Source organism: Natrix helvetica (assembly GCF_964273705.1).
Source record: "Natrix helvetica genome assembly, chromosome: 2".
In the NCBI taxonomy this organism is placed as follows: Eukaryota; Metazoa; Chordata; class Lepidosauria; order Squamata; family Natricidae; genus Natrix; species Natrix helvetica.
The window spans coordinates 293,031,473-293,163,027 of NC_138552.1; the positions used below are offsets into that span (position 1 = coordinate 293,031,473).

A 131,555-nucleotide genomic window follows, 5' to 3' on the forward strand; every position below is an offset into this window, starting at 1 on the left:
GGTACGTTCTGATGGTACACCCCACCCCCTTTAATTTTTTTTTTTTTAAGGTTGGAAGTAAAGAGAAGAACTGGAAGGAATGGTGGGCAAGTTTATTTGCTCCAGGTGGGGAACAGAAAGGAGAGGGGGGAGGGAGTGACAAAGGGCAGAAGCGAATATTTGGATTAAACAGGAGGGCGGGGCGGTTTGGGTTAGCTGCTGCTGGTAAGGATGGAATGGGACTGTAGGAAGTTTGCACCCACACCTCTCCTAGAAAAATGAAATGTCCTGGGAAATATTGACAAAAAGCAGAATGTTATATTTCCCTGGATAAGAAATGGAGAAACATGTTTTTAGGCAGGAAACAGACTCACTCTTAATAGCCCCCACCTTTGTCAATAGGCCATTAAAAGGCCTGATCCAGCCTATTCTACATAACAAATATCTCCCCTTTAGCTCCAGGGTGATGAGATTGAGGCATGATAGTATTAGCCTTTTACCCATCTCACCACAGGGCACCTGGGAAGAAGCAATGCTCAACCAAGCTTGGGACTCAAAGCACAACCTAAAGAGTTGCCCCTGCATGGCCCCTTGGGAGTCTTGACAACCAATCAGAATACAAGCTCAAGATCAAAGGCCAGAGAGGGCATAAAACCAGGGACTCAGCATCTCAGTCCTCCCTTCTCTTTTTCTCCACCAACATTGAAGCATGTGATCACCTTTTCTGTTCAGGACTCAAGCCATTAAACCATCATTAAACCATCTTTCCAAGCAGCCTCCGTGTCTCCAGTGCCTTTTTCCCCACTTGGAGCTGAACCCAGAAGGACATTTCTTCCAACAGGACAACTCACTGCAGGACAAATATACTATTCGGTTTAATTATTTAAAATAATTTTAAAATATTTTAAATTTTGTCATTCACATTTCATTTTGTCCCTCCTTTGGCATCCTTTCTGTAATGATTCTATTTCTTCAATAATAATATAACTCTTGTCCCGCAGTGAGTTGGCTGTGGCAAATTGTCGTACATCTGGTAAAGGATACATGTTATGAAAAGTCTATGAAAACGTGGAGTAGGTCAAATCGATTACTTTAAAAAAAGAGTGAAAATGCCAATCATTATATCTTCATTTTATTTTTAAGGTAAGGTACTTTTAATCTTCAGGAAAAAAAATGAAAATGTAGCATGTTTTGCAGCATATTAAAGAGACGGTGGCTTAAGGCACTGAGCTTCTCGATCAGAAGGGTCGGCAGTTTGGCGGTTCGAATCCCTAGCGCCGCGTAACAGAGTGAGCTCTCATTACTTGTCCCAGCTTCTGCCAACCTAGCAGTTTGAAAGCATGTGAAAATGCAAGTAGAAAAATAGGGACCACCTTTGGTGGGAAGGGAACAGCATTCTGTGCACCTTCGGTGTTGAGTCATGCCGGCCACATGACCACGGAGACGTCTTCGGACAGCGCTGTCTCTTCAGCTTTGAAATGGAGATGAGCAATGCCCCCTAGAGTCGGGGACGGCTAGCACATATGTGCAAGGGGAACCTTTACCTAAAGAACAGCATTTAATTAATTTCATACGAAAAACACTTGTGGTTTTCATATTTTTGAGGGGTTTTTTCTTGCTCAGTGAGAAAAATCCAGTATTATTATTATTAGCGTATAGCATTCTATTGCAAAGTAAGTAGTCTTCGACTTACAACCACAATTGAGCCCAAAATTTTATGTTGTTAAGTGAGACGGTTGTTAAGTGCGTTTTGACCCATTTTACAACCTTTCTTGGCACAGTTGTTATGTTAACACTGTTGTTAAGTAAATCTGGCTTCCCCATTGACTTTGCTCGTCAAAAGATTGCAATATGACTGTTGGAAGAAATGTCATTCTAGGTTCACTTCCAAGTGGGGGTAAAAAAAACAACTGGAAACATGGGAGCTGCTTGGAAAGATGGTTTAATGGTGGACAGGACCACATGGCTTGAGCTCCTGAGCAGAAAAGAGGGATCCCATACTTCCAGATGTTGGGTGAAGAAGAAAAAAGAGAGCAAGATGCTGAAAATCCCTGGTTTTATGCCCTCTCTGGCCTATGATCTTGATCTTGTATTCTGATTGATTGTCAGACTGCCATGGGGTCATGCAGAGGCAACTCTTTAGGCTGTGCTTTGAGTCCAAGTTTGGTTGCCTTGCTGTCTGATGTACTTTTCCCAGGTGCCTTGTGGTGAGTTTCTGCAGAAGGCTAACCCTACCTTTGTTATGTAGAGTAGACTAGCTCAGGCTTTTTAATGGCTGATTGACAAAGGGGGGGGGGAGGAAGCTGCAGGAAGCTACTTTGCCTTTAAAAACATGTTTCTCCCTTTCCACATCCAGGGAAATATAATATTTTGCCTTTTTAATATTTCCCAAGATATTTCAGTTTTCTAGGAGAGGGGTGGGTTTTAACTTCTTACATGACCATGGGACATACTGTAGCAATGAACCTGTTGCCAAAGGTCTGGATTTTGTTCACATGATCATGGGGGATGGTACAAAGGCCATAAATGTGAAACACAGTCATAAATCACTTTTATCAGCACATTAGTAACTTTGAATGGTCACTAAATGAACTATTGTAAGTCGAGGACTACCTATGTACTTTTTCATTTTGGAGGAGGTGTGTATGATCCTAATACATGTTAGTTTTTTTGCATAGGAACATAGAACACGCCATAGAACATCAAAGTTGGAAGGGACCTTGGAGGTCTTCTAGTCCAGCCCTCTGCTTAGGCAGGAAACCGTATATCATTTCAGACAAATGGCTGTCCAGTCTCTTCTTAAAAACTTCCAGTGTTGGAGCATTGACATTTAGGAATTCATTAATTCCAGCAGTGGAATTAATCGTTCCACTGATTAATTGTTCTCTCAGGAAATTTCTCTTTAGTTCCAGGTTGCTTCTCTCCTTAATTTGTTTCCATCCATTGTTTCTTGCCCTGCCTTCAGGTGCTTTGGGGAATAGCTTGACTCCCTCTTCTTTGTGGCAGCCCCTGAGATATCACAATACTGCTATCCTGTCACCCCTAGTCCTTCTTTCCATTCAAAGTAGACATAGCCGATTCCAGAAACCATTTTAATATGTTTTAGCTTTCAATCTCCTAATAATCTTTGTTGCTTCTCTCCTTGATTAGTTTCCATCAGTTTCTTCTTGTCCTGCCTCCCACTGCTTTGGGGAATAAGTTGACTCCCTCTTCTTTATGGCAACCCCTGAGATATCGGAAGACTGCCATCATGTCATCCCTGGTCCATTCTTTTCACTAGACCAGACATATCCAACTCCTGAAACCGTTCTTCCCATGTTTTAGCCTCCAGACCCCTATCACATAACTGGCCTTTGCAAGCGCTAACCCTGGCTATGTGAAGTTGGGTAAAAAGCCCTTTGCTGGCCTTGCGGCATGGCCAGAAAAGCATCCGATGATCGTGCCCATCCGTCCTCGGTCAAGTTTTTGTATTTCTGTGCAATGTTTAAATTACGTAGTGCTCAGTCCAATCGTAATCCTTAAACACAGCAATGTGTTCCCTGCAAATTAAGCCAGCTGGCTTTCCTTGGGGTTCCACACAGAAGTACTTCGCCCTCCAGCTCTTATTAAAAACTCTGCATTCTGTATCTTTTCCCCCCCTTTTATTCACTTGATATGACATTTTGGCTAACCCCAGCAAGTGTGAATCAGTGGCCGCTGGAAACTACAGCAGGGGTCCCCAAACTTGGCAACTTGTGGATTTCAACTCCCAGAATACATCAGCCAGCTCTGCCGGCTGGAGAATTCTGGGAGTTGAAGTCCACAAGTCTTAAAGTTGCCAAGTTTGAAGAACTGAACTACAGGCACATGAAACTTACTTTGTTTTCCCTCTTCTTCCTGGATCGGGCTGATGACGCTAATTAGACGCGCCCAGAGTTCTGTAGTTCGCGTTTTTTCAGATCGGCGCGTACAGATTGGTTCGTCCCCGTCGGCCCGCCTCCTTTCAGTGGCTTGGAATCAGTGCCGTCTTCTTTCCCTTGGAATGCTGGGAAGTGCGGCGGAAAGAAGCGGGCTTTCTTGTGTTGACCTTCCTCTGCCTAGGATCATAGAGCGTAGAAGGGATGGGTTGGAAGGGACCTCGGAGGTCTTCTAGTCCAACCCTTTGCTCAAGGCCTTATACAGAAATAATATAGCTGTGTTTCTCAACTTTGGCCACTTGAAGATTCCTGGACTTCAAATCCCAGAATCCCTTCCCCTGCCAGCCTTACTGGTTGAGAAATATTGCACTGTAGCATTGCAGACAAATATACAACCAATTTTGTGATATACGTGATGTACAATGACAATAAAAGCTATACTAAATGGCTGCTCGGACTTTTAAAAACAGTTTTACTACAAATTTGTAGAGATTCTCAGTCATCCAGGTCATGGTTGTCCCAAAGGTGCTTTTTCAGGAGGCAACTGGACTTTTTTTTTCTCTGAAGACATTTCACTACTCATCCAAGAAGCTTCTTCAGCTCTGAGTGAATGATGGAGAATGGAAGAATTTATACTCCTTGCAGTCAGATGGTCATTTGCATCCTTTTTTAGGGTTTATCTGTGCCCTCAGGGGACCCCAAAGATAGAGATAAACCTCCAAGACAGAGTTCCATGACCCTCTAAAAGGATGCAAATGAGCAGCTGCCTGCAAGCAGCATAAATACTTCCATTACCCACCATCCACTCAGAGTTGAAGAAGCTTCTCGGATGAGAATCAAAATGTCTTCAAAAGAAAAAGGCAAGAAAGTCCAGTTTCCTCCTGAAAAAGCATCTTTGGGATAGCTTTACTACTGTTGGAAGAAGTGTCCTTTTGGGTTCAGTTCCAAGTGGAGGGGGAAGACACTGGAAACAATAGTAGTAACTGTGAAAGGGATCTTGGAGTCCTACTGGACAACCATTTAAATATGAGCCAGCCGTGGGCAGCAGCTGCCAAAAAAGGCAACACAGTTCTAGGCTGCATCAACAGAGGGATAGAATCAAGATCACGTGAAGGGTTAATACCACTTTATAATGCCTTGGTAAGGCCACAAGTGGAATACGACATTCAGTTTTGGTCGCCACGATGTAGAAAAGATGTGGAGACTCTAGAAAGAGTGCAGAGAAGAGCAACAAAGAGGATTAGGGGACTGGAGACTAAAACATATGAAGAACGGTTGCAGGAACTGGGTATGTCTAGTTTAATGAAAAGAAGGACTAGGGGAGACATGATAGCAGTCTTCCAATATCTCAGGGGTTGCCACAAAGAAGAAGGAGTCAAGCTATTCTCCAAGGCACCTGTGGGTAGAACAAGAAGCAATGGGTGGAAACTAATCAAGGAGAGAAGCAACTTAGAACTAAGGAGAAATTTCCTGACAATGAGAACAATGAATCAGTGGAACTACTTGCCTCCAGAAGTTGTGAAAGCCCCAACACTGGAAGTTTTTAAGAAGATGTTGGATAACCATTTGTCTGAAATGGTATAGGGTTTCCTGCCTAGGCAGGAGGTTGGACTAGAAGACCGCCAAGGTCCCTTCCAACTCTGCTATTGTATTGTAACATGGTGACTGTTTGGAAAGATGGTTTTAATGGTGGACAGGATCACATGCCTTGAAGATGGGTGAAGATAAAAGGGGGTGGGGAGATGCTGAGGGTGCCTGAGTTTTACACCCTCTCTGGGCTTTTGAATTTGATCTTGTATTCTGATTGGTTGTCAGACTCCCACGGGGCCATGCAGGGGCAACTCTGTAGGCTGTCCTGAGTCCCAGGCTTGGTTGTCTCTTGCTGGGTGATGTAATCTTCCCAGGTGCCACGTGGTGAGATGGGTAGAGGGCTAATTATATCATGTCCTGAGGACCATATCTTAATCCATTACCCTGGAGCTGAAGAGGGGGGGGGAGGGAGCTGCTTTATCTTTAAAACATGTGAGATAAAAACCCAATTATTAAATCCTCACAACACAAAGACAAGTTTGGTTCACAATTCAAAAAGGTTTATTTGCAGAAAAATAAAAAGTGTTTGCAAAGGCAGCGTCCAAGTCTCCTCCCAAGCAGATCAAGTACAAGGAGAGCAAAGAATAGCATTCAAACAACACGTTTTATACATTCTGCTCCTCAGATACTCCCCGTCCCCCTTCGTGGTCATCCATTTACATCATTTCTTTCATCATCCCATACTGTAAAGGGTCAACTTGACATTTTCTTGAGAGGCCCCTAACTCTTATTTGATTTTTCTGGTGCCTTTCGTCTGAGCAGATGGCTTCCTATCTACAATACAATACAATAGTAGAGTTGGAAGGGACCTTGGAGGTCTTCTACTCCAACCCCTTGCCTAGGCAGGAAACCCTATACCATTTCAGACAAATGGCTATCCAACATCTTCTTAAAGACTTCCAGTGTTGGGGCATTCACAACTTCTGGAGGCAACTTCTGTTCCACTGATTAATTGCTCTAACTGTCAGGAAATTTTTCCTCAGTTCTAAGTTGCTTTTCTCCTTGATTAGTTTCCACCCATTGCTTCTTGTTCTACCCTCAGGTGCCTTGGAGAATAGTTTGACTCCCTCTAACTTGTACGAAGGCCCCTGTAAATGGCTTTGAATAACAAAGGTTATTTTGTCCTGTTTACTGAACAGATTTTGTGGTTAGCAAAAACACAGTAACGAATTACATATTTTAGGCAGGAATATAATGGCTTATACATTTAACATTGTAAGAGAATGCAAAAGCAACCTTCTGACATTTTATAAAAGAGTAACTTTTCCTTCAAACATGCTTCTCCTTTTGTCATCCAGGGAGATATAATAGTCTGCCTTTTTAATATTTCCGAAAATATTTCATTCTTCCAGGAGAGGGATGGGCGCTAACTTCCTACACTACATTACACAAAAATGACCATTGAATGACTATATTTCTAATAGAGTTTCTATGCATTTGTTATGTAGACTACATCTTTATACCATTCCACCACCGCTCCTAACGATTACCGGTAATAAAAGTTTGGGACTCTATCATAAATAGCATTCTGATTGTCTGTATTTTTCCGTACGGTTGTTTTTTCGTACATTATAATTTATATGCCTTTCCCTGGAAGAGCACCCGATATACCTGTGGTGCCACAGAGGCAACCGAAGAAATAAGAAAACAAGCACGGCTAAGAGAAATATGTAATTATTTCAATTATACAGGTATAATTACATGCTTCCTTGAAGCGAGGCATGGGACTTAGGGAAATATGCTGAGTAACTTTTTAAAAAGGGAAAGGAAGCTGGGATACGAGATGTTTTGAGAGGCAGTCACAAACACAAATGGCGTAATTTTAAAATACGGATTTTAAAGGGGTGGGGACTTCTGCGAGAGAGGTTTCCAGACAGACAGGTTGGTCTAGTGTTCAAGGCACAAGAGAAGAAACCAGGAGATGGTGAATTGTAGTTCGGCTTTAGCCATGAAAGCTAACCAAGTGACTTTTTAAGTAAAGCAGTAGTTAAGTCAGTCGTGCCCAATTTTGCAATCTTTCTTGGTCACAGCTGTTAAGCAAATCATTGCTTTTCATTACACAAGGGCAGGTATGCTTCGTGTAGGTCCGTGATGGTGAAACTATGGCACGTGCCACAGGTGGCATGTAGACCCTTCTTTGTGGGTATATGCGGCATCAACAGCTGCTCCTCTGGTTTCCAGCACGCATGAAAAATGGCAAAAAAAACCCTGCAAAAAGCCCAGAAAATGGCCTGAAAATAGGCAAAAACGGCCTGAAAATGGCCAAAAAACAGGCATGTGCACACTGGCCAGCTGGCCTTCGGGTTTCCAGGGCATGCATGTGCCTTCCGGTTTGGTCCCTCGGAGCCAAAAGGTTTTGCCATCACTGGTACAGGTAGTCCTCGAGTTACGACCACAACTGAACCCAAAATTTCCATTGCTAAACAGGGCCGTTGTTAAGTGGATTTTGCCCCATTTTACAACCTTTTGTGCCGCATTTGTGAAATGAACCACTGAGATGGTGAAGTTAGCAACACAGTTCTTAAGGGAACAACTGGCTTCTCCCCCCCCCCCCCCCATTGATTTCGCTTGTCAGACATTTGCTGCACATGACTACCAGAACCCTGGGACATTGCAACGGTCGTAAATACATGCCAGTTGCCAAGCATGCAATTTTTGATCATGTGACCATTGGGATGCTGCAACGGTCGTGAAAATCGGTCATAGGTCACTTTTTCAACGCCACTGGAATGTAGGAAGTTAGCTCTCTCCTAGGAAAATGAGATATTTTAGTGAATATTAAAAGGGGAGAATATTCCCCCTAAAAGGGAGGCAGAAACTCAACTTTGTCAATGGTCCATTAATGGCCTGGGCTAGTCTATTCTACATAACAAAGATCTACCTCCTTCAGGCAGAGCCATAATAGGAATCCTAAAGTCCTATCATTACATCATCACCTAGCAAGAGTCAACCAAGCTTGGGACTCAGGACAGCCTACAGAGTTGCCCCTGCATGGCCCCATGGGAGTCTGACAACCAATCAGAATACAGGCTCAAATTCAAAAGCCCAGAGACGGCATAAAACTCAAGGCACTCTCACATCTATCTATCTATTTATTATTTATTTAATTTATTTATTTATTTATTTACTTACTTACTTACTTACTTACTTACTTACTTATTTATTTATTTATTGGATTTCTCTTCCCTTTTCTGCCCAGGACCTCAAACCACGTGATCCTGTCCACCATTAAAACTATCTTTCCAAACAGCCTCCATTGTTTCCAGTGTCTTTTTCCCCACTTGGAACTGATGGACATTTCTCCCAACAGTAACTTCAGACAGTGACGAAACAAATGGTTGTATGTTGTGAGCTATATGTTGCGGTACGTAGATGGAAGTCTCTGCCACAGTTGTTGAGTGAATCACTGCAGTTGTTAAGTTAATAATCTAGTTGTTAAGTGAATTTGACTTCCCCATTGACTTTTTGGGGGGGATGGCAGTGGTGGGTTTCAAATTTTTTTAGAACCTCTTCTGTAGGTGTGGCCTGCTTTGTGGGAGTGGCTTGCCGGCCATGTGACTGGGTGGGAGTGGCTTGCCAGCCATGTGACCAGGTGGGAGTGGCTTGCCAGCCAGGTGATTGGGTGGGCATGGCCAACTTGTAAAATGTGGTGAAACTCACTTAACAACGCTCTTGCTTAGCAACAAAAATGTTGGCTCAGAAACTCTGGCATTTGAAGCACGCAAGTCTTAAAGCTGTCAGGTTACAAGACCCTTGCACCCCTAACCCTTTAGGGGAAAAAAACCCAGGGGTGTTCAAACTTGACAGCTTTAAGACTTGTGGACTTCAACTCCCAGAATTCCTCCTCTCGCTCTTCATCTTGATGATGTGGGGACGGGCGGGGGGAGGGAGCTGGAACTGGTTCTAAACGGCACGGTAGTTTTGTGGAACCTCTTCTATAGAAGAGTTTACAACTGGCAGGAACCCACCTCTGGACCTGAGAAAAGATACATTTTTGGTGTGGAACATGGCCTGTGGAACACCATCGCACCGGAATTCAGCTCAGCCACAACCACTGAGCCACGATGGAGCAGTGGTTTGAGTGGAGTACTGCAGGCTACTTCAGCTGACTGCTAGCTGCAGTTCAGCAGTTCGAATCTCACCAGGCTCAAGGTTGACTCAGCTTCCATCCTTCCGAGGTGGTTAAAATGAGGACCCAGATTATTGGGGGGCAATAGACTGACTTTGTAAACTGCTTAGAGAGGGCTGTAAGGCACTATAAAGCGGTATTTAAGTCAAAGTGTTATTGATAAGGAAGGAAAAGAAGGGGAAGGAAGGAAGGAATTTGTGGTGGCATGTGGTTATAATGCAGCGTTGCGGGCTAATTCTGCCCACAGTCAGGAGTTCGATCCTAACTGGCTCAATGTTGGCTCAGCCTTCCATCCTTCTGAGGTTGATAAATGAGGACCCCGATTGTTGGGGGCAAGAGGCTGACTCTGTAAACTTCTTAGAGAGAGCTGTAAAGCACTATAAAGCGGTATATAAATCTAAGCACTATTGCTTTTGCTACTGTAAGGATTTTCACAAGATCCTGAAGATTTGTCAAGAGTTTGTGATTTGGGCGATCTGTTGTTTTACCGTGACTGTCAAGTGTGGATTTATTTTAGAATTATTTTGGGCTTGTCCCAAAGGTGCTTTTTTCAAGAGGCAACTAGACTTTCTGGTTTTTCTTTGAAGACGTTTCCCTTCTCATCCAAGAAGCTTCTTCAGCTTCAGCATAGGTCTCATTCTTGGGCCGGGGGGGGGGGGGGGGGGTTGGATTAGGTGACCCATAAGGTCCCTTCCAACTCTGTTATTCTGTCTTCGAAGAAAAACCAGAAAGTCCAGTTGCCTCTTGAAAAAGCACCTTTGGGCAACCATAACCTGGATGATTTGAAAATTTCCATAAACATTTATTTTGGGCTTGTTGTTGCTTAGCTGCCCAGAGGTGGGTTTTTTTTTTTTTTGCATGTTAAGTTTTTTTTTATTTTTCCATTTTCACAGCATATAATCACATGTATACTATTACATAGTCAACATCATATTGTATTATTAAATGTTTACATCAATTCACCTAATATGATGATAAAACAATTATTGGCTCTTCTGCTCTCCATACATCATATTTGTACCTTATCTACCACTTTCTTCTCCCTCTCTCCTCCCCCTCCCTCCCTTCTTCCCTCTGTCATCCTTCTCTTCTCTTCTTCCCCTTCCTCTCTCCTTCTCCTCTCCCCCCCTTTCCACTCCTCCTTTCTCTCCTCCTCTTCTCCCCCTCCTCTCTCCTATCCTTCTCTTCTTCCCTTACCTCTCTCCTCTACTTCACACTCTTCATCTCATTTCCTTGGTGTATTTCAGCTTCTGGCAAGCTCCATTTTATGTTGATGATAGTTATAATTCCTTTTCAATATACATATTTAATTTTAACATATATCTTCCTCCTCCTTTTTTTTAAAGAAATAGAACAAAAAAGGATACATATAAATAATAATAAATAAATATTTATTTCTTAGCCGCACCCTCTCCCGAAGGACTCAATATAGTCATTGTGCTTTTAACTCTCCCCCCAGCCTAATTTTGGCCGAGATGGTTACAATTCCCAGCTATTATCATCATGATATTTATATAATTATACATCCTTGCACACCCCCAATTTATGATTCTGTCTTTAAATCTTAGCTGCGCAGAGGGTTTTTTTTTTAGACGGCTGGTCAAATTGCAATAAATTAAGAACATGCCCATTCCATCTGTTCCATTGAGAACTAAAGATGGATATGTCAAGATACAGGTAGTCCTTGATTTACAACTATAACTGTGCCTAGAATTACAGGTAATCCTTGACTTACAACATTCACTTAGAGATTGTTCAAGGTTACAACAGCGCTAAAAAAGTGACATCACCATTTTTCACAGTTACGACCTTTGCAGTATCCCTATGATCCTGTGATCAAAATTCACATGCTTGGCAACTGACTCATATTTATGACGGTTGCAGTGTCCTGGGGTCATGTGATCCTCTTTTGAGGCCTTCCCCCAGAGGTGGGTTCCTGCCAGTTCTCACCTCTTCTATAGAAGAGGTTCCACAAATCTACAGTGCTGTTTAGAACCGGTTCCAGCTCCCTCCCCTTGCCCGTCCGCACATTATCAAGATGAAGAGCGAGAGGAGGAATTCTGGGAGTTGAAGTCCACAAGTCTTAAAGCTGTCAAGTTTGAACACCCCTGGGGTTTTCTTTTCTAAAAGAGTCTTGACAGCTTTAAGACTTGCACACAGGGCCGGATTTAGATGAAAAGAGGCCCTAGGCTATTCAACTTATGGGGCCCTTTCACCTCCCATTTTTAAGTTTGTAAATTACATGAGAGATAATAAAATACATCATTGCTGTGATATATATCAATATATTAAATGAAACATGTTGTAATTGGTACTAACCTTTATAAAAAATGTGGCACGGATAATAAATAAAAATAAAAGGCCCCTCTTGATCTTGAGGCCCTAGGCCAAAGCCTAGTTAGCCTATAGGAAAATTCGGCCCTGCTTGCACACTTCAATGCCAGAGTTCCTGAGCCAACATTTTTGTTGCTAAGCAAGAGCGTTGTTAAGTGAGTTTCACCACATTTTACAAGTTGGCCACACCCACCCAGTCACATGGCTGGCAAGCCACTCCTACCCAGTCACATGGCCAAAAAGCCACTCCCACAAAGCAGGCCACACCTATGGAAGAGGTTCTAAAAAATTTTGAAACCCACCATTGCTCAGGTCCCACCAGTTGACACTACAGGTAGTCCTCAACTTACAACAGTTTCATTCAGTGACCCTTCAAAGTTACAACAGCACTGAAAAAAGCGACTTATGGCCGTTTTTCACGCTTACGACCTTTGTAGCATCCCCAGTGGTCACCAAATTCAGACGCTTGGCAACTGACTCATATTTATGATGGCCGCAGTCTCCCGGGGTCCCCTCTTGCGACTTTCTGACAAGCAAAATCAACGGGGAAGCCAGTTTCACTTAACAATCGTGTGAGTAACTTAACTACTGCAGTGATTCACTTAAGAACCGTGGCAAGAAAGGGTCATAAAATGGAGCAAACTCACTTAACAAACGTTTCGCCTAGCAGCAGACATTTCGGGCTCAGTTGTGGTCATAACTCAAGTCAAGGGCCACCTGTATACGACCGATAGCTTGCCTCTCTTGCCGCGTCTGACAGCATGGATGGAGACAATAGAGATAACTACAGATAATTCTCAAATTACGACTGTAGCTGAGCTCGGAATTATGGTGTTAAGCCAGAATGCAGAATAACAGAGTTGAAAGGGACTTTGGAGGTCTTCTAGTCCAGAGTTCCCCAATCTTTCAGGGGGAGGGAGGGGGGGGGAGAAGGGATTGTTCCACGTAAGCAGAGAGCAAGCAGGCACATGCCCGTCACTTCCACGGCCAGTAGTAATGCTACTAACTTAACACCTGCATTGATTCACTTAACAAATGTGGCAAGAAAGGTCATAAAATGGGAGGGGGAAACTCACTAACAACTGTCTCAGTTAACAAGAGAGCTTTTGGGCTGAATTGTGTTTGTAAGTCGAGGACTACCTGTACATAAGCAGGATCCCCAATTTGTTAACAGATTAAGGGAGTTGGAAGGGACCTTGTAGGTCATCTAGTCCACCGTCCATCCCCCCGCCAAGCAGGAGACCTTGCACCATTTCTGACAGACGGCAGTCCAGTCTCTTCTTGAAAGCCTCCAGTGATGAAGCTCCCACAACTTCCGAAGGCAACTTCTGTTCCATGGGTTGATTGTTCTCCCTATCAGAAAATTCCTCCTTATTTCCAGATTGAATCTCTTCTTGATCAGATAGCAGTGTTCCAATATCTCAGGGGCTGCCCCAAAGAAGAGGGAGTCAAACTATTCTCCAAATCACCCGAGGGCAGGACAAGAAGCAATGGGTGGAAACTAATCAAGGAGAGAAGCAACTTAGAACTGAGGAGAAATTTCCTGGCAGAACAATTAATCAGTGGAACAGAAGTTGCCTCTGGAAGTTGTGAATGCCCCAACACTGAAAGTTTTTACAAAGAGATGGACAACCATTTGTCTGAAGTGGTGTAGGAAATCCTGCCTAAGCAGGGGGTTGGACTAGAAGACCTCTAAGGTCCCTTCCAGCTCTTGTTATTCTATTCTATTCCTTGGCTGGTGCTTTCTATAACCCATTTCATCATAGAGGAACTAGTTAACATCTTTTTAATCACCAGAATATTACATTGACTAATCAATTATCCAATATAAAAACATCTGCACCCAACAATTATGTAAAGTCCCGTTATTGTTGGAAAGCTATCACTGTCTGTATCTCCCACAATTTTATGCACGCCTGACTCCAGCGTGGGCACATACTTTCCCAAAGTTATAATCTCATGAATAGGTGGAGTGTGATCAATGTAAACAAAAGGCACAATAGGCTGTATCTTAACAGAACAAAAGGCACAACAGGCTGTATCTTAACAGAAAAAACACCCTGAGAGTCTTACCCCCAGAGTATTTTTCTCCAGAGAGTAAGTCATCTGTGTACCAAGTTTGGAAAAAAAAAACCCTACACTTTTATATACCAGTATATAGATTAATTCTGGATGGCTAGACCATCTCCAATATTTTTTTGGCATCTTCCTTTCTCCTAAACACAAAGCTATATTTGCTTAATTTGCTTATTGAAAATGACTTATTTTCCCAAAGTGTCGAGGTATTTTGCATAAAGGCAATTTTCTTTTTTCCTTTGTAAAGCAGAGAAGATTTTTTTTCTCCTAAGAGCATCACTCCGGGTAATTGAGCTACATCTTTTGAAAAAATATTTCTCTGTGTGAGAGAAAGCTATTTAGTACATCCCAAAAGAGAGAAAACAAAATAAGTGCTTTAAATACATATTTCTTTCATTTCTTGTGTGCAGAACTCAGAGTGTTAGGCAAAAAAAAAACAGCCTTCAGTTGTGGCAAATCCATCAATAATTGTATTATATTTAATTTATAGGTAGTCCTCGAGTTACAACCACAATTGAGTCCAAAACATCTGTCGCTAAGTGAGACAGCTAAGTGAGTTTTGCTCCATTTTATGACATTTATTGCCAAAGTTAAGTGAACCACTGCAGTTGTTAAATTAGTAACACGGTTGTTTGGGGAGCCCCCTCTCCCCAAAGAATGAAATATTTTGGGAAACATTAAAAAAGGCAGAATATTGTATTTCCCTAAAGGAGAAATGGAGAAACATGTTTTTAGAGGCAGGAAGCAGCCCCCAGTCTTTCTTATTAGCCCACAGCAGAAAGACGAAGTGAACTATCTAGATGGCTCTATTCATAAGCAAAGCAAATACTGCAGGCAGAAATCCATTCAAGGCAGGATATTTCAAAACTCCTTGCAGCAAAGCTTGACAGCTAACAAAAGCAGAGTGTTAGGATTAGTACAGCAGCCCCGTCAGCCAAGATCCAGCACAGGACAAAACCCATTAGCCACAATAGGAATCGCCCAGCACCCTTTCAGAACACCCTACATTGCACAAGAGACACACACACACACATACACACAATTTCAGGACCCGTATAAAAATCCTGGCACTCACCTAGCTAATTGTTCAGCTGACCCAGAACTGCACGCTGTCTTTGTGTGTGTGGTTCTGCTTCATCAATAAACCAAATTTCCAATCAGGCTCCATGTTGCTTCCAGCTTCTTTCTCCCAGCTTGGAACTGTACCAGATGGATATCCCTTCCAACAGTTGTTAAGTGAATCTGGGTTTCCCATTGACTTTGCTTGTCAGAAGGTCGCAAGAGGGTATTCTGACCTAGGCTTCCCCAGCAGCACGAAGCGGAGTCCTCGTCCCGATAAACCCCTTTTATTGAATTGACAGTGAATTCCTCTCCAGCAAAGTCTTTCCTCTCCCACCGTCTTTCAAGATAGTTCACAATTACTGCCCTTTATCAGGCTTGGAGAGTGGCCAGGCCCATATCTTTCGGACGCCGCAACACTTGGCAAGAATGCAGGAATGAACTAATGGCCTCCTGCAAACTCCACTCCCCTTTTGCTCCTCTTTTATTCCCTCTGGGAGGGGCCATTCACCATCCACCTGTAGCCTTACTCCCAAGTTGAGCCTTGTTTCTTAGATGTTCCCTTCATCTGGCAACTCTGCGCATGCACACACTGGGAACAGGCTCCAGCTGTTCTTCTACCCCACTGATGTCTGACTCTGAGGGCAGCTGATAACTGGCATACGGCCCTGGCCCCATCTCTGCCTCCGACACAGAGCCCTCCTCAGAGCCTTCCCCAGACTCCAGGACTGGCCCAGGTTCCTCCCCAGCCTCCCCACTCTCCGAGTCTGCTGCCAGCTCTGTTGGCCACGGGTGAGCCACAACAGAGGGGATCACACGATCCCAGGACATTGCAGCCATCATAAATCACAAAGTGTCTGAATTTTGATCACGTGACCATGAGGATGCTCCAAGAGTCATGTGAAAGCCGGTCATAAATCACTATTAGTTGCGATGTCGTAATTTCAAACAGTCACTAAATGAACTGTTGTAAGTCAAGGACTACATCTTTTTTTGTTTTTCATTGCCTGCTTTATGTTTTTTTTTTAATTGACTGTGACCTGCCTTGAGCCGAGTCAGACCATATAATGAAATGATTCAGAGAAGTGAAAACAGTACTTTCTCAGAAATGGTCCACTCTCGTGATTTATTTTATTTATTTATTTTTGCCAGATTTGCTAGTTATGCCTGCCCACATGTATATAGTGCCCAAAAATATTTTTTTAAATAGTGGAAATCGTTAAGATTTTACCATTTTTAAATCTATTCGTAACTCATGAACCTACCTCAAATATGATAACCGTACAAAACTTCTAATTACACCGACTCTCTTCCTGATATTCATTCAGGCGTGCTTTGCCCAGTGGCACTTTAGTCACAGGAAATGATTTACAGAATGGGCACCGGAGGCTAAAATCCTTAGAGACACACCTATTAAACGCTGTAGAGAACTTTATAAAGACATGACACATTAACACCAAATCTTGTTCAACAAGGAATAGAGAATATAGAATAACAAGGGTTGGAAGGGACCTTGGAGGTCTTTTAGTCCAACCCCCAAGGATGCAGGATCAAAATTGTACAGGCAGTTCGAATCAGCTGGAGCGGATCCTGGAGTCAGAGCCGAAGAAGCTTCTTGGATGACAAGCGAAATGTCTTCAAAGAAAAACAAAAAAGTCCAGTTGCCTCTTGAAAAAGCACCTTTGGGACAACCATGACTTGGATGACGGAGAACCTCCATAAACAGCTGGAGTTTTTCATCCAGATGCAAAATTTATGTATTACCCAGTCAGAACTGCTGTCTTCTGGGAGATTAGAACCAGTTTGGTCTAATGTGGTGGTCTTTAGCCTTTTTGGCTTGGGAACTTGGCTGGGGGCTGGGGTGGGGGGAACCGGAACGCACACGCAGCTTACACAAGCGGCAGGTTGGCATGCATTCAATATTTGTAGCTCAGGGTTGAACTGTGAGATCCTTGGTGTTCTCCGAGTTGGGTTTGTTTTCTTATAGACGTTTCGCGACCCAACTAGGCAACACCATCAGTTTTCTAGAGCACCTCGTTTGGAGAACGCTCTAAACGAGGTGCCCCTAGCTTAAATGCAGATTTAAAGTTGATTGTTTTACTAAGGCCAATGACAGGGGTCCTTGTTGGTCTCTGAGCTTGGTTGTTTTCTTGCAGACCTTTCACAACCCAACTAGGTAACCTCATCAGTTTGCTAGAGCACCTAGTTTGGAGAAGGCTTCAAACAAGGTCCTCCTAGTTTTAAATGCAGGTTGGAAGTTGGTTGTTTTAATAAGGCAAACAAGGGGGGATCCTTTGCTGCTCCCAGCTGGGTTGTTTTGCTGCAGATGTTACATTCTCCAAACTAGGCGCTCCTGGGAAAACTGATGTTTTTAGCACTAAGAGCACCTAGTTTGGAGAATGCAAGAAGAACAACCCAACTCAGGGAGCACCAAGGTCCCCGTTCATTGCATTCTTAAAACAATCCCCTTTAAATCTGCATTTAAATCCAACAAACCCAATGGGCAGTTAGAAAGGCTGCCCATTTTGATCCCGAGAGCCCCTCCCCCAAGAGATACTAAGACCACCCTCTCTCTTTCCAACCCGCACCCATTTAGGATGAGTTCGGCTTTCAGACCAGCTTGAAGCACGTGTCATCCATCCATTAAACTCGTAAGATTCGTTTCTCTCGCCATATACAAGTATACATCCGAACTAGACTGTCTTGTTTCTCTGTGTCATGTAATAATATATGTGGGTATATGCATAATTCTGTATTTATTTATTCTGTGGTGTTTATGCAGGGTATATTGGAGGTGGTGACCCTTTGAGAGCTGTAGGCAATGAAATTTCGTTTGGATGTATGCTGATTAGTGTACATTCGAAGTGACAATAAACTTATTATGCTATTCTGTTCTATTCTATTCCATTTCTACTCTCCTTTCCTCTCCTCTAACAGACAGATTAACAGAGCTGGAAGGGGACCTTGTAGGTCATCTAGTCCAAACCCCCTCCCCCCAAGCAAGAGACCCTACTATGCCATTTCTGACAGATGGCAGTCCAGTCTCTTCTTGAAAACCTCTAGTGATGAAGCTCTCACAGCTTCTATTCTATTCTGTTCTACTCTACTCTTTAAGATTAAGAGTTGGAAGGGACCTTGTTGATCATCTAGTTCAATCCCCCCAAGCGAGAGACCTTACACCAGGGGTGTCCAAGCTTGGGGACTTTAAGACTTGTGGACTTCAACTCCCAGAATTCCCCAGAATTCTGGGAGTTGAAGTCCACAAGTCTTAAAGTTCCCAAGTTTGGATACTCCTGCCCTACACTATTTCTGACAGTTGGCAGTCTTGTCTCTTCTTGAAAACTTGCAGTGATGAAGCTCTCACAGCTCCGATTCTATTCTGTTCTACTCTACTCTTTAACGGATTAACAGAGTTGGAAGGGACCTTGTAGGTCATGTAGTCCAACCCCCTCCCCCAAGCAAGAGACCCTACACCATTTCTGACAGAGGGCAGTGCAGTCTCTTCTTGAAAGCTTCCAGTGATGAAGCTCCCACAACTTCTCTTCTCTTCTAATTTCCCCCTCCAACCTGAACCCCAACCTTCCCAACTCCCCCACCCTTGTGAGCCTGTCCTCAAGGGATGACAGACAGTCCCCAAAGCCCTGAGGGAAGACTGATGTGTGTGTGTGTGTTATCTGTGTGTATTTGTGTGTGTCTGGTTGTTTCTCTATGTGTGTGTCTCTCTCTCTGCGTGTCTTTGTGTGTGTGTATTTGTGTGTCTGTGTGTCTCTGTGCGTTTGCATTTGTTTGTCTCTCTGTGTATGTTTGTCTGTGTGTATTTGTGTGTCTGTGTCTGTTTGTGTGTCTCTGTGTCTGTTTGTCTGTGTGTGTCTTTATATTTGTGTGTATTTGTGTGCCTGTGTGTGTCTTTGTGCGTCTGTGTCTGTTTGTGTGTCTCTCTGTGTATGTTTGTGTGTGTGTATTTGTGTGTCTGTGTCTGTTTGTGTCTCTCTGTGTGTTTGTCTGTGTGTGTCTTTGTGTTTGTGTATTTGTGTGCCTATGCCTGTGTGTGTCTTTGTGTGTCTGTGTCTGTTTGTGTGTCTTTCTGTATGTTTGTGTCTGTCTCTGTGTGTGTCTTTGTGTTTGTGTGTGTGTCTTTGTGTCTTTGTGTTTATGTGTGTCTTTGTGTGTCTGAGTCTCTATGTGTGTCTTTGTGTTTGTGTGTGGGTATTTGTGTGCCTTTGTCCTTGTCCTTGTGCTTGTTTGTGTGTGTGTGTGTATTTGTGTGTCTGTGTCTGTGTGTTTGTCTCTGTGTGTGTCTGTGTGTTTGTGTGTGTGTATTTGTGTGTCTCTCTGTGGGTGTCTTTGTGTTTATGTGTGTCAACGGCAGACTCCCTCTCTCTGCCCCCCCTCCCCTTTCCTTAGCCACCTCCCTCCCTCCACTAACTTGAGGAGGGCCGCGCGCGCCTCTTCACCCTGCGGAGGGGGGGGGGGGCGGCAGCACCAGCCCCTCCAAGGACGCGCGCGCGCCTCCAGGGGATTGGGCGATGGTGGTCGCCCCACCCATCAGAGGGCCTTCTATGAACCCCGCCCACCAACCCAACCCACCTCCTCCCTCCCCCCCGCCGCCGCGGCCTGCGCGCGCCGGGCAAAGCCGGCCCCCCGCGGCTTTTACCTCAGGCGGGACGTCGCGCTGAGGGTGGGGGGGAAAGAAGCGCGGCGCGGACTCGCCCCTCACGCAGGCGGCGGGTCCCTGCCAGGCTGCGGCGGCCTCCCGGTTACTCCTCCTCCTTTTTTCCCCTCCTCCTCCTCCTCGGTGAGGGCGCCCCCAGCGGCTCCCGCCTTGCCTCAGCCCGGCCGGGTGAGGGGAAAGCGGGCGAGAAGAAGGAGGAGAGCAGCGGCGGCGGCGGCGGCATCTGGGCGGAGCGACTAGGCCCGAGCGGTGAAGGCGGCCGGGGCTTCGCCCGCCTCCTGTGGTCAGGGCGGCCGCCCCTCCGTGCCAGGCAAGATGGCGGCGGGGGAGCTGGAGTGGGTGCCCGAGACGCTCTACAACACCGCCATCTCGGCCGTGGTCGACAGCTACGGACGGGCCCGCCGGAGGGACATCCGCTCCTTGCCGGAGAACATCCAATTCGATGTCTATTACAAGGTGAGGAGGAGGAGGAGGAGTAAGGAAGGAAGGAGGCCCCGGCTCTCCCTTCTTCCCTTCCCTCGCCGCCTCTCATGGCTGGGATGAGACTCGGATGTCTCTGTGTGTGTGTGTGGGGGGACACATACGCTGGAATTGCACCCCCCTTTTTAGGCAAACGGGGGGGGGAGAAAGGAGGGAGGAGGGCGTCTTCTTCCCACGGCCTCTGCAAGCCACCCCCCTTGCCTCTTTTGCAACCCCAACTTTTCCCCAAACCATCATCATCCTTGGACTTGCAAGCGCCCCCACCTGCCCCCCACGGTCTGCTGACTTAACCCCCCAGCTTTGCACCCACCCTCCCATCTCTTTGGTTTCCCCCACCCCGTTTCTTTATATCTCCCCCCCCCCCAAGAATTGGCTAGCCCCCCTCTCCGGCCTTGCACCCCCTTCCCATCTCTTGGTTTCCCCCATCCCATTTGTTTACAACCTACCCCCCCCCAAAGATTGGTTAGCCCCCATTCCCGGTTTTGCACCCTCTTTTGGGGAGAATAGCATCCCTTCCCGTTTTCTTGGTTGCCCCCATCCCACTTGTTTACATCCCCCCCCCAAAAAAATTGGTTAGCCCTTTCCCCAGCTTTGCACCTTTTTGGGGGGGGGGGGAGAATTGCACTTGCCTCCCTTCTCCTTGGTTCCCCCCATCCGATTTGTTTATACCTCCCCTCAAGAATTGGTTAGCCCCTACCCTGGCTTTGCACCTCTTGTGGGGAGAATTGCATCCCTCTCCCATCTCCTTGCTTCCCCTCACCCTGTTTGTTTCCCCCCCCCCTCTGAAGAATTGGTTAGCCCCCCTTCTCCACAGCCTTGCATACCTTCTGGGGAGAATTGCACCCATGTCTTTGGTTCTCCCATCCTGTTTGTTTGCACCCCTCTGTAAAGTATTGGACCCCTCCATCTGCCTGGTGGTGGCATGGGCAGGTTTTTTTTAATTGCACATAGAAATTTGAAAAATACCTCCCCCTCCTCCCCCAAATATGGGCCTTGTTTATCCTGCACCCAGTTCTGTCAATTCATGTGATTTTCCACCAAGAATCCTTTTTCCCTGAATTCTCTTGTTTCCCCCTTTCTTGGAAAATGACACTGCTGTAATCTTTGCCTTTGCTTGTCTTTGCCACCCCTCCCATTTTTTTTTAGGAAATGCACCTGGGAGCTGCTCCCACCCACATGTTTTTTTAAGTCGCCTTGGGACCTTTCAGCCTTTGGTGGAATTTCGTTTTCTTTCTGGGTTTCTTTGCAGTGGGATTCCCCCCCCCCCCTTGAAAATACCTCTTGTTCTCTGTTCTGAAAAATGATTTGCACCCATCAGAATAATTGGCTTGCTCCCAGCCCATTGCTCAATGATTACTCCCCTTTGCTTTTCAATTTGCTTTCCAGGGACCTCTCTCTCTCTTTTCTGCCTGTATCTCACCCAACTATTTCATTATTACATCTCTTTGGACTTTTTTACTCCACTCCACTCCAAACCTCCTCAAAGGTGAGGAGATTCATTTAAACCCTGAGCTACAAATACAGGTAGTCCTCGATTTACAACAGTTCGTTTAGAGACCGTTGGAAGTTACAACAGCACGGAAAAAAAGTTAGACCATTTTTCACACCACCGTTGAAGCATCCCTAGGGTCACATGATCAAACTTCAGATGCTTGACAAAATTCAGGTGCCTGTGACAGTTGCAGTGTGCCAGGGTTGTGTGATCACCTTCCCAATGGGGAAGCCAGATTCACTTAGCAACCGTGTTACTAATTTAACAACTACAGCCAGTCACTGTTGCAAGAAAGGTGGTAAAATGGGGCAAAACTCACTTAACAAACGTCTCACTTTGCAATGGAAATTTTGGGCTTAGTCATGGACATAAGTTGAGGACCATGTGTATCCTACTGTATTGGCTCCTTAAAAGTTTATCCTCATTTCTAAAGTTGGCCAACTTTGATACCCTTCCTCAGTAGGTGACCTTATGATTTTGGAAAAACTTCCTCCAGAAAACCTCTGTCATTTCATTATTGATGCATTATTGAAAAAATTGAGATTTGTGTCTGTATGAAACCCTCCAAATGTCCTGATTTCTCAGGTTTTGTGATTTCTGACCAACTGACTGCCATTTTTAAGAGTCATTGCTCAACACATCTGGAAGGCACTGGTCCAGGAAGGCCAATTTAGGAGCTTTGTAGCATCCTAAAGGGCTAATTTACAACCTTCCTGCCCATCCCAGACATGAAATACTGTAATGTCATTTCTTTGGAATTTGCGTTGTTTTTATTATCTGTATTTTTTTTAGAATGCACATGGTTTGTAATGTGTTCTTGAATTGTTCTGGTAAATTTAATATGTTATAATACAGATAGACCTAGACTATTTGTTTAGTGACCATTTGAAGTTACAAGGGCACTGAAAAAAGTAACATATGACCAGTTTTCACACTTATAACCATTGCAGCACTTTTATGGTCATGTGATCAAAATTCGGATGCTTGGCAGCTGTCATGTATTTATGATGGTTGCATTTTTTGGGGTCATGTGATTATCGTTTGTTACTTTCCCAGCCGGCTTCTGACAAGCAAAGCCAGTGGAGGAAGCCAGATTTGCTTAGTGATTCACTTAACAACTACACTGATTCCTTTCACTTCTGCAAACAGATGTAAAATGGGGCAAAATCAGTTCACAACTGCTTTGCTCATTTACAGTGGAAATTTTGGGCACAATTATGGTCGTAAGTCAAGAACTACCTGTAAAGAAGGACTGGTGCTTTTTTAACTTTGGAGTTTGAAGTATGTTCACAGATTGGACCTCATCATGGTGCTGAGATTGGTGGCATTAATTGGAAACAGCCCTTTAATAGAGAAGGTGTGCTTTGGGGGGGGGGGTGTTTTTATCCCATGAAAATGACCGTTTGATTCTTTACTGCATTCCCTGCTTTTTGCTATGTGTGAATATTTTTCAGAGAGGGATCCATACGAAGGCTCCAAACAAGTTAGGCAATAATCCGTGGTGTTTAGATAGAACTGCTGTTATTCAGTAGCTTTGTTTTTCATATTAGTTATGTAGCAAATCACTTCACCTATTTCCATAGAATTTCCCTTTGAAACATAATTCATATATATTTTCTTGATGGAAACCCTGTTCACCTTCTTTCCATTTTGAGGCAATGTAGAGACAATATGTGACTTTTGTATTAAAAAAATAAGAATAGGTAATCTCCCACCTATCAGTTATTTTCGTACACTGGACTGCATGCTTTGCATGTTATATCTATCTTAATTTTACTTCCAAGAAAGAAATGTCCCCCATCCTTTTCACTTAGGAGTAAATCTTTAAGAGCTTCCATGAGTTACTTCCAAGTGCAAGTTATATCACATGGACAGTAGAATGTTTTAATGATGATGATGATAACAATTTAGCTAGAACTTCTGGTTGAGAGAAGATGGGGTTTCTGATTCATTCTTCTCTTCCCTCCACCTGAAAATATTGTAAAATACATTACTGGTAGTCCTCGAGTTACAACCACAATTGAACCCAAAATTTCTGTTGCTAAGTAAGACATTTGTTAAATGAATTTTGTCTCATTTTATGACCTTTCTTGCCATAGTTGTAAAGTGGATCATCACTGTTAAAATAGTAACATGTCAGGCTTGGAAGCCATCTGGGTAAGACAACATAGTTGTTAAGTGAATTCTGGCTTCTCCATTTACATTCCTTCTTAGAAGGTTGCAAAAGGTCATATGACGCTAGGGCACTGCATCCATCATAAATATGAGTGAATTGCAAAATGTCTGAATTTTGATCACGTGACTAGGGATGCTACAACAGTTGTAAGTGTAAAAAAACAGTCATAAATCACTTTTTTCAGTCACTAATTGAACTGTTGTAAGTCAAGGACTACCTTAATATGTTTTCTATTATAGGGATTTTTCTCATTGAAATATCTGTCCTAGGAATTAAAGTGATCACGTGATGGGAGCTCAGTTTCATTATTTAGAAATGGAAAGATGAACTTTAGATAAATCTGTCTGTTGAAGAAAAATGTAAATTCCCTGAATGCTAACAGAGCTATACAGGTGCTGAATCTGATTCCCACCTGGTCCCCCCCTTTACATTGTCCCTGAATTAAAATTTGAACATCATGTGAGGAAAACAGTCTTGGACAGTTGTCATTAAAAAAATAAACATGTCTGCTTTAAAGTTAAATTCTTGTCCTAGCCCTTCCCACTTTTTTGTTTTGATCATTTGCCTGTGTTAAAAGATGATGGTAGTGCCAAATGTCTCCTCTGTCTTTAAAAAAATGTGCATTTTTGCTACTTACCCCAGCATAATACTTAGCTTATCAGTAAGGGAAAAACAAGCTTCCAGCTTTAGTATGTTTTCATGGGAGTTGTGAGTTGCTGAGTAAGCAGTTTGTTTTGTGCCTTGTGACATGCCATAGTCCTGTTTTTGTATGGTGATCAGGGGAGGGGGCCTAGGGGCAGACCACACAAAGATCTGAACCCCTGACAAAGAATTTACTGGGCCATCCATCCTTCTATTCCACACATCAGGTATTACAGGGATGTCTCTTTTTTTTCAACATCTACTTTAAATAATTCTCACGAATGAAGGCAATATATGTGTCCCAGGATAATGTTGCAGGATCCAATCTGGGTCGGTCACTCTTCCCATCTTTTGGACTGATGCTAGAGCCCATCTTCAGGGAACTTCTCTCTAGAAAAGTGTGTGCTTTGGGCTGTTCTGTGAGTCATGTTTATGTGGTGCCTTCCTATAGTAAGCCAATAGGAAGGCACCACATAAACGCAACTCAGAACAGCCCAAAGCACATATTTCAGTAGAGAGAAATTCCCTGAGGATGGGCTCTAGCATCAGTCCAGAAGCTCGGAAGAATAAATCTCTGGTCCCAGTGACTGACCCAAATTCGATCTTGCTTTAAATAATTTTTGCTTCTTCTGGGACATTTAAATGTGGATTAAATACTGTTTTTTTAAATAGCCAGTAGAGAAGCATACATTATATGTATTCTGAGACAGGAATAATCTATTTAGCATACAGATTAATGCTAACAATTTGCTTCATCTTTTGGACTAGTTGGCAATGTAAATTGATTATGTGTCAATGAATGACATTTATGAGTCTAATGAGTCATTCAAAATGGCAGAAGACACTCAGTTCCTCCAAGCTCAGCCAACGTGGCCTTCAGTCCAGAAGGATGAGGCTTACATTCAAATCATCTGGACCAATTCACAGAAGCTTATGCCATGTAGCATGAATGCTTTCTGGGGAGGTGTTGAGTCGGTGTCAACTGGCAACTGCTTGGACTAATAGTCTCTGCAGTTTTCTTGGCAGGATTTTCAGAACTGTTTTTGTCTTTGAGGGCTAAGAGAGAGGGTTAGGGTCTCAGGTGGGACTAGAACTCAAACTCACCCAGTTTCTAGTCTGGTGCTTTTGCCACTACATCAAGCTGGCGTTTGGTTTTTAACTACAAGCAGTCCTTGATTTACAAGCATTCATTTAGGGACCGTTTAAAGTTACAGCGGCATTGTAAAAAGTGACTTTATGGCTGTTTTTCACACCTACAACGGTTGCTGCATCCCCATGGTCACGTGATCAAAATTCAGACATTTGGCAACTGGCTCACATTTATGACACTTGCACTGTTCCTGGGGTCTTTCTTTTGCTACCTTCTGACAAGCAAAATCAATGGAGAAGTTAGAGTCACTTTCTAGCTTAACAATTGCAATGATTCACTTAACAAGAAAGAAATGGGGCAAATTCACTTAATAACTCTTGCTTAGCAATGGAAATTTTGGAGTCAATTGTGGATGTAAGTTGAGGACTACTTGTACTTTAGTTGGGTCACACAACACATTGGGCCAAAGTGTGTTCTGCAAATCCAACCGATTAAATTAAATTATCCATGGTTCAATTAGCTAACTTTTTAACTCATCAGCTAAGATAGCAGCAGTTAAGATATTGGTCCAGGATTGTGAGAGATAACTTTTAATTGTTATTTGACAGGAAGCTCACTTGCTGGTTCCTTTACATGTTGTTTATTTCATTTCAAAATTAAATTTCAGCGTAGTAGAAAGAGGTGACACTGAGAGAAATATCTATGAATGCTGCTCCTTGTGCATTAAGATATAAACCATGGTTTGCAAAACAATGATTGGCAATGGAATATGCAAGGCCGAAGCCAAACAACTTGTATAAAGTCTTAATAACGCATTATGTGAAGCAAGCATTTTTCTGACCCAGCATTTGTATCCTTAGATTCATTGAACTTATTCTAAAGCCAACTAAATGGAATTGTGTTATCTTTGTTTTTCCAAGAAGCAGAAGGAAAAAAATCATTTACAAAATGTGACTAGGAAGTTGTGAAACAATGTTTGGAAAATCTGACAGGGTGGTAGTGCTGCAAAGGCATTATTTGAAAAAAAAAAGAGGCTATATTAGGAAAAATAAGAAAAAGACAAAATAACCTCTGAGGCCGTGTCTTCTCAAAAGATCAACATGGAAGTGTTATTAAAATCCTTAATCCTGTGGTGGAGCCATCGGGTTTCTCCTTGGGACACAGCATGAAAGAGCATCACGGAGTTGCTGTGCTGTATAAAATAAATATTGTGTGTTTAAGCAGCAGCTTGTTTTTTTTTAATTTGGAATATTTACTTACTTTATGCTTTTCCTCCCAAATGGAATAGAGTACATCATCCAGTTTTTGAGCAATATTGTCTTTCATCAAAATGTTGCTCTGGTCCAAATCTGTCACAAACCCAATGTGATTATCCTACCTTCTCAACTGTGATGGTAAAATAGCATGAAATGGGTAAAATACAATGTAATGTGGTCTGTTGCTTATATGGAAGGACTACTGCCTGTCGTTTTAGTATTTTTTTTAATTTGAAGAATTGAAAATAAAATTCTACTGTATCTGGGAATTGCATGTGATTAAGATGTGTGTATTTAATTTTTTAAAGATCATTTTCTCCTATCTTTATTATTATTATAAATAACTCAAAGGCAGCAAACACACCTAATACTCTTCCTGGTCCTGTTGTGGTCCCACATTGGTTTGCGGAGCTGGCAGCAGATTCGGACAGTGAGGAGGTTGGGGAGGAACATGGGCCAGTCCTGGAGTCTGGGGAAGGCTCGGAGGAGGGCTCTGCGTTGGAGGCAGAGAGGGAGCCAGGGCCATCTGGTAGATGTGCTGCCACCTGAGCCTCCAGATTCAGACATCAGCGAGGAAGAGGAAAGGGGAGCCTGTTCCCAGTGTGCGCATGCGCAGAGCTGCCAGAAGGCAAGAACAGTTAAGACAAAAGGAGCGACTTGGGAGTAAGGCTTGGAGATGATTGGCCCCTCCCATAAGATATAAAGGAGGAGCAAAGGCACGTGAGCCTTTGCAGGAAGCAACTTTGTTGGTTCTAGTCAGTTTAAATTCTGAAGCTCCATTTTGACTCTGTGCTCCACATGGTTTTGCAAAGCTAATTGGCAATTAAATCTTTGAATGAACAATTCACAGCTTGAAATAAAAAGAGGGTTTTGGGTGCTAAGCGTGTGCTTTGTACTGTCTCAGGAAGCCTAGGTCCCTTCCCCCCCCCCAACAACTTTGGGAGGTGAGTTAGGCTGAGAAAGAGCAACTGACCCCAAAGTTTACATACATAAAAATTAAATTCACATGCAGCTTTCAGAACTGTCAGTCCTTTTTAGCTGCAACCCAGTTTGATTGATATTTTCTCTCTGAAATGTTAATCCCACTAACATAATTTGCTTCCCTTTAATCTCCAGAACGAATTCCTCTTTTCTGATTTACAGCTAAGCATAATTAAGCCAGTATTTTTTAAATCATTGTTTATTGAAGTCATGGCTTAGTTCATCCAACATGCTAAGCCAGGAAGCAAGCGAAAATATGGTTCAGTACAATGTTTGAATCTGGCCTAGGTCCTGCCTTCAAAACGTGATTGTTGTTAATCCTTTGCTTTGCGATGTCTGGAAATTGAGTGGTTTGAAACGTTTTTGTCTGCTTATCCAAGTAGTTCCTTCATAACTACAGTTCCTTTCATCTTTGGCCTACGGTTCCTCCTTTCCTGTGGCAGTTTTGGATCCAGGCATGCAGAGTTCTACACCCAATAATATTCTTAATCTCGGTTAGAGTGCAGCACTAATCCAATACCATTCTGAGAGAGGTTACACGTAGGCTGATGTTTTGAAGGGCAAGATCTAATAGGCAGAAGCCTTAAAATCACAACTTGGATTTTAACCTAGAAAGAGATGACATGCTGCGTACAATTATTTTCAGAAAGGAAGAGATGGAATACGAGATATAAGAGACTTCAAAAGATATAATGCATGGCCTTTTAGTGTGTTGTGGGACCTCTCTATTAGGCCCTGAAACCCTTATCTGGTGACAATATGGCTCTCCTAGGTGTGGTCCAAAGCACCCTTTGATCAGCTTCTGTTTCTGGTAAAATTCCAAATGTTGATCAGTGTACCTGTTTTATTTTGGTGACATCAGTTATTCCTGATATGACTGACCTTTGCTTGGATAACTCAGGAGACACATAGCCAACACTTTTGGATGCTAAAGCATGACAAGCATATGGGAAGAAGAATTTCAAAAATTACTTAAGCCACGCTGATTCGAAGAAGTGCAGCCAGCTGGTTTTTAACTTTTATAAATCGACACTAACTAGTAGATTATCTTTTCAGAATTTAGAACTTTAATTTAGTCAACTTAGACCCTTTCAACCTTTGGAATACTGTGGTTCTATAAGATTGGATTCCATGCTAAGCCTGAAGCCTTGTTTGCTCTTGGTTTGGCATAATGGTATTAATGCAGTTAATCTAGCCATTGTGATAGAATCTATGGGTGGTGAGACATGATAGTATGGGCGCCCGTCATATTTCCCGTGTAAAAGAGTTCCAGTATCTGGGAACCATCGCAGAAAAAATGCTACCCTTAGCCACCATGCTGCAGGAGTGATCTGTCATTAGAACATAGACTGGTCTCTACCACCTTCAGAAATTGTGGTAGCTTCATCCCTGGAAGCTTTTAAGAAGAGACTGGACTGCCATCTGTCAGAAATGGTGTAGGGTCTCCTGCTTTTGGGTGGTGGTGGTGTTGGACTAGATGACCTACAAGATCCCTTCCAACACTGTTAATTTGTTATCTTCAATCTTTAAGCACAGATACTGCATTTCAGATACTGCACTCCCCATAAGCCATTATTGGCAAGTCACTGTGGGTTGATGAATATGACACCAACTCAAAACCAAGCCATATTATGATGTCTGAATGTAGCCACAGGCAGTTTGCGTCTTTTACTGCATGTTTAGTTCTGTCTCCAGATTATGCTTTTTGCATTCTTCAAAAGGACTTCAGTGGTGGTATTTAAAAAGTGATAGTTAAATCAGGAAAATGTTAGTCTTTGTGAAGTGAAAAGTGAAAATTATTTTTTATTTAATATTTATTATTTTAATGTACTAGTTTAATGTTTGTAAGTCACCCAAAGTCATCTCAGATGAGGTAGGAGGCACATAAATTTAATAAATCAGCACAAATAAGTAAAAGTTTACTATCTGGAAGATTTACTTTATATAGATTTAGAGACGTGTGGTTATTCCATTTTTAGAATGTAGGGCAGGGAGGAAAAGACAAATTACAGGAAAAACAATGTAATTAACACATATATGTACCCACCACCATTTCAACAATTAATTCTCAAAATCCCTGCAGAAAAGTTCAATTTTTCCAGCCTTGCAAAGTAATGTCAGGGTACCAACCAAATCTATCTCAGATAAATCTCATGATGGGCTTTGAGTCAGTTGCAACAGGAACTGTTACACAAAGGGTGGTGGCTAATTATCTTCAACTAGAAATAGATTATTAAGACCTATTTCAAAATGGGTTTAGAACAGGGATGTCAAACTCAAGGCCCACAGGCCAGATCTTGCCTGTGGGGTGCTTAAATCTGGCCCATGGGGCCAGCCTGGAAATAGCAAATGACTAGCCTGTGGTGCCTCTGACAGCCCAAACCAGGCGGGGGTGGGGTGCACCTCCCCCATGGCCCATTTTGGCAGGGTGCTGCAGGAGGCGTTTGACCCGTCTCTCTTCCCTCCCCCCTGGCCGGCCCGCAGAGGAGAACTACAATGCTGATATGGCCATCAAAGAACTCCAGTTTCTAAACCCCTGGTTTAGAATAAACTAGTGTTAAGATAACACTGGTTAGCCTTTCTGATCTCTTTGGACTGGTGATGATAACCCTGAACTGTGTGAGAGATTTGGAAGTGGGTTAGTGCATTATCTTCAACAGAAATGCCTCCGGATTCCCTCTTGTCACCAGTGCTTTGTAATGCCTTTATGAAATTGCTGAGTGAGGTCACCAGAAGGTTTGGTGCTGTGTATTTATTAAGATGTTGGTGCCACTCAAAACAATTTGTGTCATCATTCTGAAAACAGGTCATTAACCTTCCTAGATGCCTGCCAACAGGCCCTTGCTAACTGCACTAGTGATGATAAAGTGAAATGGAATTTAAGTGAAATGATAGGTGTATGGTTTATTAATGCTCCGGAATCCTGGTGTTTCAGGTTGAAATCCTGACCAGAGGTACTTACTGCAAGTAATAGACAGTTCCACCCATTCCTTGTAGCTTGGTTTCCAAGAAGTAGTGCTTCAATTGGTAGTCATCAAACTGGACCTCTATGTAATTTGCAAAGTTTGGTTATTAGAAAATATAGCAATCAGATTGTTGGGTTGTGGGTTTTTGTTTTGTTTTTTAAATTCCTTGTTAAAAAACTCTTGTCAAATTTAAACATTTGTTGTGCCCCCTCATAGATTTCTTGGCTAAAATGTGAAATGTTGACTATCATTTTTAAAGAAATAAATAGCTTAGATATGGATTTATTAGTCAAAACTCTGGACAGCTAACAAAGCATAGAAGCAGAAACATCAGTGAAAACAATAGCACAGGGAATAAAAGACAACAGATAACTAGGTTATGTTAGTACAGGGCAAACAACAAACCGGGCTCCATTTACATCTTGGCCCCAAACCCTGAGAGAAGCACCAGGTTTTTAAGGCTTTCTGAAAGGCCAACATTGTTGAGCCTATTGAAACTTCAGTGGCAAAGCCCATCCACAAAGCAGGCACTTTCATTCCTCCCAGATTCCATAAGGCAACACCTATGGAAAGAACCTGAAGCATGTCTATCCTGCCAGATCTGATAGGATAGGCAGAAATAACTGGAGAGAAAAAAACAGCCAAGGTTGACTCAGCTTTCCATCAATTCTGAGGTTAGTAAAATGACCTCCCAGATTGTTGGAGGCAGCAATATGCTGACATTGTAAGCTGCCTACACAGTGCTGTAAAGCACTACGGAGTGGTATATAGGTAGTCTGTGACCACAGTTGAGCCCAAAATTTCTCTTGCAAAGTGAGACATTAGTCCGAGATAGTGTGAGGACTCCTGCATTGAGCAAGAGCTAGAAGACCTCTGAAGTCTCTTCCAAATGTGTGATTTTATTATTATTGCCAAATGTCACAATATCTTTTAAAGGAAATCTAAGTATGAGTTTACACTGTATGTTTCTTTTTAAGAGATTCAGAATGTGAAGGCTGTGTTGGTTCAGGGAAATTTGATATTAAAAATGCAGCTTTAAATAGTTCTTGATGTTTTACCTAATTCATGAACTTACTATTTATTTCAAGCATAATCAAGTTCATAATCTTTTTTTTTTAGTTCCCACAGTCTTGGTGGGAATTGCCCTACATATAACATTTAGCACCTGGCCAATTAAATGTGCCATCTACAACAAAGGTGGCCTGTTTTGGAAGGGTTTTAATAACAAGTGAGGTTGCTTGATAAATACTTTTGTTATATAATTGCTAAATAATTAATGTTTACAACTATTTTAAAGAGCAATTAAGATACAGAGAAAGTCATCAAATTGACAGATGTGTAATATTTGTAATGTACATTATACATAGCAAAGCAGAATATTGTGACTTTAAAACCTGATTAATCAAACTATTAGCATTAAAATGATTAATACTAATGACATAATTATTGATCTGGTTAATTCCTAATGTCAGTGTCCCAACTGATGATCCCAACCAAAGCAAGCACACAAACTTTATTGAATACCGGTACATCAATTTGGCATCATTAAAGGCAAAACCAGCTCTACCTAATTCCCGTGCAAACCCACATAATTCAATATGTAAATTCCTCTCTCCCCCCCCCCCCCATTAGTGCAGGTCACATTGTCCAATTAAGTGTTATTGTATTGTTATGAGAAAGTATCTCTAGGTTTTATGGACACCTGCAGATGCATCCTTGAGTCTCAGACCTCTCCTCCAAGTCTGGAGTCTGCATACTTCCTCACCTGTCCCTCCCCACTGGTTGTTGGCAAGCTGAGAAACAAAAATGATTGCAACACCATGAGCACACTTTGAGCTTCACACCTACATTAATCTGATTTGTTGAACAAGTTAGCATAGCATGATTAACATAGAACACTGAGCTATGAATTGGGTGGGCAACCTTTTTTCATTTGTTTATTTCACATTTGTAGGCAGCAATGATGCCACCAGAATGGCAAAATTGAATTCTCCATAGTGAGGGGGAGGAGTATCTAGGATGGGTTGACCTTGTCCTCTCTTGATTGGACTGAGTCAGATAAGCTCTTTGGGCCATGCCCTGGCTACCAGGTACTACCCAGTTATCGACTCAGTCCATCAACGGACTGCTGTAGTCATCCTGAGATCCTGAAGAAAATTAAAGAAATATCAATTTACTGCAGACTCGATTGCAATTGCCTCTATGCTGCCTGAGCAATCACTAGAGGCTGAACAAACCCCTGGCGGGGGTAGAAAGCTCACGCAGCAACCTCTAAGGCGGCGCGCAGCCCAGGTCATAGAACGAGACCCAGGGCACTAAGTGAGGACTCTCACCAGAAAGCAGGCAAGCAAGCTCTGCAGAAGCCTCTGAGGCGAGGAACACCCGAGGAGGCTCTAAAGGTGACGGAGTGCTCCGTCGCTCCCCTCAGGGGTTGAGCAACAAACCACGGTGTTTTAAAGTGCCGCGGTGCACCCGTGCCTACAGGCGATCGCCGAAAACACAAGGAGAGCTGGAGCGGCTCGGAAAGAGCAGCGGAGGGCGGGGACGCGAGAGAGAGTCCCCAGTGGCAACGGAAGCCGCGCGGCAGCCTGCAAAGGCACAAGCGGCTTCCACGTGCTCCCAGGAAGAGGAACTTTTTGAATTTGGAGCCGGGCGCCATTTTGAAACCACGTGGTCCAAGATGATGGCCCCCAGCAGGTCTGAGGATGCCTGCAGGTCTCAAGCACCCAGCCCTGCAACCAGCAACCCCATCGGAGGCGCTGAGGAGCCGTTAAGCAGGTCAGAACCCTCTCGGAGGCTTCAGCCAGGGGCGGGGGAGGCAAGGCAAAGTCCAGAAAGAAGCACATCTCCACCAGGGGGGCCAAGGAAGCAGACTATGGATCCAAACCTCCCAAGCCTAGCTCCAAGTACGAAAAGCAGAGGCACCAAGCATTGGAGCACATCTGCCACAAAGCCAGCAGTAGAAAGGCACCCCCTGGCCAGGAACCTGAGGAGAGACCATCTGGGCTGCCTTCCCCCCAGCAGGCCTGCAGAGAGGGAGCCCCCCCCCCTTACAGGTGAGGATCCCCTTCAATACCTTGGACATCTGGGGAGCTGCGCAGGGATGGCAATCACACCTAGGTGCCCCAGCAACGGGACCATCACCTCAGGTCTTCCCCACACACACCTGCGAGCATGGGGACTGTACAGCCAAACTTCCAGAATATGATGATGCAGGCCTTTCAGCAATGCATGGCAGCGGCTTTTCAACAGCCACAGGTGCAGCCTCAGGTGGCACCCTGGCAGGGGTCCCTGAGGGACTGGAGCCCCAGGAGGAGGACCCTCCAAGTCCCCAGGCCTCATCCCAGGAAGACAGCGACTCGGAATCCGAAGAGGGCGAAATCAGAGAGAGGAAACTCTCGGAAGATGAAGGTATGCCTCCTCTTAAAGCTACCTTTTCCGGATTGCTCCAGCCCTCCCTGTATAAATCTCTGCTGTTCAAGGCCAAGGCAGCTGCCAAACTTGGCAACAGACCAACAGAAACACCGATGCACCCCCAGGGCTTCTCAGCTGAGAACATCCTTGAAGAGCAGCCCATCGAGGCCGACATGGTGCCCACACCCAAGTCCTTTCTGGAACTGGTCAAGCGGCAATGGACATCCCCCACGGCAGGCCCCATGCCCACCTCTACGGACAAGATCTTTTTCAACGTGGACAAGGACATGGCACAGGTGCTGTTGCAACGCGCCATCGATGCAGCTGTTACGGCCCTGCATACACCTACCAACATGCCCGGGAAACCAGAGGATGCTCTGAAACCGGAAGACAAAAAGGCTGATCTCACATTATAGCGGAGCCACCAAGCAGCAGCCTGGGCATTGAAAGCAGCTACCACCGCCTCCTTCTTCAACCGGTCTTCTCTTCTGTGGCTACAGGACCTCTAGCAGCGGATCCCCATTTCGGATGTCAGGTCACACCAAGACATCAACAAGCTGGTGGCTACCATCCAATTTTCTTCAGATGCCACCTTAGCTGCAGCCAGGTTTGCCTCTAGAGCAATCGCCTCTTCCGTGGCATCTCGCAGGTTGCTCTGGCAAGTGGACGTGTGCCACAAGTGGCGCCTGATATCGGCCCCATTCACGGGGGACTCCCTTTTTGGAGCAGCTCTTGATGCCTTCCTGGTAGAGAACAAGGACAAGCGGAAGGTGCTTCCCACAGCCCCGAAGAAGAACAGCTTCAGGGTGGCTCCATACTCCAGACGCTCCTACCCTCCTACCCTTTGGGTCCTCCTTCCGGGGTCAGGATTCCTTCCGGGGGTCAGATTTTGGGTACTCAGGCCCCAGGCAGTACCAGGGAGGCTTCCATTCCAGGCAGAGATTCCCAGATAGACAGCAGAAGGGCAGACATCAGAAGCGGTCCTTTCGAGGGGGCGGAGGAGGCCGCGGCGGGCGCTCCTTCTGCAAAAACTAGACCTAGCTCACCCGACCTAGCTCGGCGACTGCTGGGACCTATCATCCTCCAATAAGTGGGTTCAGAACACCATTCGCTATGGCCTCTCACTCGAGTTTCTCTCTAGCCCCCCTAGCTCCTTCCGGATCTGCCCTGTCTCAAACAACCCGACCCGCAGGTTGTTAATACAGGAGGCCATCCAACACCTCTTGGACATCAGGGCTATCCAACCAGTATCTCTAGAGCAATTAGGCCAGAGATATTATTCCATTCTGTTTGTGATTCCCAAGGCCTCGGGGGGCTATAGAGTGATGCTTGACTTGAAACGCCTGAACCGATTCATACGCTATCGGAGGTTTAAATTGCATTCATTGCATTCCATCTTGGAGGGGGTTAGGCAGGGAGGTTTTCTCACCTCCATAGACCTCACCGTGGCCTACCTGCATATACCTATAACCCCAGAACACCGTCAATATCTCAGGTTGTGCTATCTAGGGCACCACTTTCAGTATAGAGCCTTACCTTTCAGGCTGTCTTCGGCCCCTCGAGTTTTCACTAAGGTAATGGCAGTATTGGCAGCACACCTGAGGCAGGTACCAGTGCGAATTCAATGTTATTTAGATGACCTGCTGTTACAGTCATCCTCCTTTAAGGGTGCCCTACGGGATCTCGACATTACTATGTCAGTCCTGAGAGATCACGGCTTTTCGGTGAACCTCGCCAAAAGTCACCTTCATCCCTCCACTAGTCTGATCCATTTAGGAGCCCTGATAGATACAGAGGCAGGCACAGTCTCTCTGTCGTCAGAAAGACAGCTCTCTCTTAGGCAGCTAGCCGCCCAGGTAGCCAGGGAGCGTAGGGTGTCCTTAGCCAAGCTGTCCAAGTTGCTAGGCACCATGGTGTCTGCCTTTGGCATCGTTCCTTGGGCTCGGTTCCACACCAGAGACCTCCAGTGGTTCCTTTTGCCTTTTCAGCAAAGGCGCATGAGCTGCTCCCAAATCAAAGTCCTTCTACCAGCAGAGGTAGCCCGCTCACTGATTTGATGGATGTCCCCGGCAATAACCAAGGGCGAAGTCTTCAGAACGCCAGACCGGGTGACAGTAACAACGGAAGCCACCCTGTTCGGATGGGGTGCCCATCTGTGAGCTCAGATGGCACAGGGACAATGGAGCCAGGCGGAATTGACTCACAACATAAACTGGTTGGAACTCAGGGCAGTCCGCCGAGCCTTACTGCAGTTTCATCACTCTGTCAGAGGCAACCATATTCTAGTCCTCATGGACAACATCATCACCAAGGCACACATAAATAGACATGAGGGGACCAAATCAAAGGCCCTCATGCTGGAGGCCAAAAGACTGGGGCGTTGGGCCAAAATACATCTTTCTCTGACTGCAGAACATATAGCAGGGATGGACAACACCAGAGCCGACTGGCTCAGCCGGACCGAGGTGGAAAATTCGGAGTGGAAACTGCAGCCAGCAATCTTCGAAGAGTGGCAAAGCACTTCGGGTGCCCGGAGGTTGACCTGTTCACCACTCCCTTCAACGCTCAGCTCCCAAGGTTTTATTCCAGGTACCAGACACAGGGGCCGGAGGGGGTAGATGCTCTCTGCTGCCCATGGCCTCGGGGGCTCCTCTATGCCTATCCACCCTTGCCCCTGGTCCCCAGGGTCATACAAAAAATCCTACGGGAGGGGGCAGAAGTGGTTCTGATTGCTCCACACTGGCCCCGGAGACCTTGGTTTGCCGATCTCCAATCCCTCTCGGTGAACAGGCCCTGGAGGATTCCCCTGGAGAGGATCTCCCTCAGTCAGGGGTCGCTGGAACACCCGGACCCTCAGTGGCTCCAGTTGACCGCTTGGCACTTGAGTGGAGCATCCTGAGGGAAGACCATTTCTCCCCCAGGGTTATTCAGACGATCCAGGCAGCTCACAGACCTTCCACGGAGCACATTTACGGCGCTACATGGCGGGCCTTTTCAACATGGTGCATCTCCAAGGGCCACGATCCGGTTTGGGCAACTGTTGCACATGTTCTGGACTTCCTTCAGGCGGGTCTGGACAGAGGGTTGGCTCCCAACACGATTAGGAGACAGGTCTCGGCCATCTCATCGGTACTTCTGTGCAGTAGATCTCAAACACTGACTCACCACCCCATGGTCAGGTGGTTCCTCAAGGGGGCCTCCAACCTTAAACTGCCCATGGTACACAAGTACCCTTCCTGGGACTTACACAAGGTGTTGGATGCTCTGACAGACACCCCCCCCCCCCGTTCAAACCTTTACAAACTGTTTCTTAGGTTTTTGCCACTTAAGGTGGCCTTTTTGGTGGCCATCACCTCCGCTAGGAAGATATTCGAGCTGCAGGCTCTCTCTCTGCGTGAAGATCTCTGCATGTTCCACCAGGACAGGGTAATGCTAAGGTTGGACCCCTCCTTTATACCCAAGGTGTGCTCTTGCTTCCATCGCTATATCATTTCAGACCAATGGCTGTCCAGTCTCTTCTTAAAAACATCCAGTGCTGCAGCACCCACAACTTCTGGAGTCAGGTTGTCCCACTAATTAACTGTTCTCACTGTCAGGAAATTTCTCCTTAGAAGTTCCAGGTTGCTTCTCCCCTTGATCACTTTTTATCCATTACTTCTTGTCCTGCCTTCAGGGGCTTTGGGGGATAGGTGGACCCCTTCTTCTTTGTGGCAACCTCTCAATGCTATTGAATTTATTTGCTTGCTTTTTGTTTCTCAGTGTAAAAGTTGTTCTTTAAAAAAACCAAGGAAATGTCTTTTTAATAGAACATTAAATCTAGTTCCCTCAAACTAGAACGCATTGTTTGTCTTGGAGAAAGCATGCAGCGCTGTAAAATGTCTCTCCCCCCCCTTTATACAGTTGTGCAGATTGCTGGGAGAGCAATATATTATTTGCTAGGCAGTGAAAACAAAGCTGCCAAATCCTTTGAGTGTTTCAAAAACTAATTAAAGTACAATCCAAAAGATATTTTTAATGGAGGAAAAAAGTATGTTAAGAATTGCCTTCCTGTCTCCTCTTTCTTCATGGTCCCACCAAGCTATCATCTAAATTGGAGAAGATGACACTTAGAAGATTTCAAAGGGGCGGGAGTGGAAATGCATAGGCAATAAAGTGGACTAAGATATAATATATAAATAAAATAACATCATTTTGTTTGCTTGTAGTATCTGGTATTCAGAAATAAACTGCCTTTATATACAGGTAGCTCTCAACGTACAACCACAACTGAGTCCAAAATTTCCATTGCTAAGCAAGACAGTTTCCCAATCTTCCTTGCCACAATTGTTAAGTGAATTACTGAGGTTGTTAGGTTAATAAAACGGTTGTTAAGTGAATCTGGCTTCCCCATTGACCTGGCTTTTAAGAAGGTTGCAAAAAGTTATCAAATGACCCTGGGACACTGTAACCATCATAAATACATGCCAGTTGCCAAGTGTCCAGATTTTGATCACATGACTATGAAGATTCTACAAGTGTCATATGTGTAAAAAAATAATCATACATCACTTTTTTCCGTGCTAGTTGCTAAACAAAGGAATGGTTGTAAGTAAAGGACAAGGGCTCAATGGCTAAGACGCTGAGCTTGTCAATCAGAGCTTTTGCAGTTCAGCAATTCAAATCCTTAGTGTTGCATAATGGAATGAGTTCCCGTTACTTGTTCCAGCTTCTGCCAACCTAGCAGTTTGAAAGCATGTAAAAAATGCAAGTAGAAAAATAGTAACCACCACCTTTGGTGGGAAGGTAACAGCGTTCCATGTGCCTTTGGCGTTTAATCATGCCGGCCACATGATCATGGAGACGTCTTCGGACAGCGCAGGGTCTTCAGCTTTGAAACAGAGATTACCCCCCCCCCCAGTCAGGAACGACTAGCACATATGTGCGAGGGGAACCTTTACCTTAAGTAAAGGACTACCCATATATGCAAATTCTATGTATTCAGAAGTAATGGCCCTGAATATAACTCTTTTCCATAAATGTATTTCTTCTTGTAACACTGATTTACAATTTGGTATGAAACCAGTGATTATGGCTTCTTTTTAAAAATATGTTTTAATACATTATAGAAATAAAACCTGTGTGTTTAGTTTGAAATGCAACATCCAAGACACATTGCCTTCTGTCCAGCAAATAATAATAACATATCTTTACATCACAAGATATCATCATACTGGAAGGAATGGCTGACACACTCCAATCCATATTTGCAAAATTCATGAAGTTATGAGATCTCTTTGGCTTAAAAAGCGGCTCAGGATCCAGCTTTTCAGAGGAGTCTTGAAATTGAACAAACACTACCTAACCTGTGTATGATATTAGTACCTGTTGTTATATTAATAAAAACCATCTCTTTTTTCGCCTTCTTTTATGCAGCTTTACCAACAAGGCCGACTATGCCAGCTGGGTAGTGAATTCTGCGAACTAGAAGTTTTCGCAAAGGTGCTTCGAGCTTTAGATAAAAGGTACGTTTCACAAATGTGTGCCCCTCTTCCCCCCCCCTTATTATATATCAAACAGCTTTTTGCCAGTAAAAAATTCCTCAGCACAATTCAAATGCTTCTTGAGTGTGTTCTGTTAGTGTAGGAGATGAACAGACTGAACCCGAGGGAAGGGTCAAGTGGACCATGAGTCTGGAGTCCCTACGCCTTCAAAAAATATCTAACTCCATCCCCTTCCCCTTGAAATCCATTGGCTCTTATCTGGCGACATTTGCATTGACCATAATAGATCAGATTCGTGTTGTATAGGTTGTGTGGAATACACTTGCAGCGCTTTTGAACTCTCTCCTGACTCCTTGTTTTTTGCGCTGACGCTTAGTTTTTGCTCCTCAAAATTCCAGAATGCAATCATAAGGACTATTCATGGTGGGGAAGCTGCAGGCATTTGTTTGCTTGCTTTGTTTGACTGCTATGTCTCTCATCTCTCCAAGGCAACTCTAGAGGCATATACCGTATAAGACATGAAAATGATAACGAGAGACCATATATTTAAAATTCTCTTAAAATAATTCAATTAAGCTTCTTGGGTTAACATTTTCCACTGGGTTTGTATACCATCCCTGGCTGTAATGCTGAGTGGTGGAGCCCTTCCTGTTTAGCAGATTTGGATTGGAGTTCTAATTTCTGTGTAAATCGCATTTTGTGTTTGTGTTTCCCCCTTTGCCGAGGACGTGGCACAAGTTTCTTCCGTAATATAAAAGGCGTGGGCTATTGGAATGAGTTGGGTGGGTGTATTAAAATTTCACCTGCTGTTCTGACTTCCCCTGCAGCTGCAGAGAGGAAAAACTAATGCCAGTGCAAGGAGTGGGTGGGAATCTGTTTGAAAGGGATTAAACAAATCGTCGGACTGTTCAACGCAGAGACTTCCATAAGGCCCTATTGCTGACCTCAGTATCTGTTGGCTAAATACGAAGATGCAATGTCACCCTAAGCATGTTTTTCAAGAATATATCTCTCTTGATAATCATCTTCCTGAATCTGCTATTTTTAAAAAGTTCCAGTTGACCTCCAAAATTTGCAATACAATAGCAGAGTTGGAAGGGACTTTGGAGGTCTTCTAGTCCAACCCCCTGCCTAGGCAGGAAACCCTATACCGTTTCAGACAAATGGCTATCCAACGTCATCTTAAAGACTTCCAGTGTTGGGGCATTCACAACTTCTGGAGGCAACTTCTGTTCCACTGATTAATTGTTCTAACTGTCAGGAAGTTTCTCCTCAGTTCTAAGTTGCTTCTCTCCTTGATTAGTTTCCACCCATTGCTTCTTCTTCTACCCTCAGGTGCCTTGGAAAATAGTTTGACTCACTCGTCTTTGTGGCAACCCCTGAGATATTGGAAGACTGCTATCCTGTCTCCCGATGTCCTTTTTTCTATTAAACTAGACATACCCAGTTCCTGCAACCGTTCTTCATACTCCAGTCCCCTAATCCTCTTTGTTGCTCTTCTCTGCACTCTTTTTAGAGTCTCCACATCTTTTCTACATCGTGGAGACCAAAACTGAATGCAGTATTCCAAGTGTGGCCTTACCAAGGCCTTATAAAGTGGTATTAACACTTCACGTGATCTTGAGTCTATCCCTCTGTTGATGCAGCCTAGAACTGTGTTGGCTTTTTTGGCAGCTGCTGCACACTGCTGGCTCATATTTAAATGATTGTCCACTAGGACTCCAAGATCCCTTTCACAGTTACTACTGTTGAGCAACGTACCATCTATTCTGTACCTGTGCATTTCGAGTCCCTTTGGGAGAGGGGGCGGTCTAGAAGTGCTAATTAAATTAAATTAAAAAAAAGTTTTTGTTGCCTAAATGTAGAACCTTACTCTTTTCACCATTGAATTTCATTTTATTAGATAGTCCCCAATGTTCAAGTTTGTCAAGATCCTTCTGTATCTTAAGCCTATCTTCTGGAGTGTTGGCTATTCCTGCCAGCTTGGTGTCATCTGCAAATTTGATGAGTTCCCCATTTATTCCCTCATCCAAATCATTGATGAAGATGTTGAAGAGTACTGGGCCTAAAACAGAGCCTTGGGGTACTCCACTGCATACTTCCCTCCATGTAGATGCAGTTCCATTGAGGACTACACGTTGAGTGCGGTTGGTCAGCCAGTTACGAATCCATCTGGTGGTGATGCTGTCCAACCCAAATTCTTCTACTTTATCTAGTAGTAGGTTATGGTCTACCTTATCAAAAGCCTTACTGAAGTCCAAGTAAACTATATCAACGGCATTCCTCTGGTCCACTAATTTTGTCACATTATCAAAGAATGCAATAAGATTAGTCTGGCATGATCTGTTTTTGACAAATCCATGTTGGCTTTTGGCTATTACTTTGTTTGCTTCTAGGTGTTCGCAAATTCGTTGCTTGATTATCTTTTCCAGAATCTTTCCTGGTATTGAGGTCAGGCTGATAGGCCTTGCAAGAGGTTGTAGCTGGCTAGAAATTACATATGGCAGGCAGAGTACAAGTACCCCTTGACTTATGACCATAATGGAGCCTGACCATTAGGGTCATACATCATGAAGGTTGTACAGCAGGTGACCACATGACCGGATCCAATTTTATGACCTTTTTATTTGCAACAATTACAGGTAGTCTTTGACTTGCAACAGTTTGTTTCGTGATCATTCAAAGTTACAGTGGCACTGAAAAATGGGACTTACGACTGTTTTCCATAATTACGACCGTTGCGGCATCCCCATAGTCATGTGATCAAAATTTGGATGCTTGACAGCTGGTTCCTAATTATGACCTTTGCTGTTTCCTAGGGTCATGTGATCAACCTTTGCAGCCTTGTGACAAGCAATGTCAGTGGGGAAGCCAGATTCACTTAACAGAGGGTTACTAATTTATTAATTGCAGTGATTCACTTAACAACTGTGGCAAGAAAGGTCTAAAAATGGGACAAAACTCACTTTAAAAATGTCTCACTTAACAGAAAATTTGAGCTCAATTGTTAGTCATAAGTTGAGGACTACCTACATTTACCCCATTACTGGCTATGGTGCACTTTTGCCGAAAAAGTAAATGCCAGTTTCCAGTAAAAATGTAAATTGTGGTCCTGTGACTGAGGGATGCTGCAAGCAGCCATAAATAGAGGGCTTTTGTCGAGCACCTGAAATGTGGTCATATGACTTCTGGTTGTTGGAACTTTGGAGCTGAGTTGTACATACCTTTGGGGGGATCCATCCTATCTTTGAAAGGTTGCTTAATGACCAGTCCCAAGTCAAGGACTAACTGCATTTTTAAGAGACATTAAAAAAGAAAACCACCTAGCATTGATAGAAGGCAGGAAAATGCTCTTACCTCCACTGCTCCTTCTTTTCTCTTCCAGACATCTCCTTCATCACTGTTTTCAGGCTTTGATGGATCACGGAGTAAAGGTTGCTTCCGTCTTGGCCTACTCATTCAGCCGGAGGTGTTCCTACATCGCAGAATCAGATGCTGCCGTAAAAGAAAAAGCGATCCAGATTGGATTCGTCTTAGGTAACTCTCCGCAGATAAAATATTAGCCACTTCACTTCGTTACAGGTACCTTTAAAAGAGCCTTGGTGACACAGTGGTTAGAATGCAGTATTGCAGGCTGAGTCTTACCCTCAGACTTCGATTCAAGGTTGACCGGCTCAAGGTTGACTCAGCCTTCCATCGTTGGTCAAATGAGGTCACAAATTGTTGGAGGCAATGTGTTGACTCTGTAAGACACTTAGAGAAGCCTGTGAAGCATTATGAAGCCGTATATAATTGCTATGGCTTTAAGAATTACCCTATTTTTCAGAGTATAAGACGCACCAAGATTTTGAAGAGGCAAATGAAAAAAGAAAGTTTTTGCACTCTGCAGATCTCCCCAAAACGGGCTCGGGGAAAAAGGCATGCATAGCCTTTAGAAGGCTTATAGAGTGCTTCTGGGGACCGGGGGGGGGGGGGCATGAAAATAAGGAAAAATGACCTGTTTTTCGCTCATTTTTGCCCTCCCCAGCCCCCAGGAACACTCTGGAAGCCTCCTAAAGGCTATGCACCTCCATTTTTGCAAAGGGGGTGGAGTTTTGGGAGGCACAAAAATGCTGTATTCAAGTGTATAAGACGCACCCAGATTTTCACCCTCTTTTTTGAGGGAAACTCCAAAAAATACGGTATGTGAAAATTTAGTACTTTGTTTTTTAAAGCAAACTGGACATGGAGCATTTAGTTTGTCTCATTACGTAGATGAATACCGTGTTTCCTTGAAAATAAGACAGGATCTTGTTTTCTTTCTACCCACAAAATATGGCTTGGGCTTATTATGAGGGGAGGGTTTATTGTTTTGGGGTTGCTGGGCAGCTGCTCTCTTGCGAGTGGGCTCCCAAAGAGCTGGGCACAGCCTCATGGGCGAATGGCTGTGTTGCGCTGTCGCAACAGCGTAACACAGCAGCCATGAAGCGACCACGCTCATGAGTAGCCACCCGGCAAACCCCCTTTCCAGCTGGGTACAGTGCCATTCATTGACCTAGGGGTATCGCCAAGTCGCATGAGCGTCTGTTCGCCGGCTCCCGCGGCTTGGCGCCTTTGAAATGCTAGTGAATGGCGCTCTGCATGGCTGGAGAAGGGGGTTACGCGAGTGGCTATTCCACTCTCGCTCACGCCCCTCCCAACCTCACAATGCCCTGGCCCAGCTCTCCCCGCAGACGCAGGGCACCTTTGCTGCTGCCGCCACATGGCTTTTCTGCGGCTTCCAAACCGAGTCTTCCGACAGTGGCCGCTCTGGGTGTACGCTCTATGGTTGTACACTCTGCCAGCAGCTGGCCCAAAACCATAGAGCATATGCCCAGAGCGGCCACTTCCGGAAGACTCGGTTTAGAAACCGCCCAAAAAGCCATGTGGCGGCAGCAGCAAAGGTGCCCTGCGTCTGCGGGGAGAGCTGGGCCAGGGCATCGTGAGGCTGGGAGGTGCGAGAGCGGAACAGCCACTCGCGTAACCCCCTTCTCCAGCCGTGCAGAGCGCCATTCACTGGCATTTCGAAGTTGCCAAGCCGCGGAAGCCGGGCGGCGGTGAACAGGTGCTCACGCGGCTTGGCGATACCCCTAGGTCAGTGAATGGCGCTGTACCCGGCTGGAAAGGGGGTTTTCCGGGTGGCTGCTCGTGAGCGTGGTCGCTTCATGGCTGCTGTGTTACGCTGCTTCAACAGCGCAACACAGCCATTCGCCCATGAGGCTGTGCCCGGCTCTTTGGGAGCCTGCTCGCAAGAGAGCAGCCGCCCGGCAACCCCCCTCTTCAGCTGGGCACAGAGCCGCTCACCAACCTAGCGATATCCCGAAGGCACCTAGCAACACGATCACCTTTGCCTCCTCCCCCCCAGTTCCCGTGGCTTGGCACCTTCGGGATACCGCTAGGTTTGTGAGCGGCGCTCTGCCTGGCCAGAGGTGGGGGGTTGTCCAGGGGACTTATTTGCGGGGGAGGGCTTATATTTTTGCTCACCAGAAAAATGTGGCATGGCCTTTTTATCAGGACATGTCGTATTTTCAGGGAAACACGGTAGTTGGAGATGTTGTAGGGAGAAGACAAAAAGTTAGGCAAAGGTTAGATAGATTCCGGTTTTGAAACTAAAATCTATCTATCTATACAGGTAGTCCTTGACTTACGACCTCAACTGAGCCCCAAGTTTCTGTTGTTAAGCAAGAAAGTTGTTAAGTGAGTTTTGCCCCATTTTACGACAGCAGTTGTTAAGTTAGTAATACGGTCATTAAATGAATCTGGCTTCTCCATTGACTTTGCTTGTCAGAAGGTCACAAAAGGTGGATCCCATGACTCCGGGATGTTGCAACCGTCATAAATATGAACCAGTTGCCAAGCGTTTTATTTTGATCGCATGATCATGGAGATGCTGCAACAGCCACAAGTGTGAAAAACGATCATGTGTTGCTTTTTTCAGTGCCATTGTAACTTCAAATGGTCACTAAGTGAATGGTTGTAAGTCAAGGACTACCTGTGTTCAAATCATGGTTGCAGTCATTTATCCAATGTTCCCATCCTTTTTCACCCCTTTCTGTGGCTTCAGCAATAGGGACGTACTTAGAAGATGGAGGGAGAGTCTCTTTTCTTGAAACCTCTCTCTCTATTTGTCTCTGCTTCAAAAACAGGAACGGGCAGTTTAGCCTCTAGAAGAAGCATGACCAATTTGCGCGAGAGACCAACTCGAAGCTGTTGCTAAATTCCAAACAAGCCAGGGCTGTTTTGGACTGAAACCCACTTTTTTTCTGGGAGAATCCATGCAATACACCCACGGTGTAATGACAAGGCATTTCTCAAATCAGTTTGTCCTGCTGGATTGTTAAGAAGAAAGAGAATTGTAGTCTTCACTCTGGAAACGTATGGAGGAAAGAGAAGTTTAAAATGTAATAGGGCACTCTCTGATTTAGAACTCATTCTTTTTTAACCTTAAATGCCTTTCCATCCGTTACCACTTTAGGCCTTGCTCATGGTCACCCACGCCTTAGTCAGCTCCCGTTTTGGATTACTGCAACGTACCCTACATGAGGCTGTCCTCAAAGACCATCTGGAAGTAGCAAACATGCCGTTTCCATTTTTTGTTAGTGGGGCTTAAAACAAAGCAAAATCTACCATCGTTGTTTATATATCAATTGATGTGCTGCAATACAATACAATAGCAGAGTTGGAAGGGACCTAGGAGGTCTTCTAGTCCAACCCTCTGCCTAGGCAGGAAACCCTATACTGTTTCAGGCAAATGGCTATCCAACATCTTCTTAAAGACTTCCAGTGTTGGGGCATTCACAACTTCTGGAGGCAACTTCTGTTCCACTGATTCATTGTTCTGTCAGGAAATTTCTCCTCAGTTCTAAGTTGCTTCTCTCCTTGATTAGTTTCCACCCATTGCTTCTTCTTCTACCCTCAGGTGCCTTGGAGAATAGCTTGACTCCCTCTTCTTTGTGGCAGCCCCTGAGATATTGGAAGACTGCTATCATGTCTCCCCTAGTCCTTCTTTCTATTAAACTAGACATAACCCAGTTCCTACAACCGTTCTTTGTATGTTTTAGTCTCCAGTCCCCTAATCATCTTTGTTGCTTTTCTCTGCACTCTTTCTAGAGTCTCCACATCTTTTCTACATCGTGGTGACCAAAACTGAATGCAGTATTCCAAGTGTGGCCTTACCAAGGCCTTATAAAGTGGTATTATGGTGTTCTTTATGGCTTTTCTTAATCAGCATGCTTAAATATTAGCAGACAGCTTGAATTTCTTATTTAGGCCTGTTGTAGTTACAAACAGGATAAATGTGACCCAATGCGTATCTTATTAGCCTTAGAGTCAAGATTGGATGTCAGTGTCTTTTAGAATAAGATCAGTTGTCTTTTGGAAATAGGCAGTGATATCTTGATCTTTCTAGGGGGGTTCCTGTCTGATGCTGGCTGGTACAGTGATGCTGAAAAGGTCTTCCTTTCCTGCCTTCAGTTATGTACCCTTCATGATGAGATGCTCCACTGGTTTCGTGCCGTCGAATGTTGCGTCAGGTAAGCACCGCTCTGTCTCGAAGGCTGGAAAAAAATTGAAGCAGCAAAATGCAGCTCTGCTTGTTACGAAGGGGTTATCCAGATGTTACAACACATGGTTGCTTTTTCTGTCCTCCCCAAACAGGAATAACAGGATGGAGGAAAAAGAAAAATAATTCTGTAAACAGTCTCGCCTTTGTCTGGCCCGTTCCCCACAAGAAGGGGTTACAGAAGAGTAAGCAGTTGGGGAATACACCAAGCTGCTTTTGTAGTGTACTTGCAGCTGCTGGGGCAGGCACATTGCTTTCTGTGTCTATTCCACATTGTGTGCCTACTTATTCTCGTGTAATCCCTTCCTCTCCAAGGAATGTAATTGCAAACATTAATTCACTTCTATGAAGGAATTATCCAGATGTTACAATATATGATTGTTTTTTCTCTCCTCCAACACTGAGATGGAGGAAGGGGGGAAAAGTGATTTCTTTAAACAGTCTCCTGCAGCTGACCCATTCCCCACACTTGCAGAGCAGAGAGATTGGAGAAGAAGGGATTATAAGAGAGTAAGCAGTTGGGAAATATGCCAGAATGTTTGTGTAGTGCACTTCCAGCTGCTGGTGCCAGCACATTGCTTTCTATGTATATTTCCCATTATGTGTCTACTTATTCTCTTGTAATCCCTTCCTCTCCAATGAATGTAAATGCAAATTAATTAACTAAAATTATCCCTTGTTAATTCCAAGGGGCAGTGGAGTGCTTAGCAGGCAAACAAATGTGGAAGGTATGAACCTGATTAGTCTTGTCATTGTAGTTGCGGTCATGTGATTTCCCACTTAGTGACCACTTTGCTTAGCAACAGTTGCTGATCCCAACTGAACAAGACTGCCTATATACAGTAGAGATATCAGCATCCAAGGTACCTTAGAATATATTCCCTATTTACAAGCCCCTCTAGAACTAGATGATAAAAATTAGAACAGTGCTCATTCCCAAATTGGAAGATTACAGGAACCAATGGAATACTATATCCGTAGAAATATGGCAAGCAACAGAAGAAGAATCAGAATAAGTTCTAACTGTAGGAAAAGGACTGGTAGTATCAGGAGTTGGAGTTAAAAGAAGGATCAGCTTAGAATTCCTTTGTAGCCACAAGCTAACTAAGTCCAGCCCTCCTTGAGTGCCATTAACCCTTATCTAACCAGATTCTGACAGTTGAGAAGATTCTTGTGTGTAGGTTTTTAGCAGTAAATCAGTTCAATTGAACTTTTGTGGTCTTTCCAACCTGACATTAATGAAATTATATCAGCAAATGTGGAGAACCGTATTGCTAACATATTGGAGTAGGTTAATTTACATTCTAATAGACACCCCTCCCCCCCAAAGGGATTTAACAGACTGTGCATACTACCATACAATGCTCTTAATTTCACATGCTTGCAAAATAATGTTTAGGATTAGCCAATGCCAGGTCAGGGCCCTACCTGGACAAGGAGGTGCCAGATACAATACAATACAATAGCAGAGTTGGAAGGGACTTTGGAGGTCTTCTAGTCCAGCTCCCTGCTTGGGCAGGAAACCCTATACCATTTCAGACACATGGTTATGCAATATCCTCTTAAAAATTTCCAGTGTTGGGGCATTCACAACTTCTGGAGGCAACTTCTGTTCCACTGATTAATTGTTCTAACTGTCAGGAAGTTTCTCCTAACTTGCTTCTCTCCTTGATTAGTTTCCACTCATTGCTTCTTGTCTTGCCCTCAGGTGCCCTGGAGAATAGCTAGACTCCCTCTTCTTTGTGGCAACCCCTGAGATATTGGAAGACTGCTATCATGTCTCCCCTAATCCTTCTTTTCATTAAACTAGACATACCCAGTTCCTGCAACCGTTCTTCATATGTTTTAGTCTCCAGTCCCCTAATCCTCTTTGTTGCTCTTCTCAACATAAGATGTTGAAGCTGGCTTTAGGAAAATGCAAGGAACATGAGCCATTACTGCTGATGCAGGCTGGATAATTGGGAAGGTTGCACAATACCAAAAATAAGGCAGTATATACAAGTAAGAGAAATAGACTCTGTGTTATGTTAATCACGTCAAGCTCTGTGCTGTGTGGCAATCACAGAACATCTCCTTATGAGAAACCTGCAGATCAGGAAGTTGCAGTACAGACAGAACCTGATGAAACCCATTGGCTTCAGGCTGGCAATGGAGTGAGACAAGGCTGCCTTTATTTATTCAGGCTACATGCTAATGGTGCATTAAGTGGGGCTGATTTGAAAGACGATAAGCATGATTTAAAAATTGGAGGAGGAAATATTAGTAATATCTACTATGCTAATGACAAAGGTCATTGTTATCGTTTCAATGTCTTTATTTTGCGCCCTGTAGACACCTCCATGTAGAGAAAGCCTTGCTGGGCTGTCTGAAGAGCCTAAGCATGTCTAACCTTTTCATTTACAAATTGGTTGTATATAATACCACTTTATAATGCCTTGGTAATTCCACATTTGAAATATTGCATCCAGTTTTGGTCGCCACAATTTTAAGAAGGCGTTGAGAGTCTAGAAAGTGTGCAGAGAAGAGCAACAAGGATGATTAGTGGATATTTGTAGGAATTGGGTATGTCTAGTTTAATGAAAAGAAAGGCTAGGGGTGACATGATAGCAGTGTTCCCATTTTTGAGGGGCTGCCACAAAGAAGAGGGAGTCAGACCTTTTCTCCAAAGCATCATAGGGCAGGACAAGAAGCAATGGGTGGAAACTAATCAAGGAGAGATTCAACCTGAGGAGGAACTGAGGAGAAATTTCCTGACATTTAAAACAATGAATCAGTGGAACAACTTGCCTCCAGGAGTTGTGAATGCTCCAACACTGGATGTTTTTAAGAAGACATTGGAAAAACCATTTGACTAAAATGGTATAGGATTTTCTGCCACAGCAGGGGGTTGGACTAGAAGACCTCCAAGGTCCCTTCAAATGCTGTTACTCTGTTTGCTGATCTCGACTTAACAACAGTTCATTTAGTGACCAATAGCACTTAAAAAAAGTGACTTATGACCATTTTTCACTCTTAAGACTGTTGCAGCATCCCCCTTGTCACATGATCAAAATTCAGATTCTTGCAACTGACTCATATTTATGACGGTCACAATGTCCAGGTCTTGGGCTCATCTTTTGTGACCTTCTGATAAGAAAAGTCAAAGGAGTGGCCAGATTCACTTAACAACTGTGTTACTCACTTATCTGCAGTGATTCACTTAACCATTGTGGCAAGAAAAGTTGTAAAATGGGACAAAACTCACTTAACAAATGTCTTACTTATAAATAAGAATTTTTTGGGTCCATTGTGGCCATAGGTTGAGGACTAGTTGTATTTTAGTCAGTGCTGCTACTTTATGTTTCACTGCACAACAGACGGATTAAAAGAAGATCCTGTTCTTTATATTTTTATAACTTAACTGCCTCACCTGCCTTTGGGTCTTCATTTAACTGCTTAGAGCCAATGAGCTTGCTTCGTCTCAATTGTATTTTTACCATGGTTTAAATGGAAAATTTTGTCTAGGCAAAAAAAATTGCGGGTGGGAAAGTTTAATGACAGGAAAAGCTTGTGCGTTGTTGTTGTTGTTGTTGTTATTCGATTGTATCACAGCGGCCAGTTGTTTCGCCAGATTTGACATTAATTACTAGTCGGGCCCCACCCAGGGGCCTAGGACATCGTAACGTATTTTTGTAATATACGTGCAGATCCAAGCAATGCAGCTTTTTGCATTTGACTGATGGTGATTTTGTCAAGTTTTAACTGTTTTAAATGTAATTCCAGTGCTTTTGGAATAGCACCCAGTGTGCCGATTACCACTGGAATTACCACTGCTGGTTTGTGCCATAATCGTTGAATTTCAATTTTTAAGTCCTGGTATTTCACCATTTTTTCATGTTCCTTCTGTCAGGCCTGTAATTCTGTTCCTTTTAGGATCTTTGGCCTGCCACATATTTATATATATTATGCTGGTTCATTGGTATAGTAGTTGGGAGGGGGGAATAGAAAGGAGTAGGATTGTGGAATGTATTGTTATGGATTTCTTAGAAGCTCAAGGTCGTCTTTTGTCTCCGCACCTCGACACCTGGCCGGAAGAAGAGGGGTGTACATGCCAGCGTGGAAGATGAAGATTGGACCATGTGATGAATTATGGGGTGTGGGGATAGATGATGAACTTTTAACTGGGTGAATTCACCGGATGTACGTTAGAGTTGAAATTCAACAGCATAATGCCAACATGCCTGTCTTATTAAATTGGAGTTTTAAGGATCACTTTGCCTTGGACAATGATTTAATTCTGCATGATATTTGGAACGCTGACACCTTCTCGTCGACCCTGCTATCGCCTGGTATTGCGATGTCTATTATTGTAACCTTATTTTTCTCAATCAGTGTGATGTCTGGTGTGTTATGCGCCAGTATTTTGTCCGTTTGTATACGAGAATCCCACAGGATCTTGACCATCTGATTTTCGGTGACTTTTTCAGGCTTATGTTCCCACCAGTTTGTTGTTGTTTTAATATTATAATTTTTGCACAAATTCCAGTGGATCCACTGAATTGTGCTGCAATTTATAATCAGTCTGCGTGATTTTTTTACAGCAGCTGAGTATGTGGTCAACAGTTTCATCAACTTCTTTGCAGAGTCTGCATTTGGCATCATCAGAGGATTTTTCGATTTTGGCCTTAATGGCATTTGTGCGGATAGCTTGTTCTTGCGCAGCCAGGATTAGTGACTCTGTTTCTTTCTTCAATGTACCTGTTGTTAACCATAACCAAGTTTTTTCACTGTCCACTTTATCTTTTATTTTTTCCAGAAATTGGCCATGCAATGCTTTGTTCTGCCAACTCTCCATTCTTGATTTTATCACATCTTTTCTGTATTCTTGTTTCGTCTGTTGGGCCTTCAGTAGATTTTTGTTCTTTACTTCGATTAATAGATGTTCTTGACTTTCTTTTAAATAATCAGCCAGTGCATGTTTTTCTTCTTCAACTATTTGCTTCACTTGTAATAATCCTCTGCCACCTGATTTTCGGGGCAGGTATAGTCTATCAGTGTCACCGCGTGGATGTAAACTGTAGTGCATTGTCATTAGTTTCCTGGTTTTTCGGTCCAAAATGTCCAAATCAGCTTGTGTCCAGTTAACTATACCAGCTGTGTATCTTATAACTGGTATTGCCCAGGTATTTATGGCCTTGATTGTATTTCCACCATTTAATTTAGATTTCAAAATTTTCCTAACTCTGTTGGTGTACTCTCTCCTGACAATAGTTTTTACTTCTCCATGTTTGATGTTATCCAACTGCAGAATGCCTAAGTATTTGTAGGCTTCATTTTCGTTGCATTTAATTAGTTCGTTGCATTTAATTAGTCGTTATTGTTATTGTTGTTGTTGTTGTTGTTGTTATTATTATTATGTTAATCTTTGGTGAGATTCACAGCCTTTGGGGCTGGTTGGTAGCCTAACAGCTCGAGTCCTAACCAAGGACCTAGGAACTGTTAAGGTAACGTCGGAGGATATAAGTTGTTCCAAGTAGGGTGGTTTTTTGTAGAGTCAGAATGTCCAAGTCTGATAAATTTAGAATTTCTAAATAACGAGGTAGCCCTTTAGGTATTGCTCCAAGGGCTCCAATTACAATTGGGACAATACATGATTTCTTTTTTCTTTTTATTATTTTTTTTATTTTTATTTTTTTATTATTATTATTATTATTATTATTATTATTATTATTATTATTATTATTATTATTATTATTATTATTATTATTATTATTATTATTATTATTATTCAATTGTATCACAGCGGCCAGTTGTTTCACCGGATTTGGCATTGATTACTAGTCGGGCCCCACCCAGGGGCCTTGGACGTCGTAACATATTTTCGTAATATGTGTGCAGATCCAAGCAGTGCAGCTTTTTGCATTTGACTGATGGTGATCTTGTCAAGTTTTAACTGTTTTAAATGTAATTCCAGTGCTTTTGGAATAGCACCCAGTGTGCCGATTACCACTGGAATTACCACTGCTGGTTTGTGCCATAATCGTTGAATTTCAATTTTTAAGTCCTGGTATTTCGCGACTTTTTCATGTTCCTTCTCGGCAACCCTGCTATCACCTGGTATTGCGATGTCTATGATTGTAACCTTACTTTTCTCAATCAGTCTGGTGTGTTATGCGCTAGTATTTTGTCTGTTTGTTGTTGTTGTTGTTATTGTTGTTGTTGTTGTTATTATTATTATTTATTTATTAAAATGTGTATGATTTATATACCATCCTACTCCCAGTTATTCTGGACAGTTTGCAAACTGTTAAAAAAACCATTTAAACACAAGGAGCAATACAGGTACTCCTCAACTTAACAACAGTTCATTTAATGACCATTCAAAGTTACAATGTCACTGAAAAAAGTGACTTATGGCCGTTTTTCACACTTATGACCTTTGTAACATCCCCATGATCATGTGATCAAAACTCAGATACTTGGCAACTGATTTATATGTATAATAGTCGCAGTGTCCAAGGGTCACATAATCTCCCTTTTGTGACCTCCTGACAAGCAAAGTCCATGGGAAAGCCAGATTCACTTAACAGCCATGTTACTAAGTTATCAACTTCAGTGATTCGCTTAGGAATGGTGGGAGGAAAGGTCGTAAAATGCTGAGTAAACTCATTATTAGCTATGGGCTGGTTTTTCCCAGGAACCAGAAATAAACACTAATTTCCAAGAAAAACATTATAAATTGCAGTCATGTGACTGTGAAACATCACGAACGGCCATAAATGCAGGCTCATCGTTGAGTTGAGCACCCAAAATGAGGTCATGTGACCATGGGGGAGGGCATTTAATATTGGGTCATGAGGGTGTTTTTTTGGGGGGGGTGGAGGTTTCCATCCAAACTTTGAATAGTTGCTAAGTGACCCGACTTAAGTCGATAACTCACTGTATTTCACGAAAGATATGAGAATACGACCATAGGGTGGTTTGTAAAGTCACTCTTGTTTTTATCAAGTTACTCAAGACATCAATAATTACTTTTATAAGTGCTCTCCGTATTAAGGTGGTTTGTCGATAGCACATTATTTTCCCTTCATGAAAAAAAAGAAAAGATTTGAGAGTTATTCTTTATGTGTTTTGCTTAATATAATTCAGAGGCCACCCAAATGCAAACAATTCTTGAAGGGGGGCTTACAGCAGAACAATTAAAGAAACCAGCTGTACTCCTCCAGAAGGTTTCTCCAAAGCATATGTGCTTGTCTTTATAATATTAAAATGCCAGTTCTTATTTAGAGGTATGTTGGCCTGGTTTGGACATACCGTATTTATTCGAGTATAACGCGCACACGTGTATAATGCGCACCCCTAATTTTCGATTAAAAATCGGTATAAAATTTTGTTTCACACCAAGCATTGTAATTGACAAAAAAACGTTGTTGAACACGTGCGGCCATGATAAAAATCATTTATTGACAACGTAAACTGGTATAAACACAATACCGAAATAAAATTACCGGTAACAATATTTATTTAAAATGCTTCAAAGTCAGATTCATCATCAGATACACTAAAGAGTTGTTCCCATTCTACACTGAATTGTACAAAAGCAATGCTTACCCTAACGTGTGAGCGAGGCGAGGAAATGAAGCGGCGACCATACAGCGGATAATAAGAATTCTCACCCCCAGTTCGGGCCGCCCACTGTACACGACGAGGGGACGCTTTTTTTGTCTTCGCCCTCGCGTACAGTGAGCGGCTGCAGCCCGGAAAAGGCGCAGTACGAATTTGCAATTCGCCTGCGCCCTCAATGGACCGGCCGCCACTGCCACCCCACCCCAGCCTTCGTTTATAACGGGCACCCAAACTTTGATTTCTTTTTTTGGTAGAAAATTTTGCGCGTTATACTCGAATAAATACGGTAAATATTCAGTACAGTAAAACCTGCTATGTACAACATCATGGGAACTCTCATATCTGGAGAATAAAAGAATATAAAAGCAGGAAGGTCACTTGTTAGGTGAAGGATGAAAATTATTTTCATAATTTCTGATCACAATATCTTACCTTCCTTAGTGGTGGTGTAATTTCATCAAAACCCGGAAAGTATATTAGACTTTCTGATCATTAATACAGTGCCTTGATTCCTAGTTAACTATTAAACCATAGGTTTTCCACTTCAGATGGAATGAGCTTCCCTAGTTTGGCCAATTCTGTATGTTTTGCATTGCTGCATGCAAAAATGTAGCGAGGCAATAAATGTCATTAGTCTGTTAAGCCATGGTTTATTAGAACTGAGCTATTGGGGATGAAGGTTTTCTGTGTCTTGCTGTTTGTGGATTAACTGACATATTTTTATTGCTTACTATTTTAAGGCAAGGGTGAGAAGTCTTCCTCATTCCTTAATAATCATGCCATTTCAGTACAGGTAGTCCTCAATTTACAGCCATTTGCTTACTGGCCATTTGAAGTTAACAACAGCACTGAAAAGAGTGACTTACAGCTGCTTTTCACACTTAACGACCATGTAGCATCTCTACAGTTACATAATCTAAGTTCAGGTATGGCAATTGGTTCATATTTAGGATGGTTGCAGTGTCCTGGTGTCATGTGATCACCTTTTGCAGCCTTCTGACCAGCAAAGTTAACCGGGAAGCCAGATTCCCTTAATAACTGTTACTAACTTAATAACTGCAGTCACTTACTTAACTGTGGCAAGAACAGTTGTAAAATGGGGCAAAATTCTACCGTTTTGCTTAGCAAGAGAAATATTGGGCTCAATTGTTGTAAGTCTAGGACTCTGTACAGGTAGTCTTCAACTTATGACCACAATTGAGCCCCAAATTTATGTTGCTAAGTGAGAAATTTGTTAAGTGAGTTTTGCTCCATTTTATGACTTTTCTTGCCACAGTTGTTAAGTGAATCATTGCATTTGTGAAATTAGAACCTGCTTGTTAAGTGAATCTGACTTACCGATTGACTTTGCTTGTCAGGAGGTCCCAAAAGGTAATCGCATGACCCCAGGACACTGCAACCGTCATAAACATGAGTCAGTCACCAAGCATCCAAATTTTGATCACATGATCAAATGTCATTAGTCTGTTAAGATTGTAAGATTGATTGCTGTAAAGATTGTAAGAGTGAAAAATGATCATAAGTCACTTTTTCCGGTGCTGTTGCAACTTCAAATGGTCACTAAATGAACTGTCAAACTAGTCTTGCGTGAGAAGCATTCAACAAGTTGTGGCTTGTAACACATGTTCCTGAATCTCTTTCGTAGGTTGCTGCATGTCCGGAATGGCAACTGTAAATATCACTTGGGAGAAGAAACCTTCAAATTAGCACAATCTTATATGGAAAAACTAGCCGAGCACGGACAGCAAGCCAACAAAGCTGCCCTCTACGGAGAGCTGTGTGCTCTGCTCTTTGCAAAGAGTCATTACGATGAGGTGAGTCTGAAAAACGGGCAGGTGCTTTTTCTCCACGTGAGACCTTTGGCTTGAATTAACTGAGCAACAGGCAGATAGAAAAGGACTCCGATGATTTTGAAGCGAGATTCTCCCGTGATGCCAACCATACTTGGGTAAATTGTGGTGCCAACCATACCTGGGTAAAGTTGGCCTTCATCACAGGCTTAAATGTTGAGATCTGCAAGAACACCAGGTTTGTCTTGGCCATAGTAATGCCAAATGGGCATGTATGAAAGAAGTGGGGGGAGGAGGACAAGGTCGCGACGATACGGACGTGCGGTCTCGATGCTCCGAGACTGCTGCCGATACTTTTACCCCTGGGGGGTCCAATTGGACCTAAAGAGACAGCGAACAGGAAGAATACGTCTTGCTGATCTCAGTAACAGCATTCCATGCGCTTTCGGCATTCAGTCATGCCGGTCCCATGACCACAGCGACATCTTCAGGCAGCGCTGGCTCTTCGCCTTTGAAACGGAGATTAGCACAGCCCCCTAGAGTTGGGAACGACTAGCACATATGTGCGAGGGGAACCTTTACCTTTATTTCCCCACAAAACAATCCTGCGAGGTGGGTTGGGCTGAGAGAAAGTGACTGGCCCAAAGTCACCCAGCCAGCTATCCTGCCTAACGTGGGACTAGAATTCACAGTCTCCTGGTGATTGATCCAAAGCCACCCAGCCAACTTTCACGCCTAAGGCAGGACTAGAACTCACCATCTCCTGGTGATTGGCCCAACGCCACCGCACTAGCTTTCATGCCTAAAGTGGAACTAGAACCCATAATCTCCAGTCTGCAGTTTCCACTTCTTTCCAGTAACAGCCCCCCCTCCCGAGTTTAAACTGTCCTCCCCCCCCCACCCCCAAACAAATGATTCTGTGCTGCCTAGAGGAGCACAATTCCATCAAAAATCATCAAAAAAGAGCCACCTTGAGGCAAGATGAGTGGAAAACAAATCAAAGCAAATTGGGTAAATAGAATTAGTGCAGTCCTGAAAACAGCTTCTGCATTCAGAATGATTCTCCCTCAATTGGGATGAATCTCAGACTTTCTTTACTCTGTTCAGATCTGGTAGCTTCCATGTATACTTTTTTGTCTTTTGTGCTTGACAGTAAGACAGCCCTGGTTGTGCTGATTGGGGATTATGGGGGTTGAAGTTCAGCTTCCCCAGGGGTGCCAATTAGTGGAAGACAATGTTCCCTCTAATTTTTTTTCGATGTGAGCAGAAAAGTATAGTGTTTGAGCGGCACATTTTCATGCCTGAGCACCCGAATTTTTTTCACAGATGTCACCTAAGACAACAACGAAATCAGTATGATTTGAAACTCAAAGTTATGTTTCTTCAAGGTACCCGCTTAATTCAAAGTGTTATATAATATCAGTATCACTTAACAACGCTCCTGCTTAGCAACCAAAATGTTGGCTCAGAAACTCTGGCATTTGAAGCACGCAACTCTTAAAGCTGTCAAGTTACAAGACCCTTGCACCCCTAACCCTTTAGGGAAAAAAACCCCCAGGGGTCTTCAAACCTGACAGCTTTAAGATTTGTGGACTTCAACTCCCAGAATTTCTCCTCCAGTCCTGTTGGCTCAGGAACTCTGGCATTTGAAGCATGGAAGTCTTAAAGCTGTCAAGTTACAAGACCCTTCCACCCCTAGAAAAAAAATGCAGAGCTCTTCAAACCTGACAGCTTTAACACTTGTGGACTTCAACTCCCAGAATTCCTCCTCCAGTCATGTTGCAGCGACGTCATCTGCGTGGATCTGCTCCATCTCTGCTTTCTTCATTGTGGGCAGGGCTGCTGCTGAAGTTGCCGACGAGTTGCCAGCAGAATAACTGCTGCTACCTCCTGCTCCTCCAACAGCACCACCAGATTTGCTCCTGAGCTCAGCGCTGGGTAACCCGTGCCCGCTCCTCCTCCTCCGTGCTTTTGAAGAACCATGAGGCTTTTTTTCCCCCTGCTCCCTCCCCGCCTTCCTACTGTCTCCCGCAGCCTCATGGCTCTTCAAAAGCACGGCGGAGGAGGAGGAGGGGGCAGGCAGGGGTAACCCAGCGCTGAGCTCAGGTGCTCCGAGCAGAGGGGAGGCGCCGCTGCCACGCGCGGAGATGCCGGCTGGAGCTTTGCCGGCTTCATCTCAGCCGCAGCGCCGGGCGGCAAATCCGGCAGTGCTGCCTGTTAGAGGAGGAGGAGGAGGTGGTGGCAGCAGTTCTTCCGGTGGCGGTGGGGGCTTTGGGGCTTCACAACTAGCCTCAGTCGCCCCGTGCTCCTCAAAGCAAGTCTGGGGAAGTCCTTTGCAGGCGGCCCGTTCTAGCTGCCTGCAAAGGACCTCCCCAGCTTCCAAAGCCTGTGGCAATAGAAATCACTGCGCGGCAGTTGAAAACTGCTGCGCGGTGTTTTCTTGCCACCTGCGCGCTAGCGCAGCCGCGCACCTTAGAGGGAACGTAGGTGGAAGACAGTTGTAAAATTGTTGGATGTGGCCAGTGTGTGTTTCTTTGAAATCTGTGTCGCCGTAGTAACAAATGTCTCAAAGGTGTTTCTTCAGGAGACAACTGGACTTTCTTGTGTTTTTTTCCCTTTGAAGATGTTTCTCTTCTCATCCCAGAAGCTTCTTCATCTCAATATAAATCCTTCCCTCCCCCACCATCCAGTCAGAGCTGAAGAAGCATCTGGGATGAGAAGAGAAACGTCTTCAAATAAAAAAAACAAAGTCCAGTTGCCTCCTGAAAAAGCACTTTTGGGCAACTCTTACCTTGCTGACAGAGAATCTCTAACAACTCTTAGTAAGAAATGCTCTTCCAAACTTTTGTTGTGTTCCCCGTAGGCTTACAAATGGTGTATAGAAGCAATGAAGGAGATCTCGGTGGGTTTGCCTGTAAAAGTAGTTGTGGATGTTTTGCGACAAGCCTCAAAGGTAAGTTGAACAATTATTTATGTGCTGCTGAGGAGGACAGGAAATCATACACATTTTTCCTTGAGGGTAGAGCCCAAGAAAACCAGATTTTTTGAGAGAAAAATAAATATTTGCAAAATTCATAAAATTCCTAAAGGCAGGGGGAAGAATACAGCTAGTCCTTGACTTACAACCACAATTGAGCCAAGTTTCTGTTGCTAAGTGACACATTTGTTAAGTGAGTTTAGCCCCATTTTACGACCTTTCTTGCCACAGTGGATAAGTGAATCACTGCAGTTGTTAAGTTAGTAATATACCGTATTTTTCGGACTGTAGGATGCTCTGGACTATAAGATGCACCTACCTTTTGAGGAGGGGGGGGAAATATCCCCGCCGCCTGGAACGGGCCAAAAATGGGGTGTGTGGAGGCTGAAAATGGGGCACACAAAGGCAGCGATGGGCGGTGGCAATCCCTGCAGCCTGGAACAGCTGATTGGCGGTATTCCAGGAGGCAGATCCAACCGGCAATCAGCTGCTCCTGCTAAATCAAGCTGTGCTGAAGCGGACCAGGCTGTTTGCTACAAGGTGGCAAATTGCTGGGAGGCTGAAGGGTGGGCGGGGCTTCGTCAAGATTCACTGTATAACGCACAGACATTTCCACCCACTTTGGGGTGGGGGTGGGGAATGCATCTTATACACGGAAAAATACGGTAATTGTTAGGTGAATCTGGCTTCCCCACTGACTTGGCTTGTCAGAAGATCGCAGAAGGAGATCACATGACCCCCGGGGGCACTGCAACCGTCATAAATATGAGTCAGTTGCCAAAGCCTCTGAATTTTGATCACGTGACCATGGGGAGGATGTTCCTAAGAGTGCAGGGTGGTCATAAGTCATTTATTTTTCAGTGCCGCTGTCCCTTTTGAGCAGTCACTAAATGAACCGTTCTAACTCAAGGACTACCTGTAGCTAAACATTGGCCCTCTGGCTACACATTCTGTAGTTGAGAGCGCAGGTTGTGTTCTGGGACCTCGTCCAAGTTGTGGGGGGATGACAAGACAAACCTTTTTTTGAATGTCCACGGAGCCTTAATTTCTTAATTTCTCCTGTTTTAGGCTTGCGTTGTAAAACGTGAATTTAAGAAAGCTGAGCAGTTGATAAAACACGCAGTGTACCTAGCACGGTACGTAAGAGGTTCCTTGAAATGCTACAACAGGCTCAATCCTTTTGGCAAGATTTTGTAACGTTCTTTGAGAAGATTTTGTAATGTTCTTAACTGGAGTGTTTGTTTGTTTTTTTAAATCTTCCAGGGAGCATTTTGGAGCCAAACATCCTAAATATTCAGACACTCTACTTGACTATGGATTTTATTTACTAAATGTAGATAACATATGCCAGTCAGTTGCAATTTATCAGGTACGGTTTTCGTTTCATAATTTATTGCAAGCCAGTAAGTGTATGATACTGTTATCGTATTTAATGCGTTCTTCTCCATAAGGTCAGAGAATAGGCATGCCATAGTAAAGTCAAAACAGAAAATCACTTAGTCTCTTCATGCCTAATTATTTTGAACTTAATCTCAAATAGAACAGAAGCTGGCAATACAATGCAAGAGAGGAAGAGTAAAGGGGGAAAAAAGAAAATAGAGTAAAAACTATATACATGTAGTCCTCGACATACAACCACAATAGAGCCCAAAATTTCTGTTGCTAAGCAAGGCAGTTGTTAAGTGAGGTTTTGCCGCATTTTATTATCTTTCTTGGGACAGTTGTTAAACGGAACATTAGTTAAGTGAATCATGTAGTCATTAAGCAAATTTGGCTTCCGCTGTTACTTTGCTTGTTGGAGGCCAGCAGGGATGGTTGCAAATCACATGATGCGAAGACAGTGCAACTGTCATAAATACAGGTGAAACTCGAAAAATTAGAATATCGTGCAAAAGTTCATTTATTTCAGTAATGCAACTTAAAAGGTGAACTAATATATGAGATAAGACTCATTACATGCAAAGCAAGATAGTTCAAGCCATGATTTGTCATAATTGTGATGGTTATGGCGTACAGCTAATGAAAACCTCAAATCCACCATCTCAGAAAATTAGAATTTTACATGCAATCAATTAAACAAGGATTGTACATAGAACAATATCGGACCTCTGAAAAGTATAAGCATGCATATGTACTTGGTTTTGGCCCCTTTTGCAGCAATTACTGCCTCAGTGCGGCGTGGCATGGAAGCTATCAGCCTGTGGCACTGCTGAGGTGTTATGGAAGACCAGGATGCTTCAATAGCGGCCTTCTATTGTGCTCAATAGTAGTAACTGTGAGAGGGATCTTGGAGTTCTAGTGGACAACCATTTAAATATGAGCCAGCAGTGTGCAGCAACTGCCAAAAAAGCCAACACAGTTCTAGGCTGCATCAACAGAGGGATAGAATCAAGATCACGTGAAGTGTTAATACCACTTTATAATGCCTTGGTAAGGCCACACTTGGAATACTGCATTCAGTTCTGGTCGCCACGATGTAAAAAAGATGTGGAGACTCTAGAAAGAGTGCAGAGAAGAGCAACAAAGATGATTAGGGGACTGGAGACTAAAACATATGAAGAACGGTTGCAGGAACTAGGTATGTCTAGCTTAAGAGAAAGAAGGACTAGGGGAGACATGATAGCAGTGTTCCAATATCTCAGGGGTTGCCACAAAGAAGAGGGAGTCAAGCTATTCTCCAAGGCACCTGTGGACAGAACAAGAAGCAATGGGTGGAAACTAATCAAGGAGAGAAGCAACTTATTTATTTATTTATTATTAGCGTTTATATACCGCCCCCTCTCCCGAAAGGAACTTAGAACTGAGGAGAAACTTCCTGACAGTTAGAACAATTAATCAGTGGAACAGCTTGCCTCCAGAAGTTGTGAATGCCCCAACACTGGAAGTCTTTAAGAAGATGTTGGATAGCCATTTGTCTGGAACGGTATAGGGTTTCCTGCCTAGGCAGGGGGTTGGACTAGAAGACCTCCAAGGTCTCTTCCAACTCTACTATTGTATTGTATTGTATTGTATTGTATTGTATTGTATTCAGTTCTTCTGCATTGTTCGGTCTCATGTCTCCCAGTCATTAAACCAGGTTTTGGTGCTTTTGGCAGTTTCACCTGTATTTATGACAGTTGCACTGTCTTCGCATCATGTCTCTTGGCAATGCCCCATAGATTCTCTATGGGGTTCAAGTCAGGCGAGTTTGCTGGCCTATCAAGCACAGTAATCCAACAGTCATTGAACCAGGTTTTGGTACTTTTGGCAGTGTGGGCAGCTGGAAAATGGAAGTCAGCATCCCCATAAATCTTGTCTGCAGAAGGAAGCATGAAGTGCTCAAAAATCTCCTGGTAGACGGCTGCGTTGACCCTGGTCTTAATGAAGCACAGTGGTCCAAAGTCCTCTTTTCTGATGAGAGCAACTTTTGCATCTCATTTGGAAACCAAGGACCCAGAGTATGGAGGAAGAATGGAGAGGCCAATCAAGCAGGGTAATCCCACAGTCATTGAACCAGGTTTTGGTGCTTTTGGCAAAAGTTGCTCTCATCAGAAAAGAGGACTTTGGACCACTGAGCAACAGGACTTTGGACCCCTGTGCTTCATTAAGACCAGGGTCAACGCAGCTGTCTACCAGGAGATTTTGGAGCACTTCATGCTTCCTTCCGCAGACAAGCTTTATGGGGATGTTGACTTCATTTTCCAGCTGCCCACACTGCCAAAAACACCAAAATCTGGTTCAATGACCGTGGGATTACTGTGCTTGATTGGCCAGCAAACTCACCTGACCTGAACCCCATAGAGAATCTATGGGGCATTGCCAAGAGAAAGATGAGAGACATGAGACTGAACAATGCAGAAGAACTGAAGGCCGCTATTGAAGCATCCTGGTCTTCCATAACACCTCAGCAGTGCCACAGGCTGATAGCTTCCATGCCACGCCGCATTGAGGCAGTAATTGCTGCAAAAGGGGTCCAAACCAAGTACTGAGTACATATGCATGCTTATACTTTTCAGAGGTCCGATATTGTTCTATGTACAATCCTTGTTTTATGGATTGCATGTAATATTCTAATTTTCTGAGAAGGTGGATTTGGGGTTGTCATGAGCTGTAAGCCATAACCATCACAATTATGACAAATCACAGCTTGAACTATCTTTCTTTGCATGTAATGAGTCTTATCTCATATATTAGTTTCACCTTTTAAGTTGCGTTACTCAAATAAATGAACTTTTGCACAATATTCTAATTTTTTGAGTTTCCCCTGTACATGCCAGTCCCTAAGCATCCGAATTTTGATTCCTGACCATGTGGATGTTACCATGATCATAAGTGCAAAGTAAATTACTTTTTTCAGCGTTGTTGTAACCTTGAACGGTCACTAAATGAATGGTTGTAAGTCGAGCACTAAAGGTCTTGTGTTTTATGCAGTCCTCTACTCTTTGCAGTATAGCCAAAAGATCCACCCTCAGTTAATTTGCTTTTAAACGCAGCTCGTTCATCTTAGAGAATAGAACAGAGCAGAACAGCAGAGTTGGGGGCGGGGGGGACCTTGGAGGTCTTCTAGTCCAACCCCCTGCTCAAGCAAGAGACCCTCAACCATTTCAGACAAATGGTTGTCCAGTCTCTTCTTAAAAACCTTCAGTGATAAAGAACCCACAACTTCTGGAGGCAAGCTGTTCCACGGATTAACCATTCTAACTGTCAGGAAGTTTCTCCTCAGTTCTAGGTTGCCTTCTCTCCTTGATTAGTTTCCATCCATTGCTTCTTGTCCTGCCTTCAGGTGCCTTGGAGAATAGCTTGACTCCCTCTTCTTTGTGTGGCAACCCCTGACGCAACCCTCTAGGGCAGTGTTTCTCAAACTTGGCGACTTTAAGTCCTGTGGACTTCAACTCCCAGAATCCCCCAGCCAGCATAGCTGGCTGGGGAATTCTGGGAGTTGAAGTCCACAGGACTTAAAGTCGCCAAGTTTGAGAAACACTGCTCTAGGGCTATCTTAGCCTTGGAAGTGCTCGAAGAGTGTGGGGTTTGCTCTGATTTTTATATACCTTCCCCTTTATATAAAGGAGGTGGTTTGCGTTTTTTGGGGTTTCCTTTTTGGCTCTTTCATTGTCTCTTTCGAGTGACGTGTAGATATTGTTTATGTCTAGGTGCCTGTTGATGGCCAATCAGACAAATCACAAACAACAGCTACATAGCATTCAAAAGAGACGACGAAAAAGCCAAAAAGGAAACAATACAAAAAACAAAAAAAGACCAAAATACCACTTTGCCAGCAAGCAACACCCGGATAGGCTAGAGATTACTGTAGTACCAAAGTTAGCACTAGATCAGCCATCAAGAAGTAAACAATACATCAATCAAAGAACAACTAGTGCAGGCGAACAAGGGGCACTAAACAAGAGCCCAGTCAAGAGCCACCCAAAACACTCACCAACGTTGACAGGTAAGCACTGTATATAAAACGATGACTGATGATGTTACCTAATCGGGTGATGAAACATCTGCAAGAAAACCACCAAGCTCAGAGACCACCAAGACCCCTGCATTTTAAAATAAATCATGCAGTTGGTAGTACTAGTCTACCTACCTTTGGGACCATAGAATGGAAAAGAAAAGAGTAAGGGGATTATAGTGTCACCTCTCCACTATTATCTCTGATGTGATACCGGACCCTAGCCGGTTCCATTGGAATGTTCCAAGTAAGGCTGCCTTATCCCAAACGTGAAACAAGTTTCCTTCCCCCCCCCCCCCAGTCTTACAATACAATACAATAGTAGAGTTGGAAGGGACCTTGGAGGTCTTCTAGTCCAACCCCCTGCCTAGGCAGGAAACCCTATACCGTTCCAGACAAATGGCTATCCAACATCTTCTTAAAGACTTCCAGTGTTGGGGCATTCACAACTTCTGGAGGCAACTTCTGTTCCACTGATTAATTGTTCTAACTGTCAGGAAGTTTCTCCTCAGTTCTAAGCTGCTTCTCTCCTTGATTAGTTTCCACCCATTGCTTCTTGTTCTACCCTCAGGTGCCTTGGAAAATAGTTTGACTCCCTCTTCTTTGTGGCAACCCCTGAGATATTGGAACACTGCTATCATGTCTCCCCTAGTCCTTCTTTCTCTTAAGCTAAACATCCCCAGTTCCTTATCTGGGAATTCCTTATCTTATCTGCTTAGTTAAGGCGATAGCATCCCTACTATGTCTCTGGAGATTCTCACTCATCCAGGTCATAGTTGTCCCAAAGGTGCTTTTTCAGAGGGCAACTGGAATTATTTTTTTTTGAAGACATTTCGCCTGTCATCCAGGAAGCGTCCTCAGTTCTGTTGCAGCTGAAGAAGCTTCTTGGATGAGAAGCGAAACGTCTTCAAAGAAAAGCAAAAAAAAAAAAAAAAGTCCAATTGCCTCTTGAAAAAGCACCTTTGGGATTTTAACGATGTTAAAACATGCTGTAGAAGAATGTAACCAACCCTAGGATAATGGGCAGAATATTCTGTTTGCAACTAATCTGATTTTAGATATGTAAAAAAAAATAGTTTTTGACTGCAAATTGAGTTACTGGCTTAGATTTTTTTTTTTTTTGCACAAATCATTTCAGACAGCCTTGGACATCAGACAGTCGGTATTTGGCGGCAAAAATATCCATGTAGCTACAGCTCATGAAGATCTAGCATACTCTTCTTACGTTCACCAATACAGTTCGGGAAAATTTGATAATGCACTGTGAGTACTGTATTCATTTAGGACTCAAATGATTTTATTATTTATTTCAAATCCATTCTGATGTTAGAAAAGTATGTTTTAGCTGATTTATCCTTAAACATTTTTGCTAATCTTTCAGGTGTCCTGTGCCATCTATAAAACATTTTATATAAATTCTCTTTATAGGCTGTCGCCATTGTCAGATTATAATTCCTTTCTCATAGTTGTTGCCATCAGCTAAATGTTGGAAATGTCACCAATTGCCAGGAACGTATTATCATATGGGTTGGATGTGTAGGGATGCAAAAAGCTATTGGGTTAAAATACAAACATGGTTAGAAAAAATGATACATAAACCCGTGGAGTTTAAGACAGAGATCTTTTTATTGGGTATTCTACCAGAGAAATACAGTAAAGAAGATTCATATTTGATTGTACAAATAATAACAGCAGCTAGAATTATATTTGCACAAAATTGGAAAGCAGACAAAATCCCATCTGAAGGAGAGGTAATAAAGAAGATATTAGACTGTGCAGAAATGAATAGGTTGACATTGAGAATAAAGGACAAGGGGGAATCAGTGTATTACAGGACATGGGGGGCGATTTTATGAGTGGCTTGAAAAAAGATACAAATAGAAAGAAAAAGGAACAAAACATGAAATAAGTATCTCAGACGACACATGATTAATATAGGGGGAGGGGAAATAAAAAAATATCAAAATGTAAATATACTGGTGGAAAAATGATATGAATTGACATATATTAAATAATAATTATAAGAATGCATAAGAATGAATTTGAAAGAAAAAATAAAAAACTTTTTACAAAAAAAAAGTACGTTTTGCTGAGATGGTAAATTTCAGAACTCATTTCACCCTTTTGCCAGCATGACAGATAATTTCTCTTTTTCCTACATTTTTTTCCCTTCCTAAATAAGGTATAAAAATACTTGGTAGCCATTTTTTTTTAAGAATTTCGGCTGGCTGGGTCCAGGAGAAGAGCCTTTTTTGCTGTGACCCCCAACTTTCAACTTGGCTTTTAGCTTTTATATTTAATTCTTCTACTTTCAATTGCTTTGGAGTGCTTTTTTTTTTTTTACTTCTTAAAAACGTTTTATTATACTGTAAGTTGCCCAGAGTCGCTTTATCAGTGAGATGGGTGGCATAGAAATTTAATAAATAAATGTCAATAGTAGTTAGGGAGAGATTTACACAACTCTGTCTGGTGCACCAGTTGCGCCCTTTCTTAAATCAGGGAGTCCTTCAGATAGTTACTCATGCCTCAGTCACATTGCAGCTTGACTACTGCAATGGCTCTACATGGGGCAGCCCTTAAAGACCATCTGGAAGCTTCAACTGGTCCAGAATGCAGCTGTGCAAGCAATGATGGGCATGCCCCAGGATGTCCATATAAGACTTCTGCTTCATGTGCTGAATTGGTTGCTAGTTTGCTTTTGGGTGCCTTTACAGATGATTCCATAAGTGGCATAGTGCAGTGTTTCTCAACTTTGGCTGCTTTAAGTTGGGTGGACTTCAACTCCCAGAATTCCCCAGCCAGCTTTAGGAAGTCCACCCATCTTAAAGTGGCCAAGGTTGAGAAACACTGGCCTAGTGAGTGAAAGGAATAGGAGAGGAGAAGACACACCGTGTTAGGGTTCCAAATAGCATCCAAAAGTGAATCAGTCTGAGGCAAAAGGGTCCCCAAAGTTCCAATTTATTAGGAGAACCGTGTTGGCACATCTGGGAAAACCCGAATCTGAAAGCTTCCAGGTTTTCCCACCCAGTTGAAAGTTCAAGATCCTGCCCCCACACCTACAAGTCCATCACATGGTCCAATCTTCCACTGTCATGTTGGCAGTTTCCACCCATCCGATTCCAGCAAAGTGCGGAGACAAAGAATGACCTTGGCTTTCTAGAAAGAATGTTGTTATGGCTACATATCACTCAACTCCATATAATCCCCCCATCCATTTTTCCACAATAGAAAATGAATAGTATGAAGTGTGGCAGTCCTGAAGTTCAAAAGAAAAGATGGCTTGCAGACCTGACACACTGTTGTTTTCTATCGCCAGGACATATTCCTTGATTCAAGTGGGAAAGTTGTGTCAACTCGCAAAGCATCCCTGGCCTGTTCTCAAGTTGCCATAGGCAAGTGGGATGGGGAACTGACAACGCAGCGCAGCATCCACAAACAGAAGCACATTCCACACATATCTTTCTCAAGGCTGTCTCCCAGGTTAACCGCAGCAGCCAGAGGGGCATGATCTCTATAATGTGAAAGTGCTCCATTGGAGAATGTGATTTATGACACACCCTGGGAGGAGGGGGGAAACAGGGTCATAATTGGGTCATAAATTACGTGGGATCAGAGTTGGCTTCAACTGGGTATGTGCCGACAAGTTGCTCCTAATAAATAACTGGACTTCTTTTGAAGATTGGCTCGATACTTTAATTAGGGCATCCATCGGAACCCTGACATGTGGCTTTTCCCCAAGTCACATAGATGGACTAGCCAAGTTCCAGGATAAGGGCCAGGAGCTCAAGTTTTCCCTCTTGTCTTTGATCTTTTAGATTCCATGCAGAACGTGCGATTGGCATCATCACCCACATTCTCCCAGAAGATCATCTCCTCCTCGCCTCCTCCAAAAGAGTTAAAGGTATTATCTGCCAGCTGGGTTTAGCTGCCATGGGAAGGAAACAGAAATGGCTACTGGTGGCTTTAGAGAATTCAACGCTCTAAGGAAACGATAAGTGAGATAAGCCTTTGCAACTTCCTTGACAATGAGAGCTAGTTTGGTCTAATGGTGGTTAAGGCACCAGGCTTGAAACCAAGAGGCCATGAATTCTAATCTCACCTTAGACATGAAAACCAAGGTGATCGCCGGGAGATGGTGAGTTCCAGTCCTGCCCTAGACATGAAAGTCAGCTAGCTGACTTTGGGTCAATCACCAGGAGATTGGGAGTTCTACTCCCACCTTAGGCATGAAAGCTAGCTGATTGACTTGCATCTTTCACAGCACCCCCCCATGGTCACATGATAAAAATTCGGACACTTGGCAACCAACATGTATTTACAACGGTTGCGGTATCCCGGGGTCATGTCATCACTATTTGTGACCATCCCAGCCAACTTCCAGCAAGCAAAGTCAATGAGGGAGGAGACGGATTCATTTAACAACTACATGGTTCACTTAACAATGCATCAACCATGGCAAGAAAGGTTTAAAATCGGGTGTGATTCACTTAAAAACTGCCTTGCTTACCAGCGGAAATTCTGTTCCTGGCTGTAGTCGCAGATCAATGGCTACCTGTAGCGGCATTTCTTATAATTGGTGTGGAAAGGGCTTGATGGACTAATTGATACGGATAGAGAGACGATTGGAAAAGTCACAGCAGAGATAGGTCTACCTGAACATCAGTTCAGCCTGAGGTTCCTTGTCATGTTGACTGATAACTGAGGCAGGATAAAAGAGCTGAAAGAAGTTCTTTGTCTTGATTCCGGAAGACCGTGGTCTTCTTCACTCTCCAGATATCTTTTAATACCTTTTATTAATCTGTGGCGGCACAGTGGTTAGAATGCAGTATCGCAGGCTAATTCTGCCGACTGCCAGTAGTTCAATTCTGACCGGCTCAAGGTGGACTCAACCTTCCGTCCTTCCGAGTTTGGTAAAATGAGAACCCAGTTTGTTGGGGGGAAATGTGCTGACTTTGCATACCGCTTAGAGAGGGCTGTAAAGCACTGTGAAGCAGTCTTAAGTGCTATTGCAGGCAAATTCTGCCCACTGCCAGCAGTTTGATTCTGAGCAGTTTGGTTCAAGGTCGACTCAGTCTTCCATCCTTCCGAGGTGGGTAAAATGAGGACCAAGTTTGTTGGGGGCAAGATGCTGACACTGTAAACTGCTTAGAAAGGGCTGTAAAGCACTCTAAAGCGGTATATAAGTCTAAGGGCTATTGCTAATCCACTTTTATATCCCCCCCCCCTTTTTAAAGCGCTTATCTTGGAGGAGATTGCAATCGACTGCCACAATAAGGAAACCGAGCAAAGGCTGCTCCAAGAAGCTCACGACCTGCACCTCTCCTCTCTCCAGCTGGCCAAGAAAGCATTTGGGGAGTTCAACGTTCAGACAGCAAAACACTACGGCAACCTTGGGCGACTTTATCAGTCAATGAGGAAATTTAAGGTAAATCCAGCTTTCTCAGGGCGCTGGGCAGGAATGTCGCTAAAATGGGCATTTTGTCACATCAGGATACAAGTAGTTTGTCAGGGTTCCAAGTAACACCCCCAACGAAAGAAGACTCCAAGGCTTGAGTTCCGTTTTATTTATTTATTTATTTATTTATTTATTTATTTATTTATTTATTTATTTATTTATTTTATTCAATTTATAAGTCGCTTCCTCTCCACGAAGGGACTCGGGGCGACGTACAATTAAATACATAAACATATGGTATGGAGGAGGTATATACATAAAACATTTTTACAATTTCATAAATAAATAGCCATAAAGTTAAAACAGTACAATAAAATTAACAATTAAAATACCCAAAATTTACCATTTAAAATTGCCAGGGGGGATTCGAGAATATAGTTCTTATTTAAACCAGGCCGGCTAGTTGGAACAGGTGGGTCTTGAGTTTCTTACGGAAGGAGCGGAGATCAGTAGTTGTCCTAATGTCGGGGGGGGAGGTCACTCCAGAGGGCTGGGCCCATCACAGAGAAGGCCCTACTCCTGGGCGCCGCCCTCTGGCACTGCTTAGTGGACGGCACCCGGAGGAGTCCCTCTCTGTGAGAGCGAATTGGTCGCAGGGATGTATGGGGCAGGATGCGATCCCGCAGGTAACTAGGTCCTGTGCCATGGAGCGCTTTAAAGATGGTAATCAACACCTTGAAACGTTTTATTAGAGATGTCATATTGGCACATCTGGGAAAAGCCGAATCTGAAAGTTCCCAGGTTTTCCCCACCCAAACGAAACTCCCAAGTCCCTGCCCAGCACCCACATGTCCATCTCATGGTCCAATCAGGCACCATCCCAACTGGAGATGCCTCCCAGTCACACCCCTCCAGGTGCAGGGCAAGGTGTCCTTGAGTCTCTGAGAAAGGAATGTTATATGACTATATACAGTGTGTATATATATATATTTTTAAGCCCACAGCTTGAAGATGGCAGGTGTGATCCTGCCGAAACGTTGCAAAGACAATCTCAACCTTACACGGGAAAAGACCCGAATACAACAAAACCAGCATACCTACACCCGTGAAAATCTACGAAAACATATGTGTGTGTGTGTGTGTGTGTGTGTGTGTGTGTGTGTTACAACCCCTGGTATGACCAAATATATTTAGCTCTTTCTGTCCTTTCGGCTCATCACAGAAAACCATCCAGGCAGAAACCCATATTGTTATTTTTAATGTTGCCTTTTTATATTTGTGTTGTATTTGTGCTGATAAAATAAAGGGAGACTAGTATGGATCCATTTCAAGCTGTTTAGCTCTCATGGTATGGCTAGCTGATGAGAGCTAAACAGCTTGAAATGGATCCATACTAGTCTCCCTTTATTTTATCAGCACAAATACAACACACACATATATGTATGGCTAGCTGATGAGAGCTAAACAGCTTGAAATGGATCCATACTAGTCTCCCTTTATTTTATCAGCACAAATACAACACACACACACACACACACACACACACACACACACACACATATATATATATATATATATATATATATATATATATATATATATATATATATATATATATATATATATATCCATACTCCATATAATCCCCCCTCCCATTTTTCCACAAGAAAAAATTGTGGTAGGTCTAAAGGCCCAATGTAAAAAGATGGCTTCCAGGTCTGACATAGTCTTCAACTTATGACTGATTTGAGGCAAAAACATCATAAATTGAGTCACCTGGGATGCTGCAAAACAGCCATAGATGTAGGCTGGTTGCCAAATGCCCCAGATGCAGTAATATGCCGGGGGGGTCGGGTCAGAGGGGGAAGTGGTGTTAACTTCAAAACTGGGCATAAGCACTTTTTGGAGGGTCCGTCATAACTTCAAATAGTTGCTAAGTGGCTGGCCGTAAGTTGAAGACTACTTGTATTTTCTTTGAAATGTATAAACATTTGTAATAATAATTGTGTTGTTTTTGTATCACCAAAGTTACTAAACTTTACTCTTTACACTACAATAACAGGTTATAATGAAGATCATTGGTTTGATGCTGAAGTTTTCTGCATCCATTGCCTGTTTTTTTTAATTAATCAGTGTGAAAATAAATAACATTTACTTCATTTTTATTCTTCGTATATATATTTTTAATTACATACGTTTTTATGGCTCCAAAGTAAATCAGTCCTGTTAATATTATACTAGAATACATCCATTAACAACGTGCTCTATTAAAGGTAGTCCTCGACTTATGACAACGATTGAGCCCAACATTTCTGTTGTTCATTGAGACATGCCAGTTGTAAGAGAAAAACGGTTTTTCAGTGCCATTGTGACTTCGAACGGTCACTAAACGAATGGTTGTAAGTCGAGGACTATATATAGAAGGAAGGCAGGTGTATTACTGAAACGGCATTACATTGTTAAAAAGTTATTAAAGTTGTTGAAAAATTGAAAAAAGTAAAGAAGTTGTTAAAGCTATTTTAAAAGTCTTGATTGGAAGAAATAGTAGCCGTCATGGGAATGTCTAGTATACCTCCTTCCTTCTCTCCATCCCAATGCTTAATTTAAACAAGCACCTTTTTCAGCATTCCCAAGAATAGAATAAAGTTTCACAGATGTTCCCAGCCAGAATGCAGCCGGTTCAAATTCAGCCACTCCACCATCTCTTCCAAATTATCTCACTCCATCTCAAAATTCTTTGTTCAGTTGATTCCCCATGCACCCTCTTGTCTAAAAAGTTTTAAGCTTGGCATTTTGTTTTAGATTTTTAAGAACATTAGCTTGTATTCTCAAGCAGGCAGAGACACTTACTTGGGTTTGATGAAAAAAATAGCCATGACGACTCCTAAGTCAGTACCTTACTATTTTGGCTATTGCAGGAAGCAGAAGAGATGCACATCAAAGCAATTCAGATCAAGGAGCAGCTGCTTGGTCAAGAAGATTACGAAGTCGCTCTTTCGGTGGGACACCTCGCCTCGCTCTACAACTACGACATGAATCAGTACGAAAACGCTGAGAAGCTTTATTTGAGATCCATCGCAATTGGTAAGGCAATTCTTTAACTGTTCAAGGGAGGGGTGGCAATTGGGGGCACTGGGGGCCCCTTGACCCTCATTTATAGAAAATTAATAGACAGGCATACAAATAGATAGACACTATCTATATAATGGATAGGAAGGAGGGAGATGATTAAATAGATGGATGGATGGAGAGGGAGATAGATAAATTGATTGATAGATAATGGATGGATGGATGTAGATAGACAGATGATAGAGGAAATAGATATAGATGATAGATAGACACAGTCAGACATGATAGATAGATAGGTAGATAGATGATAGATAGATGATAGATAGATAGATAGATAGATAGATAGATGATAGATAGATAGATAGATAGATAGATAGATAGATAGATAGATAGATAGATAGATAGATAGATAGATAGATGATAGATAGATGATAGATATGGATGGACATAGACAGATGATAGAGGAGATAGATATAGATAGATAGACACAAGCAGATGATAGACAGACAGATAGACAGACACACACACACACACACGGATTGATTTTTATTATAGCCAGTTGAAGCAAGCCTGTTGGGAGAACCTCCTGCCCACTTAGCTTCTCCTGGTCATTATGTTTTAAAGCATTTAAAGTCAGATCCCAGATTTATAATTTAGACCTCCATTATTAACTGGTTAATCATTGGATGTAATTAAGGTAATTAATTAATGTAAATTCCCTTTGAAGAAAGAAAGCAGGAAGAATAATGGATGGTTTGGAGCAAACAGTTAAGCTTTTTTGTATTCATTGGAGATGATGACATCTTCCCAGGGGGGAAAAAACAACAACTTTGGAATTCTTCCAGGATCTCTACATCCACCACCACACACACCCCGGTGGATTATTCTGTTTATAAATCCAAACTTCCTTGGAAGAATGTAGAGGTCCATTTCTAGAAACAATTATTCATACTCCCCCCAAAATTATTCTAGCTTGTTGTTTTTATAATTCTGTCTCATCTATAATTTTAAAACGCGGAAATCACACTTTAATATGACAGCCTTTAATATTGTTTTTGGTTTTCCGGTTTTGTTGTTTTAGGGAAAAAGCTGTTTGGGGAAGGTTACAGCGGACTAGAATATGACTACAGGGGCCTCATTAAACTGTACAACTCCATTGGCAATTACGAGAAAGTATTTGAATACCACAACATCTTAGCCAACTGGAACCGATTGCGGGATCGGCAGTTTTCAGTCACAGATGCCCTGGAGGATGTAAGCACCAGTCCTCAATCAACTGAACAAGTTGTCCAGTCTTTCCTGATGTCTCAGACCGTCGAAGGACCCATTTGCTAAGGAACTTGGTCAATTCTGCCAATATTTGTTTCTTTCTTCGTTTTACACGGGAAAAGTCATACTGTGAAATTCGAAACCATATTTCATTTTTTTTTCTTTTTCCCCTCCTTTCCCGGACCTGTTTAAAAAAACAAATTACATTGGAACACTGGTCCAGTCCATTAAAAAAAAAAATCCCCATTTGGGGGATGGCATCAACTTTTGATGGAGTGACCATGAGCCGGACATGTGCTTAAATGCCCGAGTATGAGCACAGCATATTTTGTTTGGGTTCAAGGTGCGTGCGTGTGTAGTGTGTGTGTGGTTAACAAACACACACAAGCATGTACACATGGGGAGGGGGGAGGGGAAAGATCTCTAATAATCTTCTCTAATTTTTTTTTGTTCTAAAAAAAAAAAAGCCACTTTACAAGAAATCGCTGCAAAGACTAGAGAGAAAATAAAACCATTTAACAGTTTTTAAAGAGTTGCATTCTTAATTGAGAAAAGAGGGTGCCAGGATTATTCTCTTTCCACAACAAACAGTTTTATTCAGTATTATTAGGGCCTGCAGAATCTGGATGCAAAGGGGAAAAGTATGATCCGGACTTGTGTCCAGACAGAAACCCAGCTTCTGTCGAGGGGAACAACTTTTCCTGGGTTCACGCAGCAGTGGCAATCTGCCATCGACCCACAAATCGATGGCTTAAGAATTTCCTTGCCTGACCAAGCTTGCTCCTAAACCCTCTTTTTTGTCCTCTGCACCCAGATCTCTCCACAGTATGGATGATTTTGAAAAGGAAAAAAAAAAAGATTGAAAAGCAAAAACCTGCACATGTACAGAAAGAAACTGGGAAAGTTTCACCTTCTCACCCTTTTAAAGCAACAGAGATTCCTCTGGAGAAGGAACACCTGTTTGCGACTAACTTTTTGGGCCTTTGAGAAGAGTGTGTGAACTGGACCAGTTGGTTCGCACACCACCATGGTGAGAAGTCTCCAAAAGAATAACCCCTTGGCCTCCACTTGCTTTCTTCTTGTAATAGAGGCAAGGTGATTTATTTGGTTTTCCTCTTTTTTTCTTTTTCTTTTTGTGACAGGACCAGGATGATTTAAAAGGGGACCAGCCTGCCCTTTGAAAAAGAAGTTGTGGAACAGTGCCTTATGTACTGTTTCTCATGCCCCCCCCCCCCCCCCGTGTTTCCCTTTGACCTTGTAGATTAATTTAATGAAGGGTGCATTTTCAACCACACCCGAGACATGGCAAGACAGGACAGAGAATATATTAGCAGCTTCCACCGTTTTTCAGCCAGTTGCAATGATAATGCCTTTTAAACTATGATGGATACACACTAAGCGTTATTTTGCATAAAGAAAACTTTTAAAAAACCGCTTCTCCATCCTTCTGCCTTTTCAAAATAGGCTGTCTCTAAAGGCTGTAACTTGCTTGTGCTGAATTTTTTTTTTCCTTCTAAAGTATCCGACTTTATTTTATTTTGTGTCTTTGGAGATCGTTCGTTTTATATTTTGCAGAGGCCCCTGAAATAATATCCAAAGAAGAAGAAGAAAAAGCACAGCAAGGCAGTCTTGGTCTCTCTTGCTTCCCTTTCTCTTTTTAAAGCCTCATTATTATTTTTTACGACTGAACAAACGACCACAATGTTATTTCCTTAACTTCATTTTTTTTTAAATGCTTGTTTCCTTTTTTTAAAAAAAAGCATTAATGCCTGTCTCACTTGCTTGTCTTAATTTGAGGGTGGGGTTGCCTTTTTCTTTTAGATGAACTGTCTTTTAAACGTTGAGGTAATAATTGACATTTTGAAAAGACCTGGGGAGTCTGTGCCCAGTTTGGAAAGCAGAAACAAAAAAAAAAACCTTGCTCTTACCTCAGTTTTAAATATGGAGGCGCTGACATTGTCTCTGTATATTAAAGTATTGGTGGGTAGCCACCCCTATTTTCAGGGGTTTTATAAGCTGCCAGGGAAGGAGCTTTGGCTAGCAAAAAGCGCCTCTAGGATTTGGAATGAATTTTATTTACCGTTTTAATGTTTTGGGGAAGGGAATGAAAGATCTGCATGTTATGGACTCCACAAAGAATAGCAATGAGTGGCTGTATATATTCCTCTTTATCCCAAATATAGCAATACCATTGGCTTTTAAAGTAGAATATTGCAGGACAGTCCTTTTTGTTTTGAACTAGTGCCTTTTAAGAATTCCTTCCTTCCCTCCTCCTTTCCTTCCCTCCTTCCTTCCTTCCTTCCTTCCTTCCTTCCTTCCTTCCTTCCTTCCTTTCTTTCTTTCTTTCTTTCTTTCTTTCTTTCTTTCTTTCTTTCTTTCTTTCTTAACTCTCCTGGAGGTGAGGCATTTTATAATTCTTTGGTGAAAAATTTGGAAGCAAATTTTATGCGGGGACAGAAACGTACTTTAGAGAGTTGACGGTTGGTTCCACAGAGGTTGGCATTTGATTTGGGGGCGTGACGTCTTGAGTTCAGGGATCAGTCCCTCGAAAAGGCGGTTGGGAGGTGAACATGAGCGGTCAGAAAGTCCCCTTGTCTTGGGACTCTGTCCAAAAGATTTGGGGCAGCGAGCAAGCACAGGTGACAACCACACCTCCACCTGGGCTGGTGCCTCTAGGAAGAATCTGCAGATCTTCAGTCCTGTTTGCAGTCAGTTGTATGGGTGCTCTTAATATTTTAAGGCTGTTCTCTTTCCCCTCCCAGTCTTAGAATAAGAGATGTTTCTAAGAGGTTCACTGTTTTAGGGACAAAGCAGTTGGCTTTGTTTATCTGGAGAGTTCTTTGCTTCTTGGTTTGGTTTCTGGCTCTTTGGGCTTCCCCTGGCCCTTTCAATTCCCATTGTTAACTCCTGTCTTTAAGCGGGGTTCTCCATTCGAGTGGCAGTGTAAACATTTCAGTTTGCTTTCTTCCCCATCGTAGATTTTAAAACCATTTGCTTCTCTCTCTCTCCTTCTCTCTCTCCACTCACGCAAAGGCTGCCTGTTTTCCTAAATCATGTCGCTTCTATTCTCAGTTGCATTTAGTTGATCGAAATCCCGGAAGGGAAAATTAAATCAATGTACTTTTTTTTTGTACCAGCATGTTGAATCTTCCTAGCCGTTCCAGCTAGCAGTAGGAAAAAGAGAGGAGGACAGTATCCAAAAGAAATATGGCCTGGAACACTTCTCCCCCGCCCCTCTCATTTCCAGGGTAAACACAGGAAATATTGACTCCATCTTTAGAGAAAGTTCTTTTTTTCCTCCCCTTCAGAGGTGGTCCATCATTTTTGCAGCTCCATTGCAGAATTAGCCAGGCCCGTGTTGATGGCATGACGTGTCAACTGAGCTTTCAGATGCTGGCTCTTAGGTCCCTTGATTTTGAAAATCATGACGCGCTAAAATCTCATGGCCGAATAAAGTCGTGCAAATCCTTGGGTTTTTTTTTCCCCCTAGCCTTTCCTAGACTGCTCTCAATTCCTATACTGTCCTCTTGAAAGCCTTGCTTTCTCAGGATGACCGGCAAGCTAATTCCAGGGGGCCTCTCTGAATCTTAGACCAGTCTTTCCCCACCCCACCCCACCCTTCTCCAGATCTATTGGATCACAAATCCCATCATCCCCGCCTGTTATTGCTGGTCACTGGAGGTGAGGGATGATGTGGTAATAGAAAGCATGTGGAAAATTGGCTGCAGTTGCTTTCTTTTTTTCCTGCAACTGCAATTAAAACTCGAGGGGAGGGGGGGTGTCGGTGGATAGTTTGAACTCAAAATCAGATGGGGAAACTTGAGAAAACTCCATCAAGATAATTCTTTTAAACCTTTGGCTGCTTGAAGACAGGACTGGAAATACTGGTGAGCTTAGAGTAATTTCCTTAGTTGATGTTTTTTGAAATGGGGTTTTCCTTCCCCTGCCAGTTCAGGTGCTGACGTTGCCAATGATATCCCATGTTTATTTTCTAGTTCATATCGCTTGTTTTACATCATGGGTGGATTTTGGAGCATGGGAATGTGTTTTATCACTAAAATAGAAGATCCAAATTGCACTCCTCAGTGAATCACGCACAGTTGGCACCACAAAGTGCCAGTTGTGAAGTATGGTGTACAGTATTTGCAAGGAATTGTTTATCTCACCTGTCCCCTGGCATCCCAGTAATTAATTTAACAAAAGACCTTATTTCTTTCCTCCCCTTTGCCTTCACCTACCCCGAAATCCCGATAAGCTGTTATCTAGATCAGGGAATCTCCAAACTTAGACAACTTTAAGACTTGTGGACTTCAACTCCCAGAATTCCTCATGGCTAGCTGGGGAGTTCTGGGAGTTGAAGTCCACCTGTCCTTTGCCAAGGTTGGAGACTCCCTAATCTAGAGCGACTGGGAGCAGAAGAAGAAGGATTCTTGTAAAGTATAAAAGTCAAGCGTGTAGCTCTTATTTCAGAGTCACACTTGAACACACTGCCAGCGTGCCACAGTACCCGTTGAAAAATAGAGTTAAGGGCAAACTCTATGTGATTGTGTTGAACTACACCAAACTTCAGGCATGTTGCTGTTAACAAACAGCTGAGAGTTGTACGAGGGTATTCAAGTCTAGGCCCATTAAACTGTTGCACACAGAGAAACACCAGTTATTGTTACACCCTTTGGAAGATGGTGTTTTTGTTGTTTTTTGCAGGAGTGGTGGTCATTCCTCCCCCCCCCCCTTTTCTCCTTACTACTGAGAACTGGTGTTGCGAAATAAGTTTGCACCATCATGCGAAGCGCTTTGATTAGGGTTTAGTCAGAAATCGTAATAAATATATAAAGATTCACCCGTGCAAGCAAAATGTTTTTTTTCCCCAGGACTGAAAATAAGGAAATATTTGCTCCTTCCTTTGCTTGGGATTTTGGTGTTCCAAAAACTCACGTTGGACTTCCAATTCTTCGCCCATTTGATCAGGATTGTGATTGGTGAGCATGGGCATTAGGGAAACAAGGGAAACTAGGGGTTCGGACGCTTAAAATCTGACACAGGTAATGACGTTGCTATTACAGGTCCTTTTTCCCCTTCCTTCCATAAAATTATAATTATTGCAGGATTTTTTACCTACAGAGCTGCTCGCAGCTGCTTTAAAGAATTAAATGGCTCTGGAAAGAACATTTCAGGTGTAGGTCTTGTTTGGAGGCGATGCCTTTGTTTAATTCCTCTTTCATTTTGGCCTTAAGTTGAAGTGTGGCTGGAGGTGATGAAGCAAGAGAATAGGATATAATCCAGTTCACCCAGCCTACTTTCTTCACGGTGTCCTAGTTAAGCAAAGACTAACTATACACTTGTTGGTAAACTTTGTGAATTTTGAGGACTTGCTTCCAAACAGAAGTTGGTGGGCGGATGCTTTGGTCGGGCAACGAGAATAGGAATCATCACCTCAGTGGGAATCCCTTGATGAAGGTAGTTTCTGGATTTAAGCTGTTGATTCTGTGGGAACCTATTTGTGAGCCTAGAAAGTTGTGTTTACTTTTGGTTGGAGATCTCTACAGGGCAGAGTTCGCCCAACAGGTGGTTTAGGATCCATTTCCCCCCCCCCTCCCCCCCGAGGTGCATTTATAGAACTGGAACCGAATTTCTCGCGGTTTGAGGCGACTGCTTTTAAAAATCTCTCCTCCCAAGGTTGCAAATCCCTTCGTGGCCTGTATACTGTAGGGAATAGTTTGAACTTGTCCGTTTTTGTACACAAAGGACAGAATCTAGCCATAGTGGAAGGCTCCTTCAGACAGTTTGGAGTCTACCACCAACACCGAGAGAGCTTGTAAAATTGCCCACGCGTTGTCTTCTGTAATTGATCAGACTTATTGGAATGCATCCTGAAAGCACCATTGCTGTTTTCTCTGCACGCCGTGTCTAAATCCCATGTGATTGCCTTCCTCCTGCGGATGTTTAATGTCCTTTGTAACCGTCATTGCATCTGTGTCCTTCTCCCTTAATCCCATCCCAACTGGGTTTGTAGGGCAGATAAAATTACTGGCTGTAGAAAGAGGGCCAGTTGTTGGGAGAGCAGCGAGCTCCCTCTCCTTTGGACCGTGCCTTTTTTTTAGCACCACCGATGACCACGTTTCGCTCTCAGTGCATGGCAGAAATCGATCTCGTACCACGGGGTGGGGGTGGGGGGAAAAATGGCACTTAAGCAGTTGATACGTCTTTCACGTGCCTCCTAGTGCTTAACCTGTGAAAGGAGTCTCATCTGGGCCGCTAACAAGAACCCCTGAAAATAGATCCAACCGCTTTAAGGAATCGTTTGATCCCTTCCAATTACCAAACTCTCTTTGCTCTCTTTTCTTACAGTTCTTTTTCCCCCAAGCCTGGGGGGGGGGGGGAATCATAATACAAGAGCTGCTTGAATGAGCTGCAGAGAGGTGCTGCCCCTCACTTTGTCTGCAGCAATTCCTCCAAATTATTTTTCATTTTAAGCGTGCAGAGCCTTGGTGCCTTCTTTTCGGACACTGAAGCCACTCCAAACTTGGTGCCTTCCGCATGGATTGCACCACCGTTCCCATCACTCCTAGTTTAAAAATAAAAAAAAACAAAACAGCACCCCATTAGATGCTGAAGAATTTTTCGCCTTGCGGTCAAAGCTGCCCCCATGACTCGGCATGGGGGAGGAGAGGAACGGAGATACGATAAATTTGGGTCGCGTTCCTTGGTTTCCACATTCAAGCCTGAATAGAAATGCCTGTTTTGCTCGTTAACGGCTATTTTTCTTTTCATTCTCTTTTTTTTAAAACTTCTGTTGGTTTTGGGTTTTGACGGCAAGTTTGATCCTGTGGCAGGGTTTACCTCTTGGCCTTTGGCAGTAATAAATCTTGGCTCCTTTGTCCTGTTGCGTTGTAGAGAAGGAGGGGTAAAGGCAGTGGTGGGATTCAATTTTTTTTTTTTACTACCGGTTCTGTGGGCATGGCTAGGTTAGTCATTTGGGTGGGCATGGCCAGCCAGTATTTTCACTACCAGTTCGCCCGGACCGGCTGAATCCCACCACTGGGTGAAGGTCACGTGGCGAAAATGGGCTTTTGCAATTGGGTTCCTTTTGGACAGCGACGGGGATCAGTGCGTTTTGTCTCCCCTCCCCAAACTCAGGAAGAATGCGTTTTAAGGCAGCGAAGCCCACCTCCCTATTTCCCGCGAAAAACCCCTTTCCGGATTCTCGTTAGCAAACACAGTACTATCACGGCAATTTGTAGGTATCTTAATCGCATGAAGCGGCCTTAGTGCGTTGTTTTTAAGTGCAGATTTCTTTTGGTTTGAAGACATTAAAAAAATAATAATAATAAGATGGAAAAAATATATATATATGCTATATAAATATATATAGAGATATCTAGAAACTTGGTGTTTCGGCATCCAGGTTTTTCCGTGTTGGATCACTAACCCCCCACCAGGTACTATGTGTAAACCATCCCACAAGCTTTCCTTTGTATGCATATTCCTTGATACGAGCTACGTTGCCATGAAAATAAGATTTTAAAACAGAGGAAAAACTTTAGCATTATTTCGTGGGGGCGGGGTGGGGTTTGGAGGAGCTTTTATTTTTTATTTAATATTACCAGTTTCAGTACTCGTTTATTTTTTTAATACTCCGTGGATCTTAACAAGGGGATTAAAGTATGTACATATATTAAGCAGAAACTTGTCTTATCAGCAACGTGGTTGGGAACCCAGCCAGCCGAAAGCTGAGTCACACCACCCAGTGTCTCTTAAAATCCGAATCTTTTCATCCTTTTTTTTTTTTTCTGTGCCACTGTTACTTACACGAAGGCGTTTTCTGATCATCCTTGGCCATCAACCCATGTTCCTCTTTTTGTATCTGATATCACGCCAGACCGGGGTGCTTGAATTTTATTCTTTGTACACATCCAACCATCCCGAGTATGTTTGTAACCAACATTGTGATATTCTGTAATTGTATTGCTAAAATGAACTATTAATAAATATAGTGTTCCTGCACATGTGGGTCTGTGCGTGCGTGTGTGTAATATTTGGCTGATTTAGAAAGACACCGATAGAAAATAATTTATCTATATAGCTCACGGTTGAACTGTGGGGTCCTTGGTGCTCTCTGAGCACTTGCAGACGTTTCATGGCCCAACAAGGTAATAGCATCAGGGCAAGGAGGAGGTGAGGTTTGTGGTGGAGGAGGAGGAAAACTCTGGGATTCTTGGTGCTGTCTGATTTTGGTGGTTTTCTTGCAGATGTTTTGTTACCCAACTGGGTACCATCAGTGATAAAAGGGTTTGCTCTCATTATGATATAGCACTGATGATGTTACCTAGTTGGCTTGTGAAACGTCTCCAAGAAAACAACCAGATTCAGTGAGCACCAAGCACCCCTTAGTCGTCATCCTCCCTCCCTCCCCTCTAGCACTGATGATGTTGCCTAGTTGGGTGATGCAACGTCTCCAAGAAAACAACCAAGCTCAGAGAGCACCAAGGACCTCACAGTCCTCCTCCTTCTCCTCTCTCCCTCCTTTCTAGCACTGATGATGTTTCCTAGTTGGGTCGTGAAACGTCTCCAAGAAAACAACCAAGCTCAGAGAGCACCAAAAACTCTTTAGTTAAAGTAAAACAAAGTCCTCTGGGGAAAGTCCAAACGAATGTGAACATTTTTTTGTTTTAGAGATGTCACTTTAGACATCTATTCTTAGATGACCTTGGACCATTTGGGGATCTAGAAAAAAAAACGAACAGCTCCCAGATCTCTCTTTGATGTTGAATTAAGGGCTTGGATAAACCTGCTTGCTCCAGTGCTTACATCAATGTGGTCATAAAGAGAGTCCCCTGCCACAGTCTTGAAACTCCCTTCAACTAAGCCGCTGATCTTTCACGAGGCTTCCTATTTTTATTTTTATTTGAACAACGGGAAGGAAGATAAAAAGAACGAGGGGGAGGAAACCGTTTTAATGATTTTATAGGCAGCTTCTTTCCAGGGTATCCCGAGAGAGTCAAAATTTTGCAAGATGCTACAGCTTCACAACCAGAGGGCCAGCCCTTTTGTATCTGCGCGTTCAGAACGGGCGGAGCTTCCGTTGTGACGGTGCACCTCCACTTCATTGGCACCAAGGTAGTCCTCGACTTGCAACGGTTCGTTTAGTGACCAAAAGCTACATCAGCACTGAAAAATGCGGCTTGTGACCGTTCTTCGCAGTGACGGTCTTTGCAGCATCCCCATTATCACGTGATCAAAATTCAGCCACCTGGCAATGGGTTCATACTGATGACCATTGCTGTGTCGAATCCCCTTTTGCAACCTTAGTAAGGCCACACCTAGAGTACTGCAGCCAGTTTTGGTCACTACACTATAAAACAGAGGTTGAGACTCTAGAAAGAGGGCAGAGAAGAGCAGCCAGGATGATGAGGGGACTGGAGGCTAAAACATACAATGAACGGTTGCAGGAACTGGGCATGGCTAGTCTAGGGAAGAGAAGGACCAGGGGAGACAGGATAGCATCTTCCAATGTTTGAGGGGCTGCCCCAGAGAGGAAGGAGTCAAGCTATTCTCCAAAGCACCCAAAGGCCAGACAAGGAATAAGGGATGGAAACTGACCAAGGAGAGATTCAACTTGGAAATAAGGAGAAATTTCCTGACAGGGAGAACAATTAACCCATGGAAGAGAAGTTGCCTTCGGAAGTTGACGGAGCTTCATCACTGGAGGCTTTCAAGAAGAGATTGGACTGTCATTAGATGACCTACAAGGTCCCTTCAACTCTGGTCATCTGTATCTGGTCAGAAGTACTGGATGGTCTGATTGGGCGGGGGGAGGTTGGACTAGATGACCTACAAGGTCCTTTCCAACTGTTCATCTCTATCTGGTCAGAAATGCTGGAGGTTCTGTTTGGGTGGGGGTGAGGGTGGTTGGACTAGATGACCTACAAGGTCCCTTCCAATTCTGTTCATCTGTATCTGACTTGACGAGCAAAGTCAATGGGGAAGCCAGATTCACTTAACAACTGGGTGACTCACTTATCAACCGTGGTGATTCACTTTTACAACACTGGCAAGAAAGGTGGTAAAACGGCAAAACTGGCTTAAATGTCTCGCCTAACTGCCGAAATAGGGAGCTGGATTGTGGTCGTAAGTTGAGGACTGCCTATATAGAGGCAAGCAGATCTACCTGGATGTCTCTGTTTGAGAAGGCCTCTTCTGCTGGAGTTAAGTGGGATAGGCCAAACCTGGCTCCTCCCACTCCACAGCTTTGCAACCTCTTCCATATAATAAGTGGAAAAAGGTTTTCCCATATAGATGCTGAACTGAATGCAAATTGCCAGCAACCCTGCATAGAAAGTGGACTTTGGATATTTTGCTGCGTGTCTGCCAAAGCCTTAAGTCTTGAGTCTGCTTTCAGAAACGCAAAAGAGTCGAACTAAACAATGTGATTTCTTATTTAATGAACTTTTTTTTTTTTTAAATGCTGCTATCTTTAATAGAGATTTGATGATGCCGAACTGGCTGTTTCTTCATTCGTGGTCACCGAAAGCGCATCAAATACCTCGCAGGAGGCACAGGGTGGCTCCATAACTTCCTTGCCTTGGGTCCTTGAGCACCTGATGGAACAACACGGACACCTTCGTGAATTTTGAAAAAGAGATGGCTGTGTGCCTCACTCGGACATTGGAATAGCGCATCCAGCTCTGGCTACCATAATACACAGAAAAGAGGACGAGACTCTGGAAAGCGCGCAGAGAAGAGCAACAAAGAGGATGAAGGATCTGGAGGCTAAATCTTACGATGAGCGGTTGAGGGAGCCAGATCTGATACCTAGCATCATGAACCAGAATAATAATGGCAAGAGTTGGAAGGGACCTTGGAGGTCCTCTAGTCCAACCCCCTTGCTCAAGCAGGAAACCCTATACTATTTCAGACAAATGGTTGTCCAATCTCTTCTTAAAACCCTCCAGTGTTGGATCTCCCACAACTTCTGGAGGCAGGTTTGATTGTTGTTCTAACTATTGGGAAATTTCTCCTCAGTTCTAGGTTGCTTCTCTTCTTGATTAGTTTCCACCCATTGCTTCTTGTTTTACCCTCAGGGGCCTTGGAGAATAGCTGGACTCCCTCTTCTTTGTGGCAACCCCTGAGATATGGGAAGACTGCTATCATGTCTCCCCTCGTCCTTCTTTTCATCTAACTAGACATACCCAATTCCTGTCCCCTCATCATCTTTGCTGCTCTTCTCTGCACTCTTTCGAGATTCTCAACATCTGTTTTATATTGTGGCGAGCAAAACTGGATGCACTATTCCAAGTGTGGCCTCACCAAGGCATTATAGAGGAGCATTAACACTTCATGTGACCTTGATATCAGTCTTTCATGCCTAAGGCGGAACTAGAACTCACTGTCTCCTGGTGATTGGCCCAAACTCACCCATATGCCTAAGGTTGGACTAGAATTCACTGCCTCCCAGTGATTGGCCCAAAGTCACCCAGCCAGCTTTCATGCCTAAGGCGGAACTAGAACTCACGGCCTTCTGGTGATTGGCCCAAACTCATTCAAATGCCTAAGGTCGGATTAGAATTCACTGCCTTCTGGTGATTGGCCCAAAGTCACCCAACCAGCTTTCATGCCTGAGGCGGAACTAGAACTCACCGCCTCCCGGTAATTGGCCCAAAGTCACCCAGTCAGCTTTCATGCCTTAAATAGGGCTAGAACTCACAGTCTCCCAGTAATTGGCCCAAAGTTACCCAGTCAGCTTTCATGCCTAAGGCATTACTAGAATTCACCGTCTCCTAGTGATTGGCCCAAAGTCACCCAGTCAGTTTCCACGCCTAAGGCGGAACTAGAACTTACTGTCTCCCGGCGATTGGCCCAAAGTCACCCAGCCAGCTTTCATGCCTTAGGTAGGACTAGAATTCACAGTCTCCTGGTGATTGGCCCAAAGTCACCCAGTCAGCTTTTATGCCTAAGGCATTAACTTGAATTCACCCTCTGCTAGTGATTGGCCCAAAGTCACCCAGTCAACTTTCATGCTTAATGCAAGATTTGAACTCATGGCCTCTCCTCTTTCTAGCCTGATGCCTTAACCACTGGACAAACCAGTTCTCTTATCCTGTTTACCTTCCTGTAGGCACGTTTCCTTCTGGAAAAGCACAGCTTTCTGGCAGTGTGTGCAAATATCCTTCTTGCATCTTCACTCCACAACTGGCGAGCCTCCACCTATCGCGCAGCTTTGCCCATTTTTTGTTACTGGGCAGGCTGACCATGTCTGCGTACTCCAAACGGCAGTAGACTTTCTGCAATGCAACAAAACAAGAAGAGAGGCAGAGGGCAGATTCACTTAACAGCCACATAAGTCATTGAACAACTGCAGTAATTCACTTAACAACAGTTGCCAGGAAGGTCGTAAAATGGGGCAAAGCTCACTTTAACAAATTGTCTTGCTTAGCAATGAAAATTTTGTGCTCAATTGTGGTCGTAAGTCGAGGACTACCTGTATCTCCTTCCTTCAGCTCAGAAATTACACTTTGGGGGAGGGGGGAATCCACAGTGTCGGGGTTCCAAATAGCATCCAAAATTTAATCAGAGTCCAAGGCAAAGTATTGCTCAAAGTTCCAATTGATTAAGAGAGACATGTTGGCACATCTGGGGAAACCCAAATCTGAAAGCTTCCCGGTTTTCCCCACCTAGTTGAAAGTTCAAGATCTTGCCCCCACACCCACAAGTCCATCCGATGGTCCAATCTTACACTGCCATGCTTGGCAGCTCCATCCATCCAGTTCCGGTCAGGTGCAGAGGTGCAAAGACGAAGGATGACCTTGGCTTTCTAGAAAGAATGTTGTTATGGCTACATATCATCTAACTCCGTACAATCCCCACCTCCCATTTTCCCACAATAGAAAAGACATCATAGAATAATAGAAAGTGTGGCAGGCCAAAGATCCACAAGAAAAGATGGCTTCAGGCCTGACACACAGTTTTGGAGATACCGTTGAATATATGATAAATAGTAACCCATTCAGCTCTGGAGATTAATTTACTAAATAAGCATTTTACTAAATTTGGCACCATGTGCTTCTTGAGTGTGCTTCTTCAAAGAATCAGGAATGGTTCCAAATCAAATTTCCTGAGTCATGTGAGAAAAAGATAAGAGTGCCCTTAGGCTTGTTGGCAGGGTCAAAAAAGTCAAAATGGCTGCAAGCACCTGACTGCAGCCCCACCCCTTTTCCCTCAGGTGTTCTATCTATCTATCTATCTATCTATCTATCTATCTATCTATCATCTATCTATCTATCTATCTATCTATCTATCATCTATCTATCATCTATCTATCTATCATCTATCTATCTATCTATCTATCTATCTATCTATCATCTATCTATCTATTTCCTTCCTTCCTTCCTTCCTTCCTTTCTTCCTTTCTTTCTTTCTTGCTATCAAAATGGCTATGTATGCATGTCTATGTTCCAGCATAACTCTGGAACGCCTTGAGCAATTTCACCCAAACCTGGTACACCAATGACTTACTCTCTGGAAACAAACACTGTGGGGGTAAGACACCCCCTAACCTCCTTCTGGGTGTGTGTTCTGTTAAGATACAGCCTGTTGTTCCTTAAAATGGCTTCTACTGTACTGCCTTAAAACAGCTTCTACTGCGCAGCACAGTATAGTTGCACAAGGGGGCTCTCTCTGGTAAGGAGGAAAATCCAACATTAGAAATTACGTTCACATGTTTGTGAATGTCTAATTCAGGATTGGGATAAATAAATATCTGGGCAATGCCGGGTTAACAGCTAGTATAAAATCTAAGAATCTAATCCTTACCAGGAATTTGGTGAATTGGTCTGTCTTGCTGTATCTGTACAGCTTATACAGCTGCTTCTCATCCAGGGTTGAGAAAAGGGAGACAAACCTCCAGAGCATTCTGAAACGGAGAGCGAGAGGGTTTTGCAGGCAGTCCTCGACTTACGACCGTCCATTTAGTGACCGTCCTAACTTACAACAGGGGAAAAAAAAAGGGACCAGGCCTTGCACTTTACAACCATCATAGCTTGCCTCAAGAAGTTGTGAATGCTCCAACACCGGGAGTTTTTAAGAAGAGATGGGGCAACCATTTGTCTGAATTGGTGATGGCTAACCTTTTTGTCCTTGCCTGCTGAAAGTACAATACAATACAATACAATACAATAGCAGAGTTGGAAGGGACCTTGGAGGTCTTCTAGTCCAACCCCCTCCCTGGGCAGGAAACCCTATACCATTTCAGACAAATGGCTATCCAACATCTTCTTAAAGACTTCCAGTGTTGGGGCATTCACAACTTCTGGAGGCAACTTCTGTTACACTGATTAATTGTTCTGACTGTCAGGAAGTTTCTCCTCAGTTCTAAGTTGCTTCTCTCCTTCATTAGTTTCCACCCATTGCTTCTTGTTCTACCCTCAGGTGCCTTGGAGAATAGCTTGACTCCCTCTTCTTTGTGGCAACCCCTGAGATATTGGGAGACTGCTATCATGTCTCCCCTAGTCCTTCTTTCTCTTAAGCTAAACATCCCCAGTTCCTGCAACCGTTCTTCATATGTTTTAGTCTCCAGTCCCCTCATCCTCTTTCTTGCTCTTCTCTGCACTCTTTCTAGAGTCTCCACATCTTTTCTACATGGTGGCCACCAAAACTGAATGCAGTGTGTACCCGTGCGACAGAGGACGTGTACGTGCCCCCATCCATAATGCAATGTCCCCCACATGCCCCTCCCCCTGCGCATGTGTGCCCGATGCCTCCAGGAGGCGTGCGTGCATGTGCGGTGGTGCTGAGCTGGGATGCTTAGCTCACGTGCCCCCAGAGAAGGCTCCGTGTGGCATCTGTGACACGCGTGCCATAGGTTCGCCATCACAGGTAGAGGGTTTCCTGCCTGAGCGGGAAGGTTGGACTAGAAGACCTCCAAGATCCCTTCCCACTCTGTTAACCTGTTCTATAGCACCCCATGGGTCATGGGATAAAAATTGAGTGCCGGCATATATTTACGACGGTCGCAGTGCCTTGGGTCATCTGATCCCCATTTCTGATCTTCCTGGCTGGCGTCCGACAAGCAAAATCAATTGGGGGAGCCCGATTTGCTTAACAACCGCAAGACCCACTTAACAATGGCAGTGATTGGCTTCACTCTGACAAAAGCGTTTGCAAAATGGGGCAAAAACTCACTGAACAGCTGCCTTGCTTAGCGACAGAAATTGTGGGCTCCATTCCGACAAGCAAGGTCAATGGGGCATGCCGGATTCACTTAATGACTTTTGCGATCCACTTAACCACGGCAGTATTTCTCTGAACATCCGTGGCATAAAAGGTCATAAAATCGGGCGCGATTCACTTAACCTTAATACAATACAATACAATAGTAGAGTTGGAAGGGACCTTGGAGGTCTTCTAGTCCAGTGGTGGGCAACCTTTTTTTTCAACTGAGCCAAATCTCGCCAAAAGCACGATTGAAATTTACTTTGAGAGCCACATTTTTAAAACCGAAAATACATAGGATGGTACACTGTTTTTAGTTTCAATAAGTTTTTATTGAGAATATTCTGCATGCAAGTATCCACATAGGTCGGGAGGATACAAATAACACAACTAATAAAACAAAAACTTTAGAACGATATTATTTATCGATAACGTTAAATTCCGTAAAATTTGCCTTACAATGTAGAGAAAATTACATCCTGACATTGACTGACAAAGTCACAACCACTAATGTGTACATTGGCCTTGCATTTCCTTGGATAGTTTGAATAAGTCAGGTTTGTATGTTGTTGTTTTTAATTTCATCTCTCTCTCCCACTTTCTTTCTTTTTTTCTTTTTCTTTCTCTCTCTCTCTCTGGCTCTTTGTCTCTCTCTCCCTCCCTCCCCCATCTCTGTCACTCTGTGTGTGTGTGTGTCTGTCTGTCTCTCACTCACTCTGTGTGTGTCTGTCTCTGTCTCTCCCTCTGTCTCTCTCCCCTCCCTTCCTCTCTCTCTGTCACTCTGTGTATGTGGGTGTGTCTGTCTCTCACTCATTCACTTAATCACTCACTCTGTGACACAGTCTCTCTGTCTGTCTATCTTTCTCTCCCTCCCTCCCCCTCTCTGTCTCTCTCTGTCTGTGTGTGTGTGTGTGTCTGTCTGTCAGTCTCTCTCTGATTCCCTCCCTCACTCCCTCTCTCTGTTCCTCTCTCTGTCTGTCTTTCTCACTCACACACACACACACACACACACACACACACACTGTGGTCACCTTGTTGAGTGTTCCAATCACATTTGAAACACTCAACAACTGGCCTGAATTTATGGTATTTTGCAGCATTCTGCAGTCATAGGACCAAAATTGGTTGTCACTCGCCGGGGTTTTGCAGAAGCTTCCCTCCGAAGCCCGAGAGGAGGGAGGGGAGCGGGCACCCGGCACACAGAAGAGCCGCATTAAAGGGTGTAAAGAGCCGCATGTGGCTCCCGAGCCACGGGTTGCCCACCACTGTTCTAGTCCAACCCCCTGCCTAGGCAGGAAACCCTATACCGTTTCAGACAAATGGCTATCCAACATCTTCCACTGTTGGGGCATTCACAACTTCTGGAGGCAACTTCTGTTCCACTGATTAATTGTTCTCACTGTCAGGAAGTTTCTCCTCAGTTCTAAGTTGCTTCTCTCCTTGATTAGTTTCCACCCATTGCTTCTTGTTCTACCCTCAGGTGCCTTGGAGAATAGTTTGATTCCCTCTTCTTTGTGGCAACCCCTGAGATATTGGAAGACTGCTATCATGTCTCCCCTAGTCCTTCTTTCTATTAAGCTAGACATGCCCAGTTCCTGCAACCGTTCTTCATATGTTTTAGTCTCTAGTCCCCTAATCATTTTTTTTGCTCTTCTCTGCACTCTTTCTAGAGTCTCCACATCTTTTCTACATCGTGGTGACCAGAACTGAATGCCGTATTCCAAGTGTGGCCTTACCAAGGCCTTATAAAGGGGTATTAACACTTCACGTGATCTTGATTCTCTCCCTCTGTTGATGCAGCCTAGAACTGTGTTGGCTTTTTTGGCAGCTGCTGCACACGGCTGGCTCATATTTAAATGGTTGTCCACTAGGACTCCAAGATCCCTTTCACAGTTACTACTACTGAGCAAGGTATCACCTATAGTACTGTACCTGTGCATTCCGTTTTTGTTGCCTAAATGTAGAACCTAACCCTTGTACTTAACCCATGAACATTCTGGGCCCAATGCCGGTCATAAGTTGAGGACTAACTCTGCCTGGCATCAGCTGGTGCCAAAGATCTCTGCCTCAAAGCATTGACACCGTGTTGAACCCTGAGTTTACCTAATGAAGAATCTACCAGGCCCACCTGATGAGATTGTTCTAATTTTTACAAAGTCAGGACCATGGCTGGCTGGGGAATTCTGGGAATTGAAGTCCAGACATCTTCAAGTGGCCAACATTACTTTACTTTACTTTAATTCAAACTTTTATACCGCCCCCTCTCCCAAAAGGGACTCATTGAGAAACAGTGATATATAAAGAGATTTCTCTGGAATTCTGGGAGTTGACGTCAACACAATTTAAACTATGTTGGGTGGGGAATTCGGGGAATTGAATTCTACACACCGTAAAGTATGTTGAGTGGGGAATTCTGGGAGTTGAAGTCCACACACCGTAAAGTATGATGGGTGGAGAATTCTGGGAGTTGAAGTCCATACACTGTAAAATAAATTGGGTGGGGAATTCTGGGAGTTGAAGTCCACACACCGTAAAGTATGTTGAGTGGGGAATTCTGGGAGTTGAAGTCCACACACCGTAAAGTATGTTGAGTGGGGAATTCTGGGAGTTGAAGTCCACACACCGTAAAGTATGTTGAGTGGGGAATTCTGGGAGTTGAAGTCCACACACCGTAAAGTAAATTGGGTGGGGAATTCGGGGAATTGAATTCTACACACCGTAAAGTATGATGGGTGGAGAATTCTGGGAGTTGAAGTCCATACACTATAAAATAAATTGGGTGGGGAATTCTGGGAGTTGAAGTCCACACACCGTAAAGTAAATTGGGTAGGGAATTCTGGGAATTGAATTCTACACACCGTAAAGTATGTTGAGTAGGGAATTCTGGGAGTTGATGGGGCAATTTAAAGGTTTGGTGGTCTTTAGGCCCACAATGAGTAATATCTTTAACTTTTCTCAAGATCTTCTAACCATGAATCCATAGGAGACCTATCCTTTTACCTATGCACAAATGATGAGATATTAATCTAACTTTCTGGCTCAGATCCTATTTTAGCAAAGGATATACACCGGATTAAAAAACTTACTGTTGATTTTACAGCTAACGGTTTCTACCAAGAAAAAGCAATTTCCTTACTTTTTCCAGTGTTTCAGTTCCCAGGATTTGCAGTAATACAGAAGAAACATATTGATATGATCCCCAAGGATGTTGACATTTTTCCTGGTGCAGATTAGCTTCCTTTCCTTCGGGTAATCTTTGGGCAAATTCAACCTCTGGAGGGTTTTTTTAAAAGGCCTCAAGTATTCCTTGCACTGGGAAGAGAAGATGCGGAGAAGTTGGGGAAAAAGAAATGATAAATAGTTTCTGCTAACAGTATTACATGAATAAATTTCAGGAGTCGTGCTTGACTTAAAGGAGACTGACTTCCTCATTATTAGAGGCCACTGTTTCTGAACCAGAGCAATTTAAAGGCGTTTGACTTCAAATCCCAGAATTCCCTAGTTATTATGATTAGGCTTAATGCTGGCTTTGGAATTCTGGGAGTTGAAGTCTGCCCATCATAAAGCACGATGGCTGTGGAATTCTGGGAGCTGAAGTCCACACATCATAAAGCAAGCTAGCTTGAGAATTCTGAGAGTTGAAGCCCACCCATCTTAAAGCATGATGGCTCTGGAATGATGGGAGTTGAAGTCCATCCCTCCTTAAAGCTCTGGAATTCTGGGAGTTGAAGTCCACACATCTTAAAGCATGCTGGCTGGGGAATTCTGGGAGGGGAAGCCCACCCATCATAAAGCAAGCTAGTTTGAGAATTCTGAGCGTTGAAGTCCATCCATCTTTAAAGCATGATGGCTCTGGAATTCTGGGAGTTGAAGTCCACACATTTTAAAATTGCTAAGGTTGAGAAACATTGTTTTAAATGGATTCTGATGAAAAGTTTGGTGGTCCAGACCAGAGGCCACTTAAAAACAACCCACAATGAGGAATATCATTTCAGATCCTCCTAATTTGTCACCAGCCTTCAATAATCCAGTGGGAGAAAATAAAGAGAAATTAGTTCACTTTTCATTCAAATATTGTCATATTTTGCATTTGAATCAGTACGTGAGCAGTTGAAATTTGCAACTCTTTGAGTGTTGCAATGTAGTTTTCCAATTCTTTTTTGTTTTAAAGTAAGCCCAGGAACATGTACATTAAACAAAAGTGTTTTACATGAAAATACCTAAGATTTAGGCGAAACATTCATTTAAAAATAACCACCCAGAAGGATAGTATACATTACACTCCAAAGATGTAGAAATGGAGGAAATTCTGTATAAAACTATATATTTACTTATTCATATGCTTGGGAGGTAAAAATGCTTATTTTGCTGTCCACATATTTGTCCTGACAGTTAGAACAATTTTTCCTGACATTTAGAACAATTAACCAGTGGAACTACTTTCCCCCAGAAGTTTTGGGTTCTTTATCACTGGAGGTTTTTAAGAAGAGACTGGATAACCATTTGTCTGAAATGGTTGAGGGTCTCTTGCTTGAGCAGGGGGTTGGACTAGAGGATCTCCATGGTCCCTTCCAAATCTGTTATGCTGTTATTCATCCCCAGTTGAGATGACAATCAAAAAGCTAAACATCATACAATAACTATCCTGTTTCTCCAAAAATTAGACCTCCCCCGGTAATAAGCCCAATCAGGCTTTTGAGCGCATGCGCTAAAATAAGCCCTCCCCCGAAAATAAGCCCTCCCCGGAAATATTGCAACACAGCAGCGGCCATGAGGTGACCACGCTCGCTGCCTCCTGCACCTCAAAAATAATAAGACCTCCCCAAAAATAAGGCCAAGTGCTTATTTTGGGGGGTCAAAAGAAAATAAGACCCTGTCTTATTTTTGGGGTAACCAGGTATTTTGTAAATAAGGTTTAACAAAAACAACAGAGAGCTATGGCTGTTAAAACAAAACATTGGACAATTCTATGTGGAATAAATACTTTATCCAGCTGATTAGAAAGTCCATCAGAGTAATTATCATATTTAATCAACTAAGGCAGGAGTTTTGCCAGTTTATACAGCTTATACATAAGAACACATCCCGCTTTTTGCGGACATCAAAAGAAAACAAAGATATAAGCACTGGCAACTGGAAAAAAAGTAACAATTAAAAAAATAATTGGAACAGAATTAAAATGGAAAGGACAGATCTTTCTCCCCTTATTTAGTGCTATACTGCTCTTGAAAATGGAGGGTCGATTTAGTTCTCTGGTTTTGTAGAGACACTTTCCACAGCTTCAACAGGCATGGAGAACTTTTGACTAACGGAGCCAAGGGAGCGTACAATCAAATACAGGTAGTCCTCGACTTATAACCACAATTGAGCCCCACATTTCCATGAAGTCAGACAGTTGTTAAGTGAATTTTGCCCCGTTTGACAACTTGTTAAGTGAATCCCCGCAGTTGCGAAATTAGTAGTAACACGGTCCATTAAGGGAATCCGGAATTCCCCATTGATGTTGCCTGTCAGAAGGTCACCAAAAGGGAACCCCGTGCAACCGTCATAAGTATGAACCAGTTGCGTCCAAATTTCAATCACGGGATGCTGCAACGGTCCTAAAGTGTGAAAAACAGGTATTTTCCCATCTCCTTTCTCAACGCCATTGTTGCTTCGAACAGTCACTAAATGAGGGGTTGTAAGTCGAGGACTGCCTGCACCTTCGGAATGTGAAAGCGTTAGTAAGATGGATTTGGGAGACTTGCTGTTTTAAAGGCGTCTTCGCTGAACCCGCCCATGTAGTGGACGAGCCTCACTTCGACGGGCACCATCCTGGCCGGAGCCCCTCCGACGGCGGCCTCGTTCAGCTGGCAGAATCTCAGCGGGCGTCTGGTCCCCTGCAACGGAGATGAACATCTGGATCGGAGTATCTGGGTTTGCGTTGGGCAGAAGGAGAGCGGAGGAGGGAGTTTGCTGTGGGCGTGGCCTGCCTACCTGAACGTTCTGTCAGTTGATACGGCAGCCAATGGCAGCCCACCAAGGCCTACAAGGCCCTAGCACCATCAGTTGGCCCTCTGTCTGTCCCCAGGATGCGTCTCTCTTGCCTCCCTGTGAGACAAAAAAGCCCATGTGCCACCACCCCATCTCCTCTCCTTGTCGTCTACTCCACTCTGTCGAGATTCTCCGTCATCCAGGTGTCACGGTGGTCCCAAAGGTGCTTTTTCTCAGGAGGCAACTGGACTTATTCTTCTTTTGAAGACGTTTCGCTTCTCATCCAAGAAGCTGCTTCAGCTTCGACAAAACGGAGGAAGCTTGTTGGATGGGAGGCGAAACGTCTTCAAAGAAAAACAAACAAGGAAGGAAGTCCAGTTGCCTTCTCCTGAAAAAAAAAACACCTTTGGGATCTACTCCACTCACAAACGCTGACCACAACTACTGTGAACCCAAAAAACATTATCAAAAGTCTTTCGGCCCATAGAGGTAAAGTAAAGATTCCCCTCGCACATGATACTAGTTGTTCCTGACTCTAGGGGGTGGTGCTCATCTCCGTTACAAAGCCGAAGAGCCAGCGCTGTCCGAAGACGTCTCCGTGGTCATGTGCCGGTATGACTCAACGCCAAAGGTGCATGGAACCCTGTTCCCTTCCCACCAAAGGTGGTTCCTATTTTTCTACTTGCATTTTTTACCTGCTTTCGAACTGCTAGGTTGGCAGAAGCTGGGACAAGTAACAGGAGCTCACTCCATTACACAGCGCTAGGGATTCGAACCGTCAAACTCCTTGATCTCCTAATCAAGGAGAGAAGCAACCTAGAACTGAGGAGAAATTTCCTGACAGTGAGAACAATGAATCAGTGGAACAGAAGTTGCCTCCAGAAGTTGTGAATGCCCCAACACTGGAAGTCTTTAAGAAGATGTTGGATAGCTATTTGTCTGAAACGGTATAGGGTTTCCTGCCTAGGCAGAGGGTTGGGCTAGAAGACCTCCAAGGTCCCTTCCAACTCTACTATTGTATTGTATTGTATTGACCTTTCTGATCAACAAGCTCAGCGTCTTAGCCACTCAGCCACTGTATCCCTCGTGTCCATATAGACAAAAAATTAATTGTGTGTCTCCTATTAGGAACTTGGCAAAAACTCAACTGCATCCAGTTTTGGTTGCCACGGTGTAAAAAAGATGTGGAGACTCTGGGAAGAGTGCAGAGAAGAGCAACAAAGAGGATTAGGGGACTAAAGGAAGGCTAAAACATACAAAGAACAGTTGCAGGAACTGGGTATGTCTAGTCCAGTGATGGCTAAGCTTTTCCCATCACAATGCAAAAGCGGGGGGGGGAGCGCAAGGGGGTTGTGCGCTGGCATGCTCACACCCATATGTTATGCACGCTTTCCCCCCCGGTTTTGGTGCACGATGGACCTGTTTTTCACCCTCCCCAGGCTCCAGGCTTTCTAGGAGCCTGAGGAGGGCAGAAACAGCCTCCCGCGCCCCACCAGAGGCCCTCCGGAGGCTTCCCTGAAGCCTTTGGAATGTGAAAAACGGCCCTATGGGCAAACCGGAAGTTCGGGAACGGACTTCTGGTTTGGCAGTAGGGCCGTTTTTCGCCCTCCGGAGCCTTAATGGAAGCCTCCAGAGGGCAAAAACAGCCTTAAAAGAAGGCTGAAGTTAGCTAGCCAGCGCGCACATGTGGGCTGGAGCTGACAGGGCAACGCCTCGCGTGCCCTAACAAATGGCTCCGCGTGCCACATGTGGCATGCGTGTCACGGGTTCGCCATCACGGGTCTAGTCTGATGAAAAGAAGGACGAAGGGAGACATGATAACAGTGAAGGGCTGCCCCAAAGAAGAGAGACTCAAGCTATTCTCCAAGGCACCTGAGGGTAGAACAAGAAGCGATGGATGGAAACGAATCAAGGAGAGAACCTAGAACTAAAGAGAAATTTCCTAACAGTTAGAACAATTAACCAGTGGAACAGAAGTTGCTTCTAGAAGTTGTGAATCCTCCAACACTGGAGGTTTTTAAGAAGATGTTGGATATCCATTTGTCTGAAGTGGTGTAGGGTTTCCTACCTAAGCAGTGGGTTGGACTAGAAGACCTCCAAGATCCCTTCCAACTCTGTTATTCTATTCTATTCTAGCCTATCCTATCCTATTCTATTCTATCACAACCAAATAAAATTTCAAAATATGGACATCCTTTGTCCATACAATACAATTCGCCCAACACCAGACTCATCACCTGCCAGGAAAAAGCAACTGTCATCTCTTGTAAATAGCCACGGTTACTTTAACTGTTACAGGACTCTCCAGCGGTGGCTTTCACATTTGGTTACCACCGCTTCACTGCATGCGCAACCGCGTGCCTGGCCTTCTGTGTAGGTCCTTTGCTTGCGCGAGCCTTCTATGCACGCCCCTGGCCTCAAAATCGTGTCTAAATAGGACGGCATAGAACCGAAGCGGGTGGGCTTGCCCACCTGCGATTCCGCTACCAGTTTGGGCGAACTGATCCGAACCAGCTAAACATGACTTTCTGAGACTCTTCCCCAGATTGTTTGCCTTCCCGTGGGAATGACCAGACAAGGTTTAACTTCTGCTTAATTTCTGTTTACGTTCCTGTTGTGGCCCAGCAGGACCCGTTGGAGCTGCTACCAGACTCTGACAGTGAGGGTCCCTATGAGTCAGCTCTGGAGGATGTGGAGGACCCTGGACGGGGTTCCGACTCTGAGCAGGGCGCAGAGGGGCTGGTTGGCCACCAGGAGGCGCCTGAGCCTTGGGCCAGTGGGGAGGAGACAAGGGAGTGTGCTCCTGACATCATGCCTTGGAGCAGTGGGGAGGAAACAAGGGAGTGGTTTCTGGATGCTCGGCAACGGAGAGCTGATAGACGTAGAAACCAGCTACGCACTCATTTCAAGAGATAATTGGATGCAGGTGATCGTAATCAGGCTCCTCTTAAAACTATTTAAGGAAGGGACTTTCCGACAGTTGTTTTTGCAGGAATCAACTGATCATTAGAGTTGGAGACGCTCTCAGATCTGTGTCGTACCTTGGCAGGCTGGATTGCTGCCAAGGTGGAGTCTGAACCTCTGCAGGCTGGATTGCTGCCCAAAGTGTTTCGCTGTACCGGGATTGCTGCCAATTTTGTTATCTGGACCTCGGCAGGCTGGATTGCTGCCAAGGTTGAAACTGTATGTAATAAAAACATATTGCAGAGACTTTGTTTCGGAGTGACTTGGTGTCCAAGAGGAGGGGGTCAGAACACATTCCCATGCTCAGTTTCATTTTCTTTATATTTCTGTACAAGTTATGGACTGTTGCAGTGGTGGGATGCAATTTTTTTTTACTACCGGTTATGTGGGTGTGACTTGGTGGGCGTGGCTTGGTGGGCGTGGCTTGGTGGGCGTGGCTTGGTGGGCATGGCTTGGTGGGCGTGGCAGGGGAAGGATACTATAAAATCTCCATTTCCTCCCCACTCGAGGGGAAGGATACTACAAAATCCCCATTTCCTCCCCATCAGCTGGGACTCGGGAGGTAGAGAATAGACGGGGGCGTGGCCAGCCAGAGGTAATATTTATTGGTTCTCCGAACTTCTCAAAATTTCCACTACTGGATCTCCAGAACTGGTCAGAACCTGCTGAATGCCACCTCTGGACTGGTGTTTAATTTCAGGCTTCCATGGTATTTCAAATGAGTACAACTACACACACACACATACACATATCTTTGGATCCTTCCTTTGACGTTTAATATTTTGGATTCTCACCAGCCGTTCCCTCCACCCTCCCTTCCTTTGCTGGAGACCAGAACTATTTTATGGCCTTTTTGGAATATTACATTTTCCTTTGAATCTTTTCCTTAACTAAATTTGCAGCCCATTGTTTTATGGACAGCTTGATCATTACCTTTTCCAGATTGAATTCCTACTTATAATACAATAATACAATAGTAGAGTTGGAAGGGACCTTGGAGATCTTCTAGTCCAACCCCCTGCCTAGGCAGGAAACCCTATACCGTTTCAGACAAATGGCTATCCAACATCTTCTTAAAGACTTCCAGTGTTGGGGCATTCACAACTTCTGGAGGCAACTTCTGTTCCACTGATTAATTATTCTAACTGTCAGGAAATTTCTCCTCAGTTCTAAGTTGCTTCCCTCCTTGATTAGAACTGAGGAGAAATTTCCTGACAGTTAGAACAATTAATCAGTGGAACAGAATTTGCCTCCAGAAGTTGTGAATGCCCCAACACTGGAAGTTTTTAAGAAGATGTTGGATAGCCATTTGTCTGAAATGGTACTTTTCAATACTTACAGTTATCTAGACCCGCGCCAGTCCGGCTTCCGACCTGGGTACAGCACGGAGACGGCCTTGGTCGCTTTGGTTGATGATCTCTGGAGGGCCAGAGATAGGGGTTGTTCCTCTATCCTGGTCCTATTAGATCTCTCGGCGGCTTTTGATACCATCGACCATGGTATCCTGTTGCACCGACTGGGGGGGTTGGGAGTCAGGGGCACCGTTTTACGGTGGTTCGGCTCCTACCTCTCCGGCTGGACGCAACGTGTGTTGGCAGGGCAGCAGAGATCGACCCTGAGACCCCTCACCTGTGGGGTGCCACAGGGGTCGGTTCTCTCGCCACTCCTGTTCAACACATACATGAAACCGCTGGGCGAGATCATGCGTGGCTTTGGGGTGGGATATCATCTGTATGCTGATGATACTCAGCTATACATCTCCACCCCGAACCACCCCAACGAGGCCATCGAAATGATGTCCCGGTGCTTGGAAGCCGTACGGATCTGGATGGATGACAACCGACTCAAGCTCAACCCCTCCAAGACGGAGTGGCTGTGGCTTCCGGCCCCCCGGTTCAACCAGTTGCTTCCATCTCTGGCCATCGGGGGCCAGCAACTGGCCCCCATGGATCGGGCGCGCAATTTGGGCGTCCTCCTGGATGCCCGGCTGTCCATGGATGACCATGTAACAGCCGTGGCAAGGGGGGCGTTCCACCAGGTCCGCCCGGTGCGCCAATTGCGCCCCTTATTGGACCGGGGTGCCTTGCGCACAGTCACCCATGCGCTGGTGACGTCTCGCCTGGACTACTGCAATGCTCTCTACATGGGGCTTCCCTTGAGATGCACTCGGAGACTACAGTTGGTCCAGAATGCGGCCGCGCGGGTGATTATGGGGAGGACTAGGCACTCCCATGTAACACCTCTCCTGCGCGAGCTGCACTGGCTTCCTGTGGTCTATCGGGTGCATTTCAAGGTTTTGATCATGATCTTTAAAGCGTTCCATGGCACAGGACCTAGTTACTTGCGGGATCGCATCCTGCCCCATATATCCCTACGACCAATCCCCTTACACAGAGAGGGACTGCTCCGGGTGCCGTCCGCTAAACAGTGTTGGGGGGCGACACCCAGGAGCAGGGCCTTCTCTGTGATGGGCCCAGCCCTGTGGAATGACCTCCCCCTTGACATCAGGATTACTTCCGATCTCCGCTCCTTCTGTGTAAAGCTCAAGACCCACCTCTTTCAATTATCCGGCCTGGCTCAACCGTAGCTTATCCTATTCCTCCTGACAGTCCTTTTAAATTGTATTATTTTGGGGTATTTTTTAATGGCTAATTTTTATTATTATTAATGTAATGTATATTTAATTATCACCTCCTCCATGCATGTATGTATATGTATGTATATGTGTGTATCTATATGTTTATATGTATGTATGTATATTTTTATTGTACGCCGCCCCGAGTCCCTTGCGGAGAGGGAGCGGCTAACAAATTAAATTTAATAATAATAATAATAATAATAATAATAATAATAATAATAATAATAATAATAATAAAAGGCGGAGTTACGCATTTATCTGGGTTTTTTTTTTTAAGTAAAGTTTGATTTTCTTTATCTGATGTGAGATAGTTCTGTGAGGGTGGCCTAGATGGACTTTCACCTCACCACCAGGAAGCTGTGAGTTCCATCCTAGGTAGCGGCAGATATTTCTCTCCCTGGGCACAGTGAGAATATATCTGCTGAATAGAACTCTGCATTGGCGACAGGTACGGCATCCGGCCAGTAAATACTCATCTCTATTCAATTGCCCTGACTCCACCCCGATGCAGGGGATTATGGGGTCATTAAAAGACAAACCAAACATGTGAGGTAGTTCTGTGAGATTATTTTCCAAAAGAGGAAGGAAGGGTTGCATATGTGTGTGTGCAAGCACATACAAACATACATGTTTCTCACAAAATTACCCAAAGCTGGCAGGCCTTGTTGTTCTCCTTCTCTTTTTCCGCACTCTCTTCTTTCTTGGCTACTCGTTTGTTAGGCAAAAATTGGCTTCCTCCTGTTTCCCAGGTTCACCATTGTAGCTCAGGAGGCCCGACATGAAATGAGTTGATAGATCAATGCGTAGGTTTTTAAACATGCTTTTATGACCTCACTTCTGAGGTTAAAAGTTCCAAGTTCCTATAACAATCCCAGGATAATCAGTTTGTCTGGAAAAGGGAGAAAGATCTGACAACAGAGGCCTTGATAGTTTTATTTAAAGATGGGACAGGATGAGCTGCAGTGGAGCAGTTGTTAGAGTGCAGTACTGCAGGCTGCCGGCTGCCTGCAATTTGGCCGTTCGAATCTCACCAGGCTCAAGGTTGACTCAGCCTTCCATCCTTCCGAGGTGGGTCAAATGAGGACCCAGATTGTTGGGGGAAATAGTCTGACTTTGTAAAAACCGCTTAGAGAGGGCTGTAAAGCACAGCGAAGCGGTATATACAGTAAGTCTAAGTTCTATTACGAGTGCGGGCAAACTCTGCCCACTGCCTGCAGTTCGATCCTGACCGGCACAAGATTGACTCATCCTTCCATCCTTCCAATATCAGTAAAATGAGGACCCAGATTGTTGGGGGCAAGAAGCTGACTCTGTAAACTGCTTAGAGAGGGTTGTAAAGCTCTGTGAAGCGGTATATAAGTCTAAGTGCTATTGCTATTGAGGGCAAACTCTGCCCACTGCCAGCAGTTTGATCCTGACTGGCTCAAGATTGACTCATCCTTCCAATATCAGTAAAATGAGGACCCAGATTGTTGGGGGCAAGAGGCTGACTCTGTAAACCGCTTAGAAAGAGCTGTAGAGCACTGTGAAGTGGTATATAAGTGTAAGTGCTATTGTTTCATCTAGTCTAACCCCATGCTCAAGCAGGAGACCCTACACTAGTGGTTCCCAAAGAGGGCAGTACTGCCACCTAGGGGGCGGTGGGATGACTTAGGAGGCGCTAAGAGGCAAGGGTGGCGGCAGGGGGGCGCTAAGGGGACAACCCGAAGGGGACATTCTCCCAGTGGCGTCTCAGGCACCTTTCTCTCTTGCCGCGCAAGGAAGCAAAGCCAAATTTGTTTATTTAGCCTCCCGCTCCAGCCTCCCCTGTCCTACTACATTAAGATCCCCGCGCTTCCCATTTCCGCTGGAAGCACGCAGGCCATGTGAGCGAGCAGGCGCGCGAGACCCCTCGATGATCTGAGGGGAGCCAGGAGGTGCCAAACTGCGCCCAGCCATCCTCACTCCCTCGCGGCTAAGAGTGGGAGCGCCTGAGATGCCGCTGGGAGAATGTCCCCTTCGGGTTGCTAGGGCAGCAAATTTCAAGGGAAAACGCAGCTGCTGGAATCGGTGCGCCTGCAACTTAATGCTCTCCAAGAAGCCTGCATTACCAGGAGCAGCAGCAACAGCGGGCACCACTGCCACCCCTGGTGTCCAGCATCCTCCTCAGGAGCCTCGAGTTGCGTCTGTTTGAGTGTCTCTCCCGAGCTTCTCTCGAGAGATGAAATGGCAGGCACCCCCCTGGCAGATCCTCTGGGTGAAAGGCGAGAGTGAAGGGTGCAGTGATGGGAGAGGCTGGCCATCCCTGAAGCCAGCTCTCGAGGAAGGAGGCAGAGATGAGGTCCGGGGCTCATTTCCCTCCCTCCTTCCTCCAAGAGCTGCAGGTGGCAGGGAAAACGAGGCTTCTTTGCCAGCTTCCTAGCTGGCAAAACAGAGATTTTCACCAACTGGAAGATATGTATGTATGTGTGTGTGTGTGTGTGTGTGTGTGAGAGAGAGAGAGAGAGAGAGAGAGAGAGAGAGAGAGAGAGAGAGAGAGAGAGAATAAAAGGAAGGAAGAGGGAGAGAGAGAGAGAAAAAAAGAGAGAGACAAAGGGAGAAAGAGAAAGAAAGAAAAAGAGAAAGAAGGAAAGAGAAGTAAGCGGGGGAGAGAGAGACAAGAAAGAAAGAAGGAACAAAGGAAGGAAGACAAGGGAAGAAAAGAAAGAGAGAGAGACACACATGAGAGAAAGAATGGAAGGAAGGAAGGAAAAGAAAGGAAAGAAAGAAATAGGGAAAGAGAGATATAAAAAAGAAAGAAGGAAGGAAGGAAGGAAGGAAGGAAGAAAGAAAGAAAGAAAGAAAGAAAGAAAGAAAGAAAGAGAAAGAAAGAAAGAAAGAAAGAAAAAAAGAAAGAAAGAAAGAAAGAAAGAAAGAAAGAAAGAAAGAAAGAGAACTTATGATCACAACTGAGCCCAAAATTTTGGTTGCTAAACAAGAGCATTGTTAAATGAGTTTCACCACATTTTAAAAGTTGGCCACTCCCACCCGGTCACATGACTGCCAAGCCATGCCCACAAAATAGGCCACACCTACAGAATAGGTTCTAAAAATTTTGAAACCCACCACTGGTATATGTGTATGTTTGTGAGGGAGAGCAAGAATAACTAAGGTCATTGATCTAAAGATGCAAAACTTTAGATAAAAGACAAAAGTGTTTATTATCCATTTTGGGTTTCTTACAAGAACATCTTTTTGTGTAAGTTTGTGATATCTTAATGATAACTGTTGCAGTTTTGTGCTTTGTGATAATACCTTACTGAGATTACTTCTTTCAATATCTACACAGGAATTATCATCTACTAAGAACAGTGACGTTGTTACTAAATTTTACTGAGTTTACCAAGTTACTAGTTGCTAAGGTTCTTTATAAATGACTATCAGACTTCGAAAACCTGGTATCACTGGATCATGTTCAACAATTTTGTTGAATTAACATTAACTAAAAAGATTTTTAAATTGGGTGGGGGGCACGGGGGGATCAGTTTGTAGCACCAAGGGGGCGGTGGACTGAAAAAGTTTGGGAACCACTGCCCTACACCATTTCAGACAAGTGACCATCCAGTCTTTTCTTAAAAACTCCAGTGATAAAGCACCTACAGCTTCTGGTGGCAAGCTGTTCCACTGGTTAATTGTCCTCACTGTTAGGAAGTTTCTCCTTAATTCCAGGTTGCTTCTCTCTTTGATTAGTTTCTGCCCATTGTTTCTTACCTTCAGGTGCTTTGGAAAATACATTGGTCCTCTCCTCTTGGTGGTAACCTCTCAAAATTATACTGTTATCCTGTCCCCCTAGTCCTTCCTTCTTAAAGATGCTGAAAAGGAGAGGCGGAGTAAGCAATTGATCAAATCTTGCCTTTTCTTAGTTAATTGTCACTCATTACGTTTCTACACCCCCAATTTTCTCTTAAACAGATATTCCAAATTATCTTTAAATTACTTTACCAGACCTTCCTCCTCCTCCTTCCTTCTTCCTTCTTCTTTCTCCTCCTCCCTCCTAACCCCCTCCGTTTCCTCCTATCCTGCTTCCTTCCTTCTCCTGCATCACAAACAGTGCTCTGCATTCACTCCTTTTTCTAGATCATGGTTTGTTTTAGCCAAGGTGGGTTGACCAGGCCTTAAAGATTGCCTTCACACACCACCTTACATGTAATGTGCTTTAATTGGTGTGGCTTTAATGCAAGCCATAGACTTATTACTGCCATAAAAGGACCGCAAAATTATTGATTGACCACTAGAGGGCACACAAGGGCAATGTTTCTTAACCTTGGTCGTTTGAAGAGGTGGGGATTTCAACTCCCAGAATTCCCCAGGCAGCATGCTTTTACAACCTTTGCCCCACGGTTGTTAAGTGAATCACTACCATTGTTAAGTGATTCACACAATCATGGCAACTTTAAGTGTGGGCTTCCCCAACCAGTATGCTGGGAATTGATGTCTATTTTAAGTCATACTGACCGGGGAATTCTGGGAGTTGAAGTCCACCCATCTCAAAGCTGTGTGAATTGAGTCCTAAGTTCACATTACACCATAAATCCAAAGTGAGCAAACCATAGTAGGTCTTTGTCGGAAGAAATGTCCCCCTGGGTTCAGTTCCAAGTGGGGAGAAAGACACTGGAAACATGGAGGCTGTTTGGAAGGATGGTTTAATGGTGAATTAGAACCACCAAGCATGTGTGATTCTAGGTAGCTGAACACACGGAGTGAAGCAGAAGTGGATTTCACATAATTTTACCACCGGTTCGCCCCACACCAAAAATGGGAATGCGCGTAAGGCCTTCTCTGCATGCGCTTTTCTCGCGCATGCTGCTTGCACGCATGCATGCAGCTTAGAAAATGTGGCTAAATAGCATGGTATAATGTGTGGGTGAGTGGGTGGGCCAGCCCACCCATACATCGCCACTACCTGTCCAAACTGGCTGAATTACCACCACCGGAGTGGAGAGTGAGTGTTATTTATACTCTCTCTTGGGCTTTGGAACTTGAGCTTCCTATTCCTGTGGCAAGGGCATGTATTCTATTGGCTGTCAGACTCCCTATGCAGGGCTCACAGCTGAGATGGAACCTTGGGCTGATGTAAAGAAGGGGCCTGGTTGGTGAGCTCTGCGGCTAGATAATCCTATTATGTCCTAGAGCAGTAATGGCTAACCTTTTTCCCATCGCGTGCCAAAAGCGGAAGGAGCGCAGGGGGGGTTGTGCATGGGCATGCCCACATCCATAATGCTATGTGTGCGATCCCCCAATGCGTGCATGCGCCCCTCCCGCGCGCATGCACGCATGAACACTGCCCGCTCCCCCCTGCTTTTGGTGCGCAATGGACCCATTTTTCGCCCTCCCCAGGCTCCAGAGGCTTTCTAGGAGCCTGGGGAAGGCGAAAACGGCTGCAAACCGGACGTCCGTTCCTGAACTTCCGGTTTGCGCGTTGGGTTGTTTTTTGCCTCCGGAGGCTTCGGGGAAGCCTTAAAAGAAGGCCGAAGTCAGCTCACCAAAGATGCACTGAAACTGACAGGGCAACGCCTTGCGTGCCCTAACAAATGGCTCCGTGTGCCACCTGTGGCAAATGTGCCATAGTTTTGCCATCACAGTCCTATCGAGGCTCATGTCTTAATCCCATCACCCTGGAGTTGAAGGGCTTTCCTCTTGTAGATAGGCTGACCCAGTCTTTTCTCAATGGGCACCAAATATCTGCGGAAGGGGCAGGGAGCTGCTCTCTGCCTTTGAAACATGTTTCTTCTTTTACCATCCGGGGAAATATAATATTCTGCCTTTTCAATATTTCCTAAACCATTTCATTCTGCCAGGAGGGATGGGCGCTAACTTCCTTCACCTTAATTGCCTTACAAGATTCCCCGCTGCCGATTCAATGGAATAAAAGTTCAATATTAAAAATATATAGGAGATTGTCGTACTTGTGTTTTTTAAAAGCGGATGACTGCATTGGAATAAAAATCCCCTCCGGTTCCAAACTGGAAGAAAGACGCTGGAAATATAATGGAGACGGGATGCAGGGAAGAAGGTCTCTGTTTATTTGGTAGCCAGAAAATAGCGACAGCAGCAGTCACTAAATGAAAGGTTGTAAGTCGAGGGCTACCTATATAAGGATGTCTGTAAAGGTAAAGGCTCTCCTCGCATATATGTGCTAGTCGTTCCCAACTCTAGGGGGCGGTGCTCATCTCCGTTTCAAAGCCGAAGAGCCAGCGCTGTCCGAAGACGTCTCCGTGGTCATGTGGCCGGCATGACTCAATGCCGAAGGTGCACGGAACGCTGTTTCCTTCCCACCAAAGGTGGTTCCTATTTTTCTACTTGCATTTTTTACGTGCTTTCGAACTGCTAGGTTGGCAGAAGCTGGGACAAGTCACGGGAGCTCATTCCGTTACGCGGCACTAGGGATTCGAACCGCTGAACTGCCGACCTTTCTGATCGACAAGCTCAGTGTCTTAGCCACTGAGCCACTAAAGATGTCTGTAGGGATCATCAAAAAGTAAACATTGGCACACCTTTAAAAAGAGGTCAGGTTTTAATTGCACAGTCACGGATACACTTTGACTTCTGTTCATCCTGGAAGAGACGCTTCTGTTTTGTTTTTCAATTTTTCTGCATCTCCGAAGCTCGCCTTGGTAAGACCACATGGAATATTATTGCCTTTCGTTTTAGTCGCCACGATAAAGGAAATATGTGGAGACTCTAGAAAAGGGTGCAGAGAAGAGCAAGAAAGATGATTAGCGGGCTGGAGGATAAAACATAATAAAGAACAGTTGATGGAACTGGGTACGTCTAGTTTGATGAAAAGAAGGACTAATCAGAATCAGAACAGAGCTGGAAGGGACCTTGGAGGTCTTCTAGTCCAGCCCCCTGCTCAAGCAGGAGAACCTATACCATTTCAGACAAGTGGCTGTCCAGTCTCTTCTTAAAAACCTCCAGTGACGAAGTACCTACAGCTTCTGGTGGCAAGCTGTTCCATTGGTTAATTATCCTATTCTCCAAAGCACCTGAGGGTAGAACAAGAAGCAACGGATGGAAACTAATCAAGGAGAGAAGCAACCTAGAACCGAGGAGAAACTTCCTGACAGTGAGAACAATGAATCATTGGAACTACTTGCCTCCAGAAGATATAGCAGCTCCATCACTGGAGATTTTCAAGAAGGGATTGAACAAACCCTTGTCTCAAATGGTATAGGGGTCTCCTGCTTGAGCAGAGGGTTGGACTAGAGGACCTCCAAGGTCTGTTCCAACTCCGTTATTCTGTTCTCTTCCTGTCTTATTCTATCTCCGATCACGTATATCCGTCCCATAGAAATCTGGAATGGTAAAGGGCAGGGGGTTGGACTAGAAGACCCCCGAGGCCCCTTTCCAGTTTTAGTTTGTTCTGTTATTCTGACTTCCAACTTGCAGTTCTGAGAAAGACCTGAAGGTGGCAGGCTGCCTGCATTTATGGTGTGAGGGTTTGGAAAAATAGACATTCTTGGTAATGTTTTAAGTTTGCCCTATTGGTGCATTTGGCTATTACAGGTCGTCCTCAACTTACAACCAATCGTTTAGTGACTGAAGTTACAACGGCACTGAAAAAAGTGTCTTATAACCAGTTTTCACACTTAACGACCATTGCAGCATCCCCATGGTCTTGTGATCAAAATTCAGTTGCTTGGAAACTGGCATGTATTTATGACGGTTGTAGCATTCCTGGGGTCATGGGATCACCATTGACTTTAAGCAAACCTTTTACTGAGTGCTGAACAGGTACGCGCTTGGCGCATGCTATCAACACTAATGTCCGGCTCCTCATGCGCTGCATACACAACTGCACATCTGTGCAGGCGCATGGCTTTTATGTGACTCCCCCATGTGCTGCGTGTGGAACCTGTGTGTGGTTTTTGCACGTGCAATACACTTGCACAAACGCTGTCTGAGAATGCATGCGCTGCATGCAAGTACTCTTGTATGCACGCGCAAACACGTGCGCATGCACAAACATGCTCATGGGAGCTCTGAAGACCAGCTGGGTCCTCTGAACTGCACGCATGCACACCGGAGGCCCGAACAACAGCTTGGGTGGGGGGGCGTGCGCGCATACGCAGCTGCAGACGAGTTGGGCGACAGGCCACATGCTTGGAAAGATGGCTCTACGTGCCACCTCGGGCACGCATGCCATAAGGTTTGCCATCACAGCCATAGGGGATACAGGTAGTCCTCGCCTTATGACCACAATTGAGCCCCAAATTCTTGCGGGGTCAGGATTCCAAATAGCATCCAAAATTAAATCAGAGTCCGAGGCAAAGGATTCCTGAAAGTTCTAATTTATTAAGAGAGCCACATTGACACATCTGAGGAAACCCGAATCTAAAAGCTACCCGGTTTTCCCACCCAGTTGAAAGTTCAAGATCTTGCCCCATACCCACAAGTCCATCCCATGGTCCAATCTCCCACTGCCATGCTGGCAGCTTCCACCCATCCAGTTCCAGTCAGGTGCAGAGGTGCAAAGACAAAGGATGACCTTGGCTTTCTAGAAAGAATGTTGTTATAGCTACCTATCATCTAACTCCGTACAATCCCCCCTCCCATTTTCCCGCAATAGAAAATGCATAGCAGAAGAATGGAAAGTGTGGCAGGCCAAAGATCCAAAAGAAAAGATGGCTGCAGGCCTGACATGTGAATTTAACCGTTTTACCACCTTTCCTGCCACAGTTGTTGTGAATCACTATCATTGTTAGATTAGAAGCTGGTTAAGTGAATGTGGTCTTCCCTGTTGACTTCGCTCGTCAGAAGGGCGCAAAAGGGGATCACGTGACCAAGAAGACATTGCCACCGTCATAAATATGAGTCAATTTCCAAGCGTCTGAGTTTTGGTCATGTGACCAAGGGGATACTGCAACAGTCGTAAGCGTGAAAAAAGGCCCTGTATCGCTTTTTTCAGTGCCGTTGTAACTTTGAACGGCCGCTAAGTGAAACTGTTGTAAGTCGAGGACTACCTGTGCTGCAACGGCTGTGAACAAGGGTCATGAGTCAATGTTTTCAGTGCCCTTGTAACTTCGGACGGTCACTGAATGAATGCTTGTAAGTCAAGGACTAGATGTAAAGGCTTCCTGCTTGGAACCATCCATAATGGATTTTTAACAACTGAGGAGAAATGATGTCCTAAATAAATTTCCATCACATTTATTACTTGCATTCATTGTATTGATTGGGACTTAATCAGCTACTGAATTAATCCATTTTCTGGATCTGCACATTTCCACTGAAGGGACTTTGGGAGATTAGTGGGGGGATCGATTGAGTAAGCTGGTGATCATCTCTTCTTATTTGATTACCTCGACCAGCTGATCTATGCCTTAAAACTTCGGAATACCGGAGATACTTTGCCATAAAAATAAGTCGAGAAAGATATCTCTGAATTTAGTTTTTTCTTGCATGGGTAGAATAAGATAGAATAGAAAAAATATAATAACAATAACAACAATAATAACAACAACATAATAGAATAGAATGGAATAGAATAGAATCATAGCATAGCATAGCCATAGCATAGCAAATATAACAACAACAACAACAACAACAACAACAGAATAGAATAGAATAATAGCACAGCACAGAGTAGCATAGCATAGAATAGAAAAGAAAATAGAAAATATAACAACAGAATAGAATAGAATAATAGCATAGCATAGCATAGCATAGAAAATATACCGTATTTTTTGGAGTATAAGATGCCCCCTTTTCCCTCAAAATAGAGGCTGAAAATCTGGGTGCGTCTTATACACTGAATACAGCATTTCTGCCCTCCCAAAACTCTGCCCCCTTCACCAAAATGGCTGTGTATTGCCTTTAGGAGACTTCCAGAGTGCTCCTGGGGGCTGGGGAAGGCAGAAGTTAGAAAGAAACGAGCTGTTTTTTGCTCACATTTGCCCCTCAGCCCACAAGAGCACTCTATAAGCCTCCTAAAGGCTATGCATGCCCCCTTTTTTGAAGAAAAACGAACCCGTTTTCGTGAAAAACGGGGCGTTTTTGGGAAGTCTGCAGAGTGCAAAAACTTTTTTTTTAAAAAATTTGCCTCTTCAAAATCTTGGTGCGTCTTATACTCCAGTACATCTTATACTCCAAAAAATACGGTAATAATAACAAGAACAACAAGAACAGAATAGAACAATAGTACAGCACAGAATACCACAGCATAGAAGAGAAAAGAAAATAGAAAATATAAGAACAACAGAATAGAATAGAATAATTAAATAGAATAATTGAATAGAATAAGAGTAGAATAGAATAGTAGCATAGAATAAATATGGAATAGAAGATAGAAAATATAATAACAATAACAAAATAGAATAGAATAGAATAGAATAATGGAACAGAAGTTGCCTCCAGAAGTTGTGAATGCCCCAACACTGGAAGTCTTTAAGAAGATGTTGGATAGCCATCTGTCTGAAACGGTATAGGGTTTCCTGCCTAGGTAGGGGGTTGGACTAGAAGACCTCCAAGGTCCCTTCCAACTCTGTTATTGTATAGAATAGAATAGAATAGAATAGAGCAGAGTAGAGTAGAGTAGAGTAGAATAGAATAGAATAGAATAGAATAGAAAATAGAATAGAATAATAACATAGCAAAGAATAGAATAGAATAACTGGAAGAGACCTTGGAGGTGTTCTAGAATAGAATAAAATATAGAATAGAATATACAATAGAATATTATAAAATATATAGTAGTATAGTGTAGTATATACTATAGTAGAATGTAGAACAGAACAGAATAGAATAACAGAGATGGAAGGGACCTTGTAGGTCATTTAGTCCAACCCTCCGCCCAAGCAGGATATCCTAAACCATTTCTGACAATGGCTGTCCAGTCTCTTCCTGAAAGCTTCCAGTGATGAAACTCCCACAACTTTTGGCGGCAACCTCTGTTCCATGGGTCGATTGTTCTTCTCACTGTCAGAAAATTCCTCCTTATATTTCCCGGTTGAATCTCTCCTCGGTCCGTTTTCCATCCGTGCACCACTAAACCATAAATAAACCCTGCTGCAGCCCACAGACCACACTAGCCACCCAAACGCCAACGCCAACAACGCTAAACTTATCCCTGGGGCTAGCTAGGTAGGCGTCGATCCCACTCGGTTTTCTGAATGCCTGTCATGAACAGCTGTGAAATGTCATTTAAATTTAAACCCGTGTTTGTTTCTGATTTGGGGGCCTCCCCGTTGACGAAAGGATTGGGCAAGCTTGGAATTAAACGTTTCTGCTTCCTTTGCCCTTTGCAGGGCGATACGAAATGAATCACCAGCAACGTAACCTCTCCTGGTATAAACTAATTTATGGAGAGAAGCACCGTTCAGAAATAACATCCTTTAAATAGATTTTCTTTTTTAACATCGGCTTTTGCACCTGAAGGAGCAAAAGGGAGGGCGGGGGGGGGGCAGAGGTGCATGCGGCCGCTTGCACCCCGGTCAAGGCGCAGCTCATTATAGCTGTCGAATTAATGCCCCTTGCTTTTCCTCTCCACTGGTTTAATTCAATAATTAAACAGCCTTCAAAAAGCTTTTTAGGCAGGGGAAGCCTCTGCAACCGAGTAAGGAAGGGACCTTCAAATCAAAACACTAGGACTTGCAACGGTCAGTAGAACCGCCAAGCCTTTTGCAGATATCTGTGGGAAGTTAGCGCCCGCCCCTCCCTCTCCTAGAGAGGTGAAATATTTTGGGAAATGTTGATGGGGGGGGAGGGAGGATTGTATTTCCCTGGATGAGAAATAGAGAAATATGTTTTTAGGCGGGAAACAGACTTACTCTTAATAGCGCCCCCCCACCTTTGTCAATGGGCCATTAAGGCCTGAGGTGGTGTATTCTACGTAACAAAGATCTCCCCCTTAAGGCAGAGTCCTAGTACGAATGGCCCAAGGCCCTTTCATTACATCATCACCCAGCAAGAGTCAACCAAGCTTGGGACTCACAAGACAGACAGCCTACAAAGTTAGCTAAGAGCCCCGCCCCCTGGGAGACTGACCACCAATCAGAATACTTTTCTTACACAGGAATAGGAAGTTTCAAGGCGGGGCCTATGAGAGGGTATAGAATCCAGGCTCTCTCAGCATCTCTGCCCTTTTTTTCTTCAAGATCTTCAAGGCTTCCCCCCCCCCCCAGGACCTCAAACCATGTGGTCCTGTCCATCATTAAACCATCTTTCCAATCAGCCTCCATGTTTCCAGTGTCTTCCTCCCAGCTTGTGTAGGGAGTTAGCACCCACCCCTCTCCTAGGAAAAGGAAATATTAAAAAGGGCAGAATGTTTCCTCTAAAAGGGAAGCAAAAACTCGCAGACACACACCCTTTGTCAATGGGCCATTAAGGCCAGCTCATCTGCAACTACAAAAGACGTGGTGGCCCTTAAGACATGGTGGGATTAGCCCTCTCACCCACATGGCACTTGGGAAGATTACATCACCCGGCAAGGCTCAACCAAGCCTGGGAGACAGACAGCCCACAAAGTTAGCGAAGACTCCCGCTCCCTGGGAGTCTGACCACCAATGAGAATACATGTCTTACGCAGGAACAGGAAGCTCCAAGGCAGGGCCCAAGAGAGAGTATAGAACGCAGGCTCCCTCAGCATCTCTGCCCTCTTTTTCTTCAAGATCTTCAAGGCATGTGATCCCCCCTTTCCCTCCCCCAGGACCTCAAACCATGTGGGGTACTCCACTGCATACCTCCCTCCATGTAGATGCAGTTCCATTGAGAACTACACGTTGAGTGCGGTTGGTCAGCCAGAGAAAGCAGAACTATTTAACTCATGTTTTGCATCTGTCTTTACACAAAGGGATAAAACAGTCCAACCTATCAAAAGCAGCACCACAAAATTAGGAACACAAATTGAAATAGGGAAGAAAATGGTAAGTGAGCACCTGTCTACCCTAGATGAGTTCAAATCACCAGGACCGGATGGATTACACCCCAGAGTTCTGAAGGAACTAGCAGACGAGATCTCAGAACCACTGAATTATATCTTTCAGAGATCCTGGAACACCGGGGAACTACCAGAGGACTGGAAAAGAGCTGATGTGGTTCCCATCTTCAAAAAAGGGAAAAAATTAGATCCAGGAAACTACAGACCTATCAGCCTAACCTCAATACCAGGAAAGATTCTGGAAAAAATAATCAAGCAACGAATTTGCGAACACCTAGAAGCAAACAAAGTAATAGCCAAAAGCCAACATGGATTTGTCAAAAACAGATCATGCCAGACTAATCTTATTGCATTCTTTGATAATGTGACAAAATTAGTGGACCAGAGGAATGCCGTTGATATAGTTTACTTGGACTTCAGTAAGGCTTTTGATAAGGTAGACCATAACCTACTACTAGATAAAGTAGAAGAATGTGGGTTAGACAGCATCACCACCAGATGGATTGGTAACTGGCTGACCAACCGCACTCAACGTGTAGTTCTCAATGGAACTGCATCTACATGGAGGGAAGTCTGCAGTGGAGTACCCCAAGGCTCTGTTTTAGGCCCAGTACTCTTCAACATCTTCATCAATGATTTGGATGAGGGAATAAATGGGGAACTCATCAAATTTGCAGATGATACCAAGCTGGCAGGAATAGCCAACACTCCAGAAGATAGGCTTAAGATACAGAAGGATCTTGACAAACTTGAACATTGGGCACTATCTAATAAAATGAAATTCAATGGTGAAAAGAGTAAGGTTCTACATTTAGGCAACAAAAACGGAATGCACAGGTACAGTATAGGTGATACCTTACTCAGTAGTAGTAACTGTGAAAGGGATCTTGGAGTCCTAGTGGACAACCATTTAAATATGAGCCAGCAGTGTGCAGCAGCTGCCAAAAAAGCCAACACAGTTCTAGGCTGCATCAACAGAGGGATAGAATCAAGATCACGTGAAGTGTTAATACCACTTTATAATGCCTTGGTAAGGCCACACTTGGAATACTGCATTCAGTTCTGGTCGCCACGATGTAAAAAAGATGTGGAGACTCTAGAAAGAGTGCAGAGAAGAGCAACAAAGATGATTAGGGGACTGGAGACTAAAACATATGAAGAACGGTTGCAGGAACTGGGTATGTTTAGCTTAAGAGAAAGAAGGACTAGGGGAGACATGATAGCATTATTCCAATATCTCAGAGGTTGCCACAAAGAAGAGGGAGTCAAACTATTCTCCAAAGCACCTGAGGGTAGAACAAGAAGCAATGGGTGGAAACTAATCAAGGAGAGAAGCAACTTAGAACTGAGGAGAAATTTCCTGACAGTGAGAACAATTAATCAGTGGAACAGCTTGCCTCCAGAAGTTGTGAATGCCCCAACACTGGAAGTCTTTAAGAAGATGTTGGATAGCTATTTGTCTGAAACGGTATAGGGTTTCCTGCCTAGGCAGGGGGTTGGACTAGAAGACCTCCAAGGTCCCTTCCAACTCTACTATTGTATTGTATTGTATCATTAAACCATACAATACAATAGCAGAGTTGGAAGGGACCTTGGAGGTCTTCTAGTCCAACCTCCTGCCTAGGCAGGAAACCCTATGCGGTTTCAGACAAATGGCTATCCAACATCTTCTTAAAGACTTGCAGTGTTGGGGCATTCACAACTTCTGGAGGCAACTTCTGTTCCACTGATTAATTGTTCTAACTGTCAGGAAGTTTCTCCTCAGTTCTAAGTTGCTTCTCTCCTTGATTAGTTTCCACCCATTGCTTCTTGTTCTACCCTCAGGTGCCTTGGAGAATAGTTTGACTCCCTCTTCTTTGTGGAAACCCCTGAGATATTGGAAGACTGCTATCATGTCTCCCCTAGTCCTTCTTTCTATTAAATTAGACCTACCCAGTTCCTGCAACCGTTCTTCATATGTTTTAGTCTCCAGTCCCCTAATCATCTTTGTTGCTCTTCTCTGCACTCTTTCTAGAGTCTCCACATCTTTTCAACATCGTGGCCACCAAAACGGAATGCAGTATTCCAAGTGTGGCCTTACCAAGGCATTATAAAGTGGTATTAACAGTTCACATGATCTTGATTCTATCCCTCTGTTGATGCAGCCTAGAACTGGGTTGGCTTTTTTGGCAGCTGCTGCACACACCTGGCTCCTATTTAAATGGTTGTCCACTAGGACTCCAAGATCCCTTTCACAGTTACTGCTGTTGAGCAGTTACCACCTATACTGTACCTGTGCATTTCGTTTTTGTTGCCTAAATGTAGAATCTTACTCTTTTCACCATTGAATTTCATTTTATTAGATAGTGCCTAATGTTCAAGTTTGTCAAGATCCTTCTGTATCTTAAGCCTATCTTCTGGAGTGTTGGCTATTCCTGCCAGCTTGGTGTCATCTGCAAATTTGATGAGTTCCCCATTTATTCCCTCATCCAAATCATTGATGAAGATGTTGAAGAGTCCTGGGCCTAAAACAGAGCCTTGGGGTACTCCACTGCATACCTCCCTCCATGTAGATGCAGTTCCATTGAGAACTACACGTTGAGTGCGGTTGGTCAGCCAGTTATGAATCCATCTGGTGGTGATGCTGTCCAACCCACATTCTTCTACTTTATCTAGTAGTATGTTATGGTCTACCTTATCAAATGCCTACTGAAGTCCAAGTAAATTATATTGACGGCATTCCTCTGGTCCAATAATTTTGTCACTTTGTCAAAGAATGCAAAGAAAGCATCTTTCCAAACAGCCGCCATGTTTCCCGTGTCTTTTTTCCCCCACTTGGAACTGAACCCAGAAGGACATTTTTTCTTTTTTTCTTTTTTTTAAAAAGAATTTTATTGGTTTTTACAAATATTTATAGGAAAGGGTAAATAGGTACAAGAAAATTTTGACAGCTACATCGTGCGAAAGGTAGAAATCCCCCCGAATCTCACAACTTTTACAGAAAAAAAAGAATCAAAAATTAAGAAATAAACATTGGCAGCTTTTTGTTTTGCATTATATCAACAATATGTTCAATCATCTTTTATGTCACTTCCAACAATTACATTATAACAACAATTGCAATAATGTTTCAAACTCATTTTTGTGACCTGAGTCTTTTCACTATTGCTTCCTCCCCCCCCCCCGTCTTCTGGCAGAGCCATGGCCCCTCCCCCCCATATCTTGTGTACTGTCCCCTGTTCCATCTAGAAAGGCACTGCATTTTTCAATGAAAGCCTCTGCCTCCACAACTGTATTAATTCTAATTCTAGTGCCCTCCCAGAAAATAACCATTCCTTCTGGCAATAACCATCTGAACCAAACTCCTTTATTATATAATTTCTTTGATAAAGAGGAATATTTCTTCCTCTTATCTCTTACTTTCTTCGGAATTTGTTTATTTCCTTGTCTTTATATTTTAGTGGTGCCACCCTTTGAACTCCTAAGACCTCATCTCTTGTAGTCTTTCTAAGAAATTTAACATGTATTTCCCTTGGAACATTGTGTGTTCTAGTGTATGTTGAGTTGATCCTATAAATCAAATCAATATCCCACCATAGCTGTTGTTTATCTCTTTTAATATATTCTGCTAAAATTGTGGTCATGATCTCCTTAAGGTCTTCATTTTCTGTCTCTGGTAAGTTTTGAAATCTAAGAAAAAAAGACATTCTTTCAAATTCCATTTTTATCATATAATTTTCAAATTCTCTATTCCCCTTCCTGACAATCTTAACCTCCTCCCTCAGCCCAGTCGTGTCTTCTTCCAGTACACCTATTCTCTGTTTATTTTGCGTTGCTTGTTGTTGCGTTTCTCTGAGCTGATCATTTAAGTCTGCCAGTTGTTTTTTCAATTCGTCTTGTCCCTTCATAATAGTTTGAAACATTTGGGCAACAGATAAGTCCTTTGAACTCTCTTCAGTTGTTTTAGGTTGTAGAAATGAGGCCATTTGTGTCTGTTGAGTAATCGGGCTAGACGTAGAAGATGTCGGGGCCGAGGATGCCTTACCAGGCGGTGGCTTTTTAGGACCCATGTTAAGTTCAGAGATAGCTGTAAGTCTTATACAGAAGAAATGGCGTCTGTGGAATGCACAGCTGGGAGAGATCGTGTGGCAAACAAGCCCAGAAGTGAAAGTTAGTCTTCCTATACAGCTCCAAGCCAAAAAATAAGAATCAAATGTTCCAAATCCAAGGGGACCACATAAGAAGAGAGGCTCCAGGAGATCTCTGGGCTGTAGAGTAATATAAAGCCAGAAATCCTTTCAAAGGGGAAACTTCATTCGTAAAGCAGAAGGACATTTTTTCCAACACATTTCCTACCTGCCTGGGTTTCAGGGCAGACAAAATATTCCATCCTTTTCTTGGCCTCACCTTTTAGGGAGGAAACTGGCAAATTGGAGCATGTCAGCAAATAACAGTTTAGGTGCAATGGATAAATTTGGAGATGATGTGAAGGGGTGTCAGGGAGAATCGTCTTCCTGAAATTTGGCCAGTTTTACATGCGTGGGCGGTGGGCTTCATCTCCCAGAATTTGGGGGTTGATGTCTAAATATTTCAAAGCATGCGAGCTGGGAATTCTGGGAGATGAAATCTGTATATTTCAAAGCATGATGGCTGAAGAATTCTGGGAGTTGAAGTCCATATATTTCAAAGCATACTGGTGGGGAATTCTGGGATTTGAAGTCCGTATTTTTTCAAAGAATGATGGCTGAGGAATTCTGGGAGATGAAGTCCACTCCTCTTAAAGCATGATGGCTGAGGAATTCTGGGAGTTGAAGTCCATATATTTCAAAGCATGATGGCTGATTAATTCTGGGAGTTGAAGTCCATACATCATAACATATACTGGCTGGTGAATTCTGGGAGTTGAAGTCCATATATTTCAAAGAATGCAGGCTGAAGAATTCTGGGAGTTGAAGTCCATATATCTCAAAGCATGATGGCTGAGGAATTCTGCAAGCTGAAGTCCATACATCATAAAATATATTGGCTGGGGAACTCTAGGAATTGAAGCAGTGGTTGTGTATTTATGTGTACATGTGGGTGGAGCCTCCCGCCGCCGGTACTACCAGTTCGCCCGATCTGGGCCGAACCGGGAGCAACCCAACTCTGAATTGAAGTCTGTACATCGTAAATCTGTTCATACTGGGTGATGAAGTCTGGGAACTGAAGTCCATAAGTGTTAAGATTGGACACTCTTGATCTAAATAAATTAAAATAATGTTCATAACAAATTAAAAGGTTAGACTTCAAATAATTTTTGACCTTCATAAATGACTTGCTTCCCATAGCCTCTGGAAATCGAAAGGATGGGTGTGTGTGATGTAATTCCACCACCCCCTTCCAAACATAAGACATTTTGCAAGCCACTGACCTAAAAAGTAGCGGGTTCAGCTAGATGACCTCTAGGATAGCTCTAGGTTTTTTATACCAGCAAAAGCTCCTTTGTAACTCTGATTGATACAGCTAGTCCTCGACATACGACCATTCATTTAACAACTGTTTAAAGTTGCAACAGCCCTGATAAAAGGCACTTAGTGACCCGGCTTCACACTTAATGACCATTGCAATCACGTCATCAAAATTTGGACGCTTCACAACTGGCACATGTTGACGATGGTTGTAGTGTCCCGAGGTCATATAATCTTCCATGTGTGACCTTCCCATAGCCGGATTCATTTAATGATCGCTGCAAAACAGTCATAACATTGGGTGTGACTCACTTAATGACTGTCTCGCTTAACAACAGAAGTTCCACTTCTAATTGTGGTCATAAATTGAGAACCACCTGTAGATATTTTTAATTTTTTTCCCCTTTCTTGCCAGATGCCATAAACCTTCCCTGCGATGTGTGCAATTCCATTAAAGTTTCCAAAATTATTTTATAAAAACCCTGCAAGGGCTTTTCTTAATTATCACATAGATTAGCGTTTAATCAAACCATCGAGCGAGGAGCCCTGGGGAAAAGGCTTCAAATCCACCCAAGGAGATCACGGCAATTTCTCATTTTGCAGCTATTCTTCATCTATATTTTTAACTTTCTGAATCTGTCGGAGTGCCTGGGGAGAGCAAAGCTTTGAAAATGTAGTGGGGAACAGCTGAGCAACGGTTCCATCAGGCAGTTTCGTTTTTGACTGACAGCCTTAATTAAAAGTTTAAAAACAAACAGAGTTGGTTAAGGAACCAAAAAGACCATGTGAGACAAGAGACGGTGAGTTCTAGTCCCTCCTTAGGCATGAAAGAAGGCTGGGAAATTCTGGGCCAATGACCAGGAGACGGTGAGTTCTAGTCCCGCCTTAGGCATGAAAGAAGGCTGGGAAATTCTGGGCCAATGACCAGGAGACGGTGAGTTCTAGTCCCGCCTTAGGCAGGAAAGAAGGCTGGGAGATTCTGGGCCAATCACCAGGAGACGGTGAGTTCTAGTCCGGCCTTAGGCAGGAAAGAAGGCTGGGAGATTCTGGGCCAATGACCAGAAGACGGTGAGTTCTAGTCCCGCCTTAGGCAGGAAAGAAGGCTGGGAGATTCTGGGCCAATGACCAGGAGACGGTGAGTTCTAGTCCCGCCTTAGGCATGAAAGAAGGCTGGGAGACTCTGGGCCAATCACCAGGAGACGGTGAGTTCTAGTCCCGCCTTAGGCAGGAAAGAAGGCTGGGAAATTCTGGGCCAATGACCAGGAGACGGTGAGTTCTAGTCCCGCCTTAGGCAGGAAAGAAGGCTGGGAGATTCTGGGCCAATGACCAGGAGACGGTGAGTTCTAGTCCCGCCTTAGGCATGAAAGAAGGCTGGGAGACTCTGGGCCAATCACCAGGAGACGGTGAGTTCTAGTCCCGCCTTAGGCAGGAAAGAAGTCTGGGAGACTCTGGGCCAATCATCAGGAGACGGTGAGTTCTAGTCCCGCCTTAGGCATGAAAGAAGTCTGGGAGACTCTGGGCCAATCACCAGGAGACGGTGAGTTCTAGTCCCGCCTTAGGCATGAAAGAAGTCTGGGAGACTCTGGGCCAATCACCAGGAGACGGTGAGTTCTAGTCCCGCCTTAGGCATGAAAGAAGTCTGGGAGACTCTGGGCCAATCACCAGGAGACGGTGAGTTCTAGTCCCGCCTTAGGCAGGAAAGAAGTCTGGGAGACTCTGGGCCAATCACCAGGAGACGGTGAGTTCTAGTCCCGCCTTAGGCATGAAAGAAGTCTGGGAGACTCTGGGCCAATCACCAGGAGACGGTGAGCTCTAGTTCTGCCTTAAGCATGAAAGCCAGCTGGGTAACTTTGGGCCAGTCTCTCTCTCTTTCTTTTAGCCCAACCTACCTCACAGGGTTGTTGTAGTGGGGGAAATAGGAGGAGGAAAGAGAGAGCCACCTTGAATTATTTGTAAAATTAATAAAGGCGGAATAGAAGTGAATAAATGAGAAGAAAATTCAAATCTGTTCCAAACCGGCTTTTCCAAAGAGCACATGAAAATCTCTTGAAGCAGAGGTGTTCTTCACTTAACAACTGCCGTGGTTCACTTAACAACTCTGGCACAAAAGGCCAGAAAATGAGACAGAACTCACTTAGCAACAGTCTTGCTTAGCAATGTAAATTTTGGGCTCAATTGCGGTCATAAGTTGAGGATTTCCTGTACAGAGGTACATCTGATCTGCATTTAGCAATACAGGTAGTTCATTTAGTGACGGTTCAAAGTTACAACGGCACTGAAAAAAGGGACTTATGACCATTTTTCACACTTATGACCATTGTAGCATTCCCCATGGTCACATGATTGGATACTTGACCAAATGACTCACATTTATGACATTTACAGTGTCCCGAAGTCACGTGATCGATCCCCTTTGGCGACTTTCTGGCAAGCAAAATCAAAGAGGAAGCGAGATTCACTTAACAACCGTGTCACTAACTTAACAACTGCAGCGATTCACTTAACAAAGGTGTCCCCCCCAAAAAAGAGTTGTAAAATGGGGCCAAATTCACTTAACAAATTTCTCACTTAACAACATAAAGTCTGGTCTCAATTCGGGTCGTAAGTTGAGGACGACCTGTATTTCTCAAACAGAATTTCCCAGCCAGTAAATTTCTGTTTTTGGCTTGGGGAATTCTGGGAGTTGAAGTCCTCCCATCTTAAGGTTGTGTTTCCTGCTGTGCCGAGAAGGAAAAACAACCTGGCAAGATTGATAAAATCAATCCATCTAATGAAATATTAAGCTGGCTGTTTGTTCCTGCTTCTTAAATCGTTTTTAAAGGAGTCCTGTTAAAAGCAGTTGAAAGCATTGGTGTTACCATAATTATTTTGGCTTCGGCTCTCTTCGGCTGAAGGCATGGGACCCGAAACGCCATTGCAGGGAGACCTCGAAGTACGACCGCAAGCTAAGCCCAAAACTTCCAGCGCTAAGCAAGACGGTTAAGTGAGGTTTGCCCCATTTTACGACCTCTCCTGCCACTGTTGTTAAGCGAACCCGTGCAGTTTGTAAGTTAGGAAGGCCGCGCAGGGGTGGGATTGAAAAACGTTAGCAACCGGTTCTCTGCCCTGTGGCTGGCTGGGTGGGGCCATTGTGGGTATGCCCTACTCGGCCTCCTGCACCAGGGAGAGGCGGTGTTTTTGCCCTCCCCAGACTCCAGAGGCTTTCCCCAAGCCTCCAGGAGGACGAAAACGGCCTCCCCGAAGCTGTGGAGGTCCTCTGGAGGCAGGAAACGGACCCGTTTCTGGACTTTCGGGAGGCCCGCTTTTCGCCCTCCCAGAGCCTCCACGCGGGCTCTAAACTTTTGGCATGATGAAGGAGCCGCGTGGAAACTCCTGGGAGGGGAGGGGCAGAGTGGGCGGGGCAACAACCGATTTGGCGAACAGATGCAAAATTAACATCCAGTTCACCCAAACCGATCCGAAGTGGCTGAATCTCACCCCTGGTGGTTTTTAAGAAGAGAGTGGACAACCCTTTGTCTACAATGTTATAGGATCTCTTCCTTGAGCAGAGGGTTAGACTAGAAGACCTCCAAGGTCCCTTCCAACCCTATTATTCTATGTTTAATCTGTGCTACAGTCTCCATTATGGAGCGCTTGGATATTCTCAGATTGAAAGGAGATAAAACGTGAGTCCTTTTGGGGAGAATTTGAACAATGAAGCAATGGGGGGGGGGGGGGGAAACACCCTCCAAGGTCCCTTCCAGCTCTAAGCTGAATCGCATTGTAGGACATTAACCTCCACCCCTCTCTTAGGAAAATGAAATATTTTTAGGAAATATTAAAAGGGCACAATATTTCCCCTAAAAGCGAGGCAGAAACTCAGCATCTCTCCCCCACATTTGTCAATTGGCCATTAAGGTCTGGTCCAGTCTATTCTACATAACAAAGATCCACCTCCTTCATGCAGAGCCATAATAGGAATCCCAAAGCCCCTTCATTACATCATCACCCAGCAAGAGTCAACCAAGCTTGGGACTTAGGACAGCCTACAGAGTTGCCCCTGCATGGCCCCATGGGAGTCTGACAACCAATCAGAATACTAGCTCAAATTCAGAGAGGGCATAAAACCCAGGTGCTCTCAGTATCTCTGCCATTTTTTGGCCCAGCATCTCTCAAGCCACGTGATCCTGTCCACCATTAAACCATCTTTCCAAGCAACTTCCGTGTTTCCAGTGTCTTTTGCCCCACTTGGAACTGAACCCAGAAGGACATTTCTTCCAGCAGAATGATTAAAGCCCCCCCTGCTGTGTTCTTCTTCCCTCCCCTTCCTCAAATTAGCCCACCGTGTTCGCCCCTTTCAGAGGCCCAAACATTGGATCAGCAAAACAAACCCCTCTCCTAAATTGTGGTTTGCAGCCCACAATGACAGGGGTTTGCCGGGGCCTCATCAAAGAGACCACCAAAAGGAAGAGAGAGAGAGAAAAAAGACGACAACTAATTGCAACGGTGATGAGAACCACGTTTGCCTTCAAGAGCTGCTGGAGAAACGCAACATCTGGGGGAAGGGAAGAAATCAGAAGCTGCCGGAGACAAGGCTTGCTAGAGGAACGGCCCTGGCCTGGATTGGTTTCATTGGCAGAAGCATTGCAGCTGGTCAAAGCCCGGATGAGGTCACGTATTGCACGACATCATTGTGCAATTAGCATTACTTAATGCGATTTGTGTGGTGAGGTCATGATGGGTGACGTCAGCCTCCCTCAGCCACCCCTGGTCACATAGGCCTATATGATGGCCCAATTTTTCCTTTCCTTTCCTTTCCTTCCCTTTCCTTCCCTCCCCTCATTTCCTTCCCTTCCCCTCCCCTCCTTTCCTCTTCTCTCCTTTCCTTTCTTCCATCAATTTCCCTTTCATTTGTCCTTTCCCATCTTCCTTCCTTTCCTCCCTCCCCCCTCCCTCTTTCTTTCTTTCTTTCTTTCTTTCTTTCTTTCTTTCTTTCTTTCTCTTTCTTTCTTTCTTTCTTTCTTTCTTTCTCTCTCTCTCTCCCTCCCTCTTTCTCTCTCTCTCTCTCTCTCTTTCTTTCTTTCTTATTTGTATAGCCCCTAATATGTATAGCCCTCGAAAGCCCCAAATAGGTATTCAGGGCTTTCGCTTCTAAAATTGACTCTTGTGCTTGGTGACTGAATGAATCCAAATTTCTGGGCTGGTCTTGCGCTCTCAGCAAGAGTTGTGTGTCCCCCCCCCGCCCCCCCCCATGGCGCCCCGTTGCTTAATTGAAGTGGGGTTCTGCCCTCTTGAAACCCGATCTGTTTATCTAGGCTGCTTTAAGGATCCAGAGGAAAGTAAACATTGTTTTCCAGTCAGGAAATTTATGTGATGTTTACATCTTGGGTGTTTGTGAAGAAATGAAGCTTGGACCGTTTCCTCCTTCCTAAAGTAATATTTACTCAGCTGGGGAGCAATGTTCAGACATTTTGACGGGTGCCTTATTTTCCCTGTTTTTTAAAGGAAATAAAAGGGTGAGGGGTTTCGAAGGATGTGGATAACATTTGGATCGAAGGAGGGCACTTTTTACAGAATACACAAACCATGGAGGTTAAGGAGCATATCAAAAAGGCTCTCCTCTCTCCTCTTATCCTATCTCCATGATGGCAAACCTATGGTGGCACGAGGGGCCCTCTCGATGGGCACACAAACTGTTGCCCCAGCTCAGCTCCACCCTATGCGCATGCGCCTCCTAGCGGCCAGTTGATTTTTGGGTCTCTGCTGTGCATGCACGGAGGTGGGGCGTCGAGCGTGTGCACAAATGGACCACGAGCAGCGTACCTGTAGCGACAGTAAGAAGAACCCACCACTGATGGGGCGGCACGTGCAGGGGTGGGAGGAGCTCAGAGGGGTGCAGCACGCCCCCCCTGAGCCCTATTCAGCGCTCTCGTCTTTCAAGGCGTTGATACTGGTCACTTCTAGGCCCAGCGCGTCAAGCCCCAGGAGGCTCCGCAGGTCGCCACTGACCACCGTCACTAGAGCTGGCTGCTATACTTCTTGAATTACACCCGGAAGGTGCCCTGGCCCACGATGGGGACTCGGTTCCCCTGGTAATTGCGAAGGCGGATGTCAGGGGTGCAAAAATGCTGCTCCTTTAGGCTAGGGGTAGCCTGCTTGAGTGTAGACCATGGCATGATGGTCAGTGATGACCCCGTGTCGATCTCCATCTCAGCTTTTTGGGCCGTCTAGTGCGGACTTGGCCAATTGAGGTGTGGTAGGTGACTCTGGTGTCACCCTCTGAGCGCCGTGGTGGCTTCTGCCATGCCCCTTGGTTGGGCCTCTGCTGGCGGTTGGATCGGCTTCTTGGCTGCCAGGTCGTCGTGGGGTGCTCGCTTCTGCAAACTTTGGTGATGTGCCCCTTTCGCTCGCAGCGCTGGCAGGTAGCGTCGCGGAAACGGCAAACCGATCGGGCATGGTCTCCTGCTAGCGCAAGGCGGGAAACACTGTTCGAATTTGCGCGCCGGCTTGGTGAGGCTACTGCGCATGCGGCAGCTGTCATCTTCTTCCCCTTTTGAGCTCTCGGCCTCTGCAGCCTCGCGATGAACGTGTGTGTTCTTTCGCGCATCTTGTTGCATGCTTTGGCGCTGCAGGGTTTCTGTTGACTTGACGGCCGATTCTGATACCCTGGCTTCGTCCAAGGCAATTTGTAGAGTGAAGTTAGATTTGGCGAGTAACCTCCTCTGTAAATTAATGTCCTGCACACTGCATATGCGGTCAAGAATAAGCTCGTCAAGGTCTCGGAACTCACAGTACACTGCGGCCTTTCGTAGCGCCACAACATACTCATTGATTGATTCGCTCTCCTTCTGGTTGCGAATATTAAATTCGTATCAGCGGATGTGGTTAGACAGCTTGGGAGCGTAGTGAGTCCTCAGCTTCTGCTGGAGCACGGACCAAGCGACCGATTGTAGCAGCGTTGGTTCTGACAGGTCTTTGGCAGTTTTGAACACTTCCCGTCCACAGTAACCGAGGAACATGTTCTTCTTGCGGCCTTCAGAAAGGCCCATGAGGTCGTTGGCTTCGAGGAAGCAGTCGAACCTCAGCATATATGAGTCCCAGTGCTCGGTGACTGGGTCATTTGGAGTCGGTGGGACTTACATGGCCATATTGTGCTCTGAGGGCGTTTTCAGTTTGCCACTCAAAAATGGCTGCTCGAAGCCGCGCTGATCTCCTGGCTGGATTTACTTGCTGGATTGCTACGCTCTTTTTGGTTCTCCTAGTTGCCTTCGTCCCCAGTGTTAGATCGGGTAATGGACAGGCACACACAGGCTAATGGTAACAACAGCTCTTTATTAACTCAGTAGCAACTATGTACAATCCAGCAAAGGTTGAGTCTGACAGCAATACAATACAATACAATAGTAGAGTTGGAAGGGACCTTGGTGGTCTTCTAGTCCAACCCCCTGCCTAGGCAGGAAACCCTATACCGTTTCAGACAAATGGCTATCCAACATCTTTTTAAAGACTTCCAGTGTTGGGGCATTCACAACTTCTGGGGGCAACTTCTGTTCCACTGATTAATTGTTCTAACTGTCAGGAAATTTCTCCTCAGTTCTAAGTTGCTTCTCTCCTTGATTAGTTTCCACCCATTGCTTCTTGTTCTACCCTCAGGTGCCTTGGAGAATAGCTTGACTCCCTCTTCTTTGTGGCAACCCCTGAGATATTGGAAGACTGCTATCATGTCTCCCCTAGTCCTTCTTTCTCTTAAGCTAGACATACCCAGTTCCTGCAACCGTTCTTCATATGTTTTAGTCTCCAGTCCCCTAATCCTCTTTCTTGCTCTTCTCTGCACTCTTTCTAGAGTCTCCACATCTTTTTTACATCGTGGCGGCCAGAACTGAATGCATTATTCCAAGGGTGGCCTTACCAAGGCCTTATAAAGCGGCATCAACACTTCACGTGATCTTGATTCTATCCCTCTGTTGATGCAGCCTAGAACTGTGTTGGCTTTTTTGGCAGCTGCTGCACACTGCTGGCTCATATTTAAATGGAAGCAGCCCTTCGACCAATGAGATTAAACCTCTGTTCCCACCGGAACAGAGGACCTTGGTGGAAACCATTATAGCTGATGCTAGTATCTAACACTTCCCACTTTAGCTATTCTATTCTATTCTAGTTACTCTTCTCTGCAACTTTTTCCAATGCTCGTTCTTCCTTTCCTCTACCCCTCACCCACATCTAAGTTTTTCCCCTGCCAAATTGAATGAATAAATCACAGGAAGTCTTGTCAGGGGGGGAGCTGTCAAATGAAGGAAATAATCACACAAGGAAGGACTCCGACAACAAAACAATTATCTCCATGCAGGAGACGTTTCGTTTTAATGATGTGTTTGGGGAGCTCTGCGTCTGGACACCGCAGGAAGAAAGATACTGTAATAATGCACTGCTTCGTGCCGAGAAGGTGAGGGGAAGTAGAGATTTCCATCAACGGTGATGCCTTTGCTGTGACGAATGATCTTTTTAAGGGTGGTTTATAAGTGGCACGTCAGCCCTGCGAGGCAGACTGGAGTGGGAAATCAACTCTGCCGAAGGCTAAAACTCTTTTTATTGACATTGGTTGTATTATGTTCTGGGTGAAGATTGGAGGTGAGGCCTGAGTGACTTCTAACAGCTCTTTATTCAATACTGCCTATACAATACAATACCAGAGTTGGAAGGGACCTTGGAGGTCTTCTAATCCAACCCCCTGCTTAGGCAGGAAACCCTAGACCGTTTCAGACAAATGGCTATCCAACATCTTCTTAAAGACTTCCAGTGTTGGGGCATTCACAACTTCTGGAGGCAACTTCTGTTCCACTGATTAATTGTTCTAACTGTCAGGAAGTTTCTCCTCAGTTCTAAGTTGCTTCTCTCCTTGATTAGGAGATCAAGGAGTTCGACGGTTCGAATCCCTAGCGCTGTGTAATGGAGTGAGCTCCTGTTACTTGTCCCAGCTTCTGCCAACCTAGCAGTTCGAAAGCAGGTAAAAAATGCAAGTAGAAAAATAGGAACCACCTTTGGTGGGAAGGGAACAGGGTTCCATGCACCTTTGGCGTTGAGTCATACCGGCCACATGACCACGGAGAGGTCTTCGGACAGCGCTGGCTCTTCGGCTTTGAAACGGAGATGAGCACCGCCCCCTAGAGTCAGGAACAACTAGTATCATGTGCGAGGGGAATCTTTACTTTACCTCTATGGGCCGAAAGACTTTTGATAATGTTTTTTGGGTTCACAGCAGTTGTGACCAGCGTTTGTGAGTGTAGTAGATCCCAAAGGTGTTCTTTTTTTCAGGAGAAGGCAACTGGACTTCCTTGTTGTTGTTGTTTTTCTTTGAAGACGTTTCGCCTCTCATCCAAGAAGCTTCCTCCGTTCTGTCGAAGCTGAAGCAGCTTCTTGGATGAGAAGCGAAACGTCTTCAAAAGAAAAATAAATCCAGTTGCTTCCTGAGAAAAAGCACTGAGTGAGGCCTGAATGACTTCTAACAGCTCTTTATTCAATACTGCCAGTGACGTGCGGTGAGAGTTACAGCTGGTGAGGCTGGTGACGTCATCAAGAAGGCGGGGAATGGGACCACGTGTGCAGGAGGCTGAGGCAGCCCCCACCTTCCTGAGTGAACATTAAGGGGACCGCGGAGTGCACTGATCCGCGTAGCCTTGCTTCCTCCACCGGCGCCAGTCCCTTCCCCCCCACTCCTTCAAGGTCTTCCACCAACCCAAAGCCCAATCCCCAGAGGCCTCCCTCGGGCCTTCTGCATCCCCCTAACTCTTCCTGCATGGCTTCTTCAGCGTTGTCACCTCAGCGAAGCCCTGCCTTGGCAGCCAGCAAAAGACCCGTTGGCTCCCGGGAATGGCCCCACATCAAACGAGAGACTCACCTACAGGGCGGGCCTTTCCCGAGCCGCCGACTCCGAGAAAAAAATTGGGGTGAGAGAGGGAGACGCCCAAAGTGGGGGCAGGAGCTTCCCAGGGGTGTGGGAGAGGAGGAGGAAGAAGAAGAGCCTGTCCAAGGCTTGCAGCCGCCGGCGCCCACAAACGTGGGCCGGTGGCGGTGGGTTCCTTTGCGTTTGCTTCCTAACGACCCGAGAGGTGGTGTGCCGGCTGTGTGGTTGTCAAGCGGCTTCACGAATCGCTGCCCAGGAAAAGCAGCTCCGCGGGGCCCGGCGGCAAGGCTTGAGCGGGGTGACAGAACAGCCGCCTGAATGGGAAAGCAACGAAAGGGGCTGCATTTTCACCCCGCTGAAGCCTTGCTGCCTGAACGGGAAGCCGTCCTCGCTGTCCCTTTCGTTGCTTTCCCATTCAGGCAGCTGCGATTTCACCCCGCTGAAGCCTTGCTGCCTGAACGGGAAGCCGTCCTCGCTGTCCCTTTCGTTGCTTTCCCATTCAGGCAGCTGCGATTTCACCCCGCTGAAGCCTTGCTGCCTGAACGGGAAGCCGTCCTCGCTGTCCCTTTCGTTGCTTTCCCATTCAGGCAGCTGCGATTTCACCCCGCTGAAGCCTTGCTGCCTGAATGGGAAAGCAAGAAAGGGGCTGCGTTTTCACCTCGCTGAAGCCTTGCTGCCTGAATGGGAAGCCGTCCTCGCTGTCCCTTTCGTTGCTTTCCCATTCAGGCAGCTGCGTTTTCACTCCGCTGAAGCCTTGCTGCCTGAATGGGAAGCCGTCCTCGCTGTCCCTTTCGTTGCTTTCCCATTCAGGCAGCTGCGATTTCACCCCGCTGAAGCCTTGCTGCCTGAATGGGAAGCCGTCCTCGCTGTCCCTTTCGTTGCTTTCCCATTCAGGCAGCTGCGTTTTCACCCCGCTGAAGCCTTGCTGCCTGAATGGGAAGCCTACCTCGCTGCCCCTTTCGTTGCTTTCCCATTCAGGCAGCTGCGTTTTCACCCCGCTGAAGCCTTGCTGCCTGAATGGGAAGCCGTCCTCGCTGTCCCTTTCGTTGCTTTCCCATTCAGGCAGCTGCGATTTCACCCCGCTGAAGCCTTGCTGCCTGAATGGGAAGCCGTCCTCGCTGTCCCTTTCGTTGCTTTCCCATTCAGGCAGCTGCGATTTCACCCCGCTGAAGCCTTGCTGCTGAATGGGAAAGCAAGAAAGGGGCTGCGTTTTCACCCCGCTGAAGCCTTGCTGCCTGAATGGGAAGCCGTCCTCGCTGTCCCTTTCGTTGCTTTCCCATTCAGGCAGCTGCGTTTTCACCCCGCTGAAGCCTTGCTGCCTGAATGGGAAAGCAAGAAAGGGGCTGCGTTTTCACCTCGCTGAAGCCTTGCTGCCTGAATGGGAAGCCGTCCTCGCTGTCCCTTTCATTGCTTTCCCATTCAGGCAGCTGCGATTTCACCCCGCTGAAGCCTTGCTGCCTGAATGGGAAAGCAAGAAAGGGGCTGCGTTTTCACCCCGCTGAAGCCTTGCTGCCTGAATGGGAAGCCGTCCTCGCTGTCCCTTTCGTTGCTTTCCCATTCAGGCAGCTGCGTTTTCACCCCGCTGAAGCCTTGCTGCTGAATGGGAAAGCAAGAAAGGGGCTGCGTTTTCACCCCGCTGAAGCCTTGCTGCCTGAATGGGAAGCCGTCCTCGCTGTCCCTTTCATTGCTTTCCCATTCAGGCAGCTGCGATTTCACCCCGCTGAAGCCTTGCTGCCTGAATG

General features: G+C 44.4%; 2 protein-coding genes across 3 annotated transcripts; one reads left to right on the forward strand and one right to left on the reverse strand.

Annotated features, from left to right (window-relative positions):
- Positions 1–19,687: 19,687 nt before the first annotated feature.
- APPBP2 (amyloid beta precursor protein binding protein 2) lies at positions 19,688–82,834 on the forward strand. Its single transcript, XM_081945429.1, has 13 exons — positions 19,688–20,191; positions 39,645–39,733; positions 43,098–43,249; positions 47,139–47,262; positions 56,542–56,710; positions 59,550–59,639; positions 60,732–60,799; positions 60,927–61,032; positions 66,236–66,360; positions 68,913–68,998; positions 70,332–70,522; positions 73,411–73,576; positions 74,643–82,834. The coding sequence occupies exons 1-13, from the start codon at positions 20,051–20,053 to the stop codon at positions 74,894–74,896; spliced, it is 1,761 nt and encodes a 586-aa protein (XP_081801555.1). The 5' UTR covers positions 19,688–20,050; the 3' UTR covers positions 74,897–82,834.
- Positions 82,835–85,303: 2,469 nt separating this feature from the next.
- CHCT1 (CHD1 helical C-terminal domain containing 1) lies at positions 85,304–105,474 on the reverse strand. Of its 2 annotated transcripts, XM_081945503.1 has the most exons (6): positions 105,342–105,474; positions 95,836–95,916; positions 93,174–93,349; positions 88,640–88,739; positions 86,936–87,111; positions 85,304–85,428 (listed from the first exon to the last, which is right to left on the reverse strand). In XM_081945503.1, the coding sequence occupies exons 1-6, from the start codon at positions 105,363–105,365 to the stop codon at positions 85,305–85,307; spliced, it is 681 nt and encodes a 226-aa protein (XP_081801629.1). In that variant the 5' UTR covers positions 105,366–105,474; the 3' UTR covers position 85,304. The 2 variants fall into 2 exon arrangements, with proteins under 2 accessions (XP_081801629.1, XP_081801630.1); XM_081945504.1 differs by lacking the exon at positions 95,836–95,916 and having other exon boundaries at positions 105,342–105,428.
- Positions 105,475–131,555: the final 26,081 nt, after the last annotated feature.

Coding starts and splice junctions, on each gene's coding strand:
- APPBP2 (XM_081945429.1), top strand. CDS start 20,051: ATGGCGGCGGGGGAGCTGGAGTGGGTGCCCGAGACGCTCTACAACACC. Junction 47,263..56,541: donor GCCGTCGAATGTTGCGTCAG/GTAAGCACCGCT, acceptor TCTCTTTCGTAG/GTTGCTGCATGTCCGGAATG. Junction 61,033..66,235: donor AGTCAGTTGCAATTTATCAG/GTACGGTTTTCG, acceptor AAATCATTTCAG/ACAGCCTTGGACATCAGACA.
- CHCT1 (XM_081945503.1), bottom strand. CDS start 105,365: ATGTATTTTCCAAAGCACCTGAAG. Junction 93,350..95,835: donor CCAGGATGGTGCCCGTCGAA/GTGAGGCTCGTC, acceptor TTCTCTTCCCAG/TGCAAGGAATACTTGAGGCC. Junction 88,740..93,173: donor GAACTGAAACACTGGAAAAA/GTAAGGAAATTG, acceptor TCTCCGTTTCAG/AATGCTCTGGAGGTTTGTCT.